At 41.0% G+C, this 144,179-nt stretch overlaps 2 protein-coding genes and 3 pseudogenes across 6 annotated transcripts; 3 read left to right on the top strand and 2 right to left on the bottom strand.

Annotated features, from left to right (window-relative positions):
- Positions 1-7,313: 7,313 nt before the first annotated feature.
- Positions 7,314-8,296, bottom strand: LOC308429504 (tropomyosin alpha-3 chain-like). Its single transcript, XM_080928373.1, has one exon. The coding sequence runs from the start codon at positions 8,288-8,290 to the stop codon at positions 7,544-7,546; it is 747 nt and encodes a 248-aa protein (XP_080784499.1). The 5' UTR covers positions 8,291-8,296; the 3' UTR covers positions 7,314-7,543.
- Positions 8,297-54,444: 46,148 nt separating this feature from the next.
- ASXL2 (ASXL transcriptional regulator 2) lies at positions 54,445-127,358 on the bottom strand. 2 transcript variants are annotated; one of them, XM_080940583.1, is made up of 12 exons: positions 127,157-127,358; positions 107,462-107,544; positions 101,805-101,913; positions 96,996-97,143; positions 81,291-81,406; positions 75,679-75,802; positions 74,041-74,184; positions 68,798-68,961; positions 65,032-65,128; positions 61,842-61,947; positions 59,358-60,069; positions 54,445-57,033 (listed from the first exon to the last, which is right to left on the bottom strand). In XM_080940583.1, the coding sequence occupies exons 1-12, from the start codon at positions 127,211-127,213 to the stop codon at positions 54,652-54,654; spliced, it is 4,242 nt and encodes a 1,413-aa protein (XP_080796709.1). In that variant the 5' UTR covers positions 127,214-127,358; the 3' UTR covers positions 54,445-54,651. The 2 variants fall into 2 exon arrangements, with proteins under 2 accessions (XP_080796709.1, XP_080796708.1); XM_080940582.1 differs by having other exon boundaries at positions 107,447-107,544; positions 127,157-127,228.
- LOC308436626 (pseudouridylate synthase RPUSD4, mitochondrial-like) lies at positions 81,887-88,242 on the top strand (annotated as a pseudogene). The gene is made up of 4 exons: positions 81,887-82,000; positions 83,676-83,767; positions 85,336-86,145; positions 88,024-88,242. The product of its transcript is annotated as a pseudouridylate synthase RPUSD4, mitochondrial-like (transcript).
- Positions 116,586-117,206, top strand: LOC308421886 (small ribosomal subunit protein eS8-like; annotated as a pseudogene). The gene has a single exon. The product of its transcript is annotated as a small ribosomal subunit protein eS8-like (transcript).
- On the top strand, positions 117,856-119,501 carry LOC308436599 (eukaryotic translation initiation factor 5A-1-like; annotated as a pseudogene). Its single transcript has 2 exons — positions 117,856-117,894; positions 119,033-119,501. The product of its transcript is annotated as a eukaryotic translation initiation factor 5A-1-like (transcript).
- Positions 127,359-144,179: the final 16,821 nt, after the last annotated feature.

The raw sequence follows: 144,179 nt of genomic DNA, 5'->3' as shown, positions 1-144,179 counted from the left end.
GTTTTGGATCCCCTGGAACTGCGAAGTGACAAAATGACATGTGGATGCTGGTGAATCTAACCCAGATCCTCTGATAACAGAGCAAGTGCTCTTAAATGCTGAGCTATCTCTCCAGTCCCTCGTATTGCCCCCCAATCCTTCCCAAACTCTTTAGGGACATCGAAGTCTTCTTTTAATGGCTCAGAAGATCAATTGTTTTCCCTCAACGTTAAGACAACAGTATGATCTATTAGGCTTTTGGCCCATGTGAATGTGCATGTGTGAAGGGAAGCAACTCCAGGCCTGTGTGCTTTAGGGATGCTTTTTGATGCTTTTCTGGCACCTTATGGAAAGGCAGATCATGCCACCTGCTTCCATCAGACTGGCAGCCTGCCTCTAGAACACCCTTTTCCTCCTCTTCTCACAATCTATTTTTAAATCCCTATGGTGAAGGCAGTGCTGTGCTGATAACTTTAAAAAAGTGAGGGTTGGGGGGGGGGGCAGAAGGATACATTACTTTTCACACTTGAATCTTGTGACTGTTTTTCGTGTTGGAGGAAACTCACTGGTTGCTGGGTGGTGACTGCTCAAACCATGTAAGGATACTCAGACTATGTCAAAAGATATAGTTTCTCACCATGAACTGAGCTCCTGCTAGGAGGCAGGCACTGATGGGTGAAAACATTGACTCTGTTGGAAAGAGGTAGAGTATGAAACACAGCATGGTGCCTCAAACACCTGTAATTCTTAGCACTCAGAAGGCTGAGGCAGAAGGATGGCCCTGAGCATGAGGCCATGCTGAGCTACGAAGTGAATCCCAGGCCAGCCTGGGCTGCAGGATGAGCCACTGCCAAAGTAAATGAATAAACATATTATTTCTTAGATCTTATTGCCTCCAATCATATCTCAAATTTGAAGTAGGCTATTACAAACTTCTCTAAAACTCACTAATTTACACTTGTATTAGCAGCTTTTTGTCTCTTGCAGTTCATCACCTCACATCCTCACAACACCTTTCAAACTTATTCACCCATTTTCCAGCTCATGTTTTAAGGTTATCAATGTCTTTCCTAGGTGTCTTTTTTCCTACGTCATCTCTAGTGTTCGCCTAGGAAGGAAGATTCTGCTCCAGCTACTGCTCCCTCAGTGTTCTCCATCATAAATGTCCTCAAAAGTCCCACGCACACCTCTTCAGCAGCTGGTCCACCCATGGCTGTGACTCTTTACCACAGTAATGAAGGATTTCATCCTGTCATCATCCATTTGGGAATCCTCTTATTACTAGACCCTTCTGTGCATGTAATAGTATTATACTCTGCTTCAGGACACACCTCCACTCCAAAGCCTGCATTCACGTATCATCCTGCTGCGCGTGTACACACACACGCACACGCACACGCACACACACACACCAGTCAATTTTAAGATGCCTTGGCTACCTCAAAGGCTGGGTACTCTAAAAGTTCCCCCGCTACCCTAGAGTCAGCCAGGGAAGTGGCCAATGGCCACTCACCTGAAATCTCACATGACTGGTTGGCTCCAGCTCCTAGATCATTCATCCCATCCCTTCCATGGTGAATCTGCATCTCTTCCCCACTGTATCCTAGCCCACACAACTCTAAGGATTCTGCCCTGTCTCCCTTTGCTCAACCATTGGCCACTGGCATCTTTATGGATCGATCAAAAGCCAAATGAGACAAGGACCTTTAGCGTTTGGAGACACGGATTCCCAATTGAATCAAAGCATTAGAACCAATCTCCAACACTTTTCTTTGCAGAATACTTTATCATGAGACCTGTTAACAAAAACTAGTTGGTGTCAAACTTCTAAGAGAAACTTCCAAATCTAGGCAAGCCTGCTGCAGCATTTTATAGAAATCATAGAGAGAAAATACCAGCAAAGGATAAAAATAGTTTATAAGATGAAGGCATTGCCAGAGTTGGGTGCAGTTAGCCCTTTCTGGCTTGAAGGTGGCCATTGCCACATGATGCTTTCCCTTCTGTGTGTCTGTGTCCTGTTCTCTTTTAGAGACACTGGGCATACTGCATAGGGCTCACCACTAATAACCACATGTTAGGTTAATCAGTGCTTTAAAGGCCCCGTCCCCAAAGACAGATACTGGGGTACTGGGAGTCAGGGTTTCAACAATTTAAATGTAAGAGCTAAAACTAAAAACTTCTGGGAAGAAAATGTAGGTGTATCTCATTATCCTGGATCTGGTAAAGCCTTCTTGGCTATAACACCCAATATTGTCCTTGTTTCGTACTCTATTGCTGATAGACCTAAACCACTGACCTAAAACAACTGAGAAAAGAAAGAGTTGATTTCATCTGACATGACTGGGGATTTCAGGGTAGGTGCTTGAAGCAAGAACCTGGAGACAAGAACCAAAGCAGAGACCATGGAGGAACTCTGCTTGCTCCATAGCTCGCTCGGCCAGACTTCCTAGGACCATCTGTCCAAGGATGCTACTACCCACAGTAGGCTCAACCCTCCTACATTAATCATTAATCAATCATTAATCAAAAAAAATTCTTTTTTCCTCAGACTTGCCTGCAGGTCAATCTGAAGGAAACATTACTCAGTTAAGGTTCCTCTTCCCAGATGATTTTTCTTGTATCTAGTTGACAAAAAAATTAACCAGAACACTGATCTATACTATACCTTGTCATCACGTACTGCATACATGTATTGAACTATGAATGGTCATTTATGAATATGTATAGTTATTCCATTAATTAAAGATTTTGAAAATGTTTTAAGGAGATATAAATATTAGCTATCCTAATTTGTTAACCACCCACTGTATATGCATGTGTCAGATTATCCCATGGCACCTCATAAACATATATAATTGAAATAATTATTTTGATATTGCAGATCTGTGTACAGCTACACATGTGTGTGCTGTCACTTGTGCACATATGTGGGCATGTGCGTGGAGGTCAGAGGACAACCTCAGGAGCTATCCATCGTGGTTTTTGTTTTCTAAGACAAGTTCCCTTACTGGCCTGGGGCTAGGCTGGCACAACAGCAACCCCATGATCCACCCATCTCCTTCCGGCTTTGCAGCACTGGAATGAGAAGTGCTCCCCACACGAATCACAAGTGCTCCCCACACTCAGCTCTGTACTTATGCACTGGAGCTCAGACTTAACCCCCATGCTTCACTGACAGCTGTCTCTGCAGGCCCCAATTATAATCATCTTGAAAGACTATTTTGTGTCTTGTAAAATGGCAATTTATTTGTGTGTCTGTGAAGCAGAGTTTCTCTGTGTAACTTTGGCTAGCTTAGAACTCACTCTGTAGACCAGGCTGGTCTTGAACTTGTAGTGATCCATCTGCCTCTGCCTCTCAAATGCTGGTATATTGCAAATTTTGTAAGGATTACTTTGTTGTTGTTGTTGTTTGTTTGTTGTTTGTTGTTAGATGGTGTCTCTTTACTTAGCTCTATTAAGCCTTGAACTCCTGAACCTCGAGCTTCTACCTCCTCAATGTGGGAGTTGTAAATGCAAGCCGCCTCATCTGCTAACGTGATGATCATTGGGGTTATTGTTCACAATGGAGCATGTGCATTTCGAGACTCAGAGTAAAAGACTGGACAAACAAACCAAAACATTAGCAGAGGTTATTTCTGGATGGTAAGATTATGTGCTTTAAATTTTCTTTGTATTTGTTTGTATTTTAAAAATTGTCTTAACTGAATCTATACATTGTTTTGAAAGTAGTAAAATTACCTCTACATGCCAGAAGTCAGGCATGGTAGCTCACACCTGTCACCTCAGTCCTTCAGTGGCTTAGGTAGGAGAACCACTATAAGTATAAGGCCAACCTAGGCTATATAATAAATTCCAGGTCAGGTTGGGTTATACAGTGAAACTCTTATCTTAGAAAGCAAAAGAAAAAAAATGATGCTAGAACCAGCTTGATTTACATCCTGCACAACCAAGTCTTGATTGTCAAGGTCGTAAGTGATCTGGGGGAGAAGTGCACAGCGAAGCCTCCAAGGTCATGTGACTCCAGGTTGGGTAGGAGTGAGCTGAGAGTGGCAGAATGAAGCTGCCGAGGATGTGAGAGAGCGAGAGAGCCGTGTGGGAGGCAGACACCTGCCAGCCAGCTTTGGCTTGGGCAAGAGGAAGATAAAACGAGCTCAAGGAAAACAGTCCTTGAAGTCAGAAATCCTCTGTCTGGCTTCCAGGATCATCTTTCCTAACAATAAGCCACCTCAGATGTGCAGACAGAATAATACGGAAATGACAGAGCCAGCTCCTCTCTCTAGTGACAGGAAATTGACCCCATAATGTGCACCATTCCATTCTCTGCCGCTTACAGATGGCACAATTGGACTGGAAAGGGTCCAGCAGCCAGTAATCAAAAGGATAAAGCTTAAGGGTCCTGGGCAGGATGGCAAGCTCAGGGAGGATGCTTGCTCAGACAAGATAGGGCAGAGGAGTTCATAGTCAGAATACAGAGGGAGTTGCTGCCTCTCACAACACAGCAGAAAAGGGTTGCCCTCCAGGGAAGAAATGGGCAACTTGGAAAAAATAAATGTAAGTTTCGGTTGCATGCTGGGAACAAGTTGAAAACATTGACATCAGAGGCTGAGTCTGCAGGTTTTTAGTCCTATACAAATGTGGGATGAAGATGGAATGCAAACAAAATGGGAACTTCTGGATGGGTCTAGGGTGACCAGAAAGAAGGACAGCACAGGGACAATGACATTGCCCAGCTCTCTCCATAATAAGAGCATTCGGAGTCTGTGAAAACTGAAGGCAAGACTATAGTGACAAAGAATGGCAGCCATTCTCTCAACAAAGCCATCCTGGGGACGGAACTGAGGTCAGAGTAAACTGGGCAGTGAGACTTACCCTGTTGTGATTGCTGGAAGCCATGATCACATGAGTAGCTGCTGTGGCCGTTGCACGTCCTGGGCAGATCCGGTGAGGGCAGAATGCTCAGTGGCATCCCAAAAGTCCCTAAAGATGACTCTGAGAAGCCAAACCATGGAAACCAAGAAGTCCCTGGATATCTGGCTAGTTTACTGACAGGTCTTGCTGGTTTACCAGTGGTTATCAGGAAGCACCAGATACCTGGAAAAGATTAGCACGCTGTTAATGTTGATGCAATCTTTTTAAACTTCTGAAATCATTTTGTGCATATGGGTATTTTGCACTTATGTATGTCTCTGCGCCGCGTAAATGGAGTGCCCAAGGAAGCCAGAAGAGGGCATTGGATCTCCTGGACCTGAGTCAGTCACTATGTGATACTGGGAATTGAACCTGGGTCCTCTGGAAAGACACCAGTGGTCTTAACTGCTAAACCATTTCTTCATCCTCTTGATGCAATTTTTTTTTTTTTTTTTTTTGATGGTGGTGGTTTTGTTTTGTATTTTGGGTTTGTTTGTTTGTTTGTTTGGTTGGTTGGTTGTTTGGTTGGTTGGTTGGTTTTGAGACAGACTCCTATGTAGCCCAGGCTAGCCTTAATCTTCTGATCCTTCTGCCTCAGCCTCCTGAATTCTGGGATACAAATGTGAACTACCACACCCAGGTGTGTGTGTACATGTGGAGGCTAGTTAGGATTTGATGACATAGGAAGCTTTCTCAATCACTGTACCTTATTTCCTGAGGCAGGGTCTCTTACTGAACCTGAAGCCTGCTGTTTTGGCTGGGCTAGCTGCCCAGCAATCCCTCAAGATCTGCCTGCTAACCTTTGCCCTGCCAGTTCTGAGGTCACAGGCTCACACCTCCATACCTGACTGCTTACATAGGTTCTGGAGAGCCAAACTCAGGGCCTCAGGCCTACACAGTGAATGCTTACTGAGTCAGTTCCAGCCCCTGCATGGCTGGCTTCTTAGACAAGGTCCTGTTTGGCCTGGAATTCCTTATATAGACATGGCTAGCCTTGAACTTTCAGGGTCCTACTGAGGTCTCTGTTTCCAGAGTGATGTACCTTCCCTAACTAGCTGATGCAAGCAACTTCCTTCCTTCCTTTTTTTTTTCTTTCTTTCTTTTTTGTTTTTTTTTTGGGGGGGGCACATTGTTCTTGTTGATACAGAGTCCCATGCATCCCAGGTTAACCTCAAAATCTCTATCTCTAGATATTAGAGGCTGATATTGAAATCCTGCTCTTCCTGCCTCCACCTCCCAAGGTTAGAAATTTCAGCTGTGGGCCACCATGCCCAATTTATTTGTCCTGGGATTCAAGCTCACAGCCTCATCATAGCAGCTAGGCAAACACTAACACACCAGCTGCATTTCCAGCTCAGCTTCTTCTTTTTTTTTTTTTTTTTTTTTTTTTTTTTTTTTTTTGTGGAGGGACTGGTTCTTTATTCAAAATGTCTCTTGTCAATATTCAGTATCAAAACAGTTGCACTACAGGGTTCCCTTTCTCCGGTCAGAGGAGGGCACAGACAAGCCAGGAATCTGCAGGGTACTACCTAACAGACTGAGAAGAAACCACCTGAACATGGCAATTGGGTGGGGACACTGGGGACATTTGAAAGATCAGCATACCATTTGCCCATAGACTGCAAAGAATTCTGACAGCCAATGGGTTGTTCAAAGTAACCCAATCCCCCCCAAAAAACAAAATTTCAAAATAATATAAAATTTAAAAAGTTTTTTTTTAAAAAAAAAAAAAAAACATAAGCTATTCAAGATTTCTCCAGCACTGACTGATACAAAGCACAATGAGATGGCACTTCAGAGACAGCAGCTTCAGGGAAGGGCGATGAGATGACTTTCATGTGGCTAAATCAGTGGCACAAACATAATTCTCCTTCTCTGTCTCCCTTGGGGGCAGGTGAACGCTAAGAGGTCACCACAACACTAAGGGGCAGCGTGATCTGCTTTTGAGCAGTTGGGAAAGGGGTAGCGCTGGGACAAGTCTGGGCTCAGGGCTGGGGCTAAACAGTAGCACGCTTGCCTAACATGCATGAGACCCTGGGAGGTGGGGGTGTCTCAGACGTCTTCCCGTCTCATTTGGTCAGGTCTGATGGAAAAAGTAAAAACTAAGCTGAAAACCTTCACAGCCCGGAATGTTTTTTGTTTCTGGCTAACTTCCTGGGACCCTCCCTCCCAAGTTGCTTGGCTAAGATTTGGTGCGGAGCACCGAGGTCTCCCACAGTGGAGCCTGCCTGGGCTCTGCTGGCTCTCAGTAAGGCAGGCCCATTCCTGGGTTTCTCCTCCACGGCGAGACAGCAGCCATTAGGCTAAAATGTGCTGCTCCAAGCTGCAGAAATGCTCGGAATGTTAAAAATGGTTGCTAAGATAAAAAGATGTCACACTGTGCATATCACAACTGCATTGAGGACACTTTGCGTTGTGCTCACATTCCCTTAAATATTGTTCCCAATGGTGTTCAGCCCCTCCAGTTCGAACTCTGGGAAGAGGCTGACACAGTTTTGTGAAAAAAGACAAGAGGAGTAGAGGGGGTAGCAGGAGGGAAAGCAGCCTTCAGTTAAAAAGATCAGCCATCAGTTTCAAGGTCAGCTTCAGGGAGGCTGGCCTCAGGCGGAGTCAGGGTCAGAGGGAGGAGCGGCCGCAGGGCAGGGATGGGGGAGGTCTACATCTCATTCAGGTCCAGCAGGGTCTGGTCCAGCATCCTTTGTGTACAGAGATGCTCCTCTTTGGTGCACTTCAGCTTATCTTCCAAGTCGTCAATGGTCTTTTCCAGTTTGGCTACCGATCTTTCAGCAAACTCGGCACGTGTCTCTGCCTCCTTGAGTTTATCAGTAAGAATCTTTATTTCTTCTTCATACTTGTCTTCTTTTTGAGAGTACTTCTCTTCAGCAGCACTCAGACACTTCAGGTTCTGGTCCATCCGTCTGATCTGCTCATCCATCTCTAGGCAACGGGACTCTGCCAGCTCGGCGCGTTCCTCCGTGCGTTCCAAGTCTCCTTCAATAATCACCAACTTACGAACCACCTCTTCATATTTCCTGTCTGCCTCTTCTGCGATGTGCTTTGCTTCCTTTAGCTGGATTTCCTGGAGTTCCATCTTTTCTTCATCTTGTAGAGCCCGGTTTTCAATCACCTTCATACCTCTCTCACTCTCATCAGCAGCCTTTTCCGCTTCCTCCAGTTTCTGCAAAGCAGTGGCAAGGCGCTCCTGGGCACGGTCCAGCTCCTCTTCAACCAGCTGGATCCTGCGGTTTAAGGAGGCCACCTCAGCTTCAGCCTGCTCTCGGGCCCGCCTTTCTCCCTCCACTTCCCGCTGGAGACGCTCCGTCCTCTCCTCCGCATCATCAGCCTGCTGCTGCAGAACCTGGATCTTGCGCTTTACCGCCTCGATGGTGGTGCTCCCGGCCATGGTTGCCTACCCAGCTGCTTCTGGAAATCGGGTTCCTACCTCCTCCTCCAGCTCAGCTTCTTAACCTGCACAAGAGGAACAACTTCAGCTATTGTTAACCTGGACAAACATCAATCACCCAATATACTTTGGGAAAAATACCTACTCTGGAGCACCACCTAAATGAACCAAATTTGTTTAAGCCCTTAAACTGCAGTTTAAGCAGTAGCATTAAATGCAGGGCAAATGGGGGAGAGGGAAGGGGCCTAGGTTCTCTATGGGTTAAATTTAATTACCTGGGGAGGTTCCTGCTGTAGAAAGAGTGCAAATGGAGGGAAGTCCAAGACAGAATGGAGACAGTTCAGTTCTGCCAACTAAGGGTATATGAGCTTAAAGAACACACCACTTCTTCCCTGCGCAGGTGCGAAGGGGAAGGCGAGGCTGGCTGTTCTAAGCTTCAGAATGCTTCCAGGCAGCTTTGGACAGCTTTGAAGCATTAGCTTTGACATCCCAGTTGGCACTGAGGAGGAAGGAGGAGCATCCTTCCTTCCTCTCAGGGAAGGGCTTTCTAGCAGCCACACTGACTCTTCTCTTTCTTCCTTGGCCATTTCTGCTTCTCAAATTCTCCATATGAGGACTGTCCTTAGGTCGGCTCGGGTCAGTCTCTGCCCTATGTTGAAGCATGTTGGTGCCTGTCTCAGCAGCTCTGAACTCGGACCAGAAATGAAGTGCTACTCCTGGTTTCATAACTGGAGGATCCAAGGCCTGAGTTGCCAGCCATTAGTCCAATTCCACATGAGACCAGTTCTTGGGAAAAGGGCTCAGGGGTCTCAATGGCTTCCAGTATCATAGGTGCTTCTAAGATGGGTTAAGGCTGCTGTGCCACTGTTCTGTGTAGAGAAATTGTTTTTCCTCACACTTTGTTCCACCTTGCACAAAGACACAGGAACACCAAGCCCAAAAAAGAAAAACAAAAAACAAAAACAAAACAACCACCAAGTTACTGTTTTTATTTCCAGCTGGGACTGAGCAAAACCACATGGCACGTGGAAATCCAGCCCAACTTCCCTGCCACCCATTCTGCCTCTGCTACCCAAACACCAGAGGTCCCTGGGGAGCTAGAACCCACCCCCATCACACCACATACTCCTTTGGGTGTTTAGAATGAAAACTACTTCCCTGTCAGGTCTAGAAGTCTCTGGAAACAGCCTTCACCCAGGGAGGTCCAGATTATCCTTTGGCCACATCTGCATTTGGCCTGACAGAATGAAATCTTCCTCACTGCCGCAGCCTGGCTCAGTTCCACGTCTGCCCCCATCAGTAACTTTCCCACATCCTCGGTGTTAATCCCTACCACATCTCCTAGGCCTCCCACAGACACAGATCAGGATCCTTCCATCCTGTCTCCATTCACACCACTCAGAACCCGACTCCAGCTTTGATGCAAGCAGTGGATGGAGCTAGCGGACATGAGCTCCCAACCAGACAGCCAGGGGCTACGTAGGAAGATTATATCACAAACAAAAGCAAAGTCAAATACAGTTGGCTGAGGCCAGTCGGAGGCATCGACTTTAGCCTCTGTCAGCAGATTACTTGGTGTGTTCAGTACTTCCTTGTGTGGTGACAAAAGGGGGTTCTTTTGGCTCTGGGTTTAAGATGGGTACAGTTTGACACAGTAGAGAGGCAGCAGGAGTATGGGGTATCCAGTTACTGTACCTGGATTCTTCACGTTTCCCTTCTTTTCAGTCTGGGAATCCAGACCGTGAGAGTGTATGTCTGGGTATGTCTTCCCTCTCTAGTTAGAACATCTTGGCTGCACATCAGTCATCTAAAATGCTCTGGGGAAAATACCTACTCTTGAAATAGTGAAGACACAGGACTGTGTCTCTCGGGTGACTCCAAACTGACATCGAAGATCAACTGTTACACCAGGTAAGCGTTTGCACTTGGTGCACACATGTGCCTTGTTTCCTCAGCTAGGTTACAAGTTCCTCAGATGCAGGGCTCGTGGTCAAAACCAGGACGTACATAACGAGGTTTTGATAGATGAGGAAAAGCAAGCATGGGATCCTGGTGGGGCCACGGAAGATCTGCACTTGGCTGTGACACAGGTATTAATGTGGTTATGGTGAAAAAACTTTATTTCCTGGGCATATGTGTATGTCTGAATGTATGTATATGTTCCATGCACATGTAAAGGCCATAAGAGGACACCAAATATGTGTGACTGGAGTATAGACTATTGTGAGCCACCCAATGTGGGTGCTGGGAACCAAACTCAGCTACTCTTCAAGAGGAGTTCTGAACCACTGGGCCATCGCTCTCCAAGACTGCTTGCCTTGACTAGACTAACATGCCTATGTGCACCATCCATCACACCCTTTCCTGGTGTCTCAGAAACCTGGGACCTGAGTTCAAATCCCCAGAACCCATGTTAAAAGCTGTCTGGGCACTATGGGCCTGTGATCACAGTGCTAATAGGCAGAGACAGGAGAGATACTGGAAATTTACTGGCTAGCTAATGCAGCCAATCAGTGAGCTCCAGGTTCAGTGACAGACTGTCTAAAAATAAGGTGGAGAGAGAGAGAAAAAGATAGCAGATATCAACCTCTGAGTTCTGTATGCAAATGCCCACACACACACACACACACTCACATACTCACACACACCCTCATACCCACACACACTCACATACCCTCACACCCACACACACTCTCACACACATACACACACTCACACACACACATATTCACACACACCCTCATACGCACACACACTCACACACACCCCCACACTCACACACACACACTCACACACACTCACACACACACACTCACACACACTCACACACACACACACTCACACCCCCATACGTACAAAGCATACAAAAAGATTAAATGGATGGCATTTTAATCAAGTTCAAAGGAAAGAGGAAACACGAAAGTGAGACTCATTCGATCCACAGGCATAGCAGTAGACTAATGGTCCCTGTGGGTCATCCCTCTTGGTGCACATGCACATGTGTGTGGCCCCTGCCACTTCCATGCCCCTTATAGCCGCAACACATGTGACAGGAGTGAATGTCAGAGGAAATTAAAAATGGAAGCTTTGTTCTCTTGGCACAGTATCCTATGGCAACTGTGTAAGAACGCCAGCCTAGCCTGGTAGTAGTGGCTCATGGCTGTAATTTTAGTACTTGGGAGGCAGAGGCAGGCAGAGCTCTGAGTTCAAGGGAAGCCTGGTCTACAGATCCAGCTGGAGGACAGCCAGGGCTACACAGAGAAACCCTATAATAAAAAAGAGAGAGAAAAGAGGAAGGAAGGAAAGCTAGTCTAGCTGAAGGGAGGATGAGGGGCCTTTGGGAGGAAACTGAGGTACACTCAGATCAGCTTCTATTGCCAGATCCCCAGATGACACCATCTTGCACATTCTGGCCTGGCTGACATTGTCCCTTATCCATGATCTTACAACCCAGGCTTTCTGCCACCCACAGTCACCTGAGGTCCTAAAGTAAATGGAATTCTACAGGGAAAAAAAGTTCTTAGATTTAAAGATTTGTTTTTATTATTAAATAATGTATATGTCTGCATATGGGTATGCATACAGGTACCCACAGAGGCCATAAGAGGGCATCTAGTGTAGAGGAGTTGTTCTGATGCTTTGATTTAATTAGGAATCAGCATGTACTGATGCTGAAGGTCCTTGTCATTGAGTTAGCCAAGGCATTTTAAGATTTAACTGGCATCTCATGTGTGTGTGTGTGTGTGTGTGTGTGTGTGTGTGTGTTTCCATTCTTGGATCCATGATAGCTCCTGGGTGGGTGCACATCTGAAACTCCCCAGGAGCTCAAAGCTGTGCTGTTGAAAATCACCCCAACAACAAATCCACTGGCACTGGAGTTACAGGTGGTTGTGAGCCACCTAGTGAGAGCGCTGGGAACACAACTCGGACTGTCTGCAAGAGCAATCCATGCTCTTAACCACAGAGCCATCTCTCCAGCCTCCAATTCTTACATTTTAAACTGTTATTCTGAATAGCATAATGGAATAAGCTGCCATCTTACTTCATCCCAGCAGGGACTCCAAACATCCATTTGCCCAGCAAACCCATAGTGTGTACGTGATCTGAGAGAAAGAGAGAAAGAGAGAGAGAGAGAGAGAGAGAGAGAGAGAGAGAGAGAGAAAATGTTCACATAACTTTCATAATTGTGAATTATTATAATTGCTCTGATTTATTAGTAGTTTTTGTGCTTAATTTTGCTTTGTGGCTGGCCCCTCCGGTAATAGTCATGCCTGAAAGAGGGAGCACTTTGGGCTGCCTGGCAGAGGGAGGCTGAAGGGCAGGAAGGAGGCTGTGACTGCAGACAGGAGACACAGTAGGAAACAGCTCCCGGGGGCTGTGAACAGGTCTGCATTACACGGTGAGGATGGAGGATGGGAGCCGCAGCACAACCCTGCTGAGAAACTGTCACGTGTGTACCGTGGAGGACGCACACAAACCTAATGAATCAGCAACTGCAGCTAAGGAAATTTCCAGGCAGAGTGTTAAAGGTGTAAATTGTCTTTTTAGCAGCTTTTTCTGTAAAGGAAAGAGGAGCTGTTTAGCTTGCAAACTGGATTTAGAAGAAGCATTCAGTGTTTGAGAGGGACTGGCTGTAAAATCCAATGCTTTCTGATTTCTAGGCTTTCCTATACCAAAGAGGACTACAAAGAGACATGGCTTCCGAGTGGAGATTAAGTTAAGTTTAAGGCTGAACTGGAAGCTTCCTTTGTTCAGATCTCTTAGAGGCTAAGGGTAGCAGATGTTGAAATGTTCAATCACTGCTGCTTTCCAATAGGCTCCCTGAGTTCAGGACAGAGCATCACTCAGCCAGTTGTGAGTTTGACTTATGGCGGACAAGTAGATGGTTTTCTATGTGTGAATAGTTGGCAATGCTTTCTGTGAATTTTAAAACCAGAATTTAAAATGAACAGGTCTTTTAGTTCCCCACTTTCTAAAGGCGGAAAGTAATTTAAGAACACCACTCGGCGATAGACAAAAGCTAATTCCTATTCGAAAGGAAACATGCAGGACTGGAGAGGCGTCTCGGAGGTTAAGAGCACTCGTTGCTTTTGCAAAGAACCTGGGCTCAGTTCCCAGCAACCAAATGGTTGATCACAACCATCTGGGACTTCCTCTTCTGACCTCCAAGGACACAGAACATGCACCCGATTCATATACATACATGAAAGCAAAACATTCATATACATAAAAATAAGCTTAGAAGAATTTAGATGATTTTTTTTTTTTAAAGCAAGGAAATATGTCTTAACAATAGAAGCAAAAGCTTCCCAGGGCTCCTTTGGCCTTATACAGGAACAACCTGCCTCCATGGCGGGAATCATGAGCACAGCGAGGCCTGCTTCTTTCAGACTGGCAGAACGCTCATAGATCTCCCATTTCTCCTTTAGAAGTCACCGGTCCTTGAATCAGGCGGAGCTGTGGAAGGAACTGCATCTGAACCTGGTCTAGATTATGAGCCTCTGGGGTCACCATTCAGGTGGTGCAGAGGAGTATGTGAGGGCATGTGGGACGGATGCAAACTGCAGTGGCCCTGATGGTCTGATGGATCATGTGACTCCCTTCCTCTTGGATACTGACCTCAAGGTCATGGGTTGCTTTGATGGATAGATACAATCAGAGGCTTAATAAACACCGGACACCGTCCATCCTGGGAACAGGCCCTAAGTTTGTCTTGTGAGAAGGCAATTAAGCACAAAGGAGCCAGCAAGGTCATGGTAGAGCACACCTTTACGCCCAGCTTGCTGGGTTACCTACACAACGATGGGATTTTGTTAGGCTGAGATAAGTGACAGACACCCAGAAGACTGACAGAGTCTTGCAGGAGCTGGTTCCAGAAGAACAGCAAGGGTTGTTAGCACACATGGAAGCCAAGAGAGAGCATTATCCAGCAAGGCCTTGGGGTAAAGGCAACACGCTGGGAGTCAGGGGGTGGGGAGGGACCTCTGAGGCCTCAGTGTATAAGAATGACTCCAAGAAAGAGCAGAAGGGGACTCCTTTGAGAAGCAGTATCATGGAGCAGAGGGCTCAGCTGTGGGGATCATAAAGGACTCAGCCTTTCCCACTTACTGCTGCCCAAATATCCGTTATGAAAGAGACTGGTGCTGTTTGGCCAGAGGATTAAGAGTGAGTTGTGATTGTTGTGTTGTGCATTTAACAGGAAGCAAACTGCACCAGCTAGGCACAGGAGAGAGTATAGAAGACTTGAGGTCCACAGAACACATATACTATATATACTGTTGTTTTCAAACTATGCCGAAGTGGGGGCTGTTCATGATTTCTCTGCGTCTTATTTGATTTGTAAAACAAAGCAGTTGGGGCTGGAGAGATGGCTCATTGGTTAAGAGCACTGACTGCTCTTCCAGAGGTCCTGAGTTCAATTCCAGCAACCATATGGTGGCTCACAACCATCTGCGATGGCCTTTCTTAGTGTGTCTGAAGACAGTTACTGTGCACACACACATATAAATTAAATAAATCTTTAAAAAAAAAAAAAACAAAGCAGTTGTTCTCCAACTCTGAAAAATCTAAGGTTCTAGGAAGAGGCTTGACTACACAAATAAACTTGAAAGTACTTCTGATGTAATAATCAATATGTTTTGCATTTGCAACAAATGGGGATATGTCAGTACTGAAATCGACAATATAAACTGATAGAGTATTTTCCAGAAGGCTGCATGGGGAATGAGATTCAAGCACTTTACAATGTTTGTTACTACCCTTTTCAATTCCATTCTTGGATTGTTATGCCAAGGAATCCATGTTCATCAACTCTAATGAAAATAAAAATTAGAGTCTATATCCTGGCGTGATGGCACACACCTATAACCCTAGTGTCAGAGGCTGAGAGAAAAGGGTCGGGAATTTGAGACCAGTCAGGACTATTTAGTGAGAACCTTCTCAAAAAAAAAAAAAAAAAAAAAAAAAAAAAAAAAAAAAAAAAAACCACACACACAGAAAAAGAAGAAGAAGAAGAAGAAGAAGAAGAAGCCAGGCAAACTGGGCATGGTGGCACATGCCTTTAATCCCAGAACTCTGGAGGCAGAGGCAGGCAGGGAGTTTCTGAGGTTAAGACCAGCCTGCACTACAAATTGAGTTCCAGGACAGCCAGGGCAACACAAAGAAACCCTGTCTTGAAGCACCAACCCCTCAAAACAGATTAGCCGAGATGCACCTCAGTTGGTAGACATTTCCCCCAACATGCAGGAAGCCCTTGGTTCAATCCCAGTACACATAAACTGGGTTATATGAGATCCTGTCTCAAAAGAAATTGGAAACTATGTACCTAAATCAAAACATGAATCTGTTGTGGTTTGAATAGGTATGGCCCCTAGAGACTTGAAAACTTGGCAGATAGGGAGTGGCACTACTAGGAGGTGTGGCCTTGTTGGAGTGGGTGTGTTACTGTGGGGGCGGAATTTGAAGTCTCCTGTGCTCAGGCTAAGACTAGTATAGCACACAGTCCCATTCTGCTGCCTGAGGATCAACATGTAGCTCAGCTTCTCCAGCACCATGTCTGCCTGGATGCTGCCATGCTTCCAGTCATGATGATAATGGGCTAAACCTCTGAACCTGTAAGCTAGCCCCAATTAAATGTTTTCCTTTGTAAGAGCTGCTTGGTCATGGTACCTCTTCACAGCAATAAAACCCTAACCAAGATATAGATAGATAGATGATAAATAGATAGATAGATAGATAGATAGATAGATAGATAGATGTATAGATATAGACAATAATATAATGATATGAATAATGATATATATCATTATTTAATTATTAGTTATTACAAAACCTACTGACTTGTGTTTGGTATTCTCATAATCAATGGAAACGCAGATGTAAAAGTAGCTTTGGTGTGGACAGAGGCTGAAAGTGTGAACACGGTTCTGGGATGCTAAGAACATAGTTGTCTGCAAACTCCTGGCTGGATTCCAGCACCATAGGGCAGGGGTGTGAGTGGGGACTAGAATGAAAGAAATGAGATCACAGGGAAGGGTGAACTCTTGCCTTCTTCCTAATTCTTTTTCTTGCTAGACTGGCCTTGTCACAGTTTTATGACATCTCTGTCCTTTGTTCTAGGGACATGCCTGGGCTTCCTAAAGAATCAAAACCAAAAGGACAACCCACTTGCTCTCCTGTGGCTGCTGCACAAGCCCACAGGAGCCCAGACCCAAGCAGGAGCCTCTTCTAGAAGCATTTAGAAACCCCCCCAGGGACCAAGACGGGAGGATCAGAATGGCCCGTACTAGGGAGGAAAATCTAGGCCATGGGGAACCAGATCAAAGACAGGGAGCCAGAAAGAGAAATAGACCACTCAGAGAAATCATGAGGTGTCCTGCCTTTCACCTGAGATGACCCTGGCAGGAAATAAACATACACAAGGAATTCAAACAGAGGGAGGCCCAAGAGAGGTCTGGCCTCACCCTTATACGGAGCAGCCGCCCTCCTGAGACATCCCCATGTGTAAGGCACTAAGGACAGAAGCGCAAACAAGAAGGGCTGTGATGAGGAGCGTAGCTAAGTGTAAGGAGGGTGGAAGGGAAGATGGACGGGACAGAGAAGACAGTGGGGCAAGGCAGAGGAGGGATGAGGAGGGATGATCCCTGTCTGGTCTTGCATAAAGAAGGTGTTTCAGGTTGTCTGGCCTGCAGAAGCTAAAAAGTATACATGAGAAGCCTCTGTTTACTTATCAGAGAGAGTGGTCCAGACAGTCAGGACCAGAGAACAGCAGAGGCCTCCATTAAAGGGCAGGTAGGAGCAGGCTGTCAGAACCTGCCTTTGTGGTCTGCCGGGCTCTGGGACAGTAGAGCAGACACAGAGAGGACAGGAGGGAAGGGAGGGATGAAGGGAGCTAGATTCAGTGGACAGGAAGGGATGATGGGGGCCTCAACAAATTGAAAATCTTTAAAAAAGCAGAGAGATTTTCAAAAGAGTTACTGTCAAAAAGGAGCTGAGAAGAACGAGATTTCCAAGTAACAGCGAAGTCCTTGCAGAGCCGGGAGCTGGAATTCAAGGTGCAGCCAGCTGCCACATTGCTTTTCTCCAGTGATGCTGGCAGCCTCAGGCAGGAGCAGCTTGGGGAAGCAATGATCCAGGTTGCGCTGTGACACAGCATGGCCCATGGGAGGCTGGGAAAGAGGAGGCTCATGAGCTTTCAAGGACAGGCTAGGGAGCTAGCCTGGCCTGGATCCTCTGCTTACTCAGAGGATGTGCTCCTCTGGCTGGCTTCAGTAAGCATAAAGGCTGCTTGAAAGATAAGACGCTGACAACTTCCTGCTGGCATTGCCGGTGACTTATGGCTTTAATTTTTAGAGATTGTATTTAGGAGCTGAAGGGATGTAAAGTGAAGGTCAGTAAAGTGCTTGCCACATAGGCATGACGTTCTCGTTTTATTTTTGTTACTGTGAAAAAATACCCTGACCGAAACCAAACCAAACAAACAAAACAAAACAAAAGGACCAAAAACCTCGGGGGGGGGGGGGGGATGGGAGAGATGGATGGCTTAGCAGATAAAAGGATGGACTGCTCTTCCAGAGGACCTGAGTTCAATTCCCAGAATTCATTATCAAGCAAGTTACAACTGCATGTAAGAAAGTCCTAGAAGAACTGACATCCATGGCCACTTGCACATACACAAGACACAGACACACACAGTGAAAACAAAGATGATCTAGGAAAGAAAGAAGGAAAGAAAGGATTCATTTGACTTACAATCAAGTTAAAAGCCATCAGTGAGGGAGAATCAAGACAGAAACTCTGGCAGCTAATCACAACATAAACAGTCAAGACCAGAGAAAGAATAAATGCTTGACTGATTAATCTCAGCTAGTTTCCTCCTTTCTTCCTTTCTTTCTTGTTTGGGACATGCCTGCCCCAACTGTAAGGATTGGTGCCGTCCACGGTGGGCTGGGACTTTTGAAATCAATTAACAATCAAGACAATCCCTCATGGACGTGCCCACAGGCAATATGATGTATCTAATTGCTCCTGACTCTTGGAGGTGATTCTGGATTGTGTCAAGCTGACAGTAGAAATCACTAGGTAAGTCCCGGGCACCTGTGTTAAAGCATTGTGGTGCACGCTTGTTGTCTCAGCCCTGAAACAACAGAGAGGCTGGCACTGGCTGGCCAGCCAGTCTGGCTGAGTCAGCACTCCTAGGTCCCAGAGAGAAACCCTTTCTCACAAAATAAGATGCTAGGGCTGGAGAGATGGCTCCATGGTTAAGATCATTTCAGTGGATCATGTTTAACTTTCAGCACCCACATGGCAGCTCACAACCACCTGCAACTCCCAATTTCAGGGTATTCCTCGGCCTCCTCTGGAACCAGACACACATGTGTGGTACACAGACATACATGCAGCCAAAACACCCATACAGTTAACACAACAAATGAAAAAAAAATTCTCACAAAGATGATGAAGGCTGGAAAGGTGACTCAAGAGAACTTAACATCCTTTTTTTTTTTTAAAGATATGTTTATTTATTTTATGTACATGAGTAAACTGTAGCTGTCTTTGGACACACCAGAAGAGGAAGGACACTGGATTCCATCACAGATGGTTGTGAGCTACCACATGGTTGCTGGAAATTAAACTCAGGATCCCTGGAAGAGCAGTCAGTGCTCTTAACCACTGAGCCATCTCTCCCGAACTTACCATTTTTGCAGGAGGCCTGAGTTGAGTACCCATCTGTTGGTTGGTTCACAACTGCCTAAAACCCCAGCTCTAGGTTATCTGTCCTCTAAGAGCCCTGCACATAGTGGGTACACATACATTCATGCAAACACACATAATACATATAAAACTGAAAAGCATCTAGGATGGCAATCTCCTGAAGGTTAACCTCTGGTTTCAACATGTTGCATATGCCTGCGTAGATACACAGACATATAACATGAGTTTAAGAAAATTGTAGTAAAATGTATACACCAGAAAACTGAGCTGATGGGGTGGCACCAAGTGTGTTAGGTTATCTGCAGCTATCACCACAACCCACCCCCCAAAACTTTGTCATCATCACCCCCTCCTACACTCTGAAATCCTTGCACATAACTCCCTCAGGCTCTGGAGAGCTCAGCTCCAGTTTCCACCTCCATGAACTAACTTCCTGACCCCAGAACCTCATATAGCAAGTCTGTTTCGCTGGATGGCGTCTCGGCTCATCCAGAAAGCATATCACAGGATCAAGTCCACTGTATGGATGGATCACGAGTGTTTCTATCCAGCCACCCATGTTCCCATCTTCTCCATATTGTTAATAATACTGCTCTGAACAGTAATGTACGGCTATCTGCTTGGTCTTCTTGATTCTGCTCTATATATTCAAAAGTAGAAATTATCTTATGTGTGTGTGTTGTATTTTCTAAAAATATTTTTAGGAGTTTTGGTGTGTATGAGTATTTTACCTGCGTGTATGTAAGTGTGCCATGTGCTCTCAGAGGTCAGAAAAGGGCATCAGACCCCAGGAGCTGGAGTTGCAGAGCCCCCATATAGGTGCTCACAACTGAACCCAGGCCTTCTGCAAGAACAGCAAGGGTTCTTAACTGGTGAGGCCATCTCTCTAGCCAATAGCTTTTTTTTTTCTTCAAAATTTGTGGGGGAGGGGTGCATGTACACATGGACAGCTTTTCAAAAGGGCTTTGGGTCTCTCCTTCCACCTTTTGTGTTTTTGAGGCATGGTCTCTCGTTTCTGCCATCATACATTCTAGGAGGGCTTCTGGTGGATTCTTCTGTCTCCACTTCCCGTTTGCTACATGTATGCAAAGAACGGACGCATAGCACTGCATCCGGGACTTGGTGTGTGCCCCAGGATCAGACTCAGGTTGTCAGGCTTGGTTGGCTTTGCCTGCTGAGCCATCTTCCCAGCACCGTGATATATCTTTAAATGACACATATAAGTAAAATTTTAAAAAATAGATTAATGTGGCTTTGACTGGGAATGTGTGGTGCTGGCCAGTGGAAGGCTGGACTCAAGGGGAAACTGGATATCATGACCCAGCCTGGGAGTGGGTGACTTTACACATGTCTGTCTCTCCAACCCTAGGCTGGGCTTGGGTCCTTTACGATCTAAGGCTGAATCTTACACTTGAGTATTTTATATAGGGAATGAAAGAAACCAGGCCAGTGTGCCAGTTCTGTGGGAAAGAGAACCTAACACCCTGAGGCTGATCCCTGTAGCCTACAGAAAGACTGGAAAACAATAAAACCCCATGAAGTAGTCCTCTGGCCTCACGTACGCCATGATATTGTGCATATCCCAGCCCCTCATACAACATGTACACACAATAAAAGGACATTATTCTTAAAGCAGAGAGAAGCTCCAACAAGCTTTGCACACACAGCAGTGTGAAACACACCTTACATACAAGCTAGCGTTTGCCATGGACAAGGATGGAGCTGGCCATTTGCAAAAATAAAACCAAGTTTTAATAAGACACCCATCTCCCTTCTCTGATGCACAAGCGTCAGAGAACAGGCTTTGGAGCCAGCCAGCCTTCTGTTACAATTTGTTCTGTATCACTCTCTCTCACTTTGGGTTTTATTTGTATCACTGTAGCCTTAGCTGGCTGGGACCTATGTAGAGCTTGAAATTCTCCTGCCTCTGCCTCTCAAAGGCTGCAATCACAACTCTGTATCACCACACCCAGTCTCTCCAGCGAGCTTTACTCTCCCTGCTCACCCCATTCTGTCTGCTTCTGCAGGTTGGGTAGCGTCTAAGTTAGGATTACTATTACTACTATGATGAAACACCATGACAAAGAAAACCTTGGGGAGCAAAGGATTTACTAGGCTTATTTCCTGCATGACAGATCATCACTGAAGGAAGTCAGGACAGGAACAGGGCAGGAACCTGGAGGCAGGGGCTGATTCAGAGAGGCCATGGAAAGGCCTGCTCACCCTGTCTTCTTATAGAACCCAGGGTCACCAGCCTAGGGATTGCACCGCCTACAATGGGCTGCACCCCCTCCCATCAATCACTAATTAAGAAAACACCCTACATGTTTGTGCTCAGTCCAATCTTATGCAGGCATTTTTTAAATTGACATTCCCTCCTCTCAGACGACTTTAGCTTCTGTAAAGCTGATATAAAACTCTTTAGCACAGGTAGCCGAGAGAATCCCATGGAGTGTGAGCACACAGTAGGCTGTCAGGAAGTGGCTTCCACATTTCCACATTTGCTTTCTACCCCTTTTTAGTGTTTGGGACCCCTCTCCTCTCGGGCACTTTTCCAGGTAATTTTAAGCTCCCCCCCCCAGAAAAAGAAGCAGACCCCCAAACACTGCCCTCTGCTTTCTGGTAGTGAAACAAGCACATTGCCAGTGTTTGAACTGAGTTCCAAGTCCAGAGTCAGAGGTCAGGTGTCGCGCCCAACCTCGACCAGCAAGGAAGACACCACCCGGGGAAGATCTTCAAGCAGTTTATTCAGGATCCTTGAACAAGTTCCTCCTCCTCCCCTCCCCCTCTCCTCCTCCTCCTCCTCCTCCTCCTCCTCCTCCTCCTCCTCCTCTTCCTCTTCCTCCTCCTCCTCCTCCTCCTCCTCCTCCTCCTCCTCCTCCTCCTCCTCCTCCTCCCCCTCTCCTCCTCCTCCTCCTCCTCCTCCTCCTCCTCCTCCTCCTCCTCCTCCTCCTCCTCCTCCTCCTCCTCCTCCTCCTCCTCCTCCTCCTCCTCCTCCTCCTCCTCCTCCTCCTCCTCCTCCTCCTCCTCCTCCTCCTCCTCCTCCTCCTCCTCCTCCTCCTCCTCCTCCTCCTCCTCCTCCTCCTCCTCCTCCTCCTCCTCCTCCTCCTCCTCCTCCTCCTCCTCCTCCTCCTCCTCCTCCTCCTCCTCCTCCTCCTCCTCCTCACCGCCAGCACAGGCTTAAATCCCCTTGCACCCACCAACCCCTGTAAGCCACGTAGGTCCTGCAGATAGGCTGCTTCAATGCGGAAGCAGGCAAGCTGAACAGGCAAAGCCAAATAAGGAGTTGTTTATGACTGAGAGCACTCACCATCAAGAAGGTGGAAAGCAGAAACCAGCGCCATCTTCGGGGCGCGGCACCTTGTAGCTCTCTACAGTCAGGCCTAACTTACAGATACATATTGAGTCATCAATGAGCTATCACTTAACTCAGGCGTGCTACTTGCTGTCCACGCGGCAGGAAAACAGTAAGGCAATGTTAATGATTCTGCCCTTCATCTGATTTGATGGGCTGCTCCTTACACCTAGCTTCCTGTCTCAGTAATCAGTAATCTCGGTCTATGACCAAGACCAAGAAGATGCTATTGAGTGGGGCAGCCTGGACTTCATAAGCTCAGAGTTGCCATGACACCCCAGGCAGGTGCAGTGGAGAGCTGGGAAGATGTAATTAGCTGGAGGTGGTCCTCTGGATGGAAGGCAAGAGATACGGATGGATGCTGATTTTCAGAAAGACTGATAATGTGGGAAGCAGAACTGTCAGCTGCTGCCAAGGAGACACTCACTATGGATCCAGGCCCATCTGTCTTGGGTCGTGACTGGAGAGCTATTCTTTCCAGAGGCAGAACCAGCTCAGCTGAGAGGAGCTGGGAGATAAAGGATCTGGAAAGAGTAGTGGAGTGGATGGGAGATAGGCAAGCCTGGTAGTGGAGTGGAGGTGGCACTGGAGAATGACTGACAGGAGAGGAGAGGGGAGGGGAGGGGAGGGGAGGGGAGGGAAGGGCTTGGAGAGGGGAGGGGAGAGGAGGAGAGGGGAAGGGAGGAGAGAACAGAAGAGGGGAGGGCTTGGGGAGGGGAAGAGGGGAGGGGAGGGAAGGGCTTGGGGAGGGGAGGGGAGAGGAGGAGAGGGGAGGGGAGAGGAAGAGAGAAGAGGAGAGGGAAGAGCTTGAGGAGGGGAGAGGAGGAGAGGGGAGGGAAGGAGAGGAGAGGGGAGGGCTTGGGGAGGGGAGAGGAGGAGAGGGGAAGGGAGGAGAGGAGAGGGCTTGGGGAGGGGAGAGGAGAAGAGGGGAGAGGAGGAGAGAGGAGAGAAGAAGAGAGAGGAGGGGAAGGAAGGGAGGCCTTACACAAAGGTCAGTCAGCGTGTGTGCTGCAGGGAAGGAGAAAGCCTGCAGGTTGGTTTTTCACTTCAAATGTCACCTGTGTCTCCCAGCAGCTAGTCACTAAGACAGTGGTTGTACTGTAACAGCTGTGACCTACACTGGAGTGGCTGATGGAACCTGAGTCTATGAGCCAGACTCAGCCAGGATTAGAGAGGTCAACAGAGCCAAGCAGAAGCCCTGCTTCCTGAGAATTAAGCAGAACATGCTGATAGTGACCTGACACAGCACCTGAAGATGCTCTGGTCTGGAAGCAGTCTTGCTCTCGGGTCCCTGAACTACGTACATCATGTCTAGGTGACCACTGGACTGGGTGTTATGAAATATAATATACCCGACAGGCCCGTGCCAAGGTGTGTCCCTGAGAATGACGTCATGCAACAGATCTGGTATGAAGGGGTTTAAAGGGTTTATCTGAGGGAAGGGAGGAGAATGAGGGCCTAGGGAAGGGGTGGAGGCAAGATGAGTGGACACATAGACAGGCAGACGGGTGGAGAGGAGCCATGGGGGGGGGTAGAGGATGGGCACTGAGGACAGAAAGGGGTGTAAGGCTCCATGATTCGCTGAGGAGTGATACTCCAGACCCAAATAGTATTATGTAAATGCAAAGAGTGTTATTTTTTCTGCATTAGTCCAGCATGCTGGGGTCTCCCATTACCAAGACAGAGAGACACCCAAGTGAGCTCACAGGCCAGATTTAAAGCACATTAGGGGAGTTTCTGGGTAGGTGACCTTCATCTTGCTTCATCTCTAGGGTCATTCCATTACCCGGGTGTGGGGACTTGAAACTGTTATTGAGGAAGTTGATGCGGAAGTCTGGAAACTGCTGCTAACCCATTGTCCTTGCCTCTGGTCAGATCGTGGAGCAGCTTCTGAGGCCTGGAACTGCCTGGATTTACCCAGTTATTAGAAACAGATTTCGGCCTCATCTCCTGAAGCTTAAAGTCAGCCTAGCCTTCTCCGGGGGAGAGACAGAGAGAATCCAGGAATTGCCACACAAACCATCTGAATACTGGTCTCAGCTAGGCAAGAATAGTTTATTGAATGCACACCCTAATACCGCTCAGACCAGGAACATAGCTGAGAATTATCTGAACTATGGCAACGGATGTCTTTTTCTATCAGCTTATAAAGGAAAAATCCCCACAAAATTCACAGTGAGTTCCTACACAGGTGCAGGAGGTGCTGCCTGGTGGTCAGCTCTGACTCAAAATATTCATATTGACCTTTGATTTGATGGGTCCTCTGTAAAGCAGTGTGGATTTTTTTTAACATTAGCAAACCCCATACAGAACATAGAGAACAAAACAGGGTGTGTGGTCAGCATGTCCTTGCTCTGTGTCAAGCCACTTCTCTGTGTCAGTGACTGGCAGACATGTTACAGCAACAATATGAAATGGTTGACAGGCATGGAACAAAATGGCTGCAGCTGTTCTGGAGTGGGGGCAGGGGCAGACCATAACAACTGGCAGGGAATTCGTGGGAACAGAGAAAGCTGGGGTGGTGGGCAATCCTTTTATGTGCAGCCCACCTGGCACACCTGATGGTGCTGAAGCCGTTGCTAGGTCCCTGGCAGGAGCCCAGAGGAATCACCTATAAGCTAACACCAGACTTAGTATGTCAGTCAAAAATGCTCCTTGCTAGGCCCGACAGCAGACACACACCTCTACTGTGGTGACCAAATCTGTACTGTCAGGCCTCCCTCCCCCCTTGGTAAATGGTGGCGGGTACAGCTCAAAATTCAGCTTTGCTCATGAGCAATTTCTGATCGAAATATACTGTCAGTGGTCTCGTGCTGCAGACGGGCAGAAGCTGTTCTCTCTGTGGATGGAGGGAGATGAGGATCTGAGAGTGCTAACTTCCGCAGTCTTAGAGGAGACGGGACCAGAGGTGTGATGGCAACCCAAAAATACCCAGGTGGGGATGACTGGGCAAGACGGAGTGCCAGAAGCAGGAGCCGAGGCTATTCGAGGAAACAGAGAAACTGAGGGCAGCGTGAGAGGATGCCAGTCCCTGCGGTGCGAGGAGAAACTGGGACGGCTTTGTATGGGGTTGGGGTGGGTGGGCAGCATCTACAGAATGCTCAGACACGGAAGCAGGGTTAGCGCTCCCGCCGTGGTGGGCACAGGGGTGAAGTGTGGTGACTCACTGACAGTAGTTATTGTCAGAGGGACAGGGCAAACAGCGGCGGTCTTGATGGACAGCTTTCTTTTTATTTTACTTGAAGCAGGGCCTCCAATTTGCCGTGTAAGTGCAGCTGGCCTTGGATTTCTGACCCTCTGCCCCCATAGGGCCAGGAGTACAAGGCGGGGCTCACCACGCCCATTTTACGCGGTACTGGGTTCCAATCCAGGGTTTGTGTATGCTAACGGTCACCATCCACAAGTACCCTGACCAAAGCAACCTAAGAGGAGAAAGGGGTATTTTTGATTCCATTTCAAGGGACTCCAGGCCAGCGAGTCCTGGCAGGAGAAGCCCGCAGCAGCTCATCAAGACACAGAGAGCTATCTCAAGCTTCCTTCAAGAACAGAACTCCACAAGTTTCTCCAAGAGTGACTATTACCCAATTATACTGATAGCAAAACTGAAGCATAAACTGAGTGTTGTGATGTGCATTGGTAATTCCAGCCCTTAGGAGGCCAAGGCAGGGTTATGAGTTCGATACTGGCCTTGGCTACACAGTAAATCATGACCTCTCACCTATGGTGGACCCTATTTAGATGCCCACCCATTATTTATCCCCAACGTCTCTTTAACAAGCAGGGCCACAGTCTTGCTCGAGAGTCTCTTTGCTAGAGGAGTCAACAGTTCCAGACCAGAGGAATCCTGACTGGCCCTGAGTGAGCCAGCAATCCACTCCTCCTGCCAGTGGCTGAGGTGACAAAGCTCTGCTGGGTTGGGGCTGTTCTCCTCAGAACCTGAACCTTGTGATAAGTCACTGTTAAGTGGGGCTTGTAGGCAGGAAGACAGGGAAGGTGGTGAGGATGGAGGGACGGAAAGTTCCTGGGACACATGTGTCTTATGTTTTTTTTAAAGTGTATATATTCTACTTCATATGGTGTGAATGTGTACCATGTGCACCCAGGAGTCCGAGGAGGTTGGATGTGTCCAGTCCTCTGGAACTATAGTTACACATGGTTGTGATGTCCTACACAGGTGCTACAAACCAAACCGCAGTCCTCTAAAAAAGCAACCAGTGCTCTTAAAGGCTGAGTGCCTTCCCCAGCCCCTAGTAGATATTTTAAAGACAGTGCTGCAAGATTCATGCAGGCAAAACAGCCATAGACATTAAAAATAAAATAAAACATATAGAGCCAGAAAAATAAGAAGGCTGTAGGTGAGGTTAAAATCAAGATGATAATAACTCAGAATTTGGGCTGGAGGGAGAGATGGCTCAGTGGTTAAGAGCACTGACTGTTCTTCCAGAGGTCCTGAGTTCAATTCCCAGCAACCACGTGGTGGCTCACAACCATGTGTAATGGGATCCAATGCCCTCTTCTAGTGTGTCTGAAGACAGCTACAGTGTACCCACATTAAATAAATAAATCTTTTTAAAAAACTGAGAATGTTTGGCTTCAGCCTGGAAGAATCCTTTGGCAATGCTAAAATGGGGAGCAGGAATTCAGCCCTGATAGATTAGTAGGAGGTGCCCCCCTCAAAGTGGAGAGATCCAAGAGGCAGTTAGATGTGCTTAGGACACAGTGGAGAGATATCTGAAGATTCAAACTGAAAAGTTCCCAGTGCATAGACAGTATTAACGTCATGAGACCAAACAAAGTCCCTCAGTGCGTATGGGAGGGAGCAGGGACTGAGGCCTGAGCTCCGTGGTGGCGGCCATGCCCGAGCAGTTTTGTATAGATAAGAACCCATCACTCTGAAAAACAGATGTTTAAAAACGATTTATAATAAGATCAATATTTAAGTTTTAATTAAATAGTTCAGAATGATCTTAAAATCCAATTGCTGTATGCCAGGTCTCTGTATATATTATCCAATTTAGTTCTCACCGAATTAAGCAATTTAGAAGCACCAGTTAATTGCAAAGTACCATTACATAAATTGAAATAAAAATAAAACCCGGTTTAAGTAGTGCTGTGGGGAATAGATGCCCTGCTGGGACTGGTGTCAGTGAATTGCCAGAGAGTAGGGAGAAAACAGACAGAACCCTCTCAGCAGCCTTTGACCTTCGGAGGAGTCAACTGTTCTGTATGTTGGATGTAGTGCCTTCAATAAGCAGGAAGCAATTGTGGAATTGTTACAATACATTAACGGTTGGGCTTGGCCACTTAACCCTTAAGAATGGCAAGAATGTGGATTGTTGACACAGGCAGTCAGATTTGTCCCCCTGTGGTCAGTTGCTTCCTTTGGAGGGTAGAACTTCAGCCAATTCATTTGAGTAAAGGGAAATTTACTACAGAGAGGAATCTTGTGGCTCCAACCACAACAAATAGTCCCAAATGTCAGTAAAGCTGCCCTCCCGGACAGGGCAGTGCCTGTGCATATGCCTCTCTCCCCCCTCTCCTCCCTCTCCCCTTCTTCCCCTCTCTCATCTCTCTCTCCCCTCTCCCCTCTTCCCCCTCTCCCCTCTCTCATCTCTCTCCCCTCTCCCCTTTTACCCCTCTTACCCCCTCACCTCTCTCTCCCCTCTTCCCCCTCTCCCCTTTCTCCCCCCTTCCTCCCTCTCTCCTCTTCCCCACTCTCCCCCCTCTCCCTTTTCTCCCCTCTCCCCCTCTCCCCTCTCCCCCTCCTCCCTCTCCCCCCTCTTTCTTCCCCCTCTCCCCCCTCTCTCCCCTCTCCCTGCCCATCTGATTTGCTGCTATCACTTTCCATTGGCTCACCAGACCCAGTGTCATGGCAGCTTGCTGCTGCCTTCAGTTCACAGATTTATAGTTTAAGAAACTTTGGTAGAAGGAGAGTCCCATTCAGGGGAGAGCTGGAATTAAGTGTGGGTGGCGGGCAGGGCAGTGGTTTTGGAGGAGAGGGGGAAGCTTAGCCTGAAAGCAGAAAAATCTCTAAAGATTTGTTGACAGTTTAGAGTAATGGTTGATGGGGAAGGGAGAGACATTTTCTTCATTGGAGTAAGATGCCACACCTCTGTAGATTATTCTTTACCCGGGTATGAGCTCGCACACACTGACTCCAGCACACACACACTCTCTCTCTCACACACACACAGAGATGTACTGGTAATATGTAATCACCAAAAACATTCTACTAAAAGCCAGCAGAAATGACAGAGAAAGCGAATGACATGCCGTAACCCGTCTTTGTCCTTTGAAAGGCACATTAGCAAACATTTCCCAGATGTCTCCCCTATAAAACTCCTTTCTTTTTAATTCTTAATTTTTAAAATTTATTTTATATATATGAATATACTGTCGCTGTCTTCAGACACACCAGAAGAGGGCACCAGATCTCATTACAGATGCTTGTGAGCTACCATGTGGTTGCTGGGATTTGAACTCAGGACCTGTGGAAGAGCAGTCAGTGCTCTTAACTGACTAATGCTGAGCCATCTCTTCAGCCCGTCACTATATTTTTTTAAGATTTATTTTTAATTGTGTGTTTATGTGTGTGTGTGTGTGTGTGTGTGTGTGTGTGTGTGTGTGTGTGTGAGAGAGAGAGAGAGAGAGAGAGAGAGAGAAAGAGACACGTGTAGAGGTGTCCTTACAGACCCGAGGTAGTAGATGCCCTGAGCTAGAATTACAGGCAGTTGAGAACTGTCTGAAGGGGGAGTTGAATTAGGATCCTTCTGGAAGATAAATGTATGCACATGCTCTTAAGCACTGAGCCATCTCTCCAGGCACAACTTATTTTTCTTTTGAGACATTTTTCACTGAACCTGGAACTCGTTGAGTCTAATGTGCTGATGGATAGTAGTAAGCTCCAGGACTTCCACATCTTCACCTCCCCAGAGGATGCTGGGGTTATAGACGCAGGCTGCCAGGCTTTTTTACGAGTGCTGTAAACTGAACTCAGGCCCTCATGCCTATGCAGCAAGCACTTTACTGTTGTGGAAAATATTAGTGTGTGGGGGGGGTCTACCTAGCCTTGGATCATTCAGTTCCCAGATAAAAGACACAACCTCTTTGCAACCAGGGCTAGTATTTAGCATTACAAAACATAGCAACAGACCAAATCTCAACACTTTATTGATGGAGCATCTCCCTAGCCTACCATACAATTTTATAGACTGTGCTGAAGATAATCGTGAACATATCTTTCCTGTGGGCAAGGGATATGTTCATTGTCTTTGGCTGTGGTATCAATACAGTGCTTACCAAGCTGTAGGCACTTAGTAGATGCTTAGTAACTCACTGAACTTGTGTGTTCATTTGCTGATTTGTTCCTTATTGGTGGTAAGGGAGGAAATATTGAGACTGCTTTGTAAGGTCTGCCCACACCAGACTAGCAGTGGCAGTTTCCAGTTCAGGGTGATGGAGGAGGGAGATGGAGGAGGGGGATGGAATTAGGCTCCTGAGAAAAGGCTTAAGCAGGTACAGGAGGAAAAGTTCCATGACCTGGATAACTTCTACATGTTTTCTAGCTTCCTGAATGTGCACCTACACTGCATCAGGTAGAAGCTTTGTAACTAGGATGATGACTCACCCTTTCCTACTGTGGGTCAGGATGAAACACATATGTGTGCACAGCTTCAATCCCAGCAGTTGTGAGGCAGAGGCAAGCTGATTTCTGAGTTCAAGGGCAGCCTGTTCTACAGAGAGAGATAGATACAGAACAGCCAGGTTACATAGAGAAATCTGTCTCAGGAGAGAGGGAGAGGGGGGGGGGCAGTTCCTATAACTCGCAGCAGCAGCTCTTGGCTTCAGTTAACATGAAGCTATTCTTTCTCAGGTCAGGAGTCCAGCAGGCATTTTAGAGGGCAAAGGTCAAGATGGGTATGGGAGTAGTTCCTGCTAGCAGCTCTGAGAGGAGAGCTCCCCGCTTCCACCTGCAGTCTCTGCCTCCCCTTTGCTTCCACACTGTGACTGCATCTTGCCTGCAGGATAATCCAGGAAAGGTTCTGTGTCACACGATCTAATTTAGCTTAATCACACCCGCAAAGCTTCTTCTTCTCTTGTAAAATGAGACACGTGTCACAGGCTCTGAGTTTGAGACCATGAGCCTGGCTGGTGAGACCATTATTTAGACTACTATTTGCAAATGGTGGAAGGTCTGTCCTGTAACAATAAAAAACTGCCTGTCCCAAAGCTCTTACCTGGTATTTCTAGCCTTCTTACTGTTGGCTGTAAATCCATGGCACAACTGATCTGTGGATTGGGTACATCTGTTAACATTGCTGAAAAATAACCAGTTATAGACCCTTGAAAACATAGTTTTCAGAGCTACAGAAAAGAGGGCTAGATGTGTCTAGGCTGATGCTCTGTCAAGGACACAGAGGGACTGGTAAATTCCATTCACAGTGAGCTGCAGGCTACAGAGGAAATTATTCCAGAAGGGAAGGTGTTGTGTGACTTTCAGAAGTGTACACTTCCTATCTGGGGTCACGGGTTACATCTCTCTCTCATCTCACCTCCTTCACTAGACTGACAGTTCTTCAAAAGCAAGCCCTTCATAGCTCTCCAGGGTCTTGACCAAAGTCTAGAACTGAGATAGTACATTCTATGTATGCTCGCGCGCGCACACACACACACACACACACACACACACACACACACACGCATGCATGCACACACACGGATGTGGACATGTACACTCATACACATACTTCCATCCACTAAAAACATATATGTAAAGAACCCAGCATTTGATTTTCTAATCATCAGCATTTTTATTTTGGAGACACAGTCTCCTGTAACCCAGATTAGCCAATATAAGTGAATATGATCCAATTCCCAATACAGCTGAAGACAATTTTCAATTTCTGTTTGCTACCCAGTGAATGTGGTTCTAGAAATCAAACCCGGGCTTTGATACTTACTTAGCAAGCATTCTGCTAACTGGGCTTTACCTTTAGCCCAGAATTCTATTATTAATGAAATAATAGGAAATAATACTTATGTGTAATATATACCATGAGTTCATATTAGAAACAGAAAAGATATACTAAATTAAAATGTTAATTATCTTCCTTGTAGAACTGAGGCTGAATTTTGCAGTTGCTTTTGTGATGTTGGGAATGAATCTACAGTCCCTATACAGAGAGATATGCTCTCTGTACAAAGCCACATCCCCACCCCAAGAAGTGCATGGTTTGATGTGATGGTTATGAGTATATAGATTTCTGTCCTAGCAGTCCAGTGTGTCTCCCAAACTCTATGTAGATAAAGGGGCCAGTGTCTGTCCAGGCCTCTGGCCAGGTCCATGTGTCAGGGACACAATGGGCACATTACGAAAACTCTTGTTGGCCTTTTGCTTCAGGCCACTTTTCTCTGCTTTAGTCTCCACTTTGGGGGTTGACCTGGAAGGTATTCTTAGTTAAGAAAGGTAAGCAGAGTCACTGCTCTCCAAGGTTTCCTTAGCCATCTCTTCTGGAAGCAGTTACATGCTTGGCCTCCCTGTCTAGACCTCTGAGGGATCTCACACCTACAACCACACCGTAAGCCCACAGCTGACCAAAGCACAGCTTCTCCCTCTCCTTCTGAGGCTCCAGCGATCTTTGCCTCAGTCTGCAGAGTAGCTAGCTACAGATATTCAGGTATATCACCACATTTTTAAGAATGTGTACCATATTTTTAAAAATAAAGAGTCTCTTAAAATGTTTAAGATTATGTGTAGAGAACGCTGACCTCACTACCATGCTAGCTTTCCACCCATTGAATGCTTGATGGGTGTGCAATGTAACGCACATGCCCCCAACACTGGTGGGCAGCCTGCCAGGTGCCCTGACTTATCTGATACCAGACTCTTCAGAGGAGCAATGCACTCAATTGTCCTGCCTGCAGCTGGAGTGGAGACAGGCACCAGGTCTTAGGTTCTGTCTCATCTTGCTCAGCCCTGTGATAAATGCTGAATGCTTTGCCTCTGCCTGTTCTGACCAGGCCAGTCCTATCCTGCCTGCTATTCATCCTGTGTTCCTGCTGCCACAGTGGCTTGGCATAGCTTAGGGGCTACTGGCTCTACACCAGGTCCTGTTCCTCTGCCCCTTCCAAGCCCGCACCATAGAGAATGTGATCTGTTTACTAAAATTCTTCCAGAAACTAGAATTCATGAAACTTAGGAATGGTCCTCCTAGCTCCATTGTGGAATCTTGTGTGAAAGGCAGCACACAACCTTGAATGCTTCCAGCTGTGATCATGCATGTATAGCAGCTGTGTGACTTGAACATTGTAGTGCCTCATTTCTATTCATTTATGCCATGCATGAAATTGATACCATAAAATCCCACCATGACAAGTGTCTTGTGTATTACTGAAATTTTAACATTTTATTAACATGGGTATTACTGAAAATTTAACAGGTGTGATGATGAACATCTTTGGCCCCAGCACTCAGGAAGCAGAGGCAGGCAGGTCTCTTGAGTTTGAGACCAACCTGATCGACAGAGTGAGTTCTAGGCAGTCAAGGCTATACAGAGAAATCCTGTCACAGAGAGAGAGAGCGAGCAGGGGTGGGGGAGGAGTGAATAACATGTCTTAGATTTCTGGGGGTTTGACTATGTGAGTCAAACCCTTACCAGCCTCATTTGTAGCTTAATGCCACCTGGACAGCTGGCTAAAATGTCCAGAACAGCAGTGATAATTCCGGGACAATGTCTCCTACTTTCTGGTACCTATTACATTGTTTGAACCGAAAGAAATCTGGCTTTCTCCTAACTTTCCTAGAGGGAACTGAGTCTTTGGTCAGTAGGCACTTTAGCTCATTCCTAAGGAATCTAAGAAAGATACTGGCATAGTGATTCTCATACGCAGTCTCAGAATTTGGAAAGCTGAAATGGGAGAGTCACATACAAGTCCAAAGCTAGACTAGGCTATAAATAGCAAAAGGTATTTAAACTCTGGTTCACCCTGAGTAAATCATATGTGTCTTCATCCACTATGAACAAATAGTTTGGACAAGCAAGGACTGTCACCTTCTTCAAGGACCTCTGCAGGGAGGGGAGGGGGTAGGTAAGCTTTCATAATACAGAGTCTGGTTTAAGTCTCTCGTAAGGTCCTTCTACATTCCTGGCACTCGCCTTGAGCTAAGCCATATTCTCCTTCCCACTCCACCCCCCTAAGGGTCCTCTGTCCCCAATTCTTGACTCTTCACTGCTCCCAGTTGCATCTCAGTGCACAAGGATTTGAGAGCCACAGCCACCGTCCCAGCCCCCCTCAAGCATCGACACCCCAATGTTCTGACACCCAGTGGCGAAGTAAAACACAGAACCACAGAGACCCTTTAATATATCTCCTCATGCTGTGGTGACTCCCAGCCATAAAAATTTTATTGATACTTTTTTTTCTAAAAATATATTTTTTGAGATTTATTTTTATGTATATGAGTACTCTATCTGCATGCATATCTGCATTCCAGAAGAGGGCATCAGATCTCCTTATAGATGGTTGTGATCTGTTTTCCAAAGGTCTTAAATGTCTCCTGTGAAAGAGTTGTCCAACTCCTTGACTCCCCAAAGAGATTCCCACAGGTTGAAAAATCACTGGTCTCGAAGGAAACTTCTGAGTGCAGTCATTTGTTTTGAGCTATACCCAGACAGAAACAAATTTTACTCCAAAGTGTTAGAAAAACTGGGCCTTCTGTATCCTGTGACACTTGTGCATAATGGAGGAGAAAAAACTGGGCAAAGAGAAGCTACCTTCTCAGAAGTGCTGAGAACCCACCCAACATACCAGCCCAGAAGAGTGTTGTTTTAGAATGCTCTGCACCGTGATATATCATTCATTGGCGAGGGTTACTTATATTTGGCTGATACCTTCTCAGGGAGGAAGGGCACTAGAGAACCAGTTCAGTGTAGTATTAATATTTAAGAAAACCTGCCGAGAGGTTGCTTCCCACTTCAGTGGTTTGTGGTCCTGAATAAAAGACACACACACAGCCTTTATATTTTATTATGCCTTAAAGCTGGGCAACTGCCTACCCTCCATGCTGTTAGAATCTACCTCCCGCTGATAATTCTGAGTTATTACTAATTTCTATGTTCAATCTTGGCTGCCCCAGACCTAACTGAAACTGAGCAGCCCTCTGGACCACATTCTCTTGGTCCCTTTAGAATGATGGCTATGCTTCTCTCTCCTGCAGATACCTCAGGCATGGTGTCCTCCTTCTTCCTCTCTCCTCTTCATGGTCCCAAGCCTGGGAACCCTACAACCCTGCCTCCTCTTTTTCCCCAGCTATTAGCTGCTGGCATCTTTATTTACCAATCAGGGTTAGCTGGAGGCAGCTTCCCAGAAGCTACATGCAGACCTTCTCAGACAAATGGTTTTGGAGGACACATTTAGCATTAGAATACAAGCAGCTACAGTTCAGGATCTTGTACTTGGAAGGGGTCAGTTCTCTTATCCTACAAAGCTGGGGCCGGAGAGATGGCTCAGCCGTTAAGAGCACTGACTGCTCTTGTAGTCAATTCTAGCCATAGGATGGCTCACAACTGTAACTCTAGCTAGAGGGGACCTGACATCCTCACACAGACTTGTGGGGACCATGAAATTCCCCAACTGATAAAAACAAAACAACAACAGCAAAGCTCCAGAGGAAAGCCATGTCCAATTTATCCTCAGAAAACGCTACTTAGGTATGCAAATGAGTCAAATCATCTTCTCTGGATCCAAGTTTTCACTTCCTTTCTTTGTTTTTCTCTTTTTAAAGTGTGCGAGGCTTGCTGGAGCGTAACTGATCTAATGGCCCAGGCTTACAGAGAGACTGGGTTTGATTGCTGCTCTTCCCACATGTATATCCAGCAAACCGATCAGATTTGGACAAAGCAGAGGATAGGAAGGTGTGGTGTTAAATAAAAGAGCACCAGAGTTGGGTTAGTAGAGAAGGGGTGAGCTGGAGCAAGGGATATAAGAAATATCCAAGGGGTAGAAGCTAACCAGCACACAACGTGATAATGGAACGGCCAGTTCTAATCTTGGTCTCAAGCACTCTGCCTCCCCAACCCCTTTGCCTCCTGCACTCCAGGACTGAGCATGAGTACCAGCCTGCTTCCCCAGCTTCTCCATAGAGGGGCAGCTCAGGTCTTACACTAGCTTCTGAAGCAGAGGCTTATCTTGAACGAGTATGCCTCCAGAGGGGAAATGAGGCCACTCTGGCCTGTCTATTTACCTGTGGTAACAAGGCACCAGCAGGCACTGTCTCCTGCTGCTATGTGCCAGATGCAGAATGAGTAATTCCCAGTTGTTTCCATATACAGTGCGAGTGAACCAAGTCTTCACCCTTCACTTGGCTGACAATTCAAACTGTGATGTGAATCCCTGAACTCTGTATTATATGACCCACTAGCAGAAAATGTGAAATCTTTTCTGTTAGCATTGAGATTTGATTTTTAGAAAAGTTCTCCTGGTATAGCTTTTATTTGAAATTTATTACAAATGTTAAACTATAGGTGTTCATTGCTATGTATTTCATGTATAATAACTTCTGAACCCACCCACTAAAGTCCAAAATGAAACTGAGAAGCCAGTCATTTGTAATGCTTGTGGCTAACACAATTTTTTTAGTAAATATAATTTCATTAATTTAATTAAATATCTTTTTGAGACAGGGTTTACCTGTGTAACAGCCCTAGCCGTCCCAGAACTCAGTTTGTAGACCAGGCTGGCCTTGAACTTACAGAGATCTTCTTGTCTCTGTCTCCTGAGTAAGGTGTGCACTTACCATGTCTGGCTGATTCTTTTGTTGTGGCTGATTAAAGTGTTCTACAGAGCTTCATCAATGTAGGAACCTAATAAAATAGTTAAACTTGGTATTGAAGAGATTTCTCAGGGGGTGAATGTTCATTTAGAGGACCTGGCTTTGGTTCCTAGGACCCACAAGGTGGCTCAAAAGCATTTATAATTCCAATTCCTGGGGATCCAGTGCCTTTTTCTGGCAACTAGGGGCAACTCCTTTAATCCTAGCACTCCAGAGACAGATGTAGGTAGAGTTTACATAGTGCTGGCCAGTCTACATAGTGAGATCCAAGATAGTCAGAGCTGTGTGAGCCCCTATGCCAAAATCAGTCTCAACACTGAAAGTCTTTGTTATCCCAAAACTTAATGGTTTATCTTTTCACACACTTGAATTTCTCTAATTTTAGTTTTTGGACTCAAGTCCTAGAGACTCAGTGAGTTTTTTTTCTGGCTTCCTTATTGCATAGTAGGTGATCAACTGCTTACAAGAGTGTGCATAGCAGGTGTTCAGTGTTTGTTAGGCTGAAGAATGGGAGGACCCTGCAGAATGAGTTAGAGCCCAATTGCACAATCACCTGTTGTCTGGGTTGGTTGTTCCCCAGCATACCCTGGTTCTACCACCCCTGTGTTTCAAGTACTGAGGAATCCTACACCCCAGCCTTCCTCTGATTCTCTTGGGGTCCTTTGTCATTGTCTCCCTCAGCAGTCCAGGCATTTATTTCTCAGTCATCTGGTATTTCTGATCAAATCAGCATTTGTCTCCCCCGCCTCAGGGTCAGGCCCATTACATAAAGGCCCAAGCTACAGAAAGGAATGGAGATGAGGAGGCTTGAAAATTCTTCACTCTTTGTTCTTCTGACGGGTGACAGGATAATTAGTCCAAATGAGACACAGCCTCTCCCAGCTTATATTTAGTCTAATTGCAGCACTTTCTTCCCCAGAGGAGTCTTGGATTCCTCCCTAGTAGACAGTGGAGCCCGAGGGGAACAATACAGAGGAGTCTGGCTGGCCACAGCAGAACATGCTCAGAAGGGAAGGATCTTGGGACAGCTCAGGAAAAGGAGTTCAGTCCCCACTCTGTCCCTGAGTAGCTGGCATCTGTTGGAGGCCTTTTGGCTATGTCCCCACAAGGAAGGAGAAGGGCAAAGAATTCTGGTGTGGCTTCAGATTCATTATATAACATCAAAGGCATATGGGCATGTCTTTTGTATTTTTAATTTTCCAGAGAATTTTAAATCTTAGAAACTTAGCAAGTTCATACTGATAAACATATTTTTGTTATTATTTTGTTTTGATTTAAAAGCTCAAATTTCACTGTTGCCAATAAACAATACCCTCTGTTTTAAGTGACAGGCTCACTTTGTTCCTTTCTAGAAATACCCAAATCTAAAACTATATTTCTTTATTGTCCTAAACGGTGTTATATGATGAATGCCTAGCTTATTTCATAGTTCAGCTACATATCATAAATAATTTTTGCCAAAATAACTACTATGCCTTGCATTCAACAAACAAAATACAACAAACCAAACTGTTTCATGAATAAACTCATATTGTTATACATACTAAAATGACAGATATTCAGAACTGTAAAAAAAAAGTTAAAACTATGTATTTCCTAGTAAACCATTTTTAAGGATAGTATTTTCATAATGGATGTCTGTGTGGCCGTGTATGCATTTGTGTGCAAGGGCTCTTAAAGCCCAAAGGCTTCCAGTCCCTCTGGAGTTTGAGTTAAAGGTAGTTGTGAGCCTCTGGATGCTGGGAATAGAACCCAGGTTCTTTGGAAGAGCAGTGTGCCCTCTCAGCCATCTCTTCAGAGTGACCCATCTCTTCAGCCCCTTCAGTTTCAGTCTCTCTCCCTTTCCTTCCCCCTTTCTCTCTCTCTCTCTCTCTGAGATGGAGTCTCACTTTGTAGCTCTGATTAAAAGCAATGCTCTCAGCAGGTAATGTAAGAGGGCTTTGTGAGCCTGACACAGGACACTGGAGATCTAGCACAAGCATCCAAAGGTCTGTGTGAAGAAGCCACTACAACTGTTGAGTTCAGCAGCACAGCAGGAGCAAAATCAGTACAAAAAATAAACCGAATATCTGCATCCTTGTATGCACCAGTTCAGTTAGAAATGATTTTTCCCAAAACAGCCCTTGCCTACTGAGTGAGATTAAAGGAGTGTACCACCATTGTCCAGCCTAATTTCAATTTTAAAATTATTTATTTATTATATAAGTACACTGTAGCTGTCTGCAGACACACCAAAAGAGGGCATCAGATCCCTTTACAGATGGTTGTGAGCTACCATGTGGTTTCTGGGAATTAAACTCATGACCTCTGGAGGAGCAGTCATTGCTCCTAATGGTTACTGAGCCATCTCTCCGGCCCAATTTCAATTTGAAAGCTCATCATTCATGCAGATATAATATCAGCAGAGAAAAAGGACCAGCATGAGTTCAGCCCAGCCAGGGCTGAACAAGGAAATCCTGTTTCCAAGTTAAAACCATAGGGCCAACAGCATAATAAACTCAGTTCTGCCTCTAATAAACATACACAGACAGAGACCAAACTCCTAAAAGCTTTCCTCTCTACAGGATGACAGCATGTGTGTGCACATGTGCTTGTACACAGCCCCCCACCAAAATAGTAATAATTTTAAAACTAATCATTTCTAGCCAGGTGGTAGTGGTGTATGCCTTTGATCCCAGCATTTGGAAGTCAGAGGCAGGCAGACTGCAGAGAATTTGAAGCCAGTCTGTTCTATGGAGGGAGTTCTAGGAAAGCCATATCTATTTGTGTATTTGTAATATACAGTGTTAATTTATATTTGCAATATCACTTAGGATTGATTTTTACTTATAGTATCATTTAAGGTAAATCTGACAAAAGATTACCGAGTGCTAAAACTGAATAATCATACAGAGTAAGGTAGATGATCAAGCAATGTTATACTGTCAATCCTCCCCAATTAATGTGTTCCTTAAATATAATCACAATTCAGGATTACATTTGTAATCTGTAGAGAGAATCTCTTATGAACTGTGTGGAAACATCACCTGTCAATAAAAAACTGATGGCCTATTACATGAGACAGGAAATAGGAGGTGGGACATCCAGCAGAGAAAGATAGGATTCTGGGAAAGAGTCAAGAGTAGGGGATTAGCTATTGGGATTCTGAGGTGATGGACATATGAAGCTGAGGTGAAGTAATCAGCCATGTTGCACACATATAATAGAATAAGCGGGTTATACAAGTTATGAGCAAAAAGGGGAATAAATCAAAGATTATGACTTAGGAATTTATTCATAAATAATTAAGTCTCAGAGCTGTTATTTCAGGAACTGGGTGTGGGTGAAAATTCCCAGCCTACAGTAAACCCAGACTTGGGAGGCTGAGTCCTGAGGACTATCATGAGTTTGAAACTGTTTGACTATACATTAAATTCTAGACTGCAGAGTGAGAACTTGTCTCAAAATAAGTAAATAAATCAACAAGTTCCAATAAAAACCCATTTTTGTAGAACATGGTCATTTGGTACTCCAGTTCATATAGAAATAAAGGCTCTAATAAAGCTTATCCAATTTCACAAGTAGAGAGAGAAGTTGAAAGATTAATAATATTACCAGACTTCAACATTTATAAGGTAGCAGTAATTAAGGCATTGCCATAATATTCAATGACATACAACTACATCAATAGAATAAAATGGGGTCCAAAAACCAAGTTCACCCACAGATATATTACAAGACTGGCTTCCAACAGAGGTACAAAAATCATTCTGTAAAAAGTAAGTCTTTTAAAATGGGCTAGAGCAGCAGGCAGATCTCTGAGTTTGAGGCCAGCCTGGTATACAGAGCAAGTTTCAGAACAGCCAGGACTACACAGAAAATACCTCTCGAAAAATAAAAAAAATGCCAGAGCAACTGGAAATCCAGATGCAGAGATCACTTTAATCTATCCCTCTTGCAGTATATAAAAAATTAATTATCCCATCCTCTCCACAAACAAACAAACAAATAAACACCAAAAGCCAGGCAATGGTGGGGAATGCCTTTCATCATTTAAACCCTGTCTCAAAAAAATAAACAAACAAAATAAAAACAAAAACCAGACTCCTCACCAAAGATCTATTGATGTCAGCAGCAAGTGTCCCTGCGGATGCCATTACACCTCTTTCAAAATGGCCAAGTCATTGACCCAAATGTTGTCAAAAACACAGAGGGACTGGATCTTCATTCTGTTGGTAGGATTGTAGATTATCTTTTTTTTTCTTATAACTTTATTTTAAAAAGAGAGATATATGTACAGATTTTAAAAAGCATTTTGGCATAAAACTATATGAATGTATTTAGTCAGTTACTTGATTTTTTAAAGGTTTTATAGTATGCATTGAAATCTTACTAGTTACCATAAGCATAAAGTACATGTAAAACAAAATGTAACATGGAAATAGTCAAAGTTTTCTTGGTGTGTATAGATTAAATGTAATAATTTTTGAATACCAAAAATTGCCACAAGGCTACACTCTTAGCTCTTGAATTATTAATGATTTAAGGTCTAGGTGCTCTGAGAGGGTGTTATACACTTATTTATTTATTTATTTATTTATTTATTCTAAGAAGGACTGAGGCTTTCACTTTTTGGCTTTTTCTTTCTTTCTTTCTTTCTTTCTTTCTTTCTTTCTTTTTTTTTTTTTTTTTTTTTTTTTTTTTTTTTTTTTTTTTTTTTTGAGCTTCATATAGCCTGTGAGTTGTTTCTGGGGTATTCAGAGTTTTCTGGGGTTAGTCTCCAATTATCAGTGACTGCATATTATGTCTGTTCTTTTGTGACTAGATTATCACAATTATTTAGGAAAACAAGTTAGGTGCTGGAGAGATGGCTCAGTGATTAAGAGCATTCGCTGCTCTTCCAGAGGTCCTGAGTTCAATTCCCAGAAACCACATGGTGGCTCACAACCATCTGTAAAGGGATCTGATGCCCTCTTCTGGTGTATATGAAGAGAGCTACAGTGTACTCACATACATAAAATAAATCTTACCAAAAAAACTAGTTAGCATTTCACAGAGTGCAAGTGCAAACAACATAGCCATTACTTTATCCATACCTTTCAATCATAGGTTTTTGCCCAAAAGAAATAAAATCATATGCCTATTAGTAGTTGGGTATGAAGAAGCTATATTAGGAATAGGAAAGTGTTAAAAACCGACCTACTGCAAATCAAAACAACCCTGAGATTCCACTTCACACCAGTCAGAATAGCTAAGATAAAAAACTCAGGTGACAGCAGATGCTGGTGAGGACATGGAGAGAGGAACACTCCACCATTGTTGGTGGAATTGCAGGCTGGTACAACCACTCTGGAAATCAGTCTGGTGATTCCTCAGAAAATTGGACATAGTACTACCTGAGGACCCACGTATACCACTCCTGGTCATATACCCAAAAGATGCTCCAACATATAACAAGGACACACACTCTACCATGTTCATAGCAGCCTTATTTATAATAGCCAGAAGCTAGAAAGAACCCAGATGTCCTTCAACAGAGGAATGGATACAGAAATTGTATTACATTTACACAACAGAGTACTACTCAGCTATTAGAAACAATGACTTTATGAAATTCCTAATTCCTAGGCAAATGGATGGAACTAGAAAATATCATCCTGAGTGAGATAACCCAGTCACAAAAGAACACACATGGTATGAACTCACTGATAAGCAGATACTAACCCAAAAAGCTCAGAATACCCAAGAAACATTTTACAGACCTTATAAAGCTCAAAAAGAAGGAATGCCAGAAGGTGGATGCCTCAGTCCTTCTTAGAAGGGAGAACAAAACACTTACGGGAGAAAATACAGGGACAAATAGAGGAGCAGGGATTGAAGAAAAGATCACCTAGAGACTGCCTCACCTGGGGATCCATCCCATACGCAACCACCAAACCCAGTGTCACTATTGCTGATGCCAAGAAGTGCTTAACTTTCGGGAGCCTGATATGGATGCCTCCTCAGAGGCTCTGCCAGAATCATACAGATTCAGAGGAGGATGCTTGCAGATAACCATCAGACTGAACACAGGGATCTTAATGGTGGAGCTAGAGAAAGGACTGAAGGAGCTGAAAGGGATTGTAACCCCATGGGAAGAACATCAATATCAACCAACCAACACCTCCAGAGCTCCCAGGCACTAAAACACCAACCACTGAGCACACATGAAGAGACCCATGGCTTCAGGTGCATATGTAGCAGAGGATCTCATTGTCTGGCATCAATGGGAGGAGAGGCCTTTGGTCCAGCAAAGGCTCATTTTCCCAGTGTATGGGAATGCCAAGGCGCTGAGGTGGAGAGGGTGGTTAGGAGAGGGAGCACCTTTATGGAAGCAAGGGGAGGGGGAAGGGGGGACAGGAGTGAGAAAAAATGGGATAACATTTGAAATGTAAATACAGAGAATATCCAGTAAAAATGGTAATAATAATAAAAAAAAACCCAAACTACTCATTGAGTAAACTATAAAACAACCACACAATAGTATACCCAGCAATACTTTTCAGACTCCTGACAACGCAGATGAATTTCAAACAATTGAGCTGAGGGGCTAGAGACAGATGCTCCCCAGTGGCTGGATGCTTGCCTGGCAGGACTTTAGGTTCAATACCTAGCACTGGGAACAAATACACAACAACAACAACAACAAACAGACGAGGCCCGAAAGAAATGTGTGTTGCAATGAAAACTGTAATGACTATCAAACCCATCGCCCTGGTGACGGTGGGGACAGAGACAAGAAGATCACTGGGGATGGCTAGCTGCCATCCTAGCTCCAGGCTCAGTGAGACAAGAGAAACTGACAGCAGGACACCCAATTTCTTCCTCTGTCCTCTGCATCTATGTCACACGGGTAACACATACACACAACATAGTAATGATCACTTAGGAATCATGTACAAGCATGCTGTGTTAGTTTTGTTTCCTGTTGCTATGACAAAGCATCCTGACAAAAGCATTCTAAGAGGGAAAGGAAGCGCAGCAGCAGAAGATTGCAGGACTTGGTCACATCACATCTGTGATTAGGAACAGAGCACAGACAATGCAGGCCCAGCCCAGGGAATGGTGGTACCCACATTCAAGGTGAGGATTCCCTCCTCAACTCAATTTTTAAAATTCCAGCATAGGCACGTACACAGACTAACACAATCAAGATGGTTCCTCCCTGAGACTCTCTTTCTGGCTACATCATGGCAACTTAATAATCAAAATGACTGTACCATCACAGTATGATATTTCTCAGAACTACTGAACCCATTAAACACAATCCCCATTTTCTTCCATCCTTTCATTCCTGGATGTGATTCTGACTATTCTGGGAGTTTTACATTCCTGGAATCATGCAGTAATTGTCCATTTTTGTGTCTGTCTTGTTTACTGGGAATGTTTTCAAGGTTCAACATGTTGCAAAGTATATTTTTTTCCTCTTTAAAGCTGAATAATGTCCTACTGTACCTCTATAACACCTTTCCCCAGTTGTCTGTTGAACACTTGGGTTACTTCTGTTAAGGCTATTAAAATATCACAAACATTAATTTACAAATATGTTTGAACATGATTGTCTCAACAATAAAATGAGTACCTTCTCTGGCTATACACCCAGAATCCTAATTGCTGGATCCTATGGTAATTCCCATGATATTACTATAGCTGGAATGTGAACTATGCCCGCCAGGCTCCTGTGTTCAAGGCGTGGACTCTAACTGGTAGGTACTATCTGGGAAGGTGATAGAAAGTAGGTCAGACCTAGCTGGAAGAAATAGGTCACAAGGGTCACGTGTTGGAAAGACACACTTTTTGCTCCACCTTCTTCCCCTTTGCTTTCCACCTGCTATGAGGTAAGCAACTTTGTTGCACAAATCCCTCTGTCACTGCCTCACAGAAGCAACAGAGATAGTCTATGGACTGAAACCTGGAGCCAAAACAAATAATTCCTTCCTTCAAGTGTCTGTCACAAAAGTGAAACACAAAAGTTAACCTGATAGCTACAGCCTTTACATTTCTACCATCAAGGCATGAGTTCCATTTCCTCCTCATCTTTCAAATCTGAATATTGACTTTGGGGTAAAAAAAATAACCCTATTTATGTGCTTTAAATAAGAATTGGTCTCAAAGGTTCATATATTTGATTGCTTAGTCATCAGGGAGTGGCACCATCTGAAAAGAATTAGAACTATTAGGAGGTATGACCTTGTTGGAGTAGGCCTGTCTTTGTTGGAGGCAGCGAGTCACTGGCACTGGGTCTGAGGTTTAAAAAGCCCATGCCAGGCTCTTTCTCTGTCTGTGGATCAGGATGATACCCACTGCCATGCTGCCCCCCATAACAATGAACTAAATCTCTGAAACTGTAAACAAGCACCCAACTAAATGCTTTCTCTTGAGCTGAAGAGATGGCTTAGTGGTTAAAAGCACCAATTGCTCTCCCAGGGGTCCTGAGCTCAGTTCCCAGCAACCAAGTTCCATTATATTCCATATATATATATATATGTATACACACACACACACACACACACACACACACACACACACACACACACACACACGTTTTATGTGCTTTTAAAGTAATAGTTGCCATGGTCATAGTATGTCTTCAATGGAACAGTGACTAAAAACTAATGTAGTGGCTATTCCTGGTTGTCAACTTGACTATATCTGGAATGAACTACAATCCAGAATTGGAAGGCTCAACTGTGATCCAGATCTTGAGGCTGGAAGATTCAACTTTCTGACCTGGATCTTGGCATGGAGATATTGAGGCATAGTGCCTATGAATTCCAGGAGACTAAGGCAAGGAGATCTCTGAGTTCAAGGTCATTTGGGACAAAGCAAGTCTAAGACTCAGGGGTGGTGGTACACACCTTTAACCTGGAACATTCCTTCTACTGCAGACCCACCTAAGGACATTGGAAGAAGAAAAGATTCATTCTTCTTTACCTGCTTGCCTTGTGGGACTGAGAAACTGCTAGATTCATAGACTTACATTCACAGTTGCTTCTGGCCATCGTTGGGGAGTTGGACTAACAAATTCCCTTACTATAGAGGCTACCCATAAGTTCTGTGACTCTAGAGAACCCTAATACAGACAGCTCTCAAACCTTTTCCTTTATATATTCAGAATTTATTAGATACCATTTGCAAGTGGTTTTTCTATTCTCCAAGTTGCCCTTTCATTTTGTTCTTTGATGCACAAATCTGTAAGCTGATATTTACATTTGAAAACTTTTTTAAAGACAAGGTTTCATTATGTGGTATGTCTAGGACGGAACTTCCCATGTAGACTGAATTAGCCTGGAATTCAAGTGATCTTCCTGCTTCTTTGTCCAGAGTGTTGGAATCAAGGCATGTTCCACATGGCCAACTTAAGCTCAGTTTGTATCCACTCTTTCTTTGGCCTTTGAAATCTAGGAAACAACTGTCAAATCCAATTATGAAGCACTGCTTTCTCCTGATTGACTTAGTTTCTAAATGTTAGGTAAGGATGTATGGCTCTTGGCCAGGCCACCTAGGGACAAGTTGCAGTTGCCTCCCTCCCTGGGGCTTTCCAGAACACCCAAGAATGTTGTGAGGCTCTTAGCTAGGTTAAGTTGCCCCTGCTCTGAGACTTTTTCAAAACACCCAGTTTTGAGAAAGTAAACAAGGACAGAATTTACTGGCTGACAGCCACAAGGTCTCAGAGAAAAGTCCAAATATGAATCATCATCAGCCTAAACCCCCTCATCCAATGAATTCAAGGGTCACTGTAACCCACCACCAAGACACCACCACCCCATGCTGTTGCTGAAATCTGCCCTCTGAACTGTATAAAAATTGTATACTTTGAAACCCCGGGGTTGTCTCTGTCCCACTTGCAGAATAACCCCAGTACTGGACTTATCAAACCTCTTGCCTATTCCATCGGTTCTCAGTCTATCTGTGTCTCTGTGGGAGTGGACACCCCGATTGTTGGGCCATGCAAGTCCAACAAGGATCCTGTTCATTGTCTTGCATGCGAACATCAAGTTAATGTTTCACATCTGTTGAGAACTGCCCTTTCTCCGATGACTGATCTTAACACATTGAAATCATTTGTCTATATACACAAGTTTATTTCTGGGGCACCATACTTGACTGGCTTGTGCTTTTGTGACAACTAGTTTTGATTAGTGTAGGTTGTGCTATGGGTTTCCTTTTACACTTTTTAGTTTTTCAAGACAGGGTATGTATCCCTGGTTGTCCTAGAACTCACTCTGTAGACAGATCAGGCTGGCCTCGAACTTAAGAGATCCTCTGTCTCTGCTTGTGCTGAGATTAAAAGTGTGTGAAAAAGAACCAAATAGCTAGCATCCTTCTTACTTCACTCTGAATTCACTCGAGACCAGCTCTCCTGGTTGTCTTTAAGCTAGGGCTATCTAAGGTTAGGATATACTTCAATTTAGATATCTCCACAATAGTAAAGTCTGCAGACCAACTCTGCTGTTAAGCAAAGCTACATGTGGGCTCCTATCTCAAACCTGAGGTAAACTTTCTGGTAGAGGAAGGGAGCTTTTCACTAGGGCTATGAGCCTATACAATCTTTGCTGAGATTTTTATCATTGGATGTCTGAGGACTCAGGGTCAAGGTTGGATTAAGCATTTATGATGGATCTCCCAACACTACGCTAAAACTTCCAAACATTGCTACAAGTCATTGTAGACAAACACTATATAATCTTGAGACAAACCCCCCAAATTCCTAACAGTGGTGGTAAAAGAAGCCAATCTAAACTTTTTAAATGTTTTTGAAAGACAGACCTGGGTTCAAATTAAGTTCCTAAAATCCTTTTGAATGTCATGTAAATTAACACTACAGTTTAGTGATGAACCCAGGAAAGGATAAGCAGCAGGTAAGCCATACACCACACGTTCCATTCCTTTAGAAAAGAAAAGGCACAACAACTAGATTAAAATCGTATGCCTTTATTCAACATGAGTCACTAAGACAGAACCATCATCATACATTCAACTTGTAAGAAACAGCTTCTATAGTACCAATGAAGGGGAGAGTAGGAAGTGACAGACAGTGTGGAGTTGAAAGGCAGACTGTTCTGAGGCCTACGTGCACAAAGACTCCAGTCCCTAAGACTAATGCTAAACTCATCTTTTCCATTTTAGTTCTCTTGGTGCTGGTGAAAGTGCTGCAGGAACTCATTCCACTAGGAATTCTAAAGACACATCAAAGCACCATGGCCACAAAGGCTTTTTTGTCATGTTCTAGACCTTTCATACATTTTCCCGAGGACAAATCTGATTAAACTGACATTCCCAGCCCAGAACATTCTCTATTGAGGCAGAGTCTCATGTAGCCTGGTATGGCCTTGAGCTTGCTATAGGTGAAAAGGACCTTGGACTCATCTTCTAGCCTTCACTTGTCAATTGTTGAGAATTTCAATCATGTGACCACACCCTTCCTTCCACAGACTACTTGTAGCCAAATGGAAGAACTGGACTTGGATATTTAACTGATGGCATACAGGGTTCAGCAGGTCACTACTAAAGTTGTCCTATGTTAACCTAAGCAGAAAGGAGCTCCTAAATTGAAGATGGACCTCCAGTTTCAAGTCTCAACTCTAGGTTACCTGACACATTAGTTTGGTTTTAAAAGCAACTTTATATCCCACACCTTCCATATGAAGGACAGAGGCTATGTGTAAAATAAATTCTATCAATTCTTCAGGCGTTGTATGAATGAATTCAGATTCTAACTAGGCTCACTTAATAAAGGCAAATCTTGACTATATAATTGGCTTTTGCCTCAGGTTGGCATAATAGTGTTCATGAAGCCAGCCAAGTTTAGATGCAGGTACACAGGCCCGAGCCCTGATTTGTGGCAAAAGCTGCCGTAATTTATAGAAAACTATTCTTTTAGTCCATGTCTCAAGCCGAATCCATGTTAAACTCAGTGACTCATGTTAAATAAGCCTGAAATTTTTAAAAAGTACTTTAAAAAAGAGTAAGGCACTCAACTTAGAGTTTAAGCCCATTTAAAAACTACATCTCAGGTTTATTGTTCTTCTTCCCAATGCTTCCTTTAAGTTTTGCAGTTAAGACGAAAACCAAACTTTTTTTATATCTGCCCCTTATTTTCTTTGAGTGTCAAGAACAAGAAAAATGAGATCGCGACTTACAAGAACCCACTATCTAGTCACAGGTGGCCTCCACAACCAATCATCTGGTTTCTCACTCACTCCCCAGTCTGTAGTCTATCTTCTGTAAAAGGTCACAAGGGCCAAAGGTGTCCTGGGCAGAGCTGAAAAAACTATCATTTGGTGAAATACACTGAGTAGCTCTTTGAAGTGCAAATGCACATCTTTTGGCATACAGAAAGTTGTAAACCCAAACATCTGCTTAAAGACAAGAGGTGAGCTAAGCACTGACCATGATTTCTTACTACCTAGAAAGGCCTAAAAAATTATAATTTCAGCCTAAGGAAAAGGAATGAAGTACATTTTAATTCACTGACCTAAGGGCAAAAAGTTTTTTTGTTTTTTGTTTAGATTTATTTTTTATATAAGTACACTATAGCTGTCTTCAAACACACCAGAAGAGGGCATCAGATCTCATTACAGATGGTTGTGAGCCACCATGTGGTTGCTGGGAACTGAACTTAGGACCTCTGGACGAGCAGTCATTGCTCCTAACCACTGAGCCATCTCTCCAGCCCTAGAGGCAGTGCCTTTTTTCTCCTTTTTAAAATGGACTACTGCTTTGTCCAGTGGTCAAAGCCTTTGCTTTTATTTTACAACTCACTTATTTTGAGAAACACTACATCTATTTATTCGACCTTAAAACTATAGCCTGCTGCATGTTGCAATTTTAGGAAGAACTGTTTAAATGAATTTTTCTTATCCTTGCATAACCAGGACTTTGTCAGGGCTGAGCACATAGTTAAGTAACAGGATTTGTATATAAAAGTCTCAAAATGCTCAATCTGACTGAAAATCAGTTGAGATAAAGTTGTGTAAAAAGCAATGATTCTGGGATTGCAAGAACATGTATTTTTGCCTACAGGACGACTGTGCTATAAACAGCTATGTACTATTAAGTAAATGATACTTATTTTATGGTGACAATTTCACCTTTCCTAGTACGATTAGGAATTACGATGCAGATGTTCCCTGAGTTAACAAATTTCCTTTGCTTGTGCACACATATGTAATTCAAGTGCACTTGCCGGCATGGGCACACATAGAGGACAAAGTTTGACAAAGGTTCATCTGGGAATGTTCTCAGTTGATGTTCCACCTTGTTTTTTGAGAGTCTTTTCTTACTGAACCTCGTTTCATGGATTAGGAAACTTCCAAGATCAGCCTTTCTTTCTCCCCAGAGGTAATATTACAGGCAAATACCATAAACACCCACTTTGTATGGGCATCAGGGTCCTGCAGGCAGGTCTTCATGCTTGAGCAGCAAGTGCTTTTAGTGACTGAGTTTTTCCATGGTCCCAAAAAACTCTTTTAGAAATAGCACTTTTAGCCGAGATCTGTAACACTCTCTTGGATGGCTAAACTAACTTCAATATTTTTACATAACTCAGATGTTAGAAGCTTCAAATTACTTCTTAAAAAGTTAGGTAGTCTAGCTTATAGGCACATGTCTTTAATTCCAGCACTCAAGAGGAAGAACAGGTGGACTTTTATTATCACTGAACTTCATTACACATTTTACAGACCAGGAGAGCTATCTTTATTTCCAAGACCATCTATGTAGATATTCTGTTCTATTCATTACATCCCAAAACTATTTATTTGACAACCACAAGTGGGTTCTCTTTGATCCAACAGTAATCCAGGTATGGGAACAAAGACATTTAACTTCAAATAGATTGCCCATTGTTCATTTGCCTAAATGCTCCAGACACAAGCCATCTTCCTAATTATTTGCAACCTAATCTAGGTGCAGGTGTTCTTAACACAGATCTAGGTTTTGACCTGCCCAGATCAGTCAAGCCCAACATGAATCTGGTTATGAAACTCACCTCGAAGGATGACTGGGAGAGAAAACAAGTCTTCTGTATGTTTAAGAGGCTAGTTCTTCAGCATCCCAAGGGCCTGGTATGTGATGGTGCCAATAGGAAACAAAGGCCCAATTACTGTAAAAGCCAGTTTCCCCTAACATGTCTCCTTACCTTCCTTAGTACTAGCAGGAACCTCAGACACTACAAGAGCCCACTCTGCTTTCCTCGCTCTTCCAGTGTCATTAGGTGGTTAGGAAACAGGTGAAGATGAAAACACAAGATAGATGAGCTATGATGTTTTCTTATTTTTACTCAAGTTTTGAGATAAATTGTCCTGACTTATGGCCAAGTTCCTCAATTTACTCTTTCCCAGTCTGTGGTGACTTTATATGACAACTATTTGAAGACCCTTTCCCATGTTACATTCAGATGTCAGACCTCAAGATTCATCAAAAACTACAAGATTTTTAAGTTCACTTTTAATTATCTTTTACTTAATAATAAAATGAAAAATAATATATGAATACATACAATCTATATACATATTTATTGCAAATACTTAAAATTCTTATTAAAATGATTTTTTCTTATTTGTGAAAAAATATGACTTATTAAATGGCATTGACACCAACTTCTCTGTACATACCCTCAATTCCAATGTTAACAATTCCTTTAAAAAGGCAAAGACACAAAAATTTAGCATTTACCAAACCAGTCTCTGTACAAACCTTATCACCAGAGAGGCAAAAATAGCTTGTGGTAAAGAAGTCAATTTTCTTTTAAAATAAAAAATAAAAGCCCCAAATCATTCCCATTATTGCATTTTTTTTTTTTTTGGGAAATAATCTGAGTGTTTTTAGAGCAACTCCTTTGAAATAATTTGTGCCCCAACAGTGAGACCCTACCATTAAACACAGTATACATGAGAAATTCAGTCCTGCGCTGTCACTTTTTACATAGATATTAAAATATATATTACTTAAAATATATTACTGGAAAGTTATTTTTAAATTGATCTTCAATAGTTGTATCAAATGTAAAGCATTAAAAAAAATAAAGTAACCAAGATTCTATGAAGCTACTGCTTCAACTTTAGGAAATGTCACCTACCTACTGCTTTGTTCAATAGGTATATAGTTATTAAAACACATAGGAAAAGGTCCCTGCCTGACATCATCATGTTTTTCAAAGTCTCTTTGGACTGTTCTATAAATTGAGCTACAATTACCCACGGCCAGGTTCAGCACTTAGCACACACTGTTGTAAAGCAACAAGAAAGTTTCTTCTCCATGCTAAATCTGGGGGAAACAATTCTGACATTGCTCACAGACAACGAGTTCTACAAACAGAACGTGGACTAGAGGAAAGCCTGGTCACCTGAACGGCAGTGATTTTCCTGTGTCTATTAATTTACTTCTGAGACAGGCTCTCAAATGTCCACCATCTCTGTACCCACAGAAATGCAGTCTTCCCTCATCTGCCAGGTCCTATTGGTGCTGCTCCCCCACCCCCATATCAGTGGGCTAAAGAATGCTGATGGTTCAAAAACCAAAACAAAACCCCTTTATGACCCAGGTCGTGTTACACTCAAAAATCACACCGAGATGATGCACTACAAATATTACCCCAGAGGCAATTTACAGATACTACTTTGAAGGCTAGATAGGGCACACAGCCCCATTAGGCATCAGATATATTTAATACCTCACTGGAAATTGCCACCCAAAGCCCACAGAATAAGCTTAGCATTTACTGAACCAGTTCAGAGTTGACTTAAAAGGTAAAATGACTAAAGGCTATGACAAAAATTGTGTTAATAGTTACTGGGGTGACAAACTCAAAGGGCCAGACTAGTTTACTTTGTTTATAAGATGTTCATCTTCCATCTGAAACCATGTTTTAAAACAGACTAAATGGATTCTTATTTATTTTCAATCTAAAAAAATAGCTGCTAAATCCTGTTTGGAATACTTTTGAATGCAAATTACTTGGGTATTACTTAGTGAAGAGCAATACTTAGGACTTATATGGCCTGAGTTTGGATCAAGAAGAGTAACAATGTAATTTTCTCTTTAAATGGACCTGACAATCCCTAATGCCTTCCTCTTGTCCATCCATTCTCAGATTAAGGGAACTATGGAGCAAAAGCCTTTCTTGTAAGCAAGGTAGGAAGTAGGAAAAGTATTCTCACCAATACAAACTAGTCACAGACAGCATGAGATCCATTCAGAATTCATTCACCCTCTTCCAGCAGGCTAGACAAGGGATACTACTCAGATATGGGTCTTTTAAGGTCCCATGGGGACTACTACCCATTGTCCTGAAGGTTTGGGAGCAGAATCCTGGCTTTTATTTCTTACTGGTCCTTCACTTCAGAACATACACACTTCTTAACCCTGAATCCTTGCAGGCTTTCTTTGTTCTAATCTATGCATTTCCTGAAATATAGGAGAAAGATGGAAGGATACCACTTGTCTTGACTAGTCCTGCATACAGAATTTAAAACTGAAATTGCTTAGGTCCACAATAGCAGGAAAAAAAAATGCTGAGTTTCAGAGTTTGGAGCAGGGAAGCCCCCCCCCCCCCCGTGTTTGATGCAAAAACATAGGGTGGCAAGGGGTGAGCATCATAAGGCAGGCAGGCCAACTACATTACTGTCTCTTTCCTCCAATGTGGAATGTGATGTAATTGACAAGTTTAAGCTGTTCTGTGTTCTATCGCTTGTGAAATACACCCATACTGGGTTGCAATACTATTCCACACACTTCAAACTGGGAGAACTGAAACCAGGCAATACAGACCATTTAATACAAAATCCTCAACTATAACTTAAACAGTATTTCCTTAAAAATTTGCAACTAGCTTTTTAATTTTGTGTTTGTGTATCCTGGAGCTTGCTATGCAAACCATACTAGCCCTAACCCAGTGAGATTCACCTGCCTCTTCCTCCCAAGTGCTGAGATTAAAGGTGTGTGTCACCATGTCTACCAACTAGGTTTTTCTTTTTCTTTTTTTATTTTAAATATGTGAGTACACTGTCACTGTCTTCAGACACACCAGAAGAGGGCATCAGATCCCATTACAGATGGGTTGTGAGCCACCATGTGGTTGTTAGGAACTGAACTCAGAATCTCTGGTAGAGCAATCAGTGCTTGTAACTGCTGAGCCATCTGTCTCTCCAGCACCTTGCTTATTTTTTTATTTATTTAGGGTTTTTTTTTGTTTGTTTGTTTGAAGCAGGGCTTCTTAGATAGCTCTGGTTGTCCTGGAACTCATTATGAAGATCAGGCTGGCCTTGAACTCTGGTTTGCCTCTGCCTCCTGAGTGCTCACAATGCCCTTTCACATTAGGCACCCCCACTGTCCAGACAGCTGAAATTCTAGAATACTATACTCACTTTCTAAAACAGCAAACTGTCTTCTTGTACTATATGTGGGTGCAAAAAATTATAGGATGGCATAAGGTAGCTGTGACCATCTCTTATGCTCTGGATGCCAAAGCAGAAGTACACTAAAGACCTTTTCTACCTAGAAATGGTTTGAGAATAAAATGGTTTGAGAATAGGAAAAGACTGTATTTTCTGTCCAGTGTTAAAACCACTCTTGCAAATTCCTTTAAGTATTTTTCTATTTTATTCCCCCTTTCCAACAATACACAGTGTACACACACACACACACACACACACACACACACACACACACACACACACACACACACACACACACACACACACCTAATGTGTCTGTTTGTGGCAGCCCATGAATGATGCACTGTTTGGATGCATTATTGCTGGAACCACTGCCATGTATATACTAGTCTAACAGTCCCTTAGAAGCAGAACCTTAACAGCAGAGATCTGATTAACAACAGTACTGATTCATGGAAGCCAAAAGCTGCTAAGCCAGAACTGCCAGGGTCAAAAACACTGTTTGAGGTGTTAATACCTTTTGAAAATCCCACTGAAAATGGTACCACTTAAAAAGATGAGCAAACCCCAAATCTAAATCCAACAAAGGCCATCTTATTGGTGAAGAACCTCAACCAGACTGTGAAGACAGTTAGCACAATGGTCACTTCCTGACTTTCCTTTTCATAGCCTGGGGAAAGGTCAGAGGCAGACAGCTTCCTTTCACCAAGCATACCATTCAACTTTTCTCAGTCAAAAGAAATGGAACATAAATCTGAATGTAAAGTTAACACATCATTACCTAAATACTTTGAAAAAAAATGTTAAAACAAAATGTGACATATTTACATGATTTTTAAGTGCAAACTTTGTCACCAATTCAGTCCTATTTGTCTCAGATCTACTATACACGGTGCTCTTCCTGTAAATGTGAAGCTCTGCATTCTGTATTCCTGATTGATGTCTCTTGAGACAACTGAAACTTTATTTCTGCGATTTCAAAAGGGTGCAAGTACATGTCTTTTTAAGCCTACCCTTCCCCTCCTTTACATATTCTGTATTCTTACTACCGAACAACGAGGCAGGAGACACACAGTTTGGAGGGGCCAATACAATCGTCATGGCAGAAAGCCCCACATCCTTTGCACATGATCATGGCTTTCAACCGGCAGTAACATTTTGAAGGTGTATCCTCGATACTATTCTCATCAGGAAAAGTCTGGACAGGAATTGTCTGGCCATGGTTGCTGGGATTCATTGCTTGGCTAGCAGGGATGGTAGTGACAGTCACTGAAAACGACATGACATCCCCTACATTGCTAGATACCTGGCTTCCTGGTATAGCAGAGTTATGGTCCATATCTGATGAGGTGGAGACATTGATCATGCCTCTATAGCTTGGCCCTATCTGTGTGGGGCTTCCATACAATTTGGGGGTTTGCAGTGGTGGAAGGAGTAGAGGTTGATGTGTGGGACTGTCTGCAGGGAGAGAAAGAGCAGTAGAATTGAGAAGCTCAGGGCTGCTACATACTGTCTTACCTCTCACAGCCTGAGTCATTTGTTTATGTGCTGCTTGAATAAAATCTCTGGCTAGGGTCTTTTCATCAATTGTTTGGCCTCTAGAGAATATGTAATTCTCCTTGCCTAGAGTGGTTTGCTCATTCACTGGTGCCTCAGTCTTACCACTCTTGCTAGTTAAACAATCATTGGTGGATGGAACTTCCCCACTGTGGGGATGCTTGCCAGAACTCTGAGAAGCCCAGGGCTCCTCCTTCACTGACACAGGCTCCTGTTCATCGCCAGCACTATCTTCATCACTTTCCTCTTTGCTGCTACTGCTTTCTCCAGTTGTGTTTTTACAATCTGCATGTCCCATTCTCTCAGTGGGGCTACTTAGACAAAGCCGTTCCTCAGGATTTACAGAATGGGTCCTCTTAACACTCTCTGTTCCCCGGCCATAGGTGGAAATATTAAGTAAATAGTGACCTGCCATTGCAGGCTTGGATGTCCTTCTGCCAGCAAAACCCAGCATGAACTTCTGGCTTGTGGAGATGTCTTCCAAGTGGAAACCTGAGTGAGCAAAGTTGAACTGAGAGGGTGGCACAAATGAAAGAACACTCTGTCTCTGAGCCCTCTGGATAAGAGTCTGAAAAAGCTGATCTTGCGTTGTTTTACTTAGACCTTCTTGGTACTGGTGAGTGTCAATGCAGGGGTCCTTCCGGTCCTTAGCAGTGAAAACTGGCCTTGGAACCTGGGAATGCTGCTTACTTTGCACAGATTTCCCCAGCTGCTGGATAGCCAGAAGGGCCTGCCTGCCATTAACTTCCTCTCTGCTGCTACCTTCCATTACACTGGTACCAGTGAATATCCCTATCCCCCTTTCCTCTTTTGTAGTCAGTGGAACTGTTTTCATTTCAATTTTGGTGAGAGGTTTAGGCAGAATTTGCTCCAAGGGAACGTCTTTGCCCTGGAGCAGCTGAGTAACTAAAGGATTATTAGCAGGGATATTAGAACTTGGTCTTGAAATGGGTCCATTCATATTTGCAGAAGTTCCTGGGGTTTTAAGGCTAGAAGCTGCCGGCAAAGTGCTTGAAGATAGAGCTGATCCAGTAGATGTTGCAGCTCCACTGATCTGGGGTACAGGGAGTTTTTCTAAACTGGCTGTTGTCAATAAAGATGTTACAGGAGAGGAAGTCATATCTAGTGGAGCAGAAGCAGTTGTCTTTGCTAAGGCTGAAGGCTTTGGTGCATTCTTATTAGAACCTGCTTTGGGCTCAACTGTGCCATCAGCTACAAAACAAACAGGTGAGACTCCTGAGATCAGAGGAGGTCCTGTTGGAGTCAGAGTTTTCTCAAGTCTGCAACTCCTAGGGTCTTGTGAGTGGCAAGGAGAGGCTGCTGTGGCTGTTGCCTTTTGGGGATTTGGTTTTTCACTGTTTGATATTTCTATGTGGGCTGGTAATGGGACACTTGTGCATGATCCACTGGTGGCAAGTCCTGCAGGCACTGAGGAGGTTTGCTGTAGTTGTGCTCCAGAGACACCAGGAGGCTGTGCTTGGCCTGGTGTATTGGTCTCAGGTTGGGGACCACAGGATAAAAGTTCTCTCGTACCTCCCCTGCTTCCAGTTCCGGCCAGGTCCAGTGTACTGACTGGGTCTGAGCCTGCACTCCCTCCCCCAGCAGTTTTTCTTTCACCACCCTCTCTTGGACTTTGTCCACCCCCGGGGCCAGGTCCTGGAATGGTCCCTCCAACTGAGGCGGCTGCAGTAGCTGCAGCAGCTGCTGCGGCTGCTGCCCTTTGTGCTTTGACCAATTGGGCTTTTGCTTTGATGTCTGCCAGAGTTCTGGCTCCTGTTCTGTAAGAACTAGCGATGGAGATTGGAAAACGAGCCCTGGGAGAGACCTGCGATGTAGAAAACAGCATCGGGGAGATTCTGGAGACAGGGATCTAAAAAAAGTAAGGGATGGGGGAAGGCAGAGATCAATTTTTAAGACTAGAGCATGACCCACATAAAGACCCATCCATGCACAGATTGTCTGCCAGTCATTTTAATCCCTGGCCAATTCTGTTCTTAATTGTGCTTTTGGGTTCTGTCCCCCAGCTTATGAAGCTTAATGGCTAAAAAAGTATGTATTACACTATTTTAAAAAATTGTGAAACACTACTAACTTTCTACACTTGATCTTAGCCAAAAGACCGAGAAGCTAACTTTCAAACCATTAATTTTTTTCTTTTTGAGGCAGGGTCTCATTATGTAGCTTTGGCTGTCCTGGTACTCATAATGTAAACCAAGCTGGCCCAAACAGATCCCCATGCCACTGTTATTAAAAGTAAAAGCACATGTCACTATGTCTACTCTGAAACCACTGATTGTCATTTCATAAAACAAACTGTTGTCTTAAATAAAACTTTGGAAGTTAAGAAAATTAACTATAATGCATCCAGATATCACCCCTTTCAGTATTTGGTGGAAATAAAAGGAGCAAAAAATTGTTAAATACTCATTCTAGAGTATTTAATTTCAAAAATTAATTGATCAATTATAAGAAAAACACAATCTTTCTGTTAATTCTTTAATTATAAATTGTAAAGTCACTATTTTTCATTATTCAAAAAGCCAGAAGTATTAAAAATCGACTCTATACCTGAGAAATCAGTGTCACTTTAAAATGTTGTCATGAAAATTCACATACTTAAAGTGTTTAACTAAGTTCTAAAAGCTTAGATGGCATTATTTACTCAGCACACAATGGTTTAGCTGTGTGGGTAAGAAAGAAGCAATTGTTGCCTCTTGTTAACATGGAAAGGCCATAACCTACATGTTAGTTCAAAGCCAGCCTAGTCTTCAGAATGATTTCCAGGACAACCAAAGCCACACAGAGAAACTCTATCTTAAGACACAAAACAAAAAATTAAAAGTACCCAATGACTTTGCTTATCATATAACCACTTAGTAAGTTATGTTACTATCCCACCTACCACAGAATGCTTTGTATTCTTGTTTGTTTGGTTTTTTTTTTTTTTTTAAGATAGAATTTGTTTTAGCTCTGACTGGCCAGGAATTCCTTTTGTAGAGCAGACTAACCTCAAATGTATAGAGATACGCCTTCCTTGGCCTCCCAAGTGCTGATGTTAAGAGTGCGTATATGTGCATGCACAAAGATTATGCTTATATATTCAAGGCTGTGACCCTACCAAGTGCTGGGATTGCAGTTATGTGTTACCATGCCAGGCTCATCATTAATGAAACGTTATTTTTTGCTTTTAAGAATATAAACAAGCTGGGCAGTGGAGCTGCATGACTGCAATCTCAACACTGGAAGGCAGAGGCAGACAGATATCTGTAAATTCAAGGCCAATGTGGTCTACAAAGAAAGTTCTAGGATAGCCAGTGCTGTTACACAGAGAAACCTTGTCTCCAAACAAAGCAAAACAAAACAAAAAACCCCAAACAAGAAACAACCTACCAACCAAAAAATAACCAACCAAAACAAATAAACAACCAAACCAACCAGCCTACTCTGAAGAGTAAAGGTGTGTACCACCACAGTCCAGCCAGACACTTACTTTTAAATATAGCACAAACCAAACAAAATAGATCAACTTGTAAAACTAATATTAAAGTTCAAATTTTGTATAAAAACGTCTTTTGTTATTTGTTTTGTTTTAAGAGAAGGCCTCAATGTTTTAGGCGAAGCACTATCTCCTGTTATCTTCTCAGAGCTGGTGCTATAGGCATTTAGAATCAGACTGGCTAAAACATTCTACTGTTATAAATTGTGGAACTAGACATAGTGTAAGACGAAAGAGTAAAACGGCTTCTGACAAAATCTATGAAAGGAGAAATTCTATAAATCTGGTCAGGGTGGATTAAGTCTTCAGTGTAGACCACTCTATATTAAACTAAAATTTAATACAGTTCTTATGTCTAGAATTTCATATTTGACATTCAGTGAAGAAAAGTTTTTGGTCAATAATTCCAGCACTTAATAAGCAGTAAAAGAAATACTGAGAAGTCAATGCCAGCCCAAGTGACAGCAAGACTTTGCCTCTCAGATGTGAATAGGAAGTGAGCTGGGGTGGTTTATTCAGATCCCTTATTCAAATATCAAGAAATAAATGTAGGAAAGCTGTTCTAAGGCCTGACTATTACTAATTTTATTTATATAACACCACAGGGATATGTATATTAAATGTATATAACATATTAAACTATGTTAGTTAACACCACCAGTTATGAAACTTAGCAGGTACAACAAGCACTTTCTCACCTTGAGAGGTGGGACTTTTCGCACTTGGACCCTGTCCCCTCTATTAAGAAAGGGCTGTGGGGAGACCTGAAATGGCTGCTGGTGTTGGTGATTCTCAGTGACACGTGGTCTTTTCTCCCAGCTGCTAGTGGCTTCTTCTTGGGCAAGAGAAGATTTCCTCTTGAGACTTTCTGGGATCTGATCAGTAACAGTTGCTGGAGGCATCTTCATATCAGGGTCCAGTGGACTGGCTTCTACAATAGGCTTCGTTATGGGTTTTTCTAATCCAGCATTTTTAGATTTGCTTGGGGATATAGCTACGACTTCTTGGTTCTCACTTTTGTTATTACTAGAAGTTGTGGTGACATGATTCTCTTTCTCAGATTCTTGTTCAGCAGAGGCAACTGGTTTCTGCTCTAAGAGACCTTCATCCTTAGGGCTCTTGATGGGTTTCACGGTGATAAGCTCATTTGTATTGCTAGCTGATTCAGGAACAGGTTCTGGGGTTTTAGAGTTTAGCCTTGCCTCATCTTGGCTTTCTTCTTGTTTGAATGGTGATGTTATCTGGATGGCTTCTTCTTTACACTCTGATTGAGGAACTACTGGGATGATTCTGACAGGAGAGGCCTCTGAAGGAAGTACAGATTTTGGTTGCTCAGCTGGGGTTTTCTCTGCTTTGGAATCACTTGGGGAAGCTGTCAGTTTCTGTGAATCTTCAAGGCTTAGGCCAGAACTAAAAAAGTCAGAAAGAGCTGTTAGCTGGGACATAATATAGCCCATGTTACTGAAAACATGAGAAAAGTAGAGTATGTCAAGAACTAGAAAACCCCTGACACAGTAAGTAGTTTTCTGTAGAACTCTTGAGCCAAAGTAATTAAATTCAAATTCTGGCTCTGATATCAATTGTTGACAAGATATTGATTGGACAGGTGCCTTCTGCATCTTAGTTCTTTTACTTGCACACTGAATTAACAACTTCAGTGTTGCTACTGATGAAGTTATTCCATACGAAGTGCTCACTTGGTACACAATAAAAGTTCTATAGTGGTGGCTGCTATTGTTACTTCTGCTTATAAAGGAGTCATAATGTCTACAAACTCACAGGCTAGCTAGAAGACCCTAAAGAAAAGTCAAGTAAGTACCCCTACCCAAAGACTTAGATTGAAACTGTGATCAATTTTGTTCACTAGTGTTTGTAGGAAGATTGGCCCAAGACTTCTATGGAAAACCTGAGAAGACAGATAATGTTCTCCAGAAGTTAAAAATTAGAACTGAGTTTAAATTCTACTTAGGCTAAGTCTAAAGTTCGGAGCCCATGTGCTGCTGAGCTGAGGGTGAAAATCAGCTGGAACTTGCATAGTGTGGCTTAGAAAAAGGGAAGCTAAGGGTCACCAGTGAGTCTTCTTAATGTTTATTATTAGTTAAACCGCCAACAATTAAACCCTCTCTAGCACCTTAAAAGAATAAATAATAAAAAAATCTATTTAGCACCAGTGATATGTCCACCTAAGTTTGAACCAAGGAAGTAATATGCTAGAGTAATATGGCATGTGCACCCACAGATTTACTTACTATCTATCTATCTACCTATCTATCTACCTATCTATCTATCTATCTATCTACCTACCTACCTACCTACCTACCTACCTACCTACCTACCTACCTACTTAAATTTTCAGAAAAATCAGCATTCGAGACTTTCAATTTTAGTAGGTATCTATCTTAAGTGACTTCAATCCTACTCAAACTAAACAGATCTGTTAAATTTATCCAGTAAAATTTCATTTTGATTTTTTTGGTGTTGAAAATTAAAAAACAAACAAACAACAACAAATAACATTGTTTCAGACTACAGCCCTTTAAAAATAAAATTTGTGTCATAATTCAGTGATGCACATCTCCCAGTCACAGAGGAAAGAATTTTAATTACATGTTTGGTATAATGGCCCACCATTATGTGACCCTTAAAATTCCTAACTGGGTTAGTTTAACAACATTTTGGGAATCACTATATTCTATCTCATGAAATTACTAGAAGTCAGTCTTTTCCAAGGAAGGACTCTAATTTAAGATTAACAAAAGAAAAAATTCAACTCCTTTTTTTCCCCCCAAGCAAGTAGAACCGACTTTGCTACAATGCAAGTTGAGGATCAAGGATTGTGAGAAATACAATTCTAAACACCCATGATTCTTTAAAAACAAAACAAAAAGCTATTCTTTTGTTTTTTTCAAGGTGGGGTTCCTGTGTAGCCCTGGCTGTCCTGAAACTTTCTGTAGACCAGGCTGGCCTCCAACTCACTGAGATAAATCTGCCTCTGCCTCCTGAGCGCTGTGGTAAAAGGTGTGCACCACCACTACCTGGCTAAGACTATTATTAATAAAAAAGAATTTATTAAATAAAAATTACAGGAATCTAGGCACTAGACTTTCCAGTAAGGTAAAAACATGGAGGTATCACATGACATATGACATTAATGTCTGGATACAGAGTCTGCCTTAGCTTACCTCTGACCATAGTAACTTTCAAAAAATTGTTCCTTCCACAGTTCTACTTTCTTCTCCTTCTCAATCTCTTGTCGAATTCTCACCTGCATTTCAGGGGTAAATTCACCTGCAATGTATCAACAAAATCACACCAACAGAAAAGCATCATTCATAAATTCTAATCACAGATTCATACCAGGACAGAATATTATCATATCAAGGCAACGACATTCCAAAAAAGCAAGCCAGAAAGAAAGAGTAAACACCACTAGGTTGAATACAGGCATTGTCACAAACTACCCTGTAATCTTCAGTATGCAGCTAAAGCCCACAGTACTTATTGTGCTCCAGCTGTTTCCCAAAGAGTCATCTTCCAGTTACAAACAACATATACCATGAAGATTTCTCCCACCTCTAACATCAAATTTTGAATTCATTTCTTAATGGAATGAAAGCAATATATGTGTGTCCAAGAATGGAATTGTGTTTGACTACTCAGTCCTTGTAAGCAAACTCCAAGAAATAAAGTCAAGATTCTTGTAACCTCAATTTCTTTTTTATTTTAAGAAGATTTATTTACTATATGTAAGTACACTGTAGATGTCTTCAGACACACCAGAAGAGGATATCAAATCTCATTACAGATGGTTGTGAGCCACCATGTGGTTGCTGGGATTTGAACTCAGGACTTCGGGAAGAGCAGTCAGTGCTCTTAACCACTGAGTCATCACTCCAGCCCTAAAAATATGGAATTGGTTTCTATCATATCTTTGTATCCCTAATAGGTGTATCAGAACTGGTTATTGTTATTTATAGGTCTCTATGGAAAACCATGATTTTGCTGTGTGTGATGTATGTTACACACAGCATTAACCTCAGGATAAATTGGCTAATGTAATAAAATAAAGTTGGCCACTGAATTATGACACTTCAGTCTGCCTCAAGAGTTCCACCTGTTTTCTGGCACCCAAGAGTGTGTGTCCATATTTGGTTTCCAATTTATTAAGGTGGTGCTAATTGGTGTTTTCTTTTTTTTTCAAGTACCCATGTGAACTGAGGGTATCTCCACCCTCTTCTGATATCTCCCACTTGATGCATATATGTATACTCCAAACACTTAAACTCATAAAATGAAAAACGAAACAAAAACTCATGTTGGTCTGGTGAGACTTCATCAGGCATTGGGTCAAAGTACTTGCTGAGCAAACCTGATGATCTGATTCAACTCCCTAAAACCACAGTGAAAGGAGAAAGTCAACTTCTGACACAGACATACACACAGAAAAAAAATTTAAGTAATTGTGGTTTGAATGAGAAGGCCTGCATAAACATCTACATTTGAATAATTAGTCCTCAGTTGGTGGAACTGTTTGGGAAAAATTAGGATGTGTAGCTTATTGGCTATGGAAGGTTTTTGAGGTTTTAAAAGCCTCCTATCCATCACCAGCTAATCTGTCTTAGTCTGTCAAGGTCTAAGAAGTGCAGCCTTAGGAGGTTTTCTACAGGGATCTTAAGCAAGGGAAATGGCCAGCCAGATCCAGTGAATCAACTGTGGCAATGAATGACATATGTCACAGCACATACATAGTTCTCCCTTCCTTTCCTTTTCTAAATTTAGTATGTTTTCGTTGAAGCAGGTATACTTTGGTGTGTGAAGGAGAATGGCTAGGATAGGCTCATATGTTTGAACGCTTGGTCCCAGTTGATGTAACTATTAGGGAAGGATAAGGAGGTGTGTCCTTGTTCAAGCAGGCATGTCATGGGGATAGATGGGCTTTGATATTTCAAAATTCCATTCCCAGAGTCACTCTTTCTGCCTCCTGTATGCAGATAAAATTTGAGTTCTCAGCTACTGTTCTATGTTCAATGCCTGCCTGCTTGCAGCCTTGCTCCCAGTCATAAAGTTCATAGGCTCACCCTAAGAAACTGTAAGCAAGGCCCCAATTAAATAGTTTGTTGTATAAGTTGTCTTGGTCATGGTGTTTTGTAAGGGCAAAAGAAAAGTAAGATAAAAAATAAAGAACTGATAGTATTGACAGAAATCATATACAATAGTGAAAACAATTAGTAACTTTTAAAATATTCTACTATTAGGTGTGAGCTGAGGCAGAAGGATCTCTGTGAGTTCGAGACCAGCCTGGTTTACAAAGTGAGTTCCAGAATAGCCAGAGTTATACAAAGAAACCCTGTGTGGAAGAAAAAAAATTTCAGTACATCTGTCAGATCAGACATAGGACAAGTAACCAAGGCCAGTAATCCGTAAACAATGGTCCACAAACGTTCCATTACTTCAAATGAGTGAACCCTATAGTATGCGGAACAGCTCAGCAAGATTTTAATTGTCACTGATTTCCTTCATTGCCCATGTCATTGGAGTTGGTAGGAAAAAAGAACTTACTTTGCAGTCTACCAATGGATGCAAAGCACCATAATAAAATAACTAAGTCTTCAATTATCTAGTAAGGAGAACTTCCTAGAATTTCAGTTCCTAAGTATTAATCTGGAATACTGAAACAGACATATTAAAAACAGTGCTTTTAAAACATAATAATATAGGGCTAAAGAGATGGCTAAATTGTTAAGGCTAGGTTCACAGTTAAAATTTATGTTTTATTTTCTCACGTGACTGAAACCATTAAAAAATTATACTGCTGGAGTTAATGGGCGCTACAGGTATCTGTTTCATACAGGAAAGAAAATCTACATTTAGGAAACTTAATGACCTTCACTCTGATGGCTGCTCTAGGCTGTCAATCTGACTACATTTAGAGTTAACTAAAACTCAAGTGGCTAAGCAGCTATGAGGGATGTTCTTTTCTTAATTAAACCATCTGCAGTTGGGAAGACCACCTCTGGGGCACGCCTCGTGGTGGTAGCCTATGTAAGGAAGAAACTTGTTTTGGGCACATCCACTCCCTTCAGTGGCATTGCAGCCTACTTCTTTTGGATTCCAGCATATATTGATGACCAGCTGAGACATCCAGTCTCACAAACTGAGCAACTAGTAGATTCTTGGATCTTCTGTTGCTAGACAGTTATTGCTAGACTAGCTGTACCACAGTAAGCCTTTCTAATAAACCCTGTGTGTGTGTGTGTGTGTGTGTGTGTGTGTGTGTGTGTGTGTGTGTGTGTGTCTGTAGACATATTCATCATCTAAATTCTGTTCCTCTGGGGCACTCAGACTCTGGAAGCCATAGGGCACAACACTTACCTTCTGAAAGCCTTTCCTTCCACCCCTGGGCTGCGGAAGTAAAGAACTCATTGTTAAGGGCTGAGCCATTCAACTTCATCAGGCCATCTGGACCAACCTGTATCAAGGAACAAGCCAAGGGGGGGAAAACATTCAAAGGAAAGGTGCAATAATGTTCACTTGATGTTAACTGAATGTACAACCCATACATAGAAACATAGCTAACTCCTTTTTTAAAACTACTTAAAAAACAAAACTGTAACATTTTCTCCTTTAAAAATCTTTTCATGTGTATGAAACTTTTTCTCTCACCTTTCAACTCCATTCCACAATGTTGAAAAGATATTGTTTACTGAATAACACTTATTTTTTTCTTTTGATCAGAGTAAATTATTTATACCAAGTTATATACAACACACTGTAATTTAAGTTTTCTCACAGACTGCTCTGTGAAAGTCTGTTCAAGTCAACAGGTATATATATATATAATATATATATATATATATATTATATATATATATATAGAGAGAGAGAGAGCACTTCATTGAAATTATTGAATTTTATTTCATTTTATAAGTGAATTAATTTACCAGTTTCCTAATGGTAAACATTCACTTTGTTACCAATATTTCCCCATAATTAATAAAGTTGCAACAAACAGAGAGAATGTACTAGTGTGTTTTTTATTTGTTTGAAATAGGGTATGACTATGTAGTCTAGGCTGTCTATGCTGTCCTTGAAAATAGAGGTCTGACTCCTAAGGGATTAAAGGAGTGTACAAACTTTTCTAGCTGTACTAGTCATTTTTATTTCTAAGAGCTGCATTCCAAGAACCAAACACAATTAGTATGTAAGGATATTTTGTATTAGGCTAGCCTAGTCTACATAGCAAATTCCAGGCTACACAGAAAAACTCTGTGTCAAAGACCAAAAATGAAAACAGATTTCATAATGAGAAACACTTCACTGTGACTTTGCAGTCAATCAATTATAATGATTTATGCAGCTTACCTTGTGAATCTTACTATAAACTAGAAAATACAGTCTGTTATTACAAACCAGGGAAAACATGCGTGTGTGTGTGTGTGTGTGTGTGTGTGTGTGTGTGTGTGTGTGTGTGTGTGTGTGTGTGTGTGTGGAGTTGAGAACAGCCCGGGCTATCCTGCAGCTTGGTGTTGTAAAGCAGGCTGGCCTTGAACTCAGAGATCTGCTGTCTCTGCTCTCAGAGTGCTAGGATTAAAGGTATCCAGCATGGCTGCCTTTCATGCTGTCTTAATAAGGATTAAAAAGGAAAGAGAATAAACCTATAAGCTCATACATGCTAGTCACTTAAGTGTTCTCCTGCTGAACTGTATCCTTGGCACTCTATTCTTTGTTTGCTGCTTTTGTGTATGCATGTGTGTATAATGTATATGTATGTGTGGGAGTGGGGCATCATACCTTCCTCTACCACTCTTTATTACCTCACCCAACTTATTTATTTATTTATTGTATCCCTTTATCTCATTCTTCCAGTTAGATGAGATTCCAGACCTTACCATCAGGCCTGGTAGAATTCAAACAAATATATAAATGTATAGAATTTCAGGTGAATTGGGGCTGGTAAGATGGTTCAGCAGTTAAGGATAGTTCCAAAGGACCTGAGTTAATAGTTCCTAGCACCCATGTTAAGTGACCTACAATCATTATAACTCCAGCTTTTGAAACCTTTGACACCATCATCTGGCCTCTGTGCGTATACATGCACACACAGCATACATGCACACACATATATACATAGGCATAAATAAAATAAAAATAAATCCAAGAGAACAAGCTTAGAAAAACCGTAATGATCTCATTCCCTCTTCACAGAAGAAAAACTCAACTAGCCATTTTCTTTGATGAAAGCATTTTCAGACCTTATCTTATAGTTGGGCCAAAACAAAGTCTTTCTGATCACTATTTTGGCAGTTCCCAACCCTTTGATATTTATTCTTGCTAGTTTTCTTTCTTTCTCTTTCCTTCCTTCTTTCTTTTTTATTTAAAATCCATCCATCCATCCATCCATCCATCCATCCATCCATCCATCCATCCACCCATCCATCCATCCATCTATCTACCTATCACATATAAGTACACTGTAACTGTCTTCAGACACACCAGAAGAGGGCATCATATCTCATTACAGATGGTTGTGAGTTACCATGTGGTTGCTTGGAATTGAACTCAGGACCTATGGGAAGAGCAGTCAGTGCTCTTAACCACTGAGTCATCTCTTCAGCCCCGCCCCCTTAAATATTTATTTATTTTGTATATAAGTACACTGTTGCTGTCCTCAAACACAGCAGAAGAAGGCATCAGATCCCATTACAGATGGTTGTGAGCCATCATGTGGTTGCTGGGAAGTGAACTCAGGTCCTTTGGAAGAGCAGCCAGTGTACTTAACCACTGAGCCATCTCTCCAGCTTCCGCTAGCTTCCTTTCATAATGGGACTTAAAATTTTTATTATTAAAAAAACAAACAAACAAATATTTCTTTTAGAGATTTAATAAAGAAAAAGGAACATACTTAACTATCACTAATATTTTATGTTCTGTATACTTCTAGTTGTCTATGTTTATCTGAATTCACATCTTTAGTTTCTCCCTTATCTGAGGCACTATCCAGTTGGTAATAAAACAAGACAACTAAACCCTTAACTAGACTTTATTGATGCCTGTATCTCAAACAGGAAAACCATTCAACTATCTTCATTTTTCCCTCATCTCCCTCTCTCCAACTGTGTTTCTCTCATCCTGGTGGACATTTGTTACATTCTTTCTTCACCCCTTTCTTTATTTCATCACAGCACTTGGGACTGAAACTGGGACCCTTGCATGCCAAACAAGCTTCTTACCACCAGTCTCTTATATCTAGCCCTATTTTCTAATCAAAGCAAATAAGGGAGTCCATTTCCCTTATAAGGTTTATTTTATAAAACTCACCTGCTAAGACACTTAAAATAGAAATACCGTTATTTCTAACTTAGTAGTGTAGCCACTGCCTTTGAACTGAGATATTCCCTACTTAAGAGACTAAGGGACCTTCAGAAGCAAAGGAGACATAACTTGGGGCTTTCAACCTGTATGACCCCTTTGGAAAGCCTCTATCTCTAAATATATTTTACATTACAATCCATATACTCACAAAATTATAGCTATGAAGTAGCAACGAAAATAATTTTATGCTCATACAACATGAGGAACTATATCTGAAGCAGTAAACTCTCCAGCTGGTCAAGCTGACTGCTATTTGGATGAGGAGCTCTCTATGGATGCAGCTTTTGAGTCAACAATACCAGGGAAGACTTTCTTGCAATCTAGCTCCAAAGTCCTGTAAAGTAATGCTAATAAACTCAATGCTTTATTAAACTAAACTTGGGTGAAACCATTTCTTTTGTTGATTGGTGGTTCTTTGTCCAGATATTTCCAAGGAAAGTAACACAACTATTCGTTTGTTTTAGAGAGGCTCTATGTATCTATGAAATACACTCTGTAGACCAGGCTGTTTTCAAACTCAAGTCTTAAGAACCAGGCATGCAACTCTGTTAACTGAGACCTTGCCTAGCACACATAAAGCCTCGGGTTTTACTCTACCTACACACACACAATTGTAACATCTCTAATTCCCTCAGGAAGTAAACCTAAGAGTATAAGACATCCTCAGCCCCAACAGTCAGTTTAAGCATAGCTAGAATACATGAGCTAATGATAAGAACAAGAGGCTCATTCAGTTACAGAATTGTTTATGCTCGCTGTGACACACCTGTCGATCCACCTCTGGAAGCAACAAAAGCAGGCGCTGTTGGCAGTCTCCAGGAAGAACTGAAAAGGTGTGCTTGTTGATTAGTGCTCGAAGATTAGTATTAACCAAAATGGAATCAGGAGTCTCAACATCAATGTCAGCACATTTAGTCCTTTTCATTTGTCCTACAAAATTCAGAAAATAATAATTTATCACTTGGCTTCCTTTTACAGTTTTATAACTAATCATATATTACTTATCATACATTTTACTATTACATAGTTTGCCATATAGCAATAAAAATAAATGAAAAAAAATACTATATTCTGACAATTAAGAACATCTTAGAAATGTCTAAGGCAAAGAAACTCTGATCATTTATGAAGAATAAATAAACAAAAAATTTACAAGAATCTATCTTTAAAAGTAAAAACTGTTCATTTGCTAACTAACAGATAGCTTTCTCCCTCAAACAAATTTGTGAGAAATGACAAGCTGCATATCTACAGAATGCTTGGGTTTTTGTTTTTTGTTTTAATCTTAATAGAAACTGGAGCTAGGTAGATGGTTCAGGGGTTTGGAACACAAAGGATCAAAGCTTGGTTCCCAGCATCATATGGCTCACATCTGCCTGGAACTCCAGCTTCAGGGGAGTGTAGGGCTTCTTCTGGCACCCACAGGCATCAACATGCAAACTGGTGCACATAAACCCATACAAGCACACATAAACACATAAAAAAATTCTTTTGAAAAGAAAATATGGCTGAGGAGAAGGTATAGTGCGTGAAACACTTGAGTTGTAAGCATAATAATCTGAACTGGAATCTCTAGAACCCATTTAAAAGCTGGATTAAGAAGCTATCATGTGTCTATAATCCAATGGCTCCTAGAGCAAGATGAGCAGTAAAGATAGAAAGCTCATGGCCAGCTAACCTGGTATTTATAGTGGCAAACAGCAAAGACACTGACTAGACATGGCAAGTTGTGTACTGAAACCCTCAGGAGGCAGAGGCAGAAAGAACTAGATCTGTGTAGCTTATAGATCTGAATGCTTTAAAAAAGCAACAGATTTGTGTACACAAAGATTAGTAATGGTAATTTTAAAATTGTGTGGCTTTGTTTTCACAGGTTTTATAATTACTATTTCCACTGAATCTCGTTTTTATATTTTCCATCTTTCATTATATGAATTTAAAACCTTACAATAACGATTTAGGGCTGGGAGATTTACTAGGTAAGAGGACTTGTGCAAACATGATAACACAAGTTCAGATCTAGAGCATCCACATGAAAAGTCAGGTGTGTACACATATGCATGTAACCCCAGAGATATTATTGTGTGTGTGTGTGTCTGTCTGTTGGTCTGTCTATCAGGAGACAAGAGAGAAAGAGAAACAGGGGGATTCTCTGAGGTCTGTTGGTCAGCCAGTATAGCTAACTAAACACTGTGAACTCCAGACTTGGTGAAACACCCTGTCTCAAGAGAATCAGACAGACAGTGATAGAGAAAAACAAATGGCCTGGTACACACCCTCCATGCTTTAGGAATAACTTTTTAAGATTTATTCAGTTTTATGCACATTGTAGTTCTGCCTGAATGTCCGTGTGAGGGTGCTGATCCACTGGAAGTAGAGTTACAGACAACTGTGAGCTGCTATGTGGGTGCTGGGAATTGAACTTGGGTCCTCTGGGAAAGCAGGCAGTGCTCTTAAATGCTGAGCCATCTGTCCAGCCCTAAGAAGTTCCAGTTTTAAAAGATGTGTAATTAACTTCTTTAAATCTTGCCCCTTTTCCATTCTCTTAAATTACCAGAAACATAAAAACAAATTACTAGAAACAAGAAAATAGCTAAAGAATTAAAAGTACAATATATCCCAAGTAGAAAAAGACAGGATGATCAATGAAATACACTTGAAGATCAGAACATAAGTCCACACACTTATAGACATCATATTTTTGATTTAAAAAAAAAAAAAAAGCCAGAAATAAACACGGGAACAAAGACAGCATCTACAACAAATGTTGGTCAAACTTCATGTCTGCATGTAGAAGAATCCCATATTTTATCACCCTGTACAAAACTCAAGTACAAATAAATCAAAGACTTCAACATAAAACCAGGTATATTGGTTCTGATAGAAGAAAATGTAGGGAATAGCCTTGAACTAATTGGCATAGGAAAAGACTCCCTAAACAAAACAACAATAGCATAGGCAGGAAGATCAATTAATAATAAATACAATCTCAGGAAACTAAAATGCTTCTGCATGACAAAGGGCACCATCATTCTTACAAAGCAGAAGCCTACCAAACAGGAAAAGTATATATCTGATAGAAGACTAATATCCTACATATACTGAAGAAACTTGATTTCAAGAATACAAATACACCAATTAAAAAATGGGGTACAAATCTAAACAAAGAATTCTCAAAAGAGAAAATTCAAATGGCTAGAAACACTTAATGTTTAACATCCTTAGCCATTAGGTAAATGTAATTCAAACCTTTGAAACTCCATCAGAGACCTGTCAGAATGATTAAGATTAATAAAACAAGTGACAGTTCATGCTGGTGAGAATGTGGAATAAGGGGGAAAACTCACCCACTGCTAGCCTTATGCACATATAAAGACCTTCTCTTAACAAAGAAATCATCTGTTTGTGAGACAGAGACATTCCCACGTAAAACATATTTTAGCTTATCTTACACAATCAGAAACTAAGCTTACCAAGAAGGAACTTATAAAACAATGCTTTAACTTAAAACTTTAAAAATTATGTATACATACGTGATTGTATGTGAGTGTGTACATATTAGTACAGTGCCTGAGTAGGGAATTAAATCCCGAAGAGCTGGAGCTGCAGGTAGTTGAAAGCCTTGAGATGTGCTAAGAACTTACCTCTGAGAGAGCAGTACAGGCTCTAACTCCTGAGCTATCACTCAGCCACGGGGTTCATTATTTTAGATTTAATAATCTTGATTCACTGAACTCAGAATTCACTGAATAAGTAGGATAATAAATAATACCAATAGCAACAATAACCACAGTAACACCAGCAGCAGACTTATTTCTGAACATTTATATTAACTTGCTTACTTTTCACATCCCTCCATGAAGCTAATAATGCTTACTATTATTACTTAATATATATTTATTGATTTACTTCTGCATAGCTGGGATCACAGGCATGTACTGCTGTGCAAACAGAACTTGGTAATTATTAGTATCCCACTGCACAGATAAATAAACAAGCCAGAAAGGCCACTTCTGTTTGTTTCTTATCACTACTCCACATAGGTACAAGTATGTACACCTGGCCAAAAAAATACTTCAGCTATAAGTTCAGAATAAAAATACCTATATATATATATATATAGAAATAAAAGTACAAAATTTTTCAGACAGAAAGAGTAAAAAAATTTAAAAACACTTTTGAAAAGTCAAATGGATATAATAAATAGTACCAAAGAGGTAAAGGTTGTCAAAGGTGAGGGGGTGGGGAGAAATGATACTTTTAAGCAGGAACTTAGTGTGTATGTAACATGGTGCAACAGTATAATATATAATACTTTTTTACCGTAGCTCACAAGAACTAGGATTATATGAATAGTTAAAAGAATCTAATAGTTTCAAAAGATCTGGGAACTTGTAAATGTGTCTATACACTTATCTTCTAAGCTTTCCTATTCTGTGTTGATTAACTGATCTGCTAGTGGTGGCTGAAATACACTCTACTAAGAATTCTGGAAACCAATAGGAGAATAGTGCCTATGAAAATATGAATGTGAAAAGCTGATGACAAGCTCCTGCCACCTTGGTCCCAGCTAGTGACACTGCTTGGGGAGATGGGAACAGCAGGAAGAGGTGGATCACTGCTGTCTGACTTCTAGACAAGCGGCATAACCAGCCTCTCCTACTCTCACACACAACTGGCTCCACTGCTGTGCTTCTGGTTACCGCCTGTCTGCCAACCAAAATATACCTCTCAGTGCCCTGAAGTTGCCCATGTGTTGTCACAGCAAAGAACAAACTACACAACGCCGCATCACTGTCCTACAGCTCAATGTGATATTCCTAAATTTGAAGGTGTTTCATTCAACTTCAACTTAGAGTAAAGCATCAAAGTGCTTTCCTACATTTTTAATTTTTTTCCAATCCTATGCCTCACCTTTCTTTTCTGTCATCCATCTTTCCAGTTCTTGAGCCCTTTCCGTGGTCTGTAACCATAGCTGGCTTATTAATGACAATTCCTTTTCAGCTTCATCCAACTTTCATCTCTCAACCTTTGCTGACACCTGCCCATTTGGCTGTCTCCTTGTTTTCTTCAATCAATCTCATTAATATTTTTGTCCGTATTCTTATTTTAATGGGATTTCCAAGGGAGTTCAGTTTACAATATTTAATTATAATCCCCTCTATCCTTTTCTCTATAGAAATAAAACAAAAACGATGTAGGACCTATTGTTACAAAGAGAAGTAAAACAAAAAACGACTTATAACAGATCTTTCTGTGAAACAGTTTGATAAAGGATGAATTAGAAGAATATGAAGACAACCAAGAATTCAAAGATAAAAGGATGAAATGAATAATGGGAAAGGGCATTAAATCAATTCTATTCATGTTTCTTCTAATCTCTAAAAAGCAATTATCAAATCTGAAAGCAGTGGTGTTTCCTATTATAGTATTAGGTGTGACGCTGAAGCAGGGAGAGCGTAAGTTAAAATGGAGTCCCGGAGTATCTCAGATTGTATTAATGAGACACTGTCTTTAAAAAAGAAAAGGCAACAAGTAACTATGACAAGCTGAGGACTAAATATGTACAACTCAGTGGAAGAAAAAGTCCTTCCAGCATTCAAAGCTGTGGGTTATTATTGTTCAGTATGAAACAAACCAACAAAAAACAAAAGACCCCAAAGAAAACATTTTTAAAAACATTGAGATAATTAGAAAGAAAAAAAGAAAGAAAGAAAGAAAGAGAAAGAAAGAGAAAGAAAGAAATTAAGTACACACGCTTTTTTAGTCCCAGCACTTTGGGAAGCAAAGGTCAGTGGATCACTATGAGTTCAAGGCCAGCCTCACCTATAGAACAAATTCCAGAACAGCCAGGGCTTTGTAAGTGAGACCTTGTTGGGGGGGGGGGGGGGATTATGTCTAACTTTTAAAATAAAATTATACAATAACTCCAGCCAGTGGCCAACAATTTCAGATACACTGCGCACACACTGCTGCACTGAATGAAGAAGCCCTTGTAAACTAACTTACTTGTGTGGAGTCTGTCAGACCTCTGCAAAGACTTCTTCCCCAAGCCTAGCAGACAATTTTCCACTTTCACTGAGGAAGAAAAGCTGGAATTTGAGTTCTGGGGACTGCTTGACTGTCCATCAGATTGTTTTCCTTCCCACAGGGCTAGGGGAAAGAAATACATCAAGACTGGTGACAGAGGTTCATACAAGAAAGAGTCCATCAAGAGGCGAGCAAGACAGGCTGCTACCAACCTGACAACCTGAGTTTATCTGTGGGCCATCCATGGCAGAAGAGAACTGACTCCCAAAGGTCAGCCTCAGATTTCCACATACATTTGCTCCCCAGACCCCAATAAGTATAATAATTAAAAAAAAAATCAAACTATTATTTCATGATAATTGTAGGATTAAAGAAATGTAGGCCTTGTAAATGATTTGTAAAATAAAGTCCCTTACATCTTCTTTTATTTATCTTCAATTGCAAATATCTGCTCTAACAGAAATGAAAAATTCTTTAAGACTCAGACCTTTGATTTTTATGGCAGTCCATAGAATGTTCAATTATATAATGCAAAACAAAGTCTGTGTGTGAAAAGACAACTAATAACAAAACAATCAACAATAAATAACCAAAGCCTATAAACATATCTAATGAAAATTAAGTGTATTTTAGAAAGCCTATACAATTTTTCACATTTTAGTGTTAAGTTTATTTTGACTTGATGTGTGTGAACATTCTGCCTGCGTGTAGTTTACTGCCTCACCTGTATGTGCAGTGTCCACAGATACCCGAGGATGGAATCAGATCCCCTTGAAGTCGAGTTAACAGTGTTTGTGAGCCACCATGTAGGTGCTGGGCATTGATACCAAGCCCTCTGCAAGAGCAGTACACATTCTTAATGACTGAACCATTTCTCCAGCTCTGTCTTTATATTTTAAATGAGAGCATTGAGAAGGAGTTCACTTTAGAGCTGTACCGATAACTCTAAGTCCAAAAGGTTCTTGTTGAACAAGGAACTAAGTTTGATCACCAGAAACCACATAAAGAACCATAGTACAGCACACTTGTAATTATAGTACTGGGAAGTGGAGTCAGGAGGATTCCTGGGGTTAGATGGTCAGTTTAGGCTAAACCATAAGCTCTAGGTCAGTGAGAGACCCATCAGAGAAACCAAAACCATCAGAAGTTGGATGGTCCGGCGGAATAACATCTGAGCCCATGCTCTGACCTCAACCTGTATGTACACACCTACATATCCCTGCCTACATGTATACATAGAGACAAAGAGTTCACTTTGACCTTGGAAACAAAAGGTATGTGTGTGTGTGTTTAATGAATTTAGGCTTCAAATCAGGGCTGATACATCAGAGGTTTCTCATTAATTTCATTCTTATACCCAAATTTCACTGCTATATTTTGAATATGGTAATTGTAATTGAATTGAATATTGTAACTGAATATAGTACATGGTAATTTTATATAAAAGTATTTTCTATTTATCCTAGGATTTTGTATCAGTTCTGTGGCAGAGAAAAATTATGCTAATAAATATAGCAATTTAAAAATGAGCAGTTCAGTATAAAAATTTATAATATCAAAAGTACAAATATGTTGGGGTGAATTCCATAGGAGAAGGTGAATGCCCCGTCTGCCTACCAGGTTTGGCAGGTACAGAGTCACTGGTGGCTTTGACAGTCTTGAGAGAGAGATGTTGATTGGAGATGGACATGCTTGGCCTGCACTGCTGCTGCTGCTTCTTCTGTTGTTGCTGCTTCAGGGCCTAGAAAGAAAAACCGGCAGTAAGAAACAAGCAAACTGCATCATTTAAATGGTGAGAACTTACACTGAAATCTACTCAATGCAAACAAAAGCTTAAGTTAAACTAGACTAGCAAGGCCCAAATTACCTTTAGGTTTTTCAGGGGAGGCCAAGATTATTCCTTTATATACACATACAAGAAAAAAAATCATTAGAATTTTTCCAAACTTAAAAAACTTGGAGGAGAAAAAGGCAAGGAATTTACAATCTTCTAATTAGAGAACTGCATACATACCTTTATCATATCTGAAAATAGAAATAGAAACCATGTACCAATAACAGCTTAATATGACTTGGTTGTATGGAAAGGGACCAAAAAAAAAGTATTAAATTACCTTGGGTTGAACAATGAGACTTGTTCAAGTCTCAGTAACTTATCTTCTGTTTATTCTATGTCATTTATATTTCTATTAGATTCTTAATAGAGTTAAATTGAGACCATTTTCGAATAAATATCTAAAAAGAAAGAGGCCCATGAGAGGCTCAGTGGTAAAGGCATCCCTCTTCAAACCTAGACCCAGAGTTTGATTCCCTAGGACCCACACACTGGGAGAGAAATGACTCACAAAAGTTGTTCTCTGATCTCCACGTGTGTGCCAAAATACATAAATATATATATACACACACAGACATGCACACACAAATAAAATCAAACTGTTCAACACAAACAAAAAAATTCCCTTCTCCAAGTTTTAGAAATTTATGGCTGTGATTAAATTACCAAACTTTCCAGATATAAAGTGTGTATTCCCATAGACATTAGAGCATGTATATGCACGCGCACATGCTGCCTACATCCACACCTACGTGTATACTCAAACACAATCAAGGGCTGGGGAGACAGCTCAGCAGGCAAGGGCATTTGCTGTACTTTCAGACAACAAAGGTTTTACTCCCAACAATCCTATGACAGTCCACAACTGTGTGTGACCACCACATCTGATACTGTAAATAACTCTTAAAATAACTTCTAGTTTAAATATTTTAAAACTCACATGATTTAAAATGTTTATGGGCTCTGGGAGAAGAGTGGCAGCACACAACTTTCAGCATAGTTTTTAGAAGGTAGAAGCAGGAGGATCTGTGATTCAGGCCACACAGAAAGACCCATCTGAAGGCTACTATCAGAATACTGACTTCCAGGCAGGTAGGATAATGGTCTTAAATACCACGCCCACAGTGACACACCTACTCCAACAAGGCCACACCTCCTAATAGTGGCATTTACTAGGCTAAGCATATAAAGTCCCCCCACATCCTTCTGTGTGTGTGTGTGTGTGTGTGTGTGTGTGTGGTTTTTAATATTAAAGAATGAAGAATTACTTACATGTAAATTGTTTTCCCCTGCTTTCTATTACTATTTCTAATAACAATGATTTATTTCCTTCAGCCCACTGTTAATGTTCTCTTGGTATTCATCTAAGACTCTGTGTCCTGTTTTACTTCTCTAACATTTTAAGATTTTATTTTATATGTTTATGTGTCCATATAAATATACCCCTCATTTGTACACAATGGTATACCAACTGGAGGTGAGAAGAAATCATGCCTCCCAGAATTGATGTTACACACAGTTTTAAGCTACCAGATATGGGTGCTAGGAACCAAAGTTCTCTGCAAGAACAAGTGCTCTTTTGACTGCTGAACCATCTCTCAAGCCCCAAGAATGTGTATTTTGCACAATTTCAGACATAGGGTTGATGGCCTTGGTACCCCATTTTGAGAACTACCTTCCTGTATAACTCAGTTTTTGAGTGCATTTGAGAAAGCTTGTCAAAAGGTAAAAGAAAGGATAAAGAAATAAAAGACGCGAGAAAACAAGGAAACTGAGTAAAATAGAAGGAGATGCTCAATTGACCCTGGATGAGTAACTGTGAAGGACTGGAGGAGGCTAATGGGGATATAAGTGTCTCACCTGATCCTGGTCTTTCACTGTGTTTTTCTGAACTCCCAGATACCTGTCACTGGTAGTTTGTGAGGACCGGCCACAGATGCCTATCAAGTGAGTGCAGTGGTCTTTCCCTTATAGTGTCAAAGTATTTTTTTGGCCAGGCTTCCATGGACAGTTCTCAGTATGGTAGTATAGTTTGAAAACAATCTGAGACCAACCTGTCACCTACTCAGCAGGAGTACAAAGGTTGTGTGTGTGTGTGTGTGTGTGTGTGTGTGTGTGTAGTAAAAAGTTGATATCTTTTCTTTCATTAACCCTTAAGCTCACTGATACATCTAGACTAGGTACTCATACAAGTCACAGGGACGCCACAATCAATCGGTGATTATGGGTATAAAACATTATGTATCATTTTATACGTACGTAAATGCTGATATCCAAACTCAGGCCTTCCTGCTTATACATGGAGTGCCTGTCCTACAATTGAACAGCTTCTGTTCGGGCTTCTTCTTTTAAAAGGCTTTATTTACTTATTTTTATTTGTATGTATGCTTTTACTGCATGGCCATGTACAATGTACATGCAGGACCCAAGAGAGCCAGTAGAGGACCTGAACTAGAGTTACAGGTGTGAGATTCCATGTGGCTGCTGGAAATCAAACCAGGGCCCTCTGGAAAAATCATTGCTCTTAACCCCTGAGCCAACTCTTCAGACTCTAAAAGATTTTAAGACTTAATTATTTAATTTCAAGTGTGTCTGTGTCTAAGTGTATGTTAAGTAGACCATGTGTGGCCATGTGTCTGTAGAGGCAAAAAGATATCAGGCTTCTAGACTTGGAGCTAAATAGTGAGTAATCTGAGGTAGGTGCTGGAAACCAAACCAAAGTCTTCTCTGAGAAAGCACTCTTAATTAATAAGCTATTTATTTTTATTTATAGGTTTCTGTAGGTACTTATGTGTTTGTACATGTGAATACATCTGTGAAGCACAGAAAAAGATAAATCCTAATTGATTTATCTTAAGCATATATGAATGATAAATATATGCAAAATGAACAAATAATATGATCAAATTTATACTAACTTTTATGCAAATATTCTTCTGTATATTTTTCCGTAACTTCAGTCCTAAAATGTTTAATTTCATGCTCATGGTGTGTGTATATTTACATTTTAATAGATTATGTAAAAATTCTTTCTCACAAAGTTATAGTGGCAATGGATATAGCTCAGTGGCAGAGAACATGCCTATCATGCATGAGGGCCTATGTTCAATCATCCATATTAAACGATTAGGTGGTTTTTATTATACTGCATTAATATGAGTTGTAAACTTCATCAGATTTGGTGATTTTTTGATATAAAAATTCTTCATACTAATATATGAGAATAAAAAATGATCTCAACATTTCCCAATTACTTGTCAGGATTTTTTATTTTTAATTTTATGTGCACTGGTGTTTTGCCAATATGACTTTTTGAGAGTGTTAGATCCTCGAGAGTTAAAGTTGTGAGGTGCCATGTGGGTTCCAGAAACTGAACACAGGTCCTCTGGAAGGGTAGCCAGTAGTTATAACCACTGAACCATCTCTCCATTCCTATTTGTCAGTTGGTATTTATTGACCATTTGCTTTTTCTTGGAGAGGGTTGCTAGGCAGTGTCTTGCTATATAACCCAGGCTGCCTTGCAATTAGGGTCCCCTTTGTCTCAGCCTCCTAAGTACTCAGACTATGTTACCATGCAGCCAGATAAAGCATTGAGAGGATGGAGGATGGGAAGGAGTGAAGGGAGGGAGAAAAGGAAGGAGGAAAACATACAAAGACAACTCTTTTAAAATTCCAATAAAAAAGAAAATGGAACAGGCAATTAGTACAGAGAACAAATAATGAACATGAATAAAAGACAAATAATCTCACCGGACCAGAAATGAACTAATGAAGTATTCTAGAAAACAAAACAAAACAAAACAAAACCCCAAACTGGTTCAAAAGTAGAAAAATTAATTGATATAACAACAAAGAATAATATAATGAAAGGAAAAGAATTTTTTAAGTATTATTTATTCAACCTTGGTAGTAACGATAACTTCTACAACTTTCTCTCCAAGTCTAGAATAAAATAAACAATGTTAATGTTATGGTTGTAGAAATTTCTTCATTTCAAAACTGCACAAGAAGAATATTACAAGATCTAAACTCAAATAATATAGACAAGGTACTACTGTGGATTGATGTTAAGGTGATACATGATTCGACAGTGGAGAGGTAGGCAGAGAAAAGGCTAGGAAAATGGAAGAGGAGGAGAGGAAGAGGTTCGGGGAGGAACAAAGATGGAGGCAGATGTTTATGTTTCTCTCAGTACCTCTCTTCATAAATAAGGTTGTTATTGAATGTTTGATAAAGGATGAAACTATACAAGATCATTTGACTTATAAAGGTTAGCAAATTATAGTATACATATTGGACCAGAGTAGTTTTGTGTGTTCTTTGATGTGACTACTTAATTGAATTCAAAGGGTATAGTTGCAGTTGCAGAATGCATAAAGCCCGACACAGAGTTGGGATGGGTGTGTATCTAAGGCTTGGCAATGACACACCAAGAGGAAGTGAGTGAAAACAACACGCCAAGGCGGTCAAATCCATCCAGGGCAAAGGCAGCCAAAGAGCAGTAGAGTGAACCTTGCCAGAGTTCCTTAGGGGCCTAGAGTGCCAAGCAGAGTGAGAGTGCATGGTGTGTGCTCGGCACCACACTAGAGTGGTGTCCGCGGGGGCCCATAAAAGGTCAAGCAGCCACGTTAATACTTACTGCAACATACTACTGTATAGGCCAGGTTGGTTTCAAATTCTCCTCCTACCCTTGGCCTCTAAAATGACAGAATTACAGGTGTGTGCTACAATACTTGTCTACAAGCTAAAGTTTTACAAGAAAGACAAACAGACAGAAAGGGAGAAAGGAAGGAAGGAAAAAATGATTTTACAATGTATGTAAAGAATGAACATATAAGGTCTACTCCACACAATTAGTGCAATATTGGAAAATCTAGCATGCCATTCTATGTATTAGATAAAGTATTATTTAAAAATCTACCCGATTATTACAATAAATTCCAAAGATAACAAACCTGAGGATTGGGAATATGGCTCAGTGTGAGAAACATTGGGTTTTATCTCCTGTACCCCAAAACAGCAACCAGAGAAATACAAAAATGCCCGAAAACTTAAAACACCTATTCATGATTCTGCACATACATAGACAACTTAGCAAACTAGGAAAAAAAAATCTAGGTCTTCAAAATTGTGTTAAAAAGAACTACCAAAACCCTACAATGGGTGTTACACACAGAGTACTCAAATTATTAGCAGCAGCTTTGTAGACTGCTGATATTTACTTTGTAAAGACACAAATCTAAAAGCTTTAGAGATTTTACTAACAGAAGAGTTGATGCAGTGTTTTCTTGAAGCATGATCTTAGCAATGATTGTCCATTATACAACAGACCTAAAAATGTGAAATACTATGAGGCTCTCATAATTATCCCGATAAATGGAAACTCCATTCTTACCTGCTTTAAAGCCTTCTTGCTGTGCTTCTGTGATGGAGAAATGACTTTGCTTGCTGGAATGGTGGGTGATGGGCAGCTTGACTGGGGAGAGGATGGCTGTGACAGTCTAGATGATACTAGAGAAAAATTGACAAGGAAAATTGTGTTACCAGAGTTGATATCAAGCACCATTCCTACCCCAGATCATATGCTGCTACCTGTTAAGAACTGTGACCAAACACTTTAGGGAAGGATCTTCTTTTGAGTTGTACTGCAAACAGTCTCCCTTTTCAGTTTATTTTCCTCAGAAAGTTCTAGTGTAGGATGATAGGATGGGGAAGGGGCGTATATTAGTATATATTACTTCTCATTGTTTAATATATTAGAAGTGATTAAAATAGCAGGAAGTCATGTATAAATCATATTATCAAGTTAGAAGTTGGAATAAGGTCCTGATTCTATGTTGTATTTATGTTCCCAAGGTAAAGGGGATTCTTGAAGATTTCTTTGCTTGGAAACAACCACCTTCTACTTCTTCATTATCTGTTCTGTATAGCCTGAGATCAACTACACTGAAGTCATGGCATTCCTATCTATGTCTTACAAAGTTTAGCACTATGGAAACACATTTAAAACTTTATTTTTACTATACAAGTACGGGTGTTCTGCTTATGTCTGTGCACCATTTGCAATGTCTGGTGCTCAAAGAGGCCAGAAGAGGGTGTAACCCGGTAATGAAGTTTCAGAAAGTTGTGAGGTGCTATGAGGTCGCTGGGAATCAAACCTGGATCCTCTGGAAGAGCAGGCTGTACCCACTGAGACATCTCAACAACCTAATTTTTTAAAAAAGAGGATGTGTGTGTATATACATCTGAGGCATCTCTCCAACCTAACTTTTTGAAAAAGAGGATGTGAACATGAGTGCGCGCGCGTGCATTTGAGGCCCACGTCCATGGAAACTAAAAAACATCACCCTCTGTTACTAGAATCACAGGCATTGCAAACTGCCCAAGGTAGGTGCTGAGAACCAAAATCATGTCTTCTACAATTACAATGAATATGTTTTATGTTAGTTAAGGAGAAAGATGAAAATTGTTGATTCAGACATTTGATGGAGAAGCAAGTTTGAGAGAGGAACAACTTATTGATGACTCCTGAAGAATTGCCCAATGTCTTCATTTTAAATTAACCTGAAAACATTTATAGCAAAAGGGTTAAAATCATGAAGCTTCAAGATACATGAAGTATGTGCTACTAAGAGGAAATAAGACAGCGAGCCTGGAGTACAACATACTATTTTACTCTTAAATGTCCTGATATTAAGACTAACTTTGGATCTGTATCCTTATCTTCATAAATGTCATGGTTATGTACATGGGGAAGAACTGATACATATAATCACCTTAATGCTAAAACGGGGGAAAAAACACACAGAAAAAAAGGTGAACTAAATACTGAGACATGGCTCAGCAGTTGAGAAAGCTTACTGTTCTTAAAGAGAACTCAGATTTATTTCCCAACACCAACAAAAGGTGACTCACAACTATCTATATATTAAATTCCAGTTCCAGGCCATCTAATAATCCTTTTATGGCCTCTGTGATATATATATATATATGTGTGTGTGTGTGTGTAAATATAAGTTGGTACACATACTTGTACAATATGATTTTTAAAAAAAGAACAGCAGAAAGAAAATGTATCCTCAATGAAGTATTAGATGTTGACAAACTATAAAATAAGAGGTCAAAGTACTTAGGGTCATCTATTGCTTAGATGGTACACTTTAATGTGCTTAATATACAGCCAACTGTGGAAGCACCCCCACTATCCATTTACATCATTCTACCCTAAAGAGCAGAGCTGACAGCTGGCCACTCTATTCCTCTACGCTGCCCCTAATCCTAGGCAGCTACTTACCTACTTCATCTCTATAGCTCTATCTAATCCCTATGTTTGATATGATAGAATAATAAAGAACATTTTGTGAGTGAATTTTTTCAACTAGTGCAATCTTTTGAAGGTTCATCTATCTTATGACATATAAGAACAGTTATTCTGTTGTTGAATAATTATTGTATGTATGTGTCACATTTTTTGTTGATGTTTACCAACTAGCAAAATTATCCATATTTTGTAGTTAAGAACAAAGTTGTGGGGACTTGAGAGGTAGTTCAATGATTAAGAGTACTACTTTCAAGAGTATCCACTTTCAACTCACAGTACCTACACAGAAGTTCGAAATTGTCTGTAATTCCAGTTCCAGGAATCCAAATCCCTTACATAGACGAAGCAAAACACCAATGGAAATAAAATAAATACATTAAAAAGAAAAAACAATATTCTCTTTCCTTCTGTGTGACTCCATGTTTTGACCTTAGCTTTTTTGTCTTTTGTGACTTTTAGGGAGTGTGGGGGGATGAACATGAAGTTGGGAAGGAAGAGACTGTGGGAGGATCTGAGAGGACCTGGGGGACAGAATATGATCAAAATATCTGGTATAAAAAATTAAAAACACATGAAAACCCTTGTGTTTTAGGAACGAAAATTCAAGGTCCGAAAGCCATGGTCTCCCCAACCCTCCAAGTTCTTGAGTTCAGTCCAGAAAGGAAACTGTAGGGTCTTAAAGTAACTCCAAGCTTAAATTTTCTTTTCTTTTTTGCTTTTTTTTTTTTTTGAGAAAAGTGCCAAGCTGTTTTACAAAATGATTACAATTCCAGTAGGAATACATAAGGGTCCTATTTTCTTTACATAGCTATCAGGATGTGTTTGTTAGTGTTTTTTATTTGGTGAGTGAAGCAATTTTTATATTACAGAGAACATAAAATACAAGTTAAACTATTAACATTTAGCTTTTTTCTAATAACTTATAAAAATTTCATTATATACATTTTCTCACTTCTAAAATCTACCAGGGTATAAAAAACAAACATTCAGAACAGCCTAAAGAATCTTAATCATTCTTCAATGTCTAGAAAAAAGATAATAAAACTATATGTAATAATCAAGATACACTACCTAGAAGGTTCTTCCTTAAGGCACATGTCTTTTCTAACAAAAGAACAAACCTGTCACTAAGCCAACTCAATACCAGATTTGACAAGATTTTGATCAACTTTTCTGTAATAATTCTTTAAATTCAGATAAGTTCTATTCTATTTCCAGAGATAATTAGATCTAAATAACTGGATTTGCATCATTACAGTTTTTCAAAGATTTTTTTACACTTTTATACAAAGACACCATACATATTGGTTGTTATATACATTACCTATATTTACATATTAAAATAAATTATCTCAAAAAAGAAAAAGAAAAAAACTAGAATTGAGCAAAACCAAGACTTAAATTTTATTTTCAGAATAATGGCTAAATATCTGGAGTAGGATGACAATGGTGACCACTAAGAACATGCACGCATGTCCTAATTTTCGGAGCCCGTGAATATTGCTTTATTGGTGAAAGGGTTAACTAATTATCTTTTGATTAGATTACATAGTATATACAAGTCAATCTTAAAAAACAAAGTATTTATTTTTCAAGATAGTTGTGAGCTGCCATGTCAGTGCTGGGAACTAAACCTTGGTCCTCTGGAAGAATAGCCAGTGCTCTTAACCTCTGAGCCATCTCTCCAGCCCTAGCATCTTGTTTGAGAAAGGCTTACAACTGCCTCTAACACCAACTCCAGGGGATCCAACACCCTCACACAGACATACATGCTGGCAGAACAACAATGCACATAAAATAAACATCAATTATTTTTTTAAAACAGAGATGGTATTTAAAAACAACATTCAGCACTAGAGATATATTGTTTGTTGCTACCATTGGTCTCTGCAATAAAGAAAATAAAACATAGTAAAGTATGACTTAGACCTATTAAGACTGGAATATGAAGCCGGCCTAGACTATTTAGAGTTCTGGGAACACCTGTACACTGTGTGACCCAGTCTTAAACTTCTGTAAAACTAAACTTAAAGTCACGTTTTGGCTTCCTCCTTTCCTCACTTTCCTTCAGCTGGCACTGTCCGTGAGTTCGAGGCGGAGTGGTCACTCCCTGTTCCAGGGTGTTTTGTTCCATCGATACTTCCTCTAGGTGCCTGAATGCTCGGAGATTGGTGGAGAGCCCAGAAACAAGAGCAAAAGAAGAAGGAAGTGTGAGTGCCTACGAACCCCGTTCAGCAGAGGGTGCAGGAACTAGTGCGATCCACACAGCAGCTACAGTGAGTTCACTCCAATGTGCTTGCAAGAGAACTGAGCTGAAAGATTTTTCACCAGGACAATGACATTGTGATCACTAATAAACCCTATGGTCTCCCTGTCCATGGTGGCTCTGCAGTCCAGTTCTGAATCAGTGATGCATCAAGATCATCAAGATGAATCATGACACATCTTGACAAAGACCCTTCATGGCCACAAGGCAGAACCTTAGCATCTGTGCCACAATCTGGACAAAGAAACCACAGGGTGTAATGGTTTTGACTTGGGAGAAGGACATGACACATCAAGTCTAGGAGCTGTTTAGAACCCACCAGGTGGAAAAGAAGTATTGGGCCATCACTATGCATGTTCCGTTGCCCTCGACAGGAGTTGTGGATCCCCAGCACAGAGAAGGAAGTGCCTAGGCATCAGCAATACCACAAGATGACACTCTCCCCAAGTTACTGCCTGGACAATGAGAAAATGCTAAAGGTACAGGCCAGCCTGGATGTACACATTGCTGTAACTCAGTACCAGATACTTAGCAGCAGTCCTTGTAGAGCTGCAGCCTGTTACTGGAATAAAACATCAGCTCCAAATTCACCTGTCCTTTGGGGTGGACTGCCCAATCCTTGGTGACTACAAATACTCAGACTGGAATAGGTTGGCCCCTCAAGTAATACTGGTTGTATTAGCTTTCTGATACTGTGGTAAAACACTATGACCAAGGTAATTTATTTATAAAAGAGTTTATTTTGGTAACTGTCCTAGAGGGATAAGAGCCCATCCTGATAGGGAAGCATGGTGGCAAGCAGCCAGCCTTGGTGGACAGAATTCATATCTTAAATGCAAGCACAAAGCACAAAAAGAGCAAACTGGGAACAAGACAATGCCTCAAGTTCCCAAAGCCTGCCCCCAGTAACACACTTCCTCTAGCACAGTGGTTCTCAACCTGTGGACCATCCCAACCACTAAAAAAACACTTATTTCCAATGGATTTAGGAACTGAGATAATGCTCAGTTGCAATTATAGTAGAAAGCAGTAACAAAAATAATTTTATAGTCAAGGTCCCCACAACATGGAGAACTATATTAAAGGGTCCCAGCATTAGGAAGGTTTAGAAGGCCCTAGCACACCTAAATCTCTCCAAATAGCAACGCCAATTATGAACCAAATGTTCAAAAGCCCAAGAAACATTTCTCTTTCCAACCACCATTTAACTCAGTGTCCTATTTAACAAAATAAGAGCGGGAACTCCCCTCAACCCTTGGTTTTTTGTTTTTGAAGAAACTATTTATTGAGGTAATAAACAAATACCTTGCCTTCAATGTGTCAGTCTAGAGCCCTCTTGGTCTTTTTCAGACAGGGTCTCATTGTATAAGCCTGGCTGACCTTGTATTTCCAGAGATCCACCTGTCTCTACCTCCCAAGTGCTGAGATTAAAGGAGTGGACCACCATACGCAGCAAAAATTTCTTTCCTCTATTTGTTTTAAAGCAGCATTAGAATCTATTAATAAAGGTTTTACTATAGATACAGAGGCATCAAGAAAGAGATATTCACATTTAGGAGGAGGATAGCCCCTAGAGTAATTGAGGATCCTCAAGAAGAAATATGACATTTAAGTGTCTTAACAATAGCAATAAATGTGATTTTCAATGCTTCTAAAATGATTATTCAAAGCATTGAAAGAATTTTAGAAAAATACATGTTTTGGTAAATTTACTTTTTATTCTTTTGTTAAAACCCTGAAGTAGGTCATGACAAAGAAGTACTGTCTCCAGGCACAAGAACATTCTAACTTAAATTTATCAGAGTAGTTACTGTCTTCACAGACCCATGGGATATGTTGTCAGAACCTTAGATACTGTTAGGAACCAGTGAGAGGATAAAAGCTACCTTTCATGCTATCTAAAGAACCATGAGGGAATCTTTTTATTAGTTAATATTAGCACCCAATTTTATAGGATATTTTATTTAATTTCAAATAGCATCCCCTTTTCCTGTTTCCCCCCTGCAAACCCCCTATCCCATCCCCTCTCCCCCTACTTCTATGAGGGTGCTTCCCCACCCACTTACCAACTCCCAGCTCACCACCCTCAAATTCCACTACACTGGGGGCATCAAGCCTTCACAGGATCAAGGGTTTCTCTTCCCACTGATGTCCCACAAGGCCATCTGCTACATATGTGGCTGGAGTCATGGGTCCTACTCCATGCGTACTATTTGATTGCTGGTTTAGTCTCTGGGAGTTCTGGGGGGGTCTGGTTGGTTGATATTGTTGTTCTTACGGTGTTCCAAACTCCTTTGGCTCCTTCAGTCCTTTCCCTAACTCCTCCACTGGGGTCCCTATGTTCAGTCCAAATAACATCCATTTCTTAAAAGACCATAAAACTGACCAATAAAAATTTCTCTGGTGTGGTTGTATTTTTCTTACCTAGGTTCTAAGCTCTTTCTAGACATACCCCTGTAGCAGGGTGGCCATTATTGAGTCTTTCAGGGGTTAGAGCTTTGCTAGTTACAGACAGGCAATCATTGGATGTGCTCTGTGTAGAAACTTCCTGCTGGTACACTGAAGAAGCTGGGGCTTCTGCAGTCAGAGGCCCGCTACACCCTGCTGCACCTGCCTGCTCTGGGCTCCAGGACAGAGGAGCTCCTCCTGACCTGCAGGCTTCCTCACTTCTTTGCACGTTCTCTGTGACGTCTGGGTTTGGATATGCCAAGTCAGGATCAAAGCAGAGGCAATGAGGCCAGGCATGTGGAAGCGCAGTGAAGACTGTTGGACAGTCTGGGCCCAGAGCTCTACTGTATTTATTTCATGGATTCTACTAACTTCTCACTTAGAACAGATGACAAGAGCCAGGTGGGATAAGGTGAAAAAAACTTGGCCACTTTAGGAGTTTTAATGGAGAATGAAGTCTTATTTATGGCAGTCAGGCTGTAATATGGGTAAGCTTAAGATACAGCAGACTGGACCAGTAAAGGAGAACCAAAGAATAAAATCTGTTCAGGAACTTCTTGTCTTCATCCAACAGGAAGAAAGCTGAGCTATCAAGAGTGCTCCCTTGGAAAAACGTCTTTGGATAAACACGTATCAAGGACCCAGGGATTTTTTTCAACTAGAACATGGGTGCTGTACTGTCCCAGCAGTGAACCTGTGAGTGCTGTTTGGGTGAGGTAAGTGACAGGCAGCTAACATAAGTGAGTGAAGCTGGCAGGGTGAAAGACAACAGACCAAACACACAAACCGTCAAAGGGTTATTAGCTCCAGTTGATTCTTAACCTGTGGGCAAATTTACTATTTTCCTTTACAGGACCAGGAAATTAAGATATTTCTGTGAAATCTCCTAATATACTGTTACGTAAATAAAAACATTCTAAATTTTTTTAAAAATCACGTTTTGGTATAAATTAAAACTTATATAAGCAGGGCAGTAGCCCACAACGTTAATCATAGCACTCAGAAGGCAGAGACGAGCATCTCTGAGTTAGAGGCCAGACTGGTCTACAGAATGAGTTCGAGGATAGCTAGGGCTACACAGAGAAACTGTCTCAAAGGAAAGCAAAAACAAAAACCCTACAACATCCCGAAGTATGAGGAGCTGCCAGTTAATATGTTTTTATATTTATACTTGTTTATTCTTATAACCATCCTCGTTCCTAATTAGTTTTCCCTGCCTCCCTTTCTTAAGCATGCCAAAACCAAGTGCTTAATACTGAGAAGGCTCAGTAGTTAAGAAAGAGCACTTACTGCTCTTTCAGATGACCTGAGTTTGGTTCCAACCACAAGGCAGCTTACAACCATTTACAACTCCAGTTCCAGGGGATGAAATACCCTCAGCTGATCATGGCAGATACACTCACATATATGTAGGCAAAACACTCATACAAAAGATAAAAATCTTTAAACTGCATCACCAATTTTCATTCTAAGTCCTTTTTCACACAATGACCACTTACTGCAATCTGGCCATGCTTTCTTATTATGTCTTAAGGAGCCCCTAAATAAAACAGGAAAGATTATGCCTGGATACTTTCTTTTAGTTGTCCTTAAAGTTTCGGTCCTAACAGTGATCCCACCTTTAACACTCAAGGTGCCCAAACCTTCTTCACCTCAGCTACTACCAATCACTTTCAATCCAAGTTAACTTTATCAAAAGTTTCATCTCTAGGATGCATTTGAAAGAGAACCTAATCCTTCCCTTTCAGTAATTTAACACATATAAAAATGCTAGAGGGCTGGTAGAAATACAGTATTTTCTAACTCCAAACTTTGATTAAAAACAAAACCAAACAAAAAACCAGTCTGATCATGTTAACAGTAACATGCTCTTGAAAACAAGGATTCTTTACAGTGAAAAGGAATATTTCACGTAGCTCTTTTTTATTTTTTAAAAAAAAAAAAAGTGTAAAACGAATCTCACAACCTTTACTTATGACAAGATAAAAGCTACATCCTTGTAGTGTCTTTAATCACAGCACTTAGGAGTGCATAGGCCAAAAGAATTCAAAGCCAGCCTTTGAATACATATGAGTATTCAGGATACATATGAGTTTCAGGATAGCCAGGACTACATAAAAAGCCCATCTCCAAGGTGGAAAAGCAAAACAACCAAAACTATTCACACAACTGTCTTACAGTACTTAAGACATACTTTGAGGAAAAGACAGACACTTCCCTTAGTTATGACCACAAAACAGTAAGAGAGATAATTGATTTTACTAATAATTTTTCTGACATTCTTCCTTCTACCTTACCTTGACTTGAAATTCCATAGAGCTCTTCTTTGAACATGTTTCCTGTTTGAAAGCTAAAAACCAAAACTACAAAATAGTAATTTTCTCTAACTTACATAGAAATCAATAAACTAGATTTAATACTGAACTGAATCTCTAAGTTTTAGTCTGTTCCTATTTGGCTGAAAGGTTATAACATGTATCAAGAGTTTCTATCAGTTTTCAACTAAGAGTATCAGTTATTCTGTCAAAGGGCTTTATTTTTGCTCATAAAAAGGAAGTGGGTTTTGATAATATCTCAATGTTCTTCCTGTCTTATAATACATTTGAAACAGTGATGTCAGATCAAGAGTAAAAGCCCTAAATAAGAAAAATGAACAGCCACAATTAGTGTGCTTTATTGATAACTAGAACTGTCTTTTTAGCATTTTTTTTTTTTTTTTTGTTAAAATCTTTTCAGACAGTGATTCAATATATAGCCCTAGCAAGCCCGGAACTCACTGTGTAGACCAGACTGAGCCTGAACTTGCTGCAATCCTGCTTCTGCTTGCCAAATGCTAGAATTTCAGATGTGTGCCAACCTGAGTAGCACTTAAAATCACCTTTACTTATGTGTGCGTAGGAGCATGTCTGTGGAAGTCAGGAAAGATGTCAAGAGTCAGCACACTATTTCCAACAAGTAGGTTCCAAGGCTCAAACTCAAGTCCTAAGGCTGAGCCCCAAGTATACCTGTCAAGCCATTTGCAGTCCAGTCCTTTAGTTTCTTTCTTTTTTTTTTTTTTCTTCTTCCTTAAGATAGGGTCATATGTAATAGCTCAGGATAGATTCCGACTCAAAGTCCTCCTGCCTCAGTCAAACTTAAAACAGCCTTATTGAATGATGTAGCTACTCCTATTTGGCTACAGGTCTTCCATGTTAATTTCACAGGAATATAAAAATTTATAAATATGCAATACATCCCTGATATTTTATAGGATCTTATAAATGATATAAGAATAACAAGTTTAGATCACAAGGGAGACTAAGTTACTCTTTATTAGAGGTAACTCAGTATTTACCCAGGATTTATCCATTTCTTGAGAATAAGAGTTGCTCATGTAAACATGAATTGCATGTATACTTCTCACTTCACTTTCCAAACTATTCCCCTCCCAGCTTTATACACTATCTACAATTAGATAATAACTTCAGAGAATATCTCCTCACAGTATAAGTCATGGAGAAATAGCTGGAATTGTACTTATTTCTACAAATGAATCAAAGGCAGATGTAAAACAATGTTGAATTTGTTATTACCTAATTTTTAATGTCCTCTACTATAGTATAAAATATAGAGTAAGGTTATACTATTCTAATTTATCAATCGAGCTACTAACAAGAAATTTTAAGATATTTCTGAATCAGAATACATTTACTCAAATTCTTTGACATGGCCACTAACAGATATTATTTCTAAGCAAAAAAGTACCAGCAAGGGGCACTACTAAAAAGGCTGCTGCAGCCTGTATAGCTTTAAAAAAAAATAAAATAAAAACACAAAAAACAAAACTATACCTTTATTTTACATGTACATTGTGTGATCCCCAGTGCCCAAAAGGCCAAAAGGGGCATGGGATTTGCTACTGAACTTAAAGATAAGTATGAGCTACCATGTGGGAGCTGAAAAGTGAACTTGGATACTTTACAAAAGCAACAAGTGCTCCTAAATGCTAAGCCATCTCCCCAACCTCTCCGTGGGTGACTCTTAAAAGGTAGAAATGAGTCAGGCATATGTATCTCTATGTACAGAGTTCCAAGCCAGCTAGGACTACACATTGAGCCCTTATCTCAAAAAAAAAAAAAAAAAAAAAAAAAAAAAAAGCAAACAAAATCAAAAACAGTAAAACAAGAACAAAGCCAGATGTGATACCATACTTATTACTCCAGCATTTGGGAGGTAGAAGAGAGCTTAAGAGTTCACAGCCAGGTACTTTGAAATAGTCAGTTCCAGACTAGCCTGGATCATACGAAACCCTGTGAGCACTTAACCCTCAAACAAAAATATTTTCCAAAACAGTGACTTTTGTTCAGTTTAGTCTGGCCACCTTTAATGTTGATTTCTTTGTTTATGATACCACTGAGAAAACATGACTCTTGCTGGTTATTTATCTTGCCTACAATTTTCAACTATTTAAAAAAAAGTCTAAGTTGGAGAAAAATGAAAAAAAGACAAAGCCCTTTCCACTTTTTAAAAAGATTTACTTATTTTATTTATATAACTACATTGTAGCTGTCTTCAGACACACCAGAAGAGGGCATTAGATCCTATTACAGATGGTTGTGAACCACCATGTGGTTGCTGGGAACTGAACTCATGACCTTTGGAAGAGCAGTCAGTGCTCTTAACTGCTAAGCCATATCTGTAACCCCAAAGTCCTTTATTCTGCCCAAATCAAGTGCTTAAAAAAAGCTGGGTAGAACAAAATACACTGAGCAGAAGATGATCACTATCATTTATTATTCTCAAATTATTCATCAAAAATTTAAAACAGAGCTCCCTACTTCATTTTGTTTTTATCTTATTTGTGTCTGATAACTGAATTTTGGGTTGTTTCCAATAGCTTGCAAAGTTAGTTATGATTAGTTTTTTTTGAAATGTGTATTGTAGCTATACCAGAGAACATGAGTTGATGAATTAGTTTGATGCTTCCCAAGAATAGCACCATCATTACCATGGGAATAAGGAAAAAAAAATTAGACTTAATTTTATAATATGGCACATCAACAGTTCTCAATGCAGTTAAAATTAATGAGTTTATTATTATAGGAAGAATTATCTTAAGGTCTAAGGCAGTTTACTTACATATCACTTAAATTTAAAAGATACTCAAACTTGAGAAAACTGAATGCCTTCTTTACACATGAACATCAATACCACCATAAAGTATTCAGAAGTTAGTCCAAAATTTCTACTGACACATATAGCTTATTAAATATGAGGATAAAAAAATTTCCCTCTTCAAACACAGCTAATAAAAAGCTACAGGATAATTAGTACAAGTAGATGGCAAAATGTTATCTTTAACAGAAAAATACCTTCCAGGTAAAGGGCTTCAATGTAGCCATTATTCCTTAAGTGTCTTGGGTTAGGTATTAAATGGTATGAGAGGAAAGACAGGCAGACTGCATCTGGTGTTTGCTAGTAGTAATGAACATTCATTTCCTAGTAAGGAAGAGAGCTGAGAACAGTAAGTGCTCCAAGTTAGAAGACAGAAATAGAGAAAAGTTGCAAGTTTGGGTAAACAACTTCCACAAGGGCCATAAGCTGAGAATAAACCAAGGTAAACTTTAGAATGTTGTCCAACACATTTCACAATAAAGCTTATCCATTTCTTTTTCCTTTTTGAGGTAAGATCTCGTTTTCGTTATGTAGCCCTGGCTGGCCTTGAATTCCTAAGGGTCTGCATCTGCCTCCCAAGTGCTTGACTAAAGATGTGTACCACACCCAGCTAACAGGCTCTCCACACTGCAACCAACAGATTTAACTCAAAATGGTATGGTAAGATGGCTCAACAAGTAAAGATGAATGTGATATAAGCAAGACAGTCTGAGTTCAAATCTCAAAACCCACATGAAGGTGGACTGTACAAAGTTGTCCTAAGACCTACACATGTATTTCATGGCAAAGACTCCATGACAGCCAGGTTCTCTGTGTCCTCCACCCCATCAACACACACACACACACACACACACACACTCTCTCTCTCTCTCTCTCTCTCTCTCTATAAATATATATATATATACACACATATACATATACACACATATACATATATATATACATACACACATATATATTTTTTAAATTAATCACAAATTTAAACACAAAACTAAAGATTATAAAATTTATCGAAGATACAGAAGAAAATTTAGGTAAACCTGGATTTTGTCATAACTTTTTAGATGCAATACCAAAGACCCAAGTTCAATAAACAAAGGATTGATAAACTGAACTAAATTCAAATTAAAAACTTCTGCTTTATAAAAAGAAACGGTAGAACAAGAGCTGGAGAGACTGCTCAATGGGGTACAAATGCTTACCAAAACCCTGATGATGTGAGCTCTGGTCTTTGAAATGCATAAAAACCCAGATCAGGAAGCACTTATCTGCAATCCCAGTGTTCATAATGCAAAATGGGAGGAACTGCCCAGAAGCTTAATTGTAATGGCAGAAATAAGAGAAATTCTGCCTCAAAACAAGGGTGTAAGTGGTGAGACCCGACTCCTAAAGGCTGTCCTCTGACCTCCACCCTGTAGCATGTGTGAGCCTGTACTGATTTGTCATATATACAAACACACACATATTTGGAGAGGGAAAAACTGCCAAGAAAATTAAAAATAAACAGAACAAAGCAAACAAACAACCCCCACACCCAAAAACACCCCCCCCCAAAAACACAGCTATAGTTTTGGAGAAAATACACAGAAAAAACTTACCGAATAAAAGACTATAATCCAGGGCTAGAGAGCTGGCTCAGCAGTAAAGAACTGGCTACTCTTGCAGAGGACCCAGAGTCAATTCCCAGCACCCACAAAGTGGCTCATAACCATCCATAACTCCAGTCCCAGGGGATCCAATGCCCTCTTCTGGCATCTGTGGGCACCAGGTACGCACATGATACAGACATACACACAGGCAAAACTTACATACACATAAAATAAAAATAAATCTTAAAAGAAAAAAAAAGATTATTCTTCAAAAATAAACCAAGAATGCACTAAGACCAATAATAAAAAATTAACATCCCAACCTTAACAAAAAAAAAAAAAAAATGGACCAAGGACCTGGGCACGTTTCTAACCAAAAAATATATTCAAATAAAAACTAACTATGCAAAAAGACTTCTATATCACATGCAATCATGGGAATACAAATTACAACAACAGTGACATACTGACATGCATCTACTAGAAAGGCTGACAGATAACTGCTGGTAAGGATATAAAAACCAAAATATATTCTCCTCACAATGGAACAGTCAGACGGCTGTGAATGTACAGAGACAACAAACACCCACAGAAAAACTTGCACACAAAGTTCACAGTAGTTTTCACTCTCTGTTGCCAAAGCAATTACATCTTTCAGGTGGTGAATGGCTATTTGCAAATTATGCCATACAATTATACCCATAAGCCATGAAAATTCATGGAGTAATATACATTATACTAATATACATTACTAGATGAAATATGCCAATGTGGAGCAAGGAAGGTAGTTTGGTGAGTAAAGACCCTGCCACCAACCTTGGCCACATGAGTCTGAAGCCCAGGACCCACATGAGTAAAGGAGACAATCAATCCCTGTAAGCTGTCCTCAGACATCTAAATAAACACCATGGCACTAGTGCACGTGTGAATGCAGATGTAACATGCACATGCATGCAAGTGCACATACACAAAAAAAATTTAATGTTATTTAAAAACAATATCCACTTGAAAAGATACCAACTTCATGAAAGTGTTAGAAAAGCAAAAGTATGAAGACAGTAGAAAAGATCACAAGTTAGCCATAAGAGTGAACTTAGGGCAGTGAAAATATTCTGTATGACATACATAAGTCTACATGTCCTTGTAAATTTTGCAACCGTCCTAAGTCTTAGAAAGTACACTATTGAGATTAAATTCCAATGTCATCAACAAAACTGGGTGATAAAAATGTGCTAGTATGGGTTTCCAAGCACAATTAACAAATATAGAAAGAAAGAACATGAGACAAATGTGACTGCTAAAACACAACATTTACCAAAAAGTGGCTTCCAGCCTGTAATTTGAGCACTCACGAGGCAGAGGCAGGATGACTGGCTAAATGCCATCCTAGGCTATCCAGTTGTAAACCAGTGGTACATGATAGAACCATGTCCCAAAAAGCCAAGAACAAAAAAATATGTAAACAAAAGGCACAAAGAAAACCCAATGTGAACAAATCTGCACACATGTCTGAGTAAAAAGCAAATGTTAACAATGTACTTTCCACTCAACTAAAACCTAAGGATTCTCTAAAATGACAGGAGGGGTCAGGGGTGAGTGTGCATTATATGCTCATATGTGCATGTACATGAAGAGACCAGAGTTCACATCAAGAGTCTTTCTTGACCATTTTCCATGTGTATGTCATATGTGTGCAGACTCTGATCTCTCACTGAACCAGGTTGAGAGCTTATCAAACTTGAGCAAGTCTAGCTAACTAACTAGTAATCCTGTCTTTGCTTAAGTGCTAGCTGAGACTACATGACATGCCTGTTCAACCTTTACATTCTGGGGATTTGAACTATGATCCTTATGCTTAAACTTTATACAGTTCCCATCATAACCCACCTCAATATACCCCTTTTAATAATTTTGATAATTCATGAAGTCCAGCCGCCGCACCCCCCCCACCTCTTTGAGAAAGGGTCTCTCATTGATCCTTTGATCCCCATTGGCCCTGGGGCAAAGCTGCATGGCCCCTTGTCCCCTTCACTATTGTTATGTATGGGTGGGTGCTGGGGATCCAAACTTAAATCTTTAAGTTTACACAGCATATTAGACACAGAGCAATCTCCCAGCCCCTAAAAGAAAATATTATTTTTAAAAACTCTTCAGTATGCAGTCAGAGAGGTTCATGAGGCTAGTAGGTGCTGCCCTGAAAGATTAAATACAAACACGTGGACCCCTGCAGAAAACTACTGCCGAGCACTAAGCTACCAGGGAAAGAAGACGCTGTTGGCTGGGAAGAGTGGTAAGGCACTGCCTACAGCAGTCGGAGATTACCTTTCCTTTTCCACCTGCTCTTTCTCCCTTCTTTGTTGCTGCCACCATCACTGCTGCTGCTGTTCTCAGAGCTCTGAGAATCTGACTGACCATCACTGCTTTCTTCTGAACCTTCTGACAGCTCTTTCACTCCATCTGGCACATCTTTCTGAAAATGTAGGCATCCTGTTAGGACTGTTACCATTTTAGCAAATTGAAACTGAATTTCTAATATGTAATGCAATAAATAATTAGCTGATTAATTTTTAGTATTATAAAATAGTAAAACCACAAATATTTGCTGAAATCCTGGTACCTCCTTGGGGGGTTTCAGATAAGTTAATTTTCGATCTATAATCAAGGATAAAAAATTATAACATTTATATGCAGGCACAACATGTATTTAAATTACATTAGAACTGGCAAATATAAATCCAGGTAAAAGATGAAACATTGAGGTTTTCTTAGACATAACTGTGTATGTGTAGGGTAGCACCCTATGTATTCTGAATCCAATTACAGAATTAAAGTCAGAAAAATAAGATTATCATATTATTTTCATTTAAGTAGGTCCTCAATATTGGTTAATAAGTAGCAGCAAGAAGAGAAGTATTACTTATTTGTTTGTTTTTGTTTTTGTTTTTAAAAACAAGTTAATCACTTTACTGTTAACATTTAATGAGAATGTTAACCAGAAAGAAAAACTATATCTACGTAGTATGAGAAAAACATAACCAGGTAGCTGCATATGAAAGGCTAGAAGTAAGGCTTTCTGACTTTATCTCCTGCCAACTACACAGCCTTAGTCTAAGTTAATTTCTCATGCTTTAATTTTAGTTTCTAAGATGAAGTAACAGTACCTACCTTAAAAGATCTCATAGAAATTAAACGTGCTAACTATGTATAGAATAATGCCTTTATGAGAGCTCAATATTCGCTACTATGTGTTCACATAGTACAAAAACCATATACAAATAGATGAATTAGTGAATGTTATTTCTCTTATGGGTTTTCTTTCCATCAGTACTTTATGGTCTGTCATAATTTTACACTCACATTAAAAAAATAAACTGATAGGCACAAAAAATTAATCCTACATCTAACTGGCACCACATGACATATTCCCAAGACCATTAAGTCCGACTGAGTAGGAACAGTTATTTTCCAATTAAATTTCTCTCTAATCCATCTCTTATGTTATACACTTTCTTAAAATACAGACCCCATATTTTTATATTCCTTCCTTCAAAATGCAGGACAGCTTTTATAGAGTTAGTTGCCAGCCAGACATCTTGACCTGTAGGTTCAACAAGTATCTGAAATACAAATATAATTATCTTCTTTTTGCAAAAAAAAAAATTGTGATCCCTCTGGGATCAATGGCTAATGCCCCAAACCTTAGGATCTTTTTTCACCCACTATTTTACACATCCCAAATGCAATGTGCTCTATTTTTTCAATGTCTCTTGAGTCTTTTACTATTCTGAGTTCCTCCTTCAAATTATAACCACCTTTTCATGAAATTTTTCTTAAAACACAGATTTGATCCAATGGTTCTCCCTGATGACTTCTTAACATCTCCTTACTCAACACATCACCCAAACACACAAAGCTCAGTCGTGGTCAAACTTAATTGATAGCTAGTATTTAACAATTATCTTGACCCCAGTGATTATCACTTAATCTTTTTTTTTTTTTTACTTACAGATTTATTCAGAATCTTCTCTGTCTCTTCATTTGAGCTACTCATAGAAAATAGGAAGCAATAGAAACAAAAGGAAAACCTACTGTTCCTTGAAGGCCTTCACTCCTCAAGCATATGTTCAAGTCCAGCTCAAATCTTACCGGTAAATAAAAGAAACATTCCAGATCTCTTTATTCAAAACTAATTTTGCTTCATTATAATAGTAGAGTTTCAGAGTATATTGTGTTAATAGAAAATATTTTAATAATGAAAATGTGAGCATTAAGGGGTTCAAGAACTATAGTTTATCCAACTTTTATTTCTGGCAGAGATTTGACAATGTGATACAAGCCATAAATTATTTGAACTCTAAGTTCTTTTTTCTTTAAAGATTATTTATTTTATGTGTTTTGCATGCATGCATGCATATGTTTACAAGTATATGTAGTATCTGTGGAGGCCAGAAGAGAACATCATGCTAGAAGCTGAACCCCATTCCTCTGCAATATCAACTAGTGCTTTTAACTGCTGAGCCATCTCAGGCCTTAAACTCTGAACTTTCGATACAGAGCACAAAGACTTTGTACTTTCCTAATCAACAGTGAAATTAGGAAAACCTATTGTTCTGCTGTTTGGTCTTTGACTTTAGTTCCTAAAACAGGCACATAAACGATTTAGTACCTTCTCTAAATGCTAAGAGTGATAATATCTGTGTTGATAAGATGACAGACTTTTTGTGTGTTTCTAATGGCCTGCCTCAGAGGGGGTTGGCTATTTTGGAGACAACTGTGTGATTAGAAAATTGGAACTTTTAGCCAAGACCTTAAGGATGAAAGATAAGCTGATAGCAATGACAGAATGATAATTCAATCACAAATCTTCCATTCAAGGCTGGCCTAGGGCGTTTAGCTTACACATGGCTAAAATGACATCTGTGCTGGGAGCTGATAGCAAAGACAGCTTCCATACCCAATGACCACCTTACTTTATGCATGTCCTTTATCTGAATTACAATATGTGGGAAACTGAAAAGGTTGTCTCTGACATCTTTTTGTAAGCAGTCCTAGGAAGTTAATGAAACACAAGAAGAAGAACATGAAACAATAATTATAGCTAGTCTATCAGAGGTTAGGTCACAACCAAAGACTTGTAACTGGCAGCTGAAGTGAAGGGGCCTGACACAATGGACACAGTGCAAAACCTGAATTAAATTAAAGAGTACCTAGCTGATTTCAGTGGGAGAATAGTTTGATGTATGGGAGAACCCCCGCCAAATGATATCATTAACCATAGAAAATACATTTTGAGGTTTTGCTCCCCCCTCTAACAGCACAGTAAGCATTTTAATGAATACAAAGAAAATTATGGAAGATCTAGACTAGCTAAAATTACCTATTCTAATACAGCTAGAAGAGCTAAAACAATCATAAGGCCCACAACACACAAATGTTAAAGGCTGCAGACAAAGTCAGAGAAAGTTAAGATTAAAAATCAGGAAAGCATTTTGCATATTGTGCAAATTGGTCCTAGAAATGGACATGATTCTTTTGTCTTGGCCTCCTGAGTATTACAACTGATAACCACAACACCACCTTCAGCTCCTAGATATGGAGTCTTGTTCCTCTTTTGTTTTGTACTGTTTGAGACAGGACCTCACTGTGCATCACAGGCAGGCCTAGCTAGAACTCATCACTTGATACCTAGATCTGCAGCCTGAGTGCTAAGATTAAAGGCATTCATGGACATACCTATAAGACGTCCATTTACATACATGGTTTAGTATGTAAGTATGGGCACCAATGTGGCATAGCACACATATGAAAGTTAAAAGAACAACTTGTGTGAACTGGTTCTCTCCTTCATTTAAATGTGCCCAGGGGACCAAAAACAGGTTGCCAGTACCTTTCTTTACATGCTGATCCATCTCAGCACCCCAGGCTAGATGCTTTTAATGTTAATGACTCTACACCAGCACTGAGCACTGTGATTTGTAGCTAGCTAGGAGATAAGCGGTAATGGAACAGAAGAGTCTATGGATTTGTCACTTTGAGTATAACTGTCTCCCAAAACACGTTCTGGCTTGCTGATTGACACAAGTTTAATCTTATCCTCACATCAAGAATGAAAATGATTCTATACATTTGACAATAGCCATAACTCATGTATCATTGTGTCACACGAGCTGGGCCAAACAAAGTAAGTTAAATCTAAGAGGTGGGAGCCTCTTGCTTTAGTTACTGGACTCATCTCTCTAGACTTACAGTTTGCAGAATGGAGACTCGGAATGAATTCATATACGATGAGAAGCTGACTGAGAATAAAGCTAAAAGAAAGAACAGAGACCAAGACTAGATGACATCTTTTTGATCTAGCCTGGATTTCCCATGAATGTTTAGCTGTATGGATTAAATTCTCTAGCCTTCTTACTAATCTCATATAGATTGCTTTTCCTACTTGTAAGTGAAAGGATATTGATAAGAAAGGGCGTTAAATCTGACCAGAGTTCCTATTCTTGTTCTGCTACAACACAGCCAACACTGGTAAAGAAATCACATCTTTTGAACTTTAGTCTTCTCCCTTATAAAAACAGAATAACCATAACTGTACGTTTTAATGGGGAAGATCATAAGCAAAGCAAAGCATCTGAAGTAATACCCAATCTGTAATGTAAATAGTAGCCTTTTAAAAATAAGAAGTAGGGGCCATAAAGAGGGCTCAGCAGTTAGGATCATGAACTGCTGCTCCTCCAGAGGACCCAGGTTCAACCCATTGCCCACACAAAAGCTAACAATCCACTGTAACTCTAGCTCCAGAGGATCCAACACCCTCTTCTGGCTTCTCTGAACACCACAAGTATGTGGTACATGGTGTTCCACATGTATACATGAAGGCAAGACACCCATACACACAAGATATCTAAAGCTCAAACATTTCATTTTAATTAAGAATATAGAGTGCTTTAGTGTTCATGAGGCTCTGAGTTCAACTCCCAGAAAATCTTCACCCTCTCCAAAATGTACTTACTTACTTAAGAATTGAAATTTTATTTCTTCTTGGGAATAAGTTCCCCAAGGACAGAATTCTGTCTCTATGGTTCAATAATTATATGTTGTCACTTACTATGGCTTGTCTCCCCAAAAACTTACCTTCAAAGTATACACTCCCATTCTACCTGGGACTTTATAGAAGATGCCCTCTTCTCCTCGGGAGTTTGTGTGCAGCATTGCATTTAAGCATGCAAGAGGGGAAGTCCCACTAAAAGCAAAGAAGGGGAAGAACATAGTGATTAGTTTATCTCTAAGTATCTTTTGTAATTCTGACTTTATTTTTAATTGATCAATGTTACTTTTATGTAATTTTTTTACTAACTACAAACTGTATCAATACAGAAAGAAATTGCCACGAAGAAAATGAATAGACAACTCATCTTTGAATACATAAAGAGAGAAAATTTTAATTTAAACTTAAATAGAAGCAAAGCAAAATATTCATATAGCAATATGAAACTTATTTTGCAGACCTACTCTACTTACACATGAAACTTTACATGTGGACATGAAAGTAGAAAGCATGCGCACATGTATTTTTTTATTGGCTATTTTATGTATTTACATTTCAAATGTTATCCCCTTTCCTGGTTAACCCCTCTCCCATACCCCCTCCTCAGGGATGCTCCTTTTTAACACATGTGGTTATAATATATGCTTAAAACTGTACAGCTCTCTTTACTGTTTCATTTAGTTTCTTTCTTCTCTCTCCTCGCCCTTCCCTTCCCCTAGCCGCCCCACTTTGTTATTTTAAGACAGGATTCTTCTGCGTTTCCCTAGCTATCCTAAAACTAAGAACAGCATTAATAAACAGAAAATAAAATGTAGTAGAAATATTACAAAATTCAGTCTAAGGTCAGAGGTTTACTGAAGAAAATACACTAATACCTTTTTTGTACAATTGGTAGGTTTTCTGGTTTTGTTTTTGAGATAGAATTCTTATTCTGTAGCACAGGTCTGAAGTGTGTGGAACTCTAGATGTAGCCCAGGATGACCTCTTCCTAGTTTAGTCTCTCAAGCACTAGTGTTACAGGGAGGAAGCAACATTGTCTGGCTTTTGGTATTGCAATACTTAAAGCAACATATTCGTGTATCTTAGGAAAACAGAAGTAGCAAGAGAGCACACTGAAAGTTCATATGGAAGCCAGGAGGTGGTGACTTGTGCCTTTAATTCCAGGCCAGCCTGGGCTACAGAACTGGTTCCAGGACAGCCAGGAGTATACAAGAATCCTATCTAAAAAAAAAAAAAAAAAAAAAAGAGAGAGAGATAGAGAAAGGAAGGAAGGGAAGGAGAAAAGAGGAGAGGAGGGGAGGAGAGGGGAGGGGGAAAAAGCATATAGATGGTTGAAAAGATGGTTCGGTGATTACAAGCACTAGCTGCTCTTCCAGAAGTCCTGAGTTCAATTCTCAGCAACCACATGGTGGCTCTAAACCATCTGTAATGGGATCTGAAGATAGCAATGTGTACAGTGTAGTGTATTTACATATACAAAATTTTAAAAAGATAAACTGAACGAATAGCACTATTCATCATTAAAAAAGAGTTAAGGTAAATATTAGACTATATATTAAATGGCTCTGACTTTAAGCCTCAAAAAAAAAAAAATACTAAAACAGGAGGGAGTTATTAGATGGTATCATGCATATGAGGTAAAACCAAAGAAAACTGGGCATGGTGGCACACACCTCTAAGCCCAGCATTTTGGAGACAGATCTTAGTAAGACCCTGCTTAAAAACAAAACAACCAAAAACAGACCAGAACAAAAGAAGCAGTCCAGCCTAAGTCACTCAATTTTTATAAAAAATTAAATCTTATTAAGCTTCATCCATGACCTGTTACTTAACAAAGTACTAACTAAAGTTAGAAAAGATTAATCTCAATCTATAAGCAAACATGGCATATACGTGACACAAGAACACATATATATTTCCCTGTTCTCAAGCCTCACTTAAGTCATGTAACTGAAATAAAACAAAGATCTATACTATAAATAAGGGAAATGCTGCAGCCTAAGGTTATCTGGAGTGGCATGCAAACACAGATAAAAGGCCAGTTCAGTAAAGAATTCAGACTATGAATTTTAATCTGTTCTGCCTAGTGTCAGGTAAGTATCACTTGAGTAGACAATTAACCAATATTTTCTCTATGTAAGTCAAGCAAATATATTTTCAATCTCATAAGTAATGCGCACATCTCTATCTTGTGAGCGTTTTCATCAACATGCTGAATTATACTTCAGTGCTATAAAGCAAATGAAAATTGATAAACCTTAATGTCAACAATTTCTAAAATTATGGCTATGTAATGGTTACAAATGATAAAAATAAACAATAAAAAGCATACTTAGTGACTAATATTTATATACTATCACTATTACTTCATTTCTAAGACAATTAGTTTGAAAAAGTAAAAATTATTCATACAAAGGCACACTCAATAAAACTTGTAAAAGAGTGCTTTATAATTGCTCAATACGCCTTTAGAATAAAGTAATACTTCTTACCTTCTGGAGTTGGAATGCACCCCAAGAAAATAAGAGAAGGGAAAAAAAAAGTTTTAATTTTTCTTTACAAGTAACAATAAGTAAGCTCCCCCAAATAATTAATACCATGAGCTTTCAGCAATACTAACAATCCTCAAATTAGAAACAAACACCATTTTGCTACATAAAACATAAAAATTTTTAAGATATATAAATTAATCCAAAACATTGTTGTCTAAAATCACACATATAAACTCAGCCATATAGCCTAAGCTACTATAGAAAAACAAGTGAAATACTTGAATTCTATGAAAAAGTGTAACTATCGGAGCAGCTTAGAGATAAGTGAGAATTTTGTATAGTATTCTTTTACCCAGACATTTTTATTATAAGGAGTCATCATAAAGCCATCAACAATGGCCTTGAGGGTTATTTGCTTCTCTTTGAACTATAATGATTTTGATGCAAATTTAAACAGATTAAATTATACTATTGCTGCTGCTGGGTATAGAGGCACATGCTTGTATTCTCAAGATTTATGAATTCTAGGCCAACATAAGCTACATAGTAAATCCTGGCTGAAGAAAACAAAACAAAGCAGCAAGCCGGGGAAGATGGTATATATCTGTAATCTCATTAGTTACTTACAAGGTTCAACTTCCCAGCCACCCTTAGTATTATGAGATCCTACCTACCCTGTGGTTGATATACAGGTGAGGGCAGACACAGATAAGGCAAGGCCTATGATTGGGCAGTGAAAAAGTAAGGCAGGGACAGAGTTTTGGAAAGGGTGGAGAATCCAAGAGGAAAGAAGTCAGGATGGAAAACGAAGAGGATCAATCTCTATGTGGCTTTAAACAGGTAGCTATAAATATCTTACAAAGGATGGACAATTTCTCTTATCTTGAGCAGATTATATCATATCATAATTGGATTTGAGTTTATTGGGTGGATATTCTGTGGAGTGAGCATTTACTGATATAAATCTGATTGCTAAATAACAAGTTTCTAGAGTTTTGATTTTGTCAGGCTAGTAGGGATTGTGACAATAACCACAGGGGGTGGTTGCTGGGAATGTGAGCAAAGTTCATGGCAGAGAGGTGCAGAAGGGTGGCCACCGTATGACTCTAGGAATGGTGGATCACTTTTTTATATTTACTGTCAAACTACCCCTCACCCCTCACCCAAAAAAGAAAAAACAAAAATGTTTTCTACCAATACCTAAGGGTTTTGTTTCTGTTTAACTTGACAAACCCAGCAAGTTTGCAGGCTTGACAACAGACTACAACTAGTATATAAGAATAGAGTATTCACCACAAAGGCAGGAGCTAATTGTAGAAACACATGTTATTAACTCAATAAAAAATGTGCATGTGGGGCTGGAGAGATGGCTCAGTGGTTAAGAGCGGTGACTGTTCTTCCAGAGGTCCTGAGTTCCAATCCCAGCAACCACATGGTGGCTCATAATTATCTGTAATAGGATCTGATGCATTCTTCTGGTGTGTCTGAAAACAGCTACAGTGTACTCGTATAAATAAATAAACCTTAAAAAAAATAAGAAAAATGTCTTGCTATTAAAAAAAAAGTGCTTGTGTACTTTTGGAAAGGAAGTTCTCCCTTTCCACTCCTTCCACCAGAAATCAAACTCAGTGTGTGTAGCAAACAAGCAAATGGTTTACCTGTGAGTCATCTTACAGACACAAGACGTTCTCCATTCTTAATTAGGCTTTTTTCTAATGAAATCACGTTGGTGAAATTTAGCTTAGTAAATAGCCAAACAAAGATCTACTTTCCAGAGATAATGATTTCTGCCATAAAGCAATGACAATGAACTCTTTATTCCTTTGTTATAAAAGCACCAAAAATATTGGGTTTTTTTGTTTGTTTTTCTTTTTTTGATTTGGTGTTCTAAAACAGGATGTGGGAGTTTAAACAAGAATGGCCCCCATAACCTCATATACTTGAATGCTTGGTCCCCAAATGTTTGAAAAGGATTAGCAGATGTGGCCTCCTTGGAGGTATATCACTGGGCATAGGATAGTTTCAAAAACCCACCAAAGTCCTAGTTAAATCACTCTGTCTCATGCTTGTGAATCAAGATTTAAGCTCTCAACTGCTACTCTAACTGTAAACCCAATTTTAAACTTTCTTGGTCATCATGTTTTAACCCAGTAACAGAAAAAGTAACTAATACTCAGTGTTGCTAGATAGCCCTGCCAGCCTGGTATTCAGTATATAACCAAGGCTGGCCTTGAACTCACAGCACTTGTCTCAGCTTTCAGAACACTGAAATCATAAATGTGCCATTCCATAACTAACTTTTCTGTTTCCATTTTTTGGTTCAAATTTATCTTACAAAATAACTCCAATGTAGATGGCCAAATTTATTTCAATATACAAAAATGAATGACATAATGTTAACATTTCTTGATAACAAAGTTTTAATTGTGCAGTAATGATTATATACTGACATAACAAGACACTTAGAAACTGGACACTATTAACACATCTACTACATTTAAAGATTAAACATCTGTTTATATATTCATTTTTAAATGTGCATGTGTGTGTTTTGAGTGTTTGTGCCATAAAATGCATGTAGAGACCAAAGAACAACTTCCAGAAGTCATCTGTCCCCCTCTTCCACTAGGAGTTCTGGAGACTGAACTCAGACCATTAGACTGGCAAAGGCTTTAAGTCCTTAAACACTTCAGCAGTTCTATTTTACTTATTTATTTTTTTAAAAAAAGGATCTTGTTATGTTGCCCAAGTTGGTCTAGAACTCACAGACACAAGTGATATATCTTACAAGACTTAGCCTCTCTAAAACATCTTGGACAACAGATGCCCAGCAAAGACTTTCTCTTGACACAGATAGTAAACTTTCTCCATTTCATTCTTGTTAACAAATCTTATTTCTTCCTATAATGCTTACCTCTAGTAGTTGATATAGAGTAATTTTTACCCAATAATTACTGAACTCAGTATCAAAAGTACAGACTGAAGGTGAAGGCTTGAAGATGACTCCAGACCTTCCTAAGAATTAGCATGCATACACTCTGAAAGATACTTTGCCTTCTTGTGAAGAATTTGCTTTACTTATCTTTTATTTTATATAGTATGACTTAAAAACTACAAAGGCTGACAGATGAATAAACCTGAAGTTCAAAAAGTATATTAATCAATATATGAGAAAAATACTAATATATACTAAATATTATTAAATACTCTAACCAAACACAATCATTACCAGTAACAGTTTAATAACTTGCCTGATTTCTTTTAGTCCTTCTCTCTGGATAACTTGTAGAATTTCTTTATGACTCATAGGGGTATTAGGGTATTTTTCTAAGACCTGAAAAACAAGGAAATAATAACAATGAATTAATTCTTATTTTATTTTATGTTCTCATTCTTATAATTGTCTATTATTATGACTATGTCAATAATTAATCTAAAACATAAATCTAGATATTTCATCCAGACTTTTTCCTCAACCACAAACAGTAAGTCAAATCTAAAGCAGAAACAGATCAAAAGGCTAAAATTAACATTTAAATTACTCAATGAATATAAAATTGCTTAATTTTAGTCTCCATTACCAAGTCTCATCTCTACCTGTGACCGACCTATCACTGTACACATCTTAAGAATATTTATTTTAACAAGGTGTGATGGCCCCCAACTTTAATTCCAGCACTTGGGAAACAGAGACAAGAATATTCCTGAATTTAAGCCAGCCTGGCCTAGAGTAAATTCCAGGGCAGCCAGGGATACACAGAAAAATCCCATCATTTGAAGGAAGAAAGGAAAGGAAAGGAAAGGAAAAGGAAGGAAGGAAGGAAGGAAGGAAGGAAGGAAGGAAGGAAGGAAGGAAGGAAGGAAATCATCTATGCATATATTTCTATCAGTGACTACTACTTCATGGACATACAGTGGTATGTTCATGTTCATTTATTCTCAAATAACTGAATATATAACTATACTAAAACTGCATCTGTGGAACACTTATATCTCCTTGCTTTCTGACTGCAAGTGTAATATGACCCCACACCCTTGCCATGTGCTCCCTACCATGCATGATGAACTATAGCCTCAAATGTCATTAAAGTCATGAGTCCTTTAAAAAAAAATCAGTAACAGTGTTTTGAATGCAATAAAGACAGTTAAGAATAGTTTGTTCCCCATTAAATATAACTAAAAGTCTGGACAGAAATAGATAAAATAATTATCTGCGGAGTTCAAATCTGGTAGCAGATAAAAGGAAACCACATTAGAAAAAACAGTTTAGTCAGAAGTAGGTTTTCCAGTTTTGTTTTTTTTATAACCTCCTGGCCTGGACTCAACATCAATCCAAAACCCAAGACCACACTGATACAGACAGAAAGTGTTCCAATACAATGTTGTCAGTTTTAACTGAAGCACAGTGTCTTAGTTAGGGTTTTATTGCTGTGAACTGACACCATGACCAAGACAAGTCTTATAAGGACATTTAATTGGGGCTGGCTTACAGGTTCAGAGGTTCAGCCCAGTGTCATCAAGGTGAGAGCATGGCAGCATCCAGGCAGGCATGGTGCAGGAGGAGCTGAGAGTTCTGCATCTTCATCCAAAGGAAGCCAGGAACAGACTAAGCATCCTCAGGCAGCTAGGAGGAGTATCTCCAAGCCCACCCCCAGAGTGACACACTTCCTCCAACAAGGCCACACCTTCTGATAGTGCCACTCCCTGGGCTAAGCATATGCAAACCATCACATTCCACTCCCTGGCCCCATAGGCTTGTTAAAACACACAAGTCTATGGGGGCCATACCTAAACATAGCATAATTAAAAAGTACATTTAGTCCAACTTCCAAAGTCCCCATAGTCTGTAGTGGTATCAACAATGTTAAAAGTCCAAAGTCTCTTCTGAGATCCATCCAATTGCTTAATTGTAATCCCTGAATTCGGTCAGGCAACCAGCTGGGCAAACTCCAAATTCTGCATCTCCATGCTGATGTCAAAGCAGTCTTTAGATTCAACTCCTTTTTCATCTTTGTTGATGGCAACAAACTTCTTTCTCCTGGTCTGGTTCCACTCCCTGTTAGCAGCTTTCCTTGGTAGGTATCCCTCTGCTCTGGCATCTTTAACATCTTTGGGTCTCCAAGGCAGCTTCAATGTTAAAGCTTTTCGTTTCAATGTCTGGGATCTACACATGATCTTCTGGGCTCATCCAAGGACTGGCTTTACTTCTCCAGCTCTGCCCAAGGTAGCACTTCAAGCTCAGGTTGATCCACTACACCTTTGCTGTTGTTCTTGATGATCATCCCCTGGTACTGACATCTCAGATATACTGAGGTCTTCCGTTACAACTAGGCTTCACCAATAATAGCCTCTCATAGGCTCCCTTCATGGTGCCAAGCCTTGAATCCTTTGCATGACCCCTTCAATCCTGGATTGTCAACAGCTACCGAGGCTGCACTTTCACCAATGGCCTTCCATAGCCTCTCACAGTCCCAAGCCTCAACTGTTCTTCATGACGCCTTCATGCCTTCAGAACCAGTATCACCTGAGTGACTCTTACACATTACCAAGTACAGCTGCAGCAGGAGGTGCAACCTTGGTATCTCTGGAATACAGTTTTTTGTTTGTTTGTTTTTTTTTTGTTTTTTTTTTTTTTTTTCTGAAAACACTTCCCAATAGATTTCACCTCAGTGATGCTGGTCTCTTCTTAATCACCACTTATTTCTTAGCTCCACCTGACCAGCATCAATTGTCCCAGTGGTCTCCTTCTCCTCTTAAATATAAGGCCAGAGCCACATGGCCAAAGTTGTCAAGTTCTGCTGCTGGCAGGAGCTAGAACATGCCCCTCTTCTATTACATTATCACTAGATTCCTCTTTTCTAACTACTTCACTGCCTAAACTTGGCTGTCCTGAATCTTTCTCAGTAGACTGAACTTGAATTTAGAGATTTGTATGCCAGTCTCCTGGGATTAAAGGGATTTAAGCTTTTCTTCACCTAGAACTTGCTCTGTCCTAGGCTGGCTTTGAATTTAGAGATCTGCTGTCTTTGACTCCTGGGATTAAAGGTTTGCACTAAATCGCCTGGAGCCAATTTTAGCTGGGTGGGGTCTTGTCCCAAGGTCCTTACTTCCTTAATTCAATTTAAAATTCTTGACTGCAGGATTTAGCTCCATTTCATTTCCTGGTGTCCCTTTAATACTGGAACCATATGTTTTGTATCTTTCTCAACTTGCTCCTTTTCATTAAAATGTTCTTCATAAGGGTGAGTTTTACTAACCACACAACAGAATTTACACCAGGCTGTTTTGAGACTTCCTTTTTCAAAGCAATTAATCTAAATCTCTTCATCTTAAACTCAGGCAGACTCCTTGGACAAAAGCAAAAAGCAGCCATGTTCTTCACCAAAATACTACAAAAACAGTCTCTTGGCCACATACTGAAATTCTCCACCGAAACCAATTGATCCAAGTCAGAACATTTCAAATCACTCTCAGTAACAAAGTCTTACTCAGTAACAATATTCTTACTAGGATAGCTCATTAAGCCCCATTTAAAGCCTTCCACAGCTTTCCAAATACAAAGTTCCAAAATCCACATTCTTCCAAACAAAAGCATGGTCAGGCCTATCACAGCAATACCCCACTCGTGGTACCAACTTCTGTCTTAGTTAGGGTTTTATTGCTGTGAACAGACACCATGACCAAGGCATGGAACCTTGACCATGACCATGACCATGCCCCTGATGACCAAAAAATCTGTATCACATCCTATTTCTGATGTCAGCTTCATCAACAATTTTACCAGTATTAGATGGAAGTAAACAAAAGAGCATGTTTTTCTCCAGCTATTAGTCCTTTGTTTTTTCTGCAATTTTCACCACAAATAACTAATATATTAGTTTGTATAAAGCACACAGAAATAAAACTAATCATAAGTTCCAAAACTTATAAGGACAACATTTAATTGGGGCTGGCTTACAGGTTCAGAGGTTCAGCCCAGTGTCATCAAGGTGAGAGCATGGTAGCATCCAGGCAGACCTGGTTCAGGAGGAGCTGAGAGTTCTGCATCTTCATCCAATGGAACCCAGGAACAGACTAAGCAACTTCAGGCAGCTAGGAGGAGTATCTCCAAGCCCACCCCCAGAGTGACACACTTCCTCCAACAAGGCCACATCTTCTGATAGTGCCACTCCCTGGGCTAAACACATGCAAACCATTACCTGCAGTAAAGGAGACTTTTCTAATGTCACTGGGGAAGGGAATTCTCCCAACTTGTTTTTAGACTTTGGGGCATGTCACTGTCCTGTCCCTCTCTTTCTACACCTGCCCAGGCAACAACACAGCAGTAGCTGTGAACCAATATCACACTTTGAAACTAGCCACTAGCTGACATAAATGCAAAATAGATGCAGATGGCTGAAAAAAAATTCTAAAAATTAAGACATTTTGAATTTTAGTACATAGATTTGAGACCTAAAGCTAACGCCAGGCACTTTCTTTTAATCCCAGCACTGGAGTTGGAAGTGGACAGATCTTTGTTAGTTCAGGACTACATAGTAAGACCCTGTTGCCAAAACAAACAAAATTTCTCCATAGGATTTAAATAAGCACTTGATGGGTTCTTTTAGTTTGGTTTGAGGACATATGAATTTTCCAGCCCAGGACCTTAGGTCCCTACACGGCCCAAGAATGCCCTTGAACTCATAACCCTCTGGTTTCCACCTCCCCAGTGTTAGGACTTTAGACACACTCCATCTACTCAGTTTGTGCTGGGGACGGATTCCAGGACTTCTTATATGCAGTGAAGCACTCTAACAAATGAGACCTTTCTGGACCCTCATGGCTGTGTGATCCTAACAAGTAAATGTCAAATATATAATCTGAAATCACTCTATGGAGTTCACAAAAGACAAACTATAAACCCAAAAATGGCAACTGTTAGGATTATAAAATTTGTACAAATAGCTATGCTTCAAGAAGCCATAATACATTTTTTTAACCCCAGTACTCAGAATGCTAAAACAGGATTGCCCCTGATGACCAAAAAATCTGTATCACATCCTATTTCTGATGTCAGCTTCATCAACAATTTTACCAGTATTAGATGGAAGTAAACAAAAGAGCATGTTTTTCTCCAGCTATTAGTCCTTTGTTTTTTCTGCAATTTTCACCACAAATAACTAATATATTAGTTTGTATAAAGCACACAGAAATAAAACTAATCATAAGTTCCAAAACTTATATATAAAAAAATTGCTCCTCTGTGAAACTATGTTACACTGTAAGAAAAACCAAGAATAAAATATCATGCATAAAACATTTGTGTTTTATCATGTATTTTGTACTTTGATCAAGCTGAACAGAATAGTATGTAACTGTGTAATTCCAGCACTATAGAGGGTGAGGCAGGAGGACCAAGGGTTATACACAAGCTTAGACTACAAATAAAAATTCTGTCTCCCCCTCAAAGTGGACCTCAACAAAGTCTAGGTCAGTCTGGGCTACATAACATGTATGCTTCTATAACAGCTTGGGCAACAAAACAAAAGCAGAACTTGGGAAAGCAGGTGGTGGTGTAGCACACCTTTAATCCAGCACTCTGGGAGGCACAGGCAGGTACATCTTTGAGTTCAAGGCTAGCCTGGTCTATAGGGCTCCAGGACGTCAGGGTACACAGAGAAACCCTGTTAAACTGAAGAAAGAAAAAAGGAGGGAGAAGGAAGAAGGAGAAAGAAAAAAGGAGGAAGGAGATTTAGAAGAAGAAAGGGAGAGAGGAAAAAAGAAAATAAAAAATAAAAAATAAACAAAAACAGGGCCTAGGGCTGTGAGATGGATCAGCAGTGAGGTTGCCACCAAGCTTAAGAACCTGAGTTCGAACAAGGAAGCAAAGAAGTGCCTCTTGCAATCTTTTTCCAGCTGTGTGCATATGCACTCACAAATAAATAAGAACACAAAAAGGACAATTTATCCTTTTGATAACTTGTTAATATTTAATTGTCTTAATCCCCCTAAGAAAATATACAGAAGAATGAGAAAAACATATATATACATAGAAAAATATCAAAGTATTTCTGAGCAAAAATACAATACTAACCTATTACATTCATTATGACTACTATTACTACTACTTAAATAAAGCATGTGTAGATTTATTAAAGGAAAGTGAGAAAAAGTCTTGAAAGTGGGAAGGATTCCAAGGGAGGTATGCCATATTATATTCTTTTACCAAAGTTTAATGTAGGCTAACTGTTTTCCAAAACAGCCAACTTACTCTAAAACCACAGGAGGGCAGTATTTGTCTCACAAAAAAATTCTACTGAAACTGTTCAAACAACAAAACAATTCTTACAAACTATTCATAAGACAATATAATTAAACACATCAAAGGTATAAAAAAGTCAAAGGTAATGGAAAAAGTTCTTAAAGTACTTATTAATGCTACTCCTTAGCCAGAAGTAGCAGTGCAGGCTTTTATTTCTAGCATCCACAAGGCAGAGAGGCAGAAGCGGACAAGTGAATTACAGGCCAACCTGGTCTACATAGCAAGTTCTAAGCAGGCCAGAGCTACACAATAAAATGCTGTCACAAAAAAAAAAAAAAAAAAAAAGCAAAAAGCAAAACAAAAGCATATTTAAGTTATCAATGATCTAGGACCAGGAGAGATGGCTCAGAGGTCCTAAGGTCAATTCCCAGCAACTACATGGTGGATCATAACCATCTGTAATGAGATCTGATGCCCTTGTCTGGCCTGTAGGCATGCATGCAGTCATAACAGTGTATACATAATAAATAAATAAGTCTTTTAAAAATATTAGTGATGAATAAAGAATCTGAATTTTGTATAATCTAGATTCTATTATTTCATTTTACATTTAAAATGTTAACATATGCCTTAAATCCCAGTACCCCAGAGGCCAGTCTTTGAGTTCAAGACCAGCCTGGTCTACAAGGCAAGTTCCAAGACAGCTGGTTCTATTGCACAAAGAAACCTTGTCTTGAAAAACAAACAAAGAAACAAAAAGTATTTACCACCCCAAAGGCCTTATATGGGATGACTAATGTAATAATTAATATGACTCACACATACAGAGTGAGAAGAATTAGGAAGTCTGTGCTACACAAGAGAGAGCCAGTAAAGAAAAACTATCAAATTTGAGTCATGTGTAGTAGAACATACTTTTTAATCCCAACACTTAGGAAACAGGCAATCGGATCTGAGTTCAAGGCCAACCTGGTCTACTGAGAAGAGTTCCAGGGGAGCCAGCTGTATACAGAGAAACCCAATCTTGAACAATGGGGGTGGGGCAGTGGGGCTGAGAAGGGCTCTGCTGGAAAGGTAAAGCTCAACAGTAAAAACAATGGATGTTCTTCCAGGGGAATCTGAGTTTAATTCCCAGCACCCATATGAAGGTTCAGTTCACAACCATCATTCCAGTTTAAAGGAATCCAATACCCTCTTCTGGCCTCCACAGCACCAGGTGTGTAGACAAAACACCAAAACACATAACATTTTTAAAAAGCCAAATTTACTTTGAAATTGTAGTAGTCAAGAATGTCTGAACTGCAAGATTAATCAAAACATTTTTTTAAAGCAACAAAATTGTTTTAACTATCTATGGGAGATCAGACTCCCTTTAATTAAGAGGAAAGACATCAAATCCAGCAGGTTTAGCAGTGAAGTCTCTGTAGAACAAAGAAGCAAATCAGGAATGGGAGTCAACGAACTACTTTGTCAATAATAGAAATGAATTTCTAAACCAAGACAAAAGGAGATAAAATTCTGATCCCAACATGAGAAGAAAGTACAGCTGACAACTGCTCCATCGTCCAAATCTCTACTCCCTGATATCTGAAACTGAGGAACAAATGAGGTTGCTGCTTTCCCACCTACCAAACTCACTATATAAAAACATTAAACACTATGAGAGCTGAGAAACTGAACTATACACAGTAAAAGCATCCTATTGGAAGGGAGGGAGGAATGGAGAAAGGAAAAAAAATAAAAATAAATGTAGGCATTTCAAAAGGAAAACAAATACTAATACTAAATTAATACTAAGGGAAAGAAAATATAATTTGAAATTTGCCTTTATATGAACTAGCTTCTAAATTTCACTATGATGACATTCTAAAATCAATTCTCCTTACTCAAGTCACACCTTTCCTAGGTCTAGTGAAATGTGCTAGATTTCACCCAAAAGAAGGTAAGAAGCACTTATTCCTACTTTATTTCTTCAAGGTCAATGACTATGTTACATAGTAATGAAGTCATAAGACAAAGTTAAGCTATAGCACCTTAAAAAATAAGTCGTTATACTTCTTATGTGGGTACTGAGGATCCAAACTCAGGTACTTATGCTTAAGTACAACTTGTATATATGCCTGTGGGTAGAGATCAAATTGGGTCAACCTTAGCAGTCCTCCACTTTCCTTTTTAAAACATTCTCTCTCTTGGGCTTGGGGCTAAACAATAGGTTGGACTGGCTGCTGGCCATCGAATTCCAGGGATCTGCCAGTCTTTCTTCCCCAGCCCTAAGATTACAAACATACACTACCATATGGCTTTTTATGTGGGTGCTGAGGATCCAAACTCAAGTACTTACTTATGCTTAAGTAAGCAGTAAGCACTTGACCAACTGAACCATCTTTCCAGCATTGTTTTGTTTTGCTTTGTTTTTTAAAAATAAGGTCTCATGTAGCCTAAAGAGCCCTTAAACTCAAAATCCTGCCTCCATATGCCCCAAGTATTGAGATTATAGGCCCACACACCAAGTCCTGCTTCTACATACCCAATTTTGAACTGAATTCTTTGCCATAATAAATGGCAATTATGGGCTGGAGAGATGGCTCAGTGGTTAAGAGCTCTGACTGCTCTTCCAGAGGTCCTGAGTTCAATTCCCAGCAACCATATGGTGGCTCACAACCATCTGTAATGAGATCTGGTGCCCTCTTCCGGTGTGTATACTGCAGACAGCTACAGTATACTTGCATATAAAAAAAATTTTTTTTAAATTTTCATTTACTGTATGTTTAAAATACATAAATAAGTAAATGGGAACTAATAGTATGAGTAAAAGCTGAACCCTATGTGTCTTACAGGTTATCAGGGATCTCTCCCACAAAAAGAAACTGAAGAGTCTGTTGCTAAGAGACAATGCTCTAAAGAAATAACTTAAAGTTTTTAAGGCAGAAAAGACTTTCAGAAAGAATCTAAACAACAAATAATGAAAGAACAAGAACTCCAGCACTTCAGATGCAGCATGATCAGAAGTTCAAGGAAATCCTTGACTGCATAGGGAATTCTTCAATACTGTGGGCTACATAAACCCTGTCTCAAAAAAACATAATATAAAAATGACATAAAGAGTAGGGGCTCTTTCCAGCCAGCGCCAAGCGATGGGGATCTCTCAGGACAACTGGCACAACACCGCAAGACTGGGGTAAGAGAAAACCCTGCCACAAGAAGCAGAAGTATGAGTTGGGACGGCCTGCTGTCAACACTAAGATTGGCCCTCGCCACACACACACTGAGTTCAAGGAGGCACTAAGAAGTACCGGGCTCTGAGATTAGATGTGGGGAACTTTTCCTGGGGCTCTGAGTGTTGTACTCACAAAACAAGGATCATTGATGTTGTGTACAATGCATCCAATAACGAGCTTGTCTGCACCAAGCCCCTGGTGAAGAACTGCATTGTGCTTATTGACAGCACACCACACCAGCAGTGGTACAGCCCCACTCCGCACTGCCCCTGGGTCGAAAGAAGGGGACCAAGCTGACTCCTGAGGAGGAAGAAATTTTAAACAAAAAACGACCAAAGAAAATCCAAACGAAATATGATGAAAGAAAAAAAGAATGCCAAGCTCAGCAGTCTTCTGAAGAAGCAGTTCCAGCAGGGCAGGCTTCTAGCCTGCACTGCCTCAAGACCAGGCCAGTGTGGCAGAGCAGATGGCTATGTTCTCGAAGGCAAGGAGCTGGAGTTCTATCTGCAGAAGATCAAAGCCCGGAAAAGTAAATAAACCATCACTCATAGCTCATGTTTAAAAAAAAAAGAAAAAAAAGAAAAAAAAAAAGAGTAGGGAGTGGGAGGATGGAGAGATGGCTCAGTGGTTAAGAGCACTGGCTGTTATTACAAGGAACCTGGGTTCAATTCCCAGCACCCACATGGCAGCTAACAACTATCTGTAATTCCAGTTCCAGGGTTTCTGACACACTCAAACAAACGTACATTAAATAAAAATAAATAAATTTTAAAAAGGGAGGGGAAAGATGACTCAGGTTAAAAGCACTGGCTGCTCTTCCCGGCAACTCACAACTCTAACTCCTATTTCAGGGCATTCAACGCTCTCTTCTGACCTCCAAGGGCACCAGATATGCACATAGTTTACAAAGATACATACAGGCAAAACACCCAAACATGTGAAATAATAAATTTGAAAAATAATAATAAAGAGCAAATACATGGTAAACATAAGTAAGCTATTCTCATGAAATTTATTTTTTTTTCCATGATAAAGTGCAAAAATTATAATTTCTCATAGGCTTTCCAATTTGTAGTGTCACAAAGTGATAGAAAGCAACTATACAGTGAAAAGTGAAATAGTGATTCTAAACATACTCATGAGAAGAAAAGTAGGTATATACTGTATTCTCTAGAGCAATGGAGGCATGGAGAAAACAAACACAATGAAACAACTGAAAAGTAAGGTATGGTGGCTCACACCAATGATCATAGCTGAGGCTAGGTGACTGCGGCAGGAAGATCAACAAGAATTTGGAGGTCAGCTTGGACTAGAGTTAGAGGCTCTTTCTCAAAGAACCATGTAAGTGGAAAATGACTAAGACCCCACTCCTTCCTAGGAATCTGGCAGTTAATGGTTGCTAGGAAATAGTAAGAGGCATTTTCTTCAGTGGCTACACTAGGAAGGTGACAGACTACATGCCTGTAAATAATCCCTCATCCATGCACCTGTTATCAACCCAAAAAAAGCTTATTGGGCCACCAAATTGTTGATAAAGAAAGTAGAAGGGGAACTAGCTGGGAAGAGGAAGGTGTCAGCAGAAGATCAAAGAAGGAAGAATGACAGGATCAAAATGATAGAAATTCATCATGTACATGTATGAAAATGTAATGAAACCATTATTATGTGTACTTAATATATATTAATAGAAAATATTAAAGATAAATAAACTAGGCATGGTGGCAAACACTCAAAGCAAACCTAAACTACTTCACAGGTTCCAGGCAAGTAATGGCTATATTGAAAGACTCTTATCTCACCAAACAAACAAAAATGACTAATAGTAATAAAGAAATGGTACAATTCCATTGTGTAAAAGAGGTGCACAAAACCCCTGGGGTGATCTGAACATGCTTGACCTAGGGAATGGCACTATTAGAAGGTGTGGCCTTGTCAGAGTAGGTGTGGCCTTGTTGCAGAAAGTGTATCACAGTGGGGATGGGCTTTTAGACCCTCCCCCTAGCTACATGGGAGCCTTTGGAACAAGATGCAGAATTCTCAGCTCCTTCTCCAACATCATGCCTGCCTGGATGCTACCATGCTTCCCTCCTTGATAATAATGGATTGAACCTCTGAAACTGTAAGCCAGCCCCAATTAAATGTTTTCCTTTATAAAATTTGCCTTGATTTTTTTTGGGGGGGGCCAGGGGGGTTCTTCAGAGCCTTAGATTTTGGAGTGCGGGAGAGACCCAACCCTTGGGTCTCAATCATCCTGCAGGGCCCATTGCAGGCATTTGTTAGTGTTCCCCAGCCTCATGGACCTCTGGAGCTCATCCCTCAGCCTGCATGTGAAATGAGATGTCCAGCCAGATTTGTAATCGAAGCCTCTTAAAATGGCAGATGATTTGGACAGGAAATGCAGGGGCCTCCGTCACCTTTCCAATGCAGTGCTCAGCATTATGTAAGAAGGATTTTGTGTGGTGCTCAAAGATCATCAAGATGTCTACTTCGAAAACTGGCAAGCATGGCCATGCCAAGGTCCATCTGGTTGGTATTGATATTTTTACTGGGAAGAATATGAAGATATCTGCCTATCAACTCATAATATGGATGTGGCAACTCATAATATGGATGTCCCCAACATCAAAAGGAATGACTTCCAGCTGATTGGCATTCAGGATGGGTACCTATCTGTGCTCCAGGACAGTGAGGAGGTACGAGAAGACCCTTGTCTGCCTGAGGGAGACCTTGGCAAGGAGACTGAGCAGAAGTATGACTGTAGCGAAGAGATCCTGATCACAGTGCTGTCTGCCAGAGGAGGCAGCTGCTGCAATCGAGGCCATGGCAAAATAACTGACTTCCAGGGTGGCAGTGGTGGCAGCAGCAATCCCTGAGCCTACAAAGGCCCCTCCCCCAGACATGTTCTGCTCTGGTTGGGCCCTTGGCTGAATTCCTATTTAATTTATTTGACCTTTTATTTTCCTCACTCCTTCAAACTGCCAGGGAGACCCTGCCCTTCACCTAGCTCCCTTGGCCAGGAATGAAGGAGCCATGGCCTTGGTGGAAGCTATCTGCCTCTTCTCTCACAGCCCTGATGGGGGAAAAGGGAGTTGGGTACTGCTTGTGGTTTAGGTTCCCCTCTTCTCTTTTCTTTTTAAATCAATTTGGAATCAGAAAGCGTGGATTCTGGCAAATGGTCTGGTGCCCTTTATCCCACTCATCCCAATCTGGTCCCGTTTCCATAGTCCTTCACCCCCAAGCACCACTGTACAGACTGGGGACCCCTTTAGGGGTGGGGGGGAACGACACAATCCCTCCTCAGGCATCTGGGAAGGCCTTGCCCCCAAGGGCTTTACCCTTTCCTGTGGGCTTTCTCCCTGACATATTAAAAAAAAAAAAAAAAAAAAAAAAAACCAAACCTAAATAAAACTACAAGTTTAATATGAAAAAAAAGAAGAAAAGGGACAAGGTCTCACAATATAACCAAAAACTGCTGACTAAATCCAAACTCCTGGCAAATCTGCCTTATTCTCTCTGGTGTTAACCTCATACCCACTAGGATAAAAATTCTTTCTATTTTACATTTGTTTTATCTTTTTTTATGTAGATACAAAATATATACAAAAGAAAACTTCCATTCAAAATTCTGTGTTTCTAATTGTGTTTGATTTATCAACATTTCTTCCTTTTATTAGTTTCTTTCCAAATATTAGGGGTTTGTTTTGCTTGGTGGTTCATACTGACTGTTGGGTTGGAGACCAACCTGTAATACATAGTAAATTGCAAATGAGTTACAAAAACCTTATCTCAAAACCAAACACAAAAATTAGGAAGAAAGAGATCTAGGGGAAAGCACTAAATCTGTCCACATGAACAATTTATTTGAAATCAAGTATCACTAAGCCAGCCATTGAATAATTCAAACATCAGTGACTTAGGCTCCAGATGGAGGCTTGGGGATGTGGCTCAGCTGGTACTCAGCTTGCCTAGAAATGCACAAAGTCCTGCATTTCACTGTATGCATCCCAAGCACCACTGTCATGGTGGCACCCACTTGTAATTCCAGCACTCAGGAGAATCAAGAGTTCAAGGTTAAGCCAGGTGTGGTGGTGCATGCCTTAAGTCATAGCACTGGGAGGCAGAGTCAGGTAGATCTCTGAGTTCAAGTGCAGCCTGGTCTACAGAGGAGGATAGCTAGGACCACTGAGAAACCCTGTCTCTGGGAGGCATGGGGGTGGGGGGTGACTCAAAGTTATATTTGGTTGTCCTCAAATAGCAAGAGCCCAGCACAGGCTATATGAGCTAAATAAATAAAAGCACTCAGTACCCTACACATACACCTCCTCCCAGCCCACTGTCTTCAGGGTCTCAAGCCCAGACTGACTTCAAATTCATCATGAAGCAGAGAATGACTCTGATCCCTTTGATTACAAGAGTATGCCAACACACCAGTTTATGCCATAAATGCCATAACGAAGTTCAGTTTCCAGTACCCATGTCAGGCAGCTTATAGCTGCTCTAGCTCCAGCGTATCTGACACACTTTTCTTGACACTACAGTTCTAGAAGATTTTAAATTTAACTTAAAAATTTAAAGTCCAGAAAATAAGGTAGAAAAAAAAAAAAAAGACAAAGATAGGATCTGAATAATAAAGTTTACTGGTAAAAAATACAAATAACCAGGCATGTTGATGTACTTCTGCAACTCCATATACTCAGCAGACTGATACAACAGGACTAGCTTGGTCTACACAGTTAAGTTCAAATATCCCTTAGCAACTTAGTAAGACTGTCTCAAAAATTAAAATGGGGTGGGGGAGGGGGATGACACTATAAATGTACACAGCACTTACCTAGCAAACACAAGGCCCTAAATTTAATCCCCAATACAGGAGGTAGTAAGTGGAATATAGCAATAGTCAACAAGCATGGAAAAATTCCTTTAGCTCTACGTTGTCCAATAATATCCACTAGCCACATACTGCTACACAAGTAGTTATAATTAAATAAAATTTTAAATGCAGTTCTTAATCACAATAGTCATTTTAGGTGCTCATCTGATGAATATTTTTAGCATATGACAACACAGATACCATTATATTCTGACATAAAGTGATTTCTCAAAGGGCTCAAGTGTTGAAGAATTGGTTCCTAATGAGACATGTTCAGGTAGTCAATGGATCACAAAGGATGTGACTGGACCATGACTTCATCAAAGGATAAATTCATTGATGGATCTGCAATCTGATAAATGTTAGAGAGGTAAGGCCTGACTTTAAGAAGTATGTCCTAGGCAGGCGTTGGTGACCCACAGCCACCTTTAACCCTAGCACTCAGGAGGCAGCAGCAAATGGAAGTCAGGATGCCCTCCTGGTCTACAGAGCAAGTTCCAGGACAGCTACACAGAGAAATCCTGTCTGAAAAAATAAAACAAAGAACAAAAAAGTAAGTCCTTGGAGAAAGAGCACATGCAGCTTGTCCCAGTTTCTCTGTGTCTATGCACTGGCTTCTAGCACTTGCACTCTCTCCTTAACCCTGCCACCTATAGAACTTTCTGTAACATACTCCCCCACCTGTTTGTACAGTTAGCATCAGGGCTGACTTACGTAAATTTTTTTTTAAAATCATTCATTTTATATGGTTGAGTGTTTTGCCTGCTTGTATGTGTACATGTGTATCTCCTACATGTCCAGTGCCCAAGGGTCAGCAAAGGGCATTGGATCCCCTAGAACTGGAGTTATGGATGGTTGTGAGCCACCATGTGGGTGCTGGGAACTGAAGAACCTGGGTCCTCTGCACCAAAAAAAAAAAAAAATTTAGTATGATTTTTTTCAGTAGACTAAACTCATCTGGAATTATATACCTCTTTCTTTGTTTTTTAAATAGTGAAATATATAAATTTTACAAAATTTGGTTTTTTTTTTATTTCTGAGGAAGTGTTATATAGCCCAGGCTGGCCTCCAACTCTATGTAGCCAAGGCTAGCCTTGAATTTCTGATCCTGCTGGATTTATATAAACATGAGTAATCATGGGCTTTTATATTTGATTTAAAGCATGTCATATTGAAAAGGTTTTAAATTTAGTATATTCTGTACCACAGAACAAAACTAAAAATATAATGAATCATACTGCACCAAAAGTAAGAAAATATATAATACCAAAAACTTTAGAGTACTAAATTCCAATGTGAAAAGAATATAAAAGTATAGGGTAGTCAAAACTTTTGTAAAATAAACAAGGCAGGTTTTTGGACTGATTAATTTCTATAGTCATATTTCCACTTCCTACCACAGTTTCTTTTTATTTTATTTTTAGAGATTTATTTATTTACTTTATATAAGTACACTGTAGCTGTCATCAGACACACCAGAAGAGGGCAACAGATCTTATTACAGATGATTGTGAGCCACCATGTGGTTGCTGGGAATTGAACTCAGGACATCAGGAAGGGCAGTGCTCTTAACCGCTGAGCCATCTCTCCAGTCCTCTTTTTATTTTTGTTTTTTAGGGGAGGAATAGACAGGGTCTCACTATGTAACCCAGGCTGTCCTCAAATGTTGAGACCCTTCTACTTAAGCTTCCCAAGTGTTGGATTTTAGATATGTCTAGAAAATATTTGCTTTAACAATACCAGGTGAGGGGATTGTACACCTGTTAATCTCAGCACTTGGGAATCAGTCATCCTCAGCTACTGGGAATTTGAGGTCAACTTGAACTACACATACTCAGGCTAAAAACAAACAAACAAACAAAAAACCCAGAATGTCATTTCACTGATAGCAAAACTGTATTGGCCTCTTAAAGGCAGATAATTTTCGAATGAAAACACAGTAGGCAGCTCTGCGAATTTGAGACTGTTTTCTCAAGTTTTCATAATTTAGGAGATACAGCAGCAGCTTCTTTTGTAGCAAACACTATTATCTTTCAACATTCTTTTTAATTTTTTTGGAAATAAGACCCAGCTACCTAGGCCAAAATGGCCTTGATATTAAGATATTCTTGCCTCTCCCACAAGATGCTGGACTTCAGCCCTGTCCCAACATGGCCCTCTAAAAACTTTTAACTTAAATATCCAAAATAGGTATTTCCCTGGAGACAGAGGAGACTTTTAAAGACAGGGTTTCTCTGTGTAGCTCTGGCTGTCCTGGAACTTTCTCTTATAGACCAGGCTAGTGTTGAACTCAAGAGATCTATCTGCCTCTGCCTCCCAACTGCTGGGACTAAAGGTGTACATCAGTACTGCCCAGCTCTAAAATAGATTTTTATTTTCTGTTTTGGCTCAGCAGTTAAGGACAGTTCAGAGATCCTGAATTCAATTCCCAGCAACCACATCATGGCTCATAACCGTCTGTAAGGGGATCCAATGCCTTCTTCTGGTCTGTCTGAAAACAGCTACAGTGTACTCATATAATAATAAATCTTTAAAAAAAAAAAAAGGTAGAAGGTATGTAAGACTTTCAGGACAGAAATATAAAAACAGGACAGAGGAATGGGAAATTGGCTCAATGGATAAAGCACTTACAGAACAAGCATAAGGCCCAGAATTCAGATGGCAAAAGACACAGAAAAGTCAGAGTGTTGGGGCTCCAAAGATAGCTCAGTGGATAAAAGCACTTCACAAGGCCAAGGTTCAGCTCACAACCATCTGTAACTATAGTTCCAGGGGGCCAGAGGCCCTCTTCTGAACACAGGTATGCATGTGGTGCAAACAAAAACACACATACAGACAAAATACCCATACACATAATACAATTTTAAAAAACATTTTAAGTTCAGATGTGCATGGTAGTCCCACCTTGTAATACCAGTGCTTGGAAAGTAGAGATTGGGGCAGCTACTCAAGTAGAGCAACTGACAAGCTTCTATTTTAGTGACAGACCTTGCCTCAGTAAATAAAATGGAGATCAACTGATAAAAGCACCTAATGTCATCATCTGGCTCTACAGGCACATTTAGACACACATATACATCCCTCTCCTCACAAAAAGACAAAAGTAAAATAAGTGAGTTTTTAAATGGGTAAGGGGGCCCTTGGTGAGATAACTATGTAGAGGTGCCTTTCTGTACAAGTGCCCCTAACCACTAAGCCTTAAACACTATTTTCCACAAAGGTACCTGGGACACAAAGTAAGCAAATATTCTCGTTTTAAGAAATCAAACAGATGCAAAATGATTCTTCCTATTTGTAACAATTTCCTAACCATTAAACTATTTAACTCAAAAAGATCATAATTCACAAGGCCCTTTAGAGACTGTAGTATACTATCATAGTCCCAGTTAAGGCCAGTTTGGTCTACATAAAGGGTTCTTAACTAGTAAGGGCTACATAAAGAGTCCATCTCACAAAACGGTATAGAGACTGCTGAGATAGAAGCCTGTAATCTTACCACTAGGGCCTGCCTAGGCTTCAACATGAAACCTGGTCTCAAAAACCAAAGCCTAATAAATAAATAATGATGTCATAGACACTTAAAATTAATTCACATAATTAGTTCTGGGATTTGCATACTTTAACTAAAATAGAATCTTCTCCTTTATTGACAGTAAGTAGTCATGAGGTTTCCCTGAAGCAGAAAGTAAACTTCTGTGGAAGAGAAAGTCCTCTCCACCAAAATACGTATTTCTAGAGTTATCTTTTAGAGGAAATTACCAGTATAGTCACAAAGACATACTATACTCTAAGTGTGCTGGGGGTGTAGTTCAAGTGGTAAAGTATTTGCCTAGAATGCATGGTGACCTAGGTTCTATCCTCAGCATCCCATAAAGCTAGATATGGTGGTGCAGGGCTACAATCCCAGCACTCAAGGGGCAAAGGCAGGAAGATTGCTGCAAACTTTAGGCCATCATTTATATGAGATGCTATCCTACAAAGAAAGAAAGAAAGGAGGGAGGAAGGGAGAGAGAGAGAGAAAGAGAGAGAGAGAGAGAGAGAGAGAGAGAGAGAGAGAAAATTGAAAAAACATTCAACAAAACACATGCATGTGGCTTATAAAAACAAAATTAAACACAGGTTGAATAAACAACATAATTCAAATTTGGAGAAGCAAGACTGGGTAATAAGAATGAACTGACTTGAGTTATTTTCTTCATACTTTTCTAAATTTCCCCATGATGAATATTACTTTTCAATTCTGCAAATCTCATTAAAAAAAAACCAAACAAAAAAAAAAAAAAAAAAAAAAAAAAAAAAAACAAGGAGTCAGTCAGTGGTGGTTAACACTTTTAATCCCAGGACTTGGGAGACAGAGGCAGGGGAATCTCTAAGGTCAAGGCCAGCCTGGTCTACACAGTCCTAGGACAAACAAATAAATTAATAAGTCCTAGTCTCAAAAAAATAAATTAATAAACAAACAATCCAAGACTATTGAGATTGTTGGGTAAATGGGCTGCGAGGCAAGGAACCTACAACTCCTACAAGTTGTCCTATCACCTCAACATGTGTGCTCCATGGCCACGTACAAGCCCTATCCCTACACACACACACACACACACACACACACACACACACTTTTAAAGAAGAAAATAAAATGTGTAATCTATAAAGGTTCACTTATTAGGATCCACTATGTTGTCCACTATTAAAGAGGTTGAACTGCTTAATGTCCTATTATTTTTTGTTACACCTTCAATGATGAGACTTCAATTTCTCCTTAAGGTTCCTTTTCTTCGGAAATACACATTTTAAATTTTTCAAAAACAAGGTTTCTCACAAATACTCATTGTTAAATGACTTCTAAATTCCGTGCAACAAAAATGATGTGGGGGGCACTAATCACAACTCGTTGGTCCTTCCACCTATACTTTAGCTTTAAAAGAAAAAAAGAAAACAGAAAAAGAAAGCAAGCCAATAAACTACACGTCCCACCATGCATTGCTGCCTTACTCAGAGTAGGTCTCTACGGAAACAGAAAAAAAAAAAAATTCTCCGAGTCCCACCTGTTACTTCGTTTCTAAACACCTCCTGCACTTTCGGCTCCTACTGCAAACACAAAATCCTCGTGACCTCACTTTGGCTCCCAGAGCCATATAAGCAGTGCACCCCAGTCTGGCGGCGCGTCTGCCTCGGCGGGAGACCGCCACCGAGCTCCAGCGCTCCCCTCTCCTTTCCGGGGCTGGAAGCACGCACAAGCCGCCTCCTGTCTGCATCCAATCGGGGCTCTCCAAGGCGCACAAGGGAGAAGAACCGGTTACTGGGCAAGCACAACACACTGGGCCGGAGACAAGAGCTAGCAGTGTGGGGGCGACAGCGACATGACCCCGACAAGCAACCTCAGAACACCGTGGGGTCCGGTCGCAGCCACCTCGAGAAGCGGCAGGCGCGCGATAGATCCCTCGCGCCGACGCCTCTGTCTCCTAAGGGCTCGCCAACGCGACCCTAACTGCCGCTCTCTGCGCGCGCTTTCGTGCTCCTCAACCCAGTCGCGGGGCCAAGTGACCTCCCTTTCCCAGAGACCCGTGGCCGGCGAGAAAACTGCTGCCGGCATTTTCCTCTGCTCCCTCCTCCTTACCGTCTTGGCGGCCTCCGCCCAGGTCCTGCCCTTCTTCCTACGGCCCTTTTCCCTCATGTCGGTTCTTGAACTGACTAGGCTTCCGTGCCCCGGCTCCGGCTGCGTTCCCTTGCCTGCTGCGCCCTGCACGGCTTTTCCCGCGGTGCCGGGAAAGGTGGGAGAAAGGGGAAGTCGGACCGGAGAAGCAACTCAGCGAGGAAGCAGCAGCGGAGGCGCGCAGTAGGGGGAGGGGAGGTCTACGGAACAGCCGGTCCTGCTGCCGTTGCCACTGCTACCGCCGCTGCCATATTGGGTTCCTACTGTACAGGCAGCCGCTGTGGTCATGTGATGCCTCCCGCGCGGCCGTCACTACTGTACGCAGCAGGCCGCGCGAACGAGCGCGCACTGGCGCGCGCCCCCAGTCTCAGAGCAGGAGCCGGCTGTCCGAAGCGGTTAGTCACGCCCCTTCACTTCCGGTTTCAGGCCTCCTCGGGCGCATGCGCGTTTGGTCGGATGTCTAGCTGTCACACCCACCACTAAGAGCTGCGGGCGGAAATGGAATCTGCTCCTTCCGGGAAAGGCTGATTTCGCGGTTGCGAACAGCAAATGTTAAGGAGCGACTCTGGAGACTTAAAGAGCCCCACGCTCTAGTGATCTTGCCAAGTACCATTCCAAATAGACTACATGTTTTATTTTGTTGTGGTACAGGCTCAGGTAAGGCGGACCTTAAACACTGAACTTCTGTTTTCCCGTTACTGGTAATTACAGGCATGCACCACCTTGCCCTCAAGTTCATTTTTACAAAGCTTATCTTTTTGAAGATGTACTGTATGCTGTTCTCGTTTTTTATTAATCTGTTTAATAGATGAGACAGGTTAGATAGATTAACCAACTCTCGAGTATAGGATATAAAGATACCGAAAACTAGATTGTTAGCTCCCAAGCCTTGCCTCACAAACTAAAGACATTCTTTTTAGACCAATAAAAACCACATTTCCTTTCTTTTCCTTGCAACTTTGTTTTTTTTTTTTAAAAAAGAGATACATGAACAGATTTTTTAAAGCATTTTGGCATAAAACTATATGAATATATTTTTGTCAGTACTTGATTTTTTTAAAGGTTTTATTAGTATGCATTGAAATCTTACTAGTTACCATATGCATAAAGTACATGTAAAACAAAATGTAACATGGAAATAATCAAAGTTTTTTTTGGTGTGTATAGATTAAACATAATGATTTTTAAATACCAAAAATTGCCACAAGGCTATCTTCTTAGCTCTTATTAATGATTTAAGGTCTAGGTGTACCCCCACTCTAAGTGGATGCTATACACTTGTTACTTTTTTTTTTTTAAAGAAGGACTGAGGCTTCCACTTTTTGGCCTTTCTTTTTTTGAGCTTTATATGCTCTGTGAGTTATTTCTTGGGTATTCAGAGCTTTCTGGGGCTAGGATCCAATTATCAGTGACTGCATATTATGTCTGTTCTTTTGTGACTGGGTTACCTCACTCAGGATGATATTCCCTAGATACATCCATTTCCCTAGTAGGAATTTCATAAAGTCATTGTTTCTAGTAGTTGAGTAGTACTCCATTATGTAGATATACAACAATTTTTGTATCCATTTATCTACTGAAGGACATCTGGGTTCTTTCCAGCTTCTGGCTATTATAAATAAGGCTGCTATGAACATGGTGGAGCATCTTTGGGGTATATGCCCAGAAGTGGAATAACTGGGTCTTCAGGTAGGACTATGTCCAATTTTCTGAGGAACCGCCAGACTGATTTCTAGAGTGGTTGTACCAGCTTACGACCCCACCAACAGTGGAGGAGTTTTCCTCTTTCTCTGAATTCTCGCCAGCATCTGCTGTCATCTGAGTTTTTGATCTTAGCCATTCTGACTGGTGTGAGGTGGAATCTCAGGGTTGTTTTGATTTGCATTTCCCTGATGACTAGGGATGTTGAGCATTTTCTTAGATGCTTCTCAGCCATTCGATAATTTCTCAATTGAGAATTCATTGTTTAGTTCTGTACTCCATTTTTTAATAGGATTGTTTGATTCTCTGGAGTCTAACTTCTTGAGTTCTTTGTATATATTGGATATTAGACCTCTATCAGATGTGGGATTGGTAAAGATCTTTTCCTAATCTTTTGGCTACCATTTTGTTTTCTTGACAGTGACCTTAGCCTTACAGAAACTTTGTAATCTCATTAAGTCCCATTTATCTATCCTTGATCTTAGAGCACAGTCCATTGGTGTTCTGTTCAGGAAAATTTCCCCTGTGCCTATGTGTTCTAAGGTTTTCCCCACTTTCTCGTCTAATAATTTCAGTGTACCTGGTTTTATGTGGAGATCTTTGATACAACTTGAGCTTTGTACAAGGAGATAAGAAAGGGTCTATTTTCATTCTTCTGCATGCTGACTGCCAGTTGAGCCAACACCATTTGTTGAAGAGGTTGTCTTTTTCACATTTACTTTTTGACATCTGATTGATGTCATCAAAGAAGTGTGTTTTATCTCAATGAACTAAACCCATGACACATAACCCACATGTATCAGGCTTCCATTAAATATTTGTTGAATGATTCAGCTAAGTCTGGTCAAAAAACTACTCATTATTTGTAATGTCAGTAACACCCTCCTGAATAATCCAGAACATAGTATTTTGCCTCCGATTATCTGTTCTTGTAAACAACATAGAATGAACGCATAGGGGCTAGGATGTGGCTCAATGCAAAATCCCTGACTCCTGTGGATACTGGGACTTGAACCTGCAGCTTAGCACAAGCCTACCACTCAGCTGTACTCCCAGCCATTTTGTTGTCTTTACTTTGAGACAGAATCTTCCTAAATTATTCAGACTTTTTTAATTCATTCTGTAGCTTAGGCAAACTTTGACCTTGCCATCCAAATTACTCAATCCCCATAGTACCTGGGATTACAGGCCTTCACCATGAAGGCACATCTCTAGTAATTATTATCTATGCATGTAGGAGATCCCTAGCTGGGTTACAGCAGTTCATAGAACCCTTTATTGTTGGCAATATTTTCTCCATCAAAAGCTGTGTCATGGTGTGTCCTTGTCATCCAAGCACTGAGATTAGAAGTTTAAAATTATCCATAAAGTCTACTACAGCGAAAGTTCTAGACCATCCTTGAGACCCTGTCTCAAAAAAGAACCATAAACAATGTATGTGTGTGATAAACGAGGATTCTTTTTTTGCTTTTTAAAACTGTCTCTCTTTGTAGCCCTGGCTTTTCTGGAACGTTGTATGATGACTAGGCTTAGACTCGAACTTTCCTCTGCCTCCTGAGTATTGGAATTAAAAGTGTCCATCATGCACTCAGCCTACATTTAGATTTTTTTTTTTTTTTGAGAAAAACATTGATAACCTTTCCACATTTTTTAATGTAATTTTACTTTCTTGTATTGGGGACCAAATTCAGGACTTCAGCATGTAGACAAGTTCTCAACTGAGCTTATACCTTTATCCCTCAGTTCAAAACAAGCATGTTAACCAAAAAAAAAAAAAAAAAAAAAAAAAAAAAAAACCATCAGCTATGGTCACAGGACTTTGGCAGTTAATAATGGATTCAGCAATTCCTTTAATAACTCACACCACTGTAGTAGGATTCATGGTATGTACCTCAGTACAAAGCCTATGTCTTTAGTCAGTTCAGGAAGCCCAACACATGCTGAAGCAAGAAGCTTGAGGCCCTAGCCATAGTCTTAACCAATTTGCAACCTCAAACATGTTTGCCTAAAGTCAGGATACTGGAAGGGAACAGGGACATGTCTACATGGTCATTACTATTTTTGGAACACCATGTAGGAGAAATAGTTTGATCTTATGTATTTTATTATGTCATGGCACACATATGAGGTCAGAAGACAGCTTTAAGGATTTATTTCTCTTGTTTCATGTGGGTCCCAGAGATCAAACTCTAGCGCCTTCAACTGCTGAGCTGTCTTGCTGGCCAACAGATGGTTTTTGGTTTGTTTGTTTTGAGGTGGTTTTTGGTTTGAGGTTTTATTGTTTTGTTTTGTTTAGATTTATTTATTTTATGTATGTGAGTACACTGTAGTTATCTTCAAATATACCAGAAAAGGACATTGGATCCCATTACAGATAGTTGTGAACCACCATGTGATTACTGGGAATTGAATTCAAGACCACTGGAAGAACAAACAGCCAGTGCTCTTAACCATTGAGCCACCTCTCCAGCCCCCTACAGATGTATTTTTATTGGTTACCTATATTGAAGAATGAACTAGTCTCAGGAGCATAATGAGAAACCAGAGCAATGACTTGAACCAGACTGGACTGCCAGCAGCTAAATTCTGTGGGTCTGGAGGAAACAGGAAGGAAGGTGGAGAAACTGGAGGCCAGCCAGAAGGATCTAGGAACAGCCTGTCTGTGTGACTCCTTAGTTAGCATGGGTTTTGTCCAGCCAGATGTCCTCAGCATCTCCTGCCCCACCCCCACCCCCAGGAATTTAACTTTTCATTCTGAAGTTGTCTTAAATGTTCTTCATAATGATAATATTCCTCAGATGCCAAGAACATTTTTTAAAAAGTTTTTTGTTGTATTAGAGATTGAATGGAGGGCCTTGCTCACACAAGGTAAGTGCTCTAAACTGAACTATATCTCCACCCCTCAAATAGTTCTTATAAACTCACTGCCGATTTTCACGTGGAGGGGAGACATAGCCTGGACCCAAATAGGTTTAGATTCATCCTGACATTATCATTCACTGATCGAACTTAAAATCATTTTAAAATATTTTTATTTGAAATTTTCATTTAACATAATTGGTCAAATTCACCTCAACTCCCCATAATTCCTCCAAGATCTACCACCACCTGCCTAAATTCCTCTAACTTCATATCTTTTTATTTTTTAAGATTTATTTATTTATTATATATATGTAGCTGTTTTCAGACACACCAGAAAAGGGCAGCAGATCCCATTACAGATGGTTGTGAGCCACCATGTGGTGCTGGGATTTGAACTCAGGGCCTCTGGAAGAGCAGCCAGTGCTCTAACCACTGAGCCATCTCCAGTCCATATTCTTTTATTTTTAACCCATTATCTCCAACATACACTGCCCATACAATTGTGGATGTGGGCCATCCACTGAACTGTTGTGACACAGAAGCCACACCAAACAGAAAACTGATTCTTCCTCCCTCAGAGGCCATTAACTGCACATAGTTCTTCAGTTATGGTTAGAGGGTAATTTATTTAGATTTTTCAAGTCCTCAGTGGTCTCTCTAAAGATGGACTGATTGATTCAATCAGTATTCATTTTTATGTTAGGCACAATGTTTCAAGCTTGTTATCCTAGTATTCAGGGAGACAGAGGCAGGAGGATTGTTATTAGTTCCATGCCAGCCTGGCCTACACAGTACGTTTCTGAATAGTGTGGACTATATAACTAGACCTGTCTGCAAACAAACAAAACCACAAAGTTTATTTTTAGCAAGGCATGGTGATGCATGCCTGAAGTCCTAATGACTCAGAGGATGGCTTAAGCCCAGCATTTCAAGGCCCTGTCCCAAGAAATAAAACAATATCAAACACAGTGACACAGGATTATCATGTCAACACTAGTAAGGTTTCAGAGTTTAAAGTTAAAGAAACAGAAAGAAGGGAATGGGCTAGAGAGATGGCTAGGTAGTTACAGGTACTCCCTGTTCTTCAGAGAACGTGGGTTCTTAGTACCCTGTGAAGGTTTGTATATGCTTGAGTAGCACTATTAGGATGTGAGGCCTTGGTGGAGCAGGTGTGTCACTATGAGTGTGGGTTTTAATACCCTAGTTCTAGCTACCTGGGAGTCAGTCTTCTCATAGCAGCCTTCAGATGAAGATGTAGAACTCTCAACTCCTGCACCATGCCTGCCTGAATGCTGCCATGCCCCTCCTTGATAATGGACTGAACCTTTAAACCAGCCCCAATTAAATGTTCTGTAAGAGTTGCTTTGGTCATGGCGTCTGTTCACAGCAGTAAAATCCTAACTAAGATATACCCAGATCAGGTGGTTCTCACTTGCACAATTTTAACTCCAGCTTCAGAACATCTGATGCCCTTTTCTGGCCTCCAGAGGCAGCTGTGTTCATGTGTGTATAACCACACAGAGATGTGGGTTTTTTATTTGCTTGTTTAACAGGGTCTCTGTATGTAGCTCTGGCTGACCTGGTCAGTGAGTTTGATCAGCCTGGTCTCAAACTCACAGAAATCCACCTGTCTGCCACTTGAGTGCTGGGATTAGAGGGCTGTACCATCATCATACCAGGTTAAAATAATTAAAAAGAAATTTCCAATCCTACATCTGATAGAGGGCTAATATATATACAAAGAACTCAAGAAGTTAACTCCAGAGAATCAAATAATCTTATTTAAAATGGGGTACAGAACTAAACAAAGAATTCTCAACTGAGGAATACAGAATGGCTGAGAAGCACCTAAAGAAATGCTCAACATCCTTAGTCATCAGGGAAATGCAAATCAAAACAACCCTGAGATTCCACCTTACACCAGTCAGAATGGCTAAAATCAAAAACTCAGGTGACAGCAGATGCTGGAGAGGATGTGGAGAAAGAGGAACACTCCTCCACTGTTGGTGGGGTTGTAAGCTGGTACAACCACTCTGGAAATAAGTTTGGCGGTTCCTCAGAAAGTTGGACATAGTACTACCTGAGGACCCACATATACCATTCCTGGCATATACCCAAAAGACGCTCCAACATATAACAAGGACAGATGCTCATAGCGGCCTTATTTATAATAGCCAGAAGCTAGAAGGAACCCAGATGTCTTTCAACAGAGGGATGGATACAGAAATTGTGGTACATATACACAATGGAGTACTACTCAACTATTAGAAACAATGACTTCATGAAATTCCTAGGCAAATAGATGCAACTAGAAGCTATCATCCTGAGTAAGGTAACCCAGTCACAAAAGAGCACTCATGGTATGAACTCACTGATAATTGGATACTAGCCCCCAAAAGCTCTGAAACCCAAGAAACAATTCACAGATCTTATGAAGCTCAAAAAGAAGGAAGGCCAGAATGTGAATGCCTGAGTCTGTCTTAGAAGGGAGAATAAAACATTCATGGGGAAAATACAGGGACAAATAGAGGAGCAGGGATTTAAGAAAAGATCATTCAGAGACTGCCTCACCTGGGGATCCACCCCATATACAGCTACCAAACCCAAACACCATTGTTGTTACCATTAAGAACAGTGACTGCTCTTGCAAAGGATCCAAATTTACTTCCCAGCACACCCACAGGAAATCAACAGCTATCTACAGTTCCAGTTCCAGCGGGATTAAGGGTAAGCACCACCACCTGGCTTGGTGGTGAAGCAAGCACCTTACTGAGTACATTATCTCCCCTCCCCCTTTTCTTTTCTTTTTCTTTCTTTCTTTTTTTTTTTTTTTTTTTTTTTGGAGACAGGGTCTCACTGGAACTCACTATGTAGGTCAGGTTGACTTCAAACTGATAGAGATCCACCTGCCTCTGCCACTCCAGTGTTAGAATTGAGGATGTGCTGACTTCACACATGGCCTCTCTTTTATGTTTTTTAGCACTCTCAAAATATATTCTAGTAACCTTCCAAGATATTCTGAAATGTCAGCTTATGACATTTGGTACCAGGGAATAACACTGTACCCTAGGGCAGCACATCTGTTGTACTCTCCCTTAAAAAGAAGTAATGGGCGAACTCACCTTGGGACTTCCTGTCATTTCATCTCATTGATCCCTTCAGAAAAGTCTTTCTCTGAGCTTTGGAAGTCTTGATAGCAGAAAGGCATTGATTTATAGCAGAATGAAGTCAATGTGGTTGAATAGGACGAACTGGCATAAAATATGTCATTACAAGGTTCCATCTCAGCTGCCTTCCCCATTTGGCTCTCTGGCACGACAGTCTAAAACCTGGGAAGCAGCAGACTGTAACATGTGGCATGCTGAGCGCAGACTTGTCTGCTTTGAGACTGCTCAGCCTCCAGGTTTATCCCAAGCTTGTCATCACACACTATCCCTTTCATATCCCATCAAGGCTGGAAAGATGGCTCAGTGCTTAGGAGACTTATTTTTCTTGAAGAAGACTCAAATCTGGTTCCCAGCTTACAAAACAGTCTAACTGCCTATAACTTCAGCTCCAGAAGATCTGACACCTCTGGACTCCTCATGTACCTGCACTCAAGTGCACATACCTATGCATAACTAAAATAACAGAAATCCTTATAAAGCCTAGTATGTGGTACACACCTTTGGCTCCAGTGTTCTGTAGGCAGGGCCAGGCAAATCTCTGAGTTCCAGACCATCCAGATAACATAGAGGTTAAAAATGTATATTGTTCTTGCAGAGGATCCCACATCAGGTAGCTCACAACTGTCTGTATCTCCAGTTCTATGAGGCCCAACTCTGGCCTTGTCTAGCACCTGTACTTGAACATACATAGATATACACACATATACCCCTAATTAAAAATACAACAAATCCTGAGAGACAGACCAAATAGGAGTCGGGAAGGGCGGAGAGGGACTACTCCAACTAGTAGACAGAAAACAATGTCAAGCTCAAGCAATATGGGGTTTGGGAACACATAGACTTGAATCTGACCACAGGCCATCACACAGAGATAGAAAAGAACAAGTTAAGACCTAATGTCAGAGGCTCTGATAGACCCACCCTAGCCTTACATTCTTTGCCTATTATGAGGGTTTGGCTCCTCCAAGAAATCTGCCCAGTCTTCACAGTGCTTTGGGTTAGGTTTTTTGTTGTCATTGTTGTTTGTTTGTTTCTGTTTGTGGTTCTTTTGGTTTTGTTTGTTTGAGACAAAGCCTTAGTAGGAAGCCTAGATTCACTTCAAGCTCACGGCAGTTCTTCTGCCTCAGACATCTGAGACCACAGAAATAAAAGGTTCTAAGGTTGTAGCAAATGTGTCAGGACTCAATCATATCTGCTCAGCACCCAAGTTCCTGTATTTGTTGGCAACCCTTCCTGAAAGTGTAGATGCTCTGTCTGAAAGGTTTCCCTGTTTACCAGAGAATGCTTGACTCATTCACAGGGCAGACCAGAAAAGCCAACATGTTAATGTCCCAAGCAGCAACCACCATGCAATAAACACCCAGAACTGCTGTGGACATAACATATTTCAGTTGCTTATTGCTGGCAACAAACCTCACTCAAATCTAATGTCTTTTGACAACTGTTTCTTTGTTGGGCAGAGTATTGCTCACATGTAACCCTAGCACTTGGGAGGTAGAGATAGGAAGGTCAGAAGTTCAAACTCACTTTTGGTCCCCATAGAGTTTAGGGCCAGTCTGAAATGCAGGAAGCCATCACAAATAAACAAAATTGAAATAAAGTACAACGTAAGGTGTTGGGGACTCTTAAGTAAGGCACCTATTTAACCTTATTTTACTCCCTGTCCCCAGAGGATGAACTTACCTCAAACATAGTATGCAGACCATGGTCTCCAACTTATCCAGTCCTCCTGCCTCAGTTTCACTACTGCTGGGATTACAGGGACAAACACAGTGCTCAAACTTCTTTCCCCCTTCAGGATTTTTTTCATCCCAGGCTAACTTAAAGTTCACTATGTAGCCCAGGCTGGCTCCAAACTTACTGTGATCTTCTAACCTTAGCTTCTCAAGCATACCACCATTATACCTGGCTTTATGTTATTTTTTTTTTCATTTTTTGATAAGGAACTCATGTATAAAACTGGCCTCAAACTTGGTATGTAGCCAAGGGTGACCTTGAACTTCTAATCCTCCTGCTTCTGCTTTCTGGGTGTTGGGGATGGAAACCAGAGCTTTGTGTACACTAGGAAGTACTCTACCAGTTGAATAACATTCTCTGCCCCATCCACATTTTAAGTGTATTTTGCTATAACATTTTCTTTTCCCTAAAGTGTGGTTTATTTTATCTGTTTTTGATTCTTAGAAATGAGATCCCACTATGTGCAGCCTTGACCTGGAATTTGATATATAGACCAGGATGACCTCAAACTCATAGAGATCTGCTACCTGCATCTGCCTCCCAAGTGCCTGGCTGTGGTACATTGTTCTGTAGCACTGGTGGGTTGAAGCATAAAAGGGAAAGGCAAAGGAGTGAAAGCAACAGTAGAAAGAATTTAGTGTTTAAGGGCTGGAAAGGTGGCTCAGCGGTTAGGAGCACTGACTGCTCTTCCAGAGGTCCTGAGTTCAAATCCCAGAAACCACATGGTGGCTCACAACCATCTGCAATGGGATCTAATGCCCTGTTCTGGTGTGTCTGAGGACAGCTATTATATATATGAAATCTTTTTTTTTTTTTTTTTTTAAAGAATTTAGTGTTTAGGGATTTAGGACTCTCATGCAGTATTCTGGTCAGGATTCAATGAGGAAGTCAGCTGTAGGGGTGTACCCAGCACCTAGAGACTCAATTCCCAACAACTACATGGTGGCTTACAACTGTCTGTAATAAGATCTGATGCCCTCTTCTGGTGTGTCTGAAGACAGCAACAGTGTGCTTATATATAATAAATAAATAAATAAATCTTTTTAAAAGAAATATATTCTTTTTTAAGGTTGGGTAGATGAATCAGCAGTTAAGGCCACTTGTTAGAAGAGGACTCAGGTTTGATTCCTGCCACCTGCATGATGCCTGACAGACATCCTAATTCCAGGGGATCTACCAGATACACACAAATACATGCAGGCACAACATTCATACACTGAATGTAAAATAAATGTTTTAAAGGAGAAAAACATTTTAATGAAAAAACGGTAGTTGGCTGTGAACCTGATGAAAAACAGCCATACTGAGTGTAACAGATAAGGAGGCCTCTTTTCCTAAAAACATGGACTCCTCACTGGGCCCTGCAAATGTCTACCAAGGAACTAAGTCTCTCTTGCCATGAGTTGTTCACTCTGCAGTCATCTTGGATTCCAGGAACAGGTCTGATGGCTAAGTATCTTGTGACAAGACAAATCAAGTCTTCACACAGCAGTGACTCCTCTCTTTGCTGGTTTATGATCAAGACAGGATGTCCTGCATCCCCAGCTGCCTCTGACTTCACTGTGTAGTCGGTATGGTCTTGAGTTCCTGATCTTCCTGTTTGCATTGCATTCCATCTTTCCCAGGGCCTAGTGAGTGCCAAACAAGCATCAGAACACTAAGTTATGTCAGCTTTTTTTTTTTTTTTTCTTATCTTCACCATTACTCTTTTTGTTTGGAGGATAGACTTTATTTGTATGAACCCCCAGAATGGAACCTCTGCCTCAGGACTCTGTTACTTGAGCATGTGTTGCCTAAAGCACTATTAACAACAGATAAAGTCTTCCACACTGTGGGGATTCAAGTGTCAGTGAATGAATGAATGATCACAATCTTTACCAATGAAGTGAGTAATATTATAAATTATTCCAACTGGATTCCATTTTCTAGAGGATAAGTCTTTTGTGTAGGTGCTTCTGGGCAACTATGTCCTACTGCATATCCTGCCTTTGGTCTGTAACACACTTATAAATACTGTATTTCACTCCCTCACTATCTTTCATCCCACCCAGAGAAATTGAGGTTTTCAGAAGCCCCTCCGAATAATGTTTCTTTGTAAGGCAAACTGAATGAAGGGGGACTCAAAACTCTTGCTGTCCTTCCTCTCTCCCCATCTTCCCTCCCCCTCTCTCTTCCCTATGGTAGAGTTGGTTGGTAACTGGGGCCTCCAGTTCCTGGGAAGGGCTAGGTACCAAGACCAATCAATTTACTCCATTCAGTCTTCTGCACTGACTCCTTTTTTTATTTCAATTCCTAACGGGAACAAAATGCAATCAACATACGTGTTTAATTTGACAAGGAGAAAGGGCCATGAGCATCTGTAAATTGTCACAACAGCAGCTGCTATGACTGTAGTAACAAAGAGGAGAGAAGCAGCCTGCTTTGCACATCAAAGAGAACTGTCTCATCCCTCAACTGGGGATGCTCACAAGGTGTGGAAGAGGGTGTCTGAAATAGGAATCATTGTTCCCAGGGAGAGCACAACATTCACAATGCCTAGGAAGAGGTGAGGAGGTGGGTGCCACTAAGTAGCAAGATAAATAATAAAAGCAAATCAATTTTTCTTTCTAGAGTTGACATTGAAATTCTTGCATTAGCCAAGAGAATTTAGAGGTCAGTTTTTTGTTGTTGTTGTTTTGTTTTGTTTGGTTGTTTGGTTTTGGTTTTTTAAGACAAAGTTTCTCTGTGTAGCCCTTGCTGTCCTGAAGCTATAGGCCATGCTGGCCTCAAACTTGGAGATCTCTGCCTACCTCTGCTGAAAGTAAAGGTGTCCTCCATCATCACCCAGCTTAAAAGTCAGTTTTAACTTGCTTTGCTTGCTAGTTCCCTGAGGACTGGATCACATCCCTTAAACACCAACTACCAACTACACCTCCTGCTGAGCATCTTCTCAGTCCAAGGCCACTTTAATTTCCTCTGAGCATTGTTCTTTCTCAATAGTGCATTTTCTGTGTGGCTCCCTAGAGTGCGTGTGTGTGTGTGTGTGTGTGTGTGTGTGTGTGTGTGTGTGTGTGTGTGTGTGTGTGTGTTTTCTATGTGCATACACCCATGGAGGCTAAGTTAATATAAAGTTCCCTACTCTGTTATTCTCCATCTTCATTGTTTGAGATTCATTCTCACTGAAGCTGACTGATGGTCTAGAACGGCTGGCCAGAAAGCCTCTGGGATGGTCCTTTCTTCAAACCCAGCTCTAGGATCAGTGGTGCACGTAGCCTGCCTTTTTATGCGTGTGCTGGGACTCACACTCAGGTTCTCAAGCTTTGCAGCACAAGCACTTTACCTACTGAGCCATCTCCCAGCCCTAAAGAGCTAGCTCTCTCAGATCTTTCTGTTTCTTTGCGGGAAAGGGATATTTTGTTGGTCGGTTTTTCTTTTTTATTAATTTTTAATCATTTTTATGGGCATGTCTCTCTGTAGGTGAGTGTAGGTACCCTGAAAATCCAGAAGTGTTGGATCATCTAAAGTTATAGTTGCAGGCAATTGTAAGCCACTTGCTGTGTGTACTGGGACCAAACCTGAATCCTCTGCAAGAATAGTCCCTCTAGCCCCACACTGGTTTTCTTGAGGCAGGGTCTTACTGTATATAGCCTAGGCTCACCTGGATTTGCTATGGAGATCAATTTGGCCTTGAACTTGCAATGATCCTGCTTCTGCATTTCCAGTGCTGAGATTACTGATGTGGGCCACTGTGCCCTACTGAGGTTGATCATTTTAATGCTTGTAGCCCTTGGACCACAGTATAAGAAAAATAGCTAGGGGGATGGAATAAGCACACATTAGACTTTTTTAAAGCTACCCTGCATCATGGACCCAGTGGTCAACAGCATCAGTTGTGGGGCTGGAGGATAAAAGTTCTTGCTCATCTTGCAGAGGTCCAGGAGTCCATACCCAGCACCCACATCAGGTAGCTCACAACTGTCACTGTCAGATAATCTGGTGCCCTCTGGCTTCCTGGGCATCTGCATAAACATGGTGCACTTAGACTCATGAAAGCATACACACTTACATGTAAATAAAAATAAGTAACATCTGTTGTGGACAAGTATGATAGTTCGGCATGTAAAGGCGCTTGCTGCCAAGCCTAATGGCCTGAGTTCAGTTCCCAGAACCCACATGTGAGTTGAGAACCTACTTCCTCCAGTTGTCTTCTAACCACCATAAAGGCACATGGTGGCTGTCAGGGCCTATCTCACCTACCCCGCTGCAGCTTCAGCTTCTTCATTTGTTTCTTTGTTTCCAGTTCTGAGGTTCAAGCCCAGTGTCTTGCTACCCTCACTCAGTGGCAGCTTCAGCAGCATATCCTTATGAGAATGCTCTTGTCCCTGCTACTGCCACAAACACTGGTTCATGTGGCCGCTGCACTTCTAACTCTTGGAGGTCTTTTCCTCATGTCACATCTCCATCTCTATGATCCAAACCTCTCAGTCAGTCCTGTTCCCACCAACTGGGGACTAAGACCGAGATCCTGTCTGAGGAGCCTGTGGCTAGACCACATCACCAGGAAGATGCTGGCAGATATATTTTCTATCTTACTCAATGGCTGTTGTTTTCCTTGGTACCCATAGAATAGACAGGCAACATGCAGTAGAGGAAAAATACAGGCTTTGGGGTGAGGAGGAGTAGCTTCATCACCATGTGGACAGAGAAGATTCAATTTCCCGGACGCCTCTGAACGCAGAGTGACCGAATTTTCCGCCTAGGAGGAGTACTCAAACTTGTGTTTTAAGTGTGTGTTAAAGGTCCCAGGTCTCTGAAGTGCTCATTAACATATCAAAGTAGATGCTAGCTGCCTGGTTCTCCCAGCATCCCCTCAGTCTCTGTTTCAGGTCCCTCCTGGCTGGCATTCCCTGTCCCCTATCCTGAACCCTCCAGCCCAGGTATCCCCCCCCCCCCAGCTCTTCTGATCCCTATATAACTCAGCCATTTTGGCCATGCTAGTCCCTTGGCCCAGGCTTTTCTCTCCTTCCACCTCTCCTTGCACATCACTCGCTCTGGACTCTCCCAATGTCTCTGGCTCTGCCTACGCTCTCCTCCTTATCTACAATAAGCCTCTGCTACCATACCTAGGGGCAGTTGTAATTTACTTTGATCTACTACTACCCTTCCAACCCTCAAACACTAGGTAGGAAAGGGGGCGTAGACATTTTTAGACTACTTCCTGCTGATTAAGGGCATCAGATTCCTAAGGGCAAGTCCAATCTTCGTCATCAGGATACCTCCAACCAGAAATTCAGCAATCCACCAATAGGAAAAGCAGCAATGCTAACAGCAGCTGCCACAAGCCTTCTGGGCTCTCACATTTATACCCTCTCATGAGTCCCCCAGAGGGCTGGAGAGATGGCTCAGTGGTTAAGAGCACTGACTGCTTTTCCAGAGGTCCTGAGTTCAATTCCCAGCAACCACATGGTGGTTCACAACCATCTGTAATGGGATTTGATGCCCTCTTCTGGTGTGTCTGAAAACAGCTACAGTGTACTCATATAAATATAATAATAAATCTTAAAAAAAAAAGGAGTCCCCCCCCCCAGAATGCCAAACATAGACTATATGCAGCTGGCAAAATCATGCCCGCCCAGAGAACGAGACAGCCATAGTTAGCATCTGTGTATAGTCTGAAGCAGCCCCATATCCAATACCTGGGGTTAGAACAAAACCATATTCACATAACATAACTGGTTTTTTTTTTTTTAAAGAAACCCAAATTCTCACTATATCCTTCCATTTTTATTTTTTTATTCAAAGAGCCCAACTCAGTCCCTGGCAGATGTCTCCAGCTCCAGGGTGACACTCGGCCTGAGGTCTGGGGGCTTGAAGGCTGAAGTACAGAGCAAGAACTGCCTCTGAGAACACGTCAGTGTGTTTCTGTCTTGTGAGCCAGCACATGAGGCTTTGGGTCACTACTCTTCATTCCCTCCAAGATGGACAGATGTTTGTTTTGTACACAGTAAGTCTTACACAGGGCCTCAGGCATGGTGTTTGTGTGTTCTCTCAGTGGACTCCACCCTGTTCAGAAACTAGGATTAGTACTGGAATTCAGCACTCTCCATATGCCAGGCACAGGTATGTGCTTTCCACAGATGTTTTTCTGTCCAATCCCTGACAGCTAGTCTGAATACCCCCTACCAATTCTGAGGTGAACCATAACTTAGAATAAGTAACTGAGGACTGCTATCATAGAACCGGAGCAGCTGCTCCACATCCTGACTCAGACCTCCCATAAGAGCATTGCTACCTCCTGGGCAGATAAACTCATATTCATATTCTCTCTGTCTCTCCATCTTGTGTTGTGGTAGGAGTAATATGCGAATGTATGTAGAGGCCTAAATGTATGTGGTGTCTTCCTAAATCTTACCTTTTTCTTTTTGAGAATGAATCTCTGGCTGGTGAGGCTCACTGGGTAGACGTGCTTGCCACCAAGCCTAATGACCTGAGTTCAGTCCCTGAGACACACACTGTAGGAGGAAACTTACTCTATCCTCTGATCTCCAAATGCATGCCTTGACACCAAGCTAAATAAATAAATAAATAAATAAATAAATAAATAATAGGCACATAGATAAATGTGCAATTTAAAAGAGAGTTTCTCACTCAGCCTGGAGCTCACACATTCAGTTGGACTAACTAGTGCACCTCAGATATCCCCTTCTCCCCACCTGCCCAGTGCTGAAATCACAGGCTTCCTCTAGTGCATCTAGTTTATGTGAGTGTTAGAGATCCAGTCACGACTTCTCATGGCCTTCCTGACTGGGCCCTTTCCCTTTGTCCTCTCTCAATTCAAATACTCTCTATTTGGATTCTATGTTACAGAATGCATGTGTGGGTGTGCGTGCCCACGCTGTAGCAGAGATGTGGAGATCAGAGGACAACTTGTAGGCATCAGTTGTCTCTCATACTGTGTGGGCCCTGGGCATCCAATCAAGCTGCCAGCTTTGGTGGCAGGCACTTTACCCACTGCACTCTCTTACCAGCCCTAGCCCATCTATTATCTTTCTCTTTCTTCCCATGCCAGGAGTGGAACTGTGCCTTGAACATGCTACACAAGCTCCCTAACAGCCAAGCGAATCCAGCAGCTCTACAGACATCCTTTCATTGAGCATTTATTTCTCCTCTGATGTTCCAGTTGCTGTGGGCAGCCTCTGAGTACTTTTGAGCCCTTGCTGAAAGAGCTGGAGAGAGACGAGCATGAAAAGGGGAATGCAAGATGAAAGAGGCAAAGGGAGAGAAGCAGGCAAGCAACTCCACAATGTTACTCATTCCTTTATTGTCAACTGTGTTAATCTCAACAGGGCTGGGGCCTGCAGGCTGCTGGCAGCACCAAGCTAGGGTGCATGTCCACTTAACAGACTCCATCCTAAATCAAGGGGATGGAAGTTAACGCTTTATTTATATTTATATATTTATATATCACATATGTCCCAGATAGTCATATGTATAGAGTGACAAGAATGGGCCACTGTGTGTAACTTTAATTAAAGGCCATA

This window comes from Micromys minutus (assembly GCF_963924665.1).
Source record: "Micromys minutus genome assembly, chromosome: 1".
Classification (NCBI taxonomy): domain Eukaryota; kingdom Metazoa; phylum Chordata; class Mammalia; order Rodentia; family Muridae; genus Micromys; species Micromys minutus.
This window is presented reverse-complemented; position numbering and strand designations above follow the sequence as displayed.

Bases quoted from the DNA above. Each gene is read 5' to 3' on its own strand.
- ASXL2 (XM_080940582.1), bottom strand. From the start codon at position 127,213: ATGAGGGAAAAGGGCCGTAGGAAGAAGGGCAGGACCTGGGCGGAGGCC. The intron at 107,545-127,156 runs GTAAGGAGGAGG...CTTGTTTTTCAG, and splicing joins GGGCGGAGGCCGCCAAGACG to GTCTTAGAAAAATACCCTAA. The intron at 57,034-59,357 runs GTGAGAAAGTGC...TACTTTTTTTAG, and splicing joins GAAAAGTCCCACCTCTCAAG to ATCCCTGTCTCCAGAATCTC.
- LOC308429504 (XM_080928373.1), bottom strand. From the start codon at position 8,290: ATGGCCGGGAGCACCACCATCGAGGCGGTAAAGCGCAAGATCCAGGTT.